The sequence below is a fragment of the Ictidomys tridecemlineatus genome, unplaced genomic scaffold (assembly GCF_052094955.1).
Source record: "Ictidomys tridecemlineatus isolate mIctTri1 unplaced genomic scaffold, mIctTri1.hap1 Scaffold_165, whole genome shotgun sequence".
Classification (NCBI taxonomy): domain Eukaryota; kingdom Metazoa; phylum Chordata; class Mammalia; order Rodentia; family Sciuridae; genus Ictidomys; species Ictidomys tridecemlineatus.
Genome location: NW_027521443.1, coordinates 772 through 144,950, shown reverse-complemented (window position 1 = coordinate 144,950; position 144,179 = coordinate 772). Strand labels below are relative to the sequence as shown.

The window sequence follows — 144,179 nt, the reverse complement described above, 5'->3', positions numbered from 1 at the left end:
AGTTGTTGTGTGTCCTTTACACATGATCATAACTTTCAACCACTGAAGATTCAATAGCCCCTTTTCTGATCATGGAGTCTCTCAGATGAGAACAAGGAGTTTCCATTACCATGCAACTGCCCTCTCGAAGGTCTGCATACCTATTCAGAAGCTTGCACTATGCTTTTCCAAATCTGTTTCTTTTTGGACACAATGTGTCATATTGGAGAAAGTAGTCATTCTGGTTAGTTCCTAACCACTCTTCATCACTATGAATACAGATTAATTCAAAGGAACAAGTATTTGTTGAGCTGGATGGTAGACTATATATAGGAAGTTTCAAAAGTTGGAAAGAAAAACTATAGGGGAAAATCTGGAGTGAACTAGGCAAATGGAACTCTGACTCTTTGCACTGCAGGAAGAGGAAGAAAGGCAGTTTCTTAGGATTTCCTTGATTTAGCAGACTGTCTTGTAGCCTTCTCCACAAGTCATAAGGGTGTTAAATGAAATTAGCCAAACTCAGAAACTCAAAGGTCAAATGATTTCTCTCGTATACAGAAGCTAGACTAAAATAAAGGAAAGGGAGAGAAAAGGATAATATAACATAAAGAACCAAACAAATGAAAATTAATAGATGGGTGAAAGGAAGACTAATAGAGGAAGGAGAAGGGGGTAGGAAACGATGGGAGAGAAAAGGGCGAGGGAACAGTGGGGATCATAAACAGAAATCAATTTTCATGAATGTGTGAATTTGTTGGGATAAACACAATTACTAAGTATAAGCATAAAACTCTAATTAAAACAATTTAAAAGAAAACTAAGGATGGAGCCACCATATGACCAGCTATCCCACTCCTTGGTATTTTTCTCAAAAAAATCTAAAAAATGCATAGTGCAGTGAATACAACCACCTTAATGTTAATAGCAGCAAAATTCACAATAGCTAAATTATGGAATCAACCCAGATACTTGTCAATACATGAATAAATCAAGATATTGTATGATTTTGGCAGGATGCACCCAACTACTGTGTATAACTATAAAGCTCTAATTGTTTTTTTAAAGGAAAAAAATAATCATATGAGCAAATTTCCCTAATAAATCCTCTCTTGCTTTCTCTTTGGATGGATGGATAAATAGGTAGATAGACAGATAGATAGATAAATAGATGGATGGATGTAAATATAGACAGATGTGTGTGTGTGCATGTGTACATATATATGTACATAGATATTTCATATCATATACATATATAAATGTACACACACACGCACACGCACAAACACACACATACATTCCTACTTAAAATAATAAGAGCCAATTTCCCTAATAAATTTCTTCCCCTCCATCTATATCTATTTATCATATATATGTATCTTATTGCTTCTGTCCCTCTGAAGATCCCTGACTAATACAGTTGCTGTACCATGTGTCAGGCACTTGATTCAATTTCAGCTTTTACTCCTCACATCAGTCTTGTAATGTGGGTCACATCCGCTAACTGACTGTTCTGAGATTACAAAGCAGGTGACAGAGCTGGGATTCAAAGTTCTTGACACTACACCAAACTTTATATACTTATGTAATATGCAACATATGTAACATCCACTAACTACCTGATTTTTGACCAGTGGTATTTCTTTAGGTATATTTTTTTGGCTTAGATGAAAGCAAGCAAATGAACAGACTAATTACTTCACATAACTATCCCTCCTTAAAAAATAAATCACTTAAAGTACCATTTAAATAACAGTGAATGTTTCTTATATAAATCCATATGTAAAGAAAAAAAGGGAAGAATTAATTGTGGAAAGAATTTACTGTATTTATCTTATTAATATGAAATAGTAAACATTCTTAGAGTGTAGGTATGATAATAATATAATAAAGTTATATGACTGGCTTTTTTTAAATTTCCAAATGAATATTAGTCTTTCTCAAAATTTTTGGAAAAAGGATAGAATACAAATGCATAATTAACTGTGAGTGATGTTGTCAGCCCACGATACACAATTCTATTAAGCTTCCATTGTTCATGCTTTTTTAGTCCCCTTTTAGAGTTACTTTCAAAGTCTATGGCACATTCTTTCAAATGAACATGATGATGGCAAGTGCTCATCCTTTGGCAGTCTCCTATTTTAGAAACAAGAAAAAAGTCATATGTTTCCAAATCTAGTAAGCATTGGGAGTCTATGGAGTTATATTTAGAAGTCCATTCTTCACAATCAAAGAAAACTTGAGATTTAAGAAAATTGTAAGTCTTGGACAGAATGTCAGTCCACACCTGACAGGCTGACAGGTCTAGATTTTCGATTTCTAAGGGTTTTTTTTTTTCCTTTCCTTCCTTCTTCCCCCCCCCACCCCCCCACCCACATTGAGGGGGTGGTATTGTCAAGTACTGAGCATGTGTATTAGCAGTACGTTCTTTCCATTGTCTTCTCTACCAGTAGTAAACACAATTCAAACTGCATAGATATTTCATATCATATCATGATGTCTTTTGTCAGGATTGTGGGTTAGCACACAGATATCATTTCCATTCACAATAGTAAACTCTAAAAGAATCCAGATGAATACTCTGGAAATAGTTTATGAGTTTCTCAATTTACATTTCCTGAATTCATGCTGATAAAAACAATACAATTATCTGGCAATATTTTCCAAATTTTACATCACCTATTCATCATAATTAGTAATAGATTATACTATATGTTAGATCCCTGATACATAAACAGAAGCAATCAATGTGAATGGTCCTAATGAATATAGAACTTTATTTTCATCAAAAAATAATGAGAACATCTTGCCTCTGGGTTCTGTATGGAAAATTCTGGAATTTCAGTATTGGATTTTTTGTTGATGTGAAGATGAAACATCTTCATTTTTTTAAGAGTGAATTATCATATTATGGATTCTCAGCTCAAGTAAAATGCTCAGCCTTTCTGTGAGTGGTTTATGTTACAATAGCTCTAGAATATATTCTTTTCATTTAATAGCATCAACCAATGGACTATGATATTAAAAATCAAGGTAGATTCCACAGAGATTGGGGAAAAAATAAAATATTTAATTAAAATGATATAAATTAATGTAAATTTAAGAGCAAAATTTTAAAGTAGTTTTTCTTCTTTTAATATACTTGTACCTGATGAACATATTTTTCCTGCTTGATATTTCTTTAATTCAAATGCTTTTGCCCAACTAGGGCAAAAGAACACACAGAGGGGGGAAAAGACACCAAATTGTTGTTATTCTATGTCAGAAAAATGACCATTATAAATGGATTCTGTAGGGGGAATATCTGTCATATTGATTAGGTAGCATGGCTTCAGCTGGTATCCTGTTTCAGGACTCCTGGCACCAGTTTCCAATAAATATAATGAAAGCTACATTTATTCATCATGTGCCAGAATATATTCAAAATTTAATACAGCGGGCTCTGAGGATGGAATCACTTTTCCCATTTTACAGATAAAGAAATTAATGAACAGAGTGGTTAGGTGACAGAAAAAAATTTTCATAAGGAAGATAATCTGTCAAACACAAAAATAAACTATGCTTGTAATAGACAAGACAGAAACACTGAAGACAAATTTCCCTCCAAGATAAACCTGGCCTCATACCCTTGCCCATCTGAAAATCCGCAGTGGAGGAAAACAACATACTATTTCCACACAAACAAACTTCAGCTTACACTGGGAAAATATAAATCCATATGTTATAGAGAACTGTAATTTGCATGTTCAAATGCACATTAAGGAAGTATATTGTTTAGAGGTTAAAAGAATAAACTACAGGGGCTAGGGATGTGGCTCAAGGGGTAATGCACTCTACTGGCATGTGTGGGGCACTGGGTTCATTCCTCAGCATCACATAAAAATAAAATAAAGATGTTGTGCCCACCGAAAAACTGAAAAATAAATATTAAAAAAATTCTCTCTCTCTCTCTTCCCTCTCTCTCTCTCTTTAAAAAAAAAGAATAAACTACAAAAGTAGAATTTTAATTAGAATTCTGGGGAAACAATCATTTCTACTGGCAGGAATTAAATAACTGTTTTGTTGAAAACAATGAAGGAAGAGCTCCTTTCTTTTTAATTAACTGAACTCGAAAACAAATTTTGTGGACCTTAATCATGCTTATTTATTGGAAGTATTGTTAAATGGCTTTAATTGATTCTATGTAATTCATTACATTATAACATTTAACAATTACTAAGTTCTTAATATTAAGAATTCTCCATTTATCATGGTTAAAAATGAGATTAAAGCTACCCTGACAAGTTTTAAAATGAATCTAAGTATTCAGTATGAAGTGATAGGCTGTATTATGAAACTGTTTAAAGAAATATTATGCTGCACTTTATAGTTCTGCTATTATTAGTGTTTAAATTTTCTTAAGAACTGGTTAAACCAGAACAAAAATATTCCCTCAAAAGCCAGATGTAAATGCAACAAAATGAAATGTCTATAATCAACTTACTGATATTAGTTCTTGATGCCCTAGGATATCAATGGGACTCACAAGGTCTTTGTAGGTCTCCGATCTTCAAAAGGAGATATTAATGGTGATACCATAGTCAGACATTTTCTTTAGACTCAGTATATGAAAGAGATTCTTCCTCTCAGAAGATTCCTTCTCAAACTTCTCAACGATTTCATGATTCCATCAAGCAACAGCTTAAATCCTTTTTCCAGTCCCAATTCCCTCATAAATATTTCTTAATACCTAAAGTTTTTAAAGCAGCCCTTTGAATATTTGCAGGAAATTATCATTTTCAGTCTCTATTAATTATTTAGTCTCTACAAATTATCTATACAGTATACAGATAAAGGAAAATGATAGCATTATTTTATTCTGCAATGTACTAACAGTACTTAATGCACTTTGACTTGGAGCCGTATACACGATTTGTTGTTGTTGATGTTTAGAAAATATGGAGCATATACTGTGAAAATCAATCAGAATGACACAGAACCTAGAAACCAGTTATATAGGGAATAATTGAGGGTGGGAGAAATAGGAAATGAAAGCCAGAAGAAGAAAACATTTGGGATATTCATTGGGGGAAAAAGGAAGAATGAGGTGGAAATTACAGATATATATTTGGAGTCAATTGAAAAAAAGAACAAGAGTTGTTAAAATGAAATGTGATGTGGTAGGAGGAAGAGCATATTTCATTGCTGGAGGTGTTCAAGGAAAAATGAGATAAGCCTCTGTCTAGAAAACTCAGAATAATTTTGTCTTGATGACTTTTTTTCAGCTGTAAAGTCTCCAATGCTTTCATCCTCTCTGAAATTAGTAAGCCCAGCCCTCTTCTGCACACAAGACTGGCCATGGATTTTATTTACAACAGTGAAGAAGATAAATCTTCTCCAAACTTAATCATGAAACATGTTGCTATAACTCCATAAATGCGTTAAAAAAAGTAGTTTTTAATGTACATAATGTTCTCATACTCATTAATTCTTCAATAAAATGTTATTAACACCTTAAACAATGGCCATCTTCTGACATATGGCCTTAATATAGCTCATGTGTTAAAAGTCCAGAGTATATATGGAAGGAAAAGGCTAATTTGAGGAAGACCCAGTCTTCTATGCCACTACACCACAACACTGGCGACAAGTGTGATGATTCACAGCCCTGCCCTTGGCACTGAGTACACAAAGCTTCTCATTCATCTGTCAACCAGCATTCCTGGATGAGCTTCTGTTTCTTTATCTATAAAATATGGATAATATCACAGCCTATCTTATAATATTATTGTTAACTTAAATACAATAATACACAAAAAGCACCCACCACACTAACAATCATTCAATAAATGTTAGCTGCCATTGCTGCTACTGCTACGGCTATTGTTAAGGGAATTTTTTTTTTTTTTTGTATTTTACAAAATCTCCAAAAATTTCATCTAAGAGTTCCTTGATTTTCCTGTGTTCACCTGAGTAGCAGTTCTCATAAATTAGAAAAATATATTCGCTTCATCTTTATTTTCAATTTTATGGTAAAATTTTGTCTATGGCAACTGTTTGGGACCATTTTTTCTTGCTATAACAAGATATCTTAGACTTGAAATGAGGCTAATTGTTCTGGAGGTCCAAGGGCAGGGAACAGGCATCTTCTTGGCTTCTGGGGAGGATCTTGGGGCAGCTCAGCTCCTGGAAGATAGCAGAAGAGCAAGCAGCATTATGCTGAAGAGAGGCAAATGTGGGTGAGAGGAAGGGAAGAAAGGAGCTGACCCACTTCCTAACGGGAACTAGCTATTCTCACAGGATATGACATTAAGCCTTTTATGAGGGTGTAACCTCCATGACCTAATTACCTCTTAAATGGCCCCCTGCCTTCTCCATCCTGTTACATTGAAGACAAAGCCTCAAGATGGGTTTTAGAGAGGACAACTTACATTCACCACAGCAGTGATAATGACACAATTTTTCAATAAGAAAAACTTTCAAAACTGATATTATGGAAAGATGGACTTGATAATATCATAATAACTTTTAAGTGGGACCTTATGTTTAGTATCCATGTGCAACCTAAAAGTTATGTTTACCTCCAACACACTCTGTTACATAGTATTTAGTGTTTGTCAAAATATAATTGCCACATGACATTAATATCAATAAAACTACAAATAAAACTAAGGTTGTATTTTACTCAATTATTTTATTAGATTAAAAATATCTAGGTTTTCTGCACAGAAATGAGATTACCCAATTTCTAAAATAATATTCAAAGCCCTATGTTTACATTAATGAATTCATGTTCAGAAGTGAAATAGAAAAAATTTAAACATGATTCTCTCTGATTTTAGCGTAAATATTTTTCAGAGAACTATGAAATTTGTCAGAATTTGAATGTATTAGAAATTAATAAATGATCATCACATATAGTATGTAAAATTATATATAAGATATATAAACATAGAATAATAATTTATATTAAATACATAATGTTAAGTGGTACCTGTCAGCACACCAAACATTCCCATGACCCAAAAGAAACCTCTGTTAATAATTTTGTATCTGTACTTTCCACCCTCCATTTTTCACTTCTAATCACGGTATAACAGGGCTGGGGTTGTGGCTCAAGTGGTAGCGAGCTCTCCTGGCATGCGTGCGGCCCGGGTACGATCCTCAGCACCACATAAAAACAAAGATGTTGTGTCCGCCAAGAACTAAACAATAAATATTAAAAAATTCTCTCTCTCTCTCTCTCTCTCTCTCTCTCTCTCTCTCTCTCTCTCTCACTCTCACTCTCTCTTTAAAAAAAATCATGGTATAACATATAAAGAATTTTCTTCGGCTTGATTTCCACACTCTCTAGAAAGGCTTGTTTTAAGAAGCTACCTGTAGCAATTATTCCCCCAAATTAATTGTGTTTTATAAGCAAAAGTTTCCTTCCATAAAGAATAGAGAAAGTATTTCATTCCACTAGGTGGTAACATTTCTTTCCTACAAATCAATTAGTTAGCCAGTCCTTATAAAATCATTATGGAGATATGGCAAATCACATCATGGTTCATTGTAGGCGTTAAAATGTAAGCAATAAGGAGGAGAAAAAGAACAAAGAGGAGAAGAAAAAGATGTAAAAGGAGCCAAAGATTTATTCTACTGTACAAAATAAAACAAAAGGAAAATTCAAAGATAACTCAAAGCTAATAATTTCTGACTTTGTATTTATTAGTTCATTTATTCTTATTGTTATATGACTATTTTGTATAAAAATAGCTTTAAAAATTCTAAGCCTGTGATTTAAACCAAGAAAATCTAAACTGACTGCTTACATTTTATGTCATTAGTGTTGAATTTCAATTCAGTAACTGTATTTTCCCATTCAGTGATTCGTGAACCAATATATAAGAAATACTCATGGAAGACAAAGGAAAAAAATAGTGAAAAAAGATCAACCAAAATATGTGTAAATCACTAAAACCAATTTCAAATACTAAAAATTCTTTCAAATTGTCCAAGAAAAAGAGAAAGAAATTGAGAGGTAAGCATCATTACTTTCAAACAATGTAACAAATGTTACAAAGAAAATTAAAACTTATTCTTGTAAGTCTCAGGAAGATGGTCTTGGGTTCAAAAGATCTGGCAACACAGAGACCACAAGGCCCTAGAAAGTGACAGCAGAGCACAGAGGTAAGAGTGCTGACCTTGAAAATGAAAATGCCTGGGTCAAACTGCAGCTCTAACACTTTGTAATTGTGTCAAATCAAGCAAAACATCAGCTTCTCTGATCCTTTCTTCCTTTTTCTATAAATGAAAACAATTGTACTTGCCCCATAGGATTGTGATAATAAAGGAAAAATGCTTAGCTGAGTACTAATCCATACCAATTATTAGCTAATAAAGTTATTAAAACTAAGATCTCTTAAGCAAAATAGGTATTTCACTTGCATATTCAAAAAAAAAGCAAGAAATGATTCTTGCTTCAAACGAGTTTTGCTCTGAGGATTTCAAAGGAATCTGTCAATAAAGCAATTTTTCCTCTAGAGAAAAATTTCTTCCAGCACAAAAATGCCTAGTTTCAGCTCTGCATTTTATTAACACACTGGGAGATATTTAAAGTAATCTGGAAACACAGTTCTTAAAATGGGATTCTTCTGACATTATTTCAGCAGTATTGCTCAACACTCAAGTAAACACACCCATTTAGAACCTAGTCTACCACAAAGAGCAAATGAGGAGGGAAGAATAGTTTTACCATGCTGTCAGTCTAAGTCAATCATAGTCATAGGAGACTATGTCAGTAGTACTTGAAAAGTGTCATGGGTATATCATTTTAGAGTCCTATTTGTCAGAATTAGAAATTAAGTGGCTCCTCCATAAAACCTGAGAATAAAGTAATGTACTCTCTTCACAGTTGGGAATGTAGAATAGGGGAATAGAAGGTAGTTTGTTCATAAAGCACAAAGTTAAGAACTTGGCAAACTATTTTATTAATAAATAAATGCCTCAAATGAATGTGGTGATTTTTGTTTTTTTAAAAAGATATTTTTTAGCTCAATGACTTGATCTTCTAGCTACCTTTGGATTCTTTCAAAAAGTTAACCTTACAAGATTTAGCCCATTGTAACTATATTTCATTAAATACATGACAATCTTATAAGCCATGTATTATAATTTTTAATTTAGTCACAGCAAAATGACACAGCAAATGAAGTGATTCATTCAGAGACATGCAGGCCTAGCAGCACAAGGGAAAGAACTCAGCATGCTATGCTTGAACACTGAGGACCCCTTTCTTTACTTCTAACTTCTGACATTGTAAGCTCTCTGAGCTTCAGTTTCTTCTTCCTTTTTTTAATATTTATTTTTTAGTTGTAGATGGACACACCATCTTCATTTCAGTTTTATGTGGTGCTGAGGATCAAACCCAGTGCTTCATATGTGCTAGGCAAGCATGCTACCACTCAGCCACAATCCCAGCCCCTCAGTTTCATCCTCAGTTTCTTCTTTGTCAAATGAGCATAACAACATCTATTTCAAAATAACTGTGAGAATATGCAAATGCATGTGAAGAGCCTTGCATTTCATAGGCTGTCTTTCTTCATCAGATCTCCAAAGACATCTCAAAGAGATTTCGATGCTTAGAACACATGTTGAACTTATAGATTGTATACTGCCACGGGTATCTTCCCAGTAGTCATGCTAAAAGAAACCTCCTATTTTTAAACAGATGCAGATTGAAATAACTGAATTTTTAATAGCATGGACTCTCCCTGTCAGGAAATTAGATTGCCCATTTGGGCTTCAGATCAGTTAGGATTCAGCAGATGCCCATTGGGTAGTGGTATTCTAAACAAGAAATAAAGCCATAAGGCAAAGCTTGGTAGGCAATGGGCCAGATATTCAGAAAGGACTCCAGTCCACTAGTTCAGAAAGAATACTGGAAAAACAGTTTGGGCTAGTGTTCATTCAGGAGCAAAGGGAAGAAGAGAACTTATTCCATTTTTTCCAAAATAGTCTCAAGATCTTTAATCCTAAAGATCTGAGGCAAATTCACATGGATGCACTCTAGAATCTCCTCCCTTTATCAATGAAATTAATGCCACCAAATCTTTAAACTTCTTCCTTAGATGAAAAATTTTCTTACAGCCCTATTAATGCTTCAACTATTTAGTCACCTAGAAGTCCCTAAGTTGGGACTTTGCTCTTTTTATCCAGCAAAAGTTAATGCTTTTGCTATAATATCTCTGGCACCCCAGGAGCAATTGTCCAGTTTACTCCTTTTTTAATTTAAAAAAATTATATGATTTACTTAAGATATGGACATATAATCCCTTTTTTACCTTCTAAAAATTCACTCCTCCATCCCACCATCTGCTAGTTGCTTTTCTTTCCCTGAAACTGTTGATAATAAATTATAAATCATGAATTAGATACATCTCAGCTGCTTTTCCCTAGCAACTTCTTTGCAATGACTCCCTGTAGGAGCTTGGCAAAAAGATTGCTTTAGAAATGATTCCAAGTAAAAATTTAGTAGTCACCAAGTAATAGAATCCAAATCTTGAAACTGGTCATTTTTCAGATTAAAACTGAGGTTGTGAAGATGTGAGACTAGAGACTCCTATCTGTTTAGTGAAAGAAACTAGATCCAGGACCAACACCTAGGTCTTCTGATTTCTGGTAAATTTTTGCATTATAACATTTGCTGTTCTTTTTAAAATGCAGTTTTAATATTTTTAATAGGAAGGATTACATAGAAATTTTGGGGAAATTATGTTGATTCTGTCAGCTAGGTAAAGATGAGACAAAATGAAAATCAGCTAGACACAGGATCCATAAAGGTCAGTGAAGGATGAGGGGGAGGATGGATGACTTGAAGCAATTCATTAATTCATAAAGCTACATCCTTAATAAACCCCCCACAGAGAATATGTGTGAGTCACCTAATATCTCCAACCGACAGATCACAAATTTCTCTGTAAACAGGGGAAACGATTATTCCACTCTTACCTGCAAATATTAATTGCACAATAATGACATTTACATAATGAGACAATGGAACAAAAAAAAGTCAGTTGAAAATGTGATTAGTTGGGAGCAATAGTCCTCACAATTATAGTTCTATACTCCTCATGGAAACTTGCTCACATATTGCCAGAGAATAATCACTAGAGATTTACTGAGCTGGGTTCTATTCAATGGGAGTTATGGAAAACATAAGATGATCATTGGGAATCATGAGGCTTCTGTTCTTATTTAGGTTACAAAGTTAAACACATATGTATAATAATTTAAGAAACACATAAGCACTCTAATTCTAAAGAATGGGTTGAATTATCAAGTACCCAAATCATCCAATAGTTGAAATTATATTATTCTGTGTTAGCAAGATTGCAGTCATTGTTAGTATTGTGTAGTTACTGTATTAAACTGGATTCTCTAGAAAACAAAACCAATAAGATTTAGTGTATTTGAGAGAAATATTTTAAGTAATTGGGAACCGGCTCGTGCCATAGTGGGTTCTGACAAGTCTGAAAATTAGAATAGGATGGCAGACTGGCATTGCAGTAATAGCAATTCAGGCTGTGTAGACTTGGGTTCAAATTCAGCCCAAGGGGAGTTGTTTCTATGTTGCAGTCTTGAGAATTCCTTCTTCAGAAAACTTTCTCATCTTTACTCTTAAGGCCTTATGAGTACTACTTGGATTAGATCCACCCACTTTATAGAGTGTAATCTGCAATCCCAAAAGAACCAAAGGCCAAATGTTTTCTCTGATATGTGGTTGCTAATTCACAATAAGGGGTGGGGGAGAATAGAGGTAGTTTAGATTAGACAGAGGGAAGTGAAGGGAGAAAAGGGAGTGTGAAGGACAGTGGAATGAATTGTACATTATTACCCTATATGCATATGTGATTTTATGACCTGTGTAACTCTACATCATGTACAAGCAGAAGAATGAGAAATTATACTCCATTAATGCATTCTACTGTCATGTATAACTAATTTTTAAAAATTAAGTTAGAACATGATTACACCTGAACCAATGTTAATTTTTATTTTCTTTCAAAATTATTATTTACTTTTAGATTGAATTTTCATTCTATAATAATAGAAGCAATATAAAGCTGTCTTTCTTAAAACAAAAATAAATAAATGAAATTTTAAAAAAAACATCAGAGTAGCATTTATATTAGTGTCTAACTGAACAAGTGGACACCATAGGTTAGCCAAATTTTTTTTTTAATTTTTATTATTAGTTGTTCAAAACATTACATAGTTCTTGACATATCATATTTCATACATTTGATTCAAGTAGGTTATGAACTCCCATTTTTACCCCGTATACAGATTGCAGAATCACATTGGTTATGCGTCCACTGTTTTACATATTGCCATACTAGCGTCTGTTGTATTCTGCTGCCTTTCCTATCCTCTACTATCCCCGCTTCCTTCTCCTCCCCTCCCATCTTCTCTCTCTACCCTATCTACTGTAATTCATTTATCCCCCTTGTTTTTTTCCCCTTTCCCCTCCCTTCCTCTTATGTGTAATTTTGTATAACAATGAGGGTCTCCTTCCATTTCCATGCAATTTCCCTTCTCTCTCCCTTTCCCTCCCACCTCTCGTCCCTGTTTAATGTTACTCTTCATCTCATGCTCTTTCTCCCTGCTCTGTTCTTAGTTGTTCTCCTTATATCAAAGAAGACATTTGGCATTTGTTTTTTAGGAATTGGTTAGCCAAATTTATACAAATTCAAGCCTTAAAGAAATAAGTACTTGTAGGAAACTCACACTCATCATTGTATTTTCCAAAATATATGGCATATGAAAATCATGGCCCTGAAGTTCTTTGTCATTTGGTTTAGTCAGCTTTTTCATTGCTTTAACCAAAAGACCTAACAAGAACAATTAGAGGAGGAAACTTTTATTTGGGGGCTCATGGTTTTAGAGGTCTCAGTTCATAAAAGTCTGGCTCCCTTCCTCAGGGCTCGACATGAAGCAGAACATCATGGTGGAAGAAAGCAGCTCAAGACATGACAACAGGGAGTGGAAAGAAAATTACTCCATTTGCCAGATACAAAATATATATATATCCCAAAGTCATACCTCCAGGGACCCACACCTCACCAGCCACACCCTGCCTGCCTTCAATTAACCACTCAGTTATTCACTCTCAGGGCATTAATTTATTGATTGTGTTAAGGCTCTCATAACCCAGTCATTCACCTCTAAACTTTCTTGCATTGTCTCACACATGAGTTTTGGGGGACACCTCATGTTTTAACTATAACCGCATTCTTTCCAAGGATGGGTTGTAAGGAGACCTTTCTCTCCTTGTGTCAGAGCTTCTCACAGCATGGTGGCCAGATTCAAAGAGAGTTCCCAAGAGAGACTTCTGGAAATCGTTCCCGGAGAAAACTTTAGGATTTTTCATGACCTACGCTCAGATGCCTCATGATGATGTCACCCTGTTGATTAATGCATTTACACACATTCCTTCTCTCAAGAAAGGAGGCATAGATCCTACATCTGTCTTGGAAAAGTGTCTAAGATTTTGGAGTCCAGGTTTTTAAACCAGCACAATTAATTAAAATTTAATTAAATTGCTATTATATCTCAGGCTCTGTGCCGAACTCCTAGGTTTCATTTAATATTCTAACTTCTCTGAAATTTGGTAATTTTTTATAAGTAAACTGAGACTGAGAAATGTTAAAACTCTCTAAATCCACACAGCAAGAAAAGTGGCAAAGGCAATATTTTAACCTTAGTGTTCTAAATCCCACACATTTTGCATAACACAACCCAGACTTCTATTGAAAAAGAGAGAATAAAGAAAAATAAAATCAAAGTTAATGATGATTTTTTTAAAAATTGTACCCTGAAGTGAATAATTTTATTTAGGTCTTCCTGTTTTTCATTCATTCTTCTGATAATAAGCCAAACTGATGTTAACTCATACAATGCCCTTAAGCAACTGAGAAAATGTTTCCCATCTAAGCAGATGCAGTCCCCATGGATCATGCCAGTGGAGTTCAGGCTGAATTTCAGCCCTCAGTCACCATCTGAGGGGAGGTGGGGGACCTCTCAGGAGGGAATATTCTGAAAACTCTTCGTTGACTTTGCCCCACACTATCCTCATTCCTCGTTCTTAACTGGGGGCCCTAATTTCTCTAAACTCCCTAATTTCCCTAATTTCCCTAAATTCCAGCTGGAACGTGTGAAACAGATCTGCCCAATGAGACTCGATTTCTGGGTTCTTGTTGAAATCGTTTTGAAAAGGCAATTATTTTCTCTGTACTCTTCATGAGGGATAATATAAACCAAAAGCAGCTGGGGACTCCAGTACAAAGCTTGAACCACCACCCCACAGAGGAAAGCAGAACAAAGAGAGACTGGATCCTCAGATCCCTCATTTTCTGAGCCAGGCCTCTCCCTAGGCCCTTTAGATCCTTGAATAAGAACCACCCTGACTTTCATCTTAATATTGATGTTAAATTGATGACACTTGCAATCAAAAATGTTCTAATTAATGCATCTTCATGATTATAACTTCACTCTCCTTATCTGTAAACAACTGGAAAATCTTGAAAAGCCTCTCTAGATATCTATATCTATCTCTCTCTGAGAGAGAGAAAGGGGTGGGGGAGAGGGAGAGGGGGGAGAGAGAGAGAGAGAGAGAGAGAGAGAGAGAGAGAGAGAGAGAGAGAGAGAGAGAGAGAGAGAGATTTATTTCTGGACCTCAGTTTCCTCATTTTTCTCAACTGTAATGTAAGATGGAAGGGTCCATAGGACCTTGCAAAGCTAAAATCTATGACGCTGTGATTTTCAATGGATAAGATCAGAAAATGTCTTAATGACATTCCTATTTGTTACCAAACAACTCCAGAGCACTGCCACTTGGTGACTGTGCACTTTTGCCTTCTAGTCAGCAACTAGAAGAATGCCATTCCAAAAGCTTCTAAAGTAATGGTTCAGGTCTCAAATACATGAAATTAAAATGAATAAATATTTGAACAAATATTTATTTGACCTAGACCTCCTCTGAACACACCATCAGTACAAAGAGCTCTGTTTGAAACAGTCTCTATCAACTTGGAATTTTAACCTCATGAGGACATCACACAGTTCATGAGACATGGTAACAGAGGAAAATGATAAAGGTAAGTGATCAGAAGCCTACAAATGCATGAAAGATTTGAATCCGTTAAAGGAAATCCATCAACGTGGATTAATAAAATATATGATTAAATAGGGTCACTATAGATGGAGAGAGAGGCATGAGCAAACAGGGATAATTGGTAACTATATTGTGTGTCAATCTGACATTGCTGATGTCTTGTGGATTAGCGTCTTGTTAAAATTTAGAATAATTTTTATGGGGACACTTGACAGCAATTAATCAGAAATGGATACATAGACTGAAGATAAACATCCTGGGCCCTCCTATTAGACAATAGGAAATTGGAATGTCTATCAACAAGGTTGCCTCTGCACGGATTCATGATCAATAGCATAAAAGCAGAAACCAAGAAAACAAAGGAAGGGATGATGTGCAGTACAAATGACCTTTCACCCCTGAACCCATAGTGTCAGGGCTTCTTTGCTGGTCATTCCATGGAAGCTGCTCTTGCAAGATCACTTGCAACTTTCTAATTATTAAACAGAATATTTGCTTTGTAAGCTTCCCTCTCTGTAAGTAATTTATGTCATTTATCACAGTTGTCTATTCCTCCCTGGAAATGTTTTGCTTTCCTAATTCTTTGCATCCTTGGCCTAAAATCACACCCAAGTCTGTCTTCCCTAAGTATTAACAAGCTTCACTTTCACTTTACAATCTCTCCAGAGTAATTTTTTCTCCAACTGTTCTCCTTCTCTTCTCCTTCATCCAGGACACATAAAATTCAATAATTCTAAAACTAATTTTATTATTTATCTTAAACCTCATTTCTCCTACTATATAAATTTCCTATTCAGCACCATAACTTATTTAATACCCAAGTGAAAAACTTCATAATCATCTTCAATTCACCAACCTTACCATCCTCCAACATTAAATCATCACTAAATTCTTTTAGACTAATTTGCCTTATATCTCTCATATTATCCCCTATACTCACTGGAACTACTGGGTCCATTCCTCTTCATTTTTCAGTTGGATTGACAGAGGCAAGAGTCTGCAGCAAAAATGAAGTGCTCACTCTCAAGCAAGGAGATACAATCTCACAGTGGTAAAGATGAGACGAAAAAGAAGAGAAGGAGGAGAGTTTGAAACAATGTGCTCTCTGACCCATTTAGCTAGTCTTTGTCAACAAACTGCAAGGAAGCATATCACATCTCTTCAGCAGCAGTATGCTTGCTTGCTCAGGTAATGAATGCACACCACTTGCTAAGATTGTTTTCAAATGGGAGGGAAATGTCACATTTTTATTGTGCATAAGCTAGAAGATACGGAAGAATACCCTGTGGACTAGTTTCTGGCCCTGGACTTTTCTCACTTGTTCCTCCTACTATCCTGCTTTATCTGGATTTGGACACCAAGGACCCATTTATACCCATTAGGACTCTGGGCCCTGCACCTTCATGTCTCGATGTCAGTGAGTTGGAGCAGTGGGTCTTAGTACTCCTGAAAGTTGTCCAAAGATGGCTCACAACAGTTTAATTATCCACATAAATAACTGTAAACCATGAAATATTATTCCACTAACATCAAAGTGAAAGTATCCCAGCTCATCTTTCCAAAATTGTCTGCAGCCATTCCAGTACTACCCAAATCAGAAGTGTGACAGAGGTAAGTCAGAATGAAAAGAGATACCTGTCTTAGCCAATCGTGGTTTAAAAATCTTACCTTTGCAAATTTTACAAAATTACAGAGCCTTCTAGACACATTGTTAAGGTCTTTCCTCCGTTCATGCAACTTAGTGACCCTGGACTTGCATAAGCTCATCCACATATCTGTCCCAGTGAGCTAGGTTTGCACCCAATACCTGGAGCAAAGCTGTCCTGCATACACATACAGAACTTAGAGTCTGGCCATATTAAGAAACTCTTCATTCTTTCATGAATATACACATGCAGCTGCCTGTTTGGAAAGCTCTCTTTTCTCCTTGCTTATAACTATCCAGTTTATTTTTTCACCTTTAAGGAGCATTCCCTGACCACCTCTAAACAAAGTTCACTGCTTTGTGCCTTTAAAGTATCTAGAGGCTACCATTAATATTTCATTTATTGGTTCAATCATCAAAATGTACTGAGAATCTCCGGTATGCCAGATACAGTGTTGGGCTACAGCAGTAAACAGAACAAAGTCTGTAACATCGTGGAGTTTGCATTCTAGTAGGTGCAGGTAGACAATAATCAAACACAGAAGAAAATGTGTAGAGTGTAATTTCTTTCAAATGAGACACAATGTTTTGGGGAAGAACTGGCTATTTTACAACTGTCCAGTGGAAAAGAAATCAAAGAAAGTGAAGTTTTAAATTATTTGATATCTGAGTGAAGAGCTTTCCAAGAAGCAGGAAAGCCTTGAGACCTTAATGAATATGTTGCTGGTAGGTTTGGGGTTTGTTAGGTAGTGGTTAGTAATGAGCAGTGAAATATGAACCAGTAACATAGCAGAACCACAGGGTTTCTTTGAATTTCCTTTATGAACAATCAAGTAACTTGATTGTTACTAGAACAACAACTGGTATACTAACCCTGAGAATACACACACATAAAAACAAATGGAACAATTTTTTTTTAAATACAGCAAGAAGAAAAGATCAATAGGTCTAGCTAACTCCTGACAGGGTCTACTAGGGTCATTATAAAGTTAGAAATTATGGCTTCTCAATGTATATTAGAAGGAAATTTTCTTCATCAGTTCAGGTGCACTAAGATGAAGTCACCTGGTCACTGACTTCAGAACCCATATTAACATAGAACTGACTTGCAGATGAAGTCTCCTGAATGAGATGGTCACCAATACAGTTCTGGAGAAGACTGGCCCAATACGAAGGAGGAGATAAAACTCTGATTGGAGACTGCAGAAGGTGGAACCCAGTTCTCCTGGTGAACATCAAACAGTAATAAATTTGGAAAAAAAAAACAAAACTTTTTTTCCTTTGTCATTCTCTGCTCAGATATGACCCACTCTTGAGAGAGAGTATGTTCTTCACATGAGCCTCGCTTTAGTTTCACTCATAATAAAATTCTCTTGCTTGGCTTTTCATGTCTGACTTTAAATTTTTTGTTGTTGTTGTTGGGACACAAGAACCAATGTTTGGAGCTTCAGCTCTCCACTCCCCTGTGACAGTTTCAAGGAACAACAAAAGAGCCCATGATGTTGTAGAACAATGAAGAGACAAGAAGTACCATATGAAATCAGGGAGACAACCAGAGGGCTCCTGAATCACTGCAGACCTTTCGAAGCCCTTGACTCTTTCCCTGAGTGAGTTGGAAGCCACAGACAAGCTGTGACCAGAGGTTGAAGTGAATTGACTCACTATTTAAAAGCATTACTCTCTTGAGAATAAGCTAAGTTTACAAGAGCAAAAATTATAGGTTATTAATATTTGAGTTAAGGGTGGTGAGGGAATATTATTTTAAAGCCAGCAGTAGTCTCTTGGGGAGAAAATGTTTGTTCAGAAAAATAATGTCCTCAGGATGTGGTCAGAATGGATTAAGAAAGACAGAGAGCTGCATTATTCTTCATAATGGAGTTGGAGAAAGGTTGAGCCCTGGGGACTATGCAAGGAGGAGATTAATGAATATAGAGCCTTGGAGAGAGCAGCACACCCTCAAGGCAGGAAAGTAGGAGATTCAAGAACAAAGAGAGAAATTCCCTAGTGGGCAGAGGACCTCTTATGAAAAAAATATGAAATATCCAATTTTATGTCATCTAACACACTATCCCATAATATCAAAAAATCCTTCCAAATTTTCAAGAAATCAAAAATCTAATACACACACATGCTTCATCTGTGTACTACTGTGAGCGAATGAAGGAAAAAGGACTGCATCATGGAAAATTGGCATGAGTGAAGGAAGAAATGAGGAACAGAGAATAAGATATGAGTACAGCCAACAAGGCAGGGGAAGTGTGCAGGCTAGTAAAGATCAGAGAAAGAGTTGCATAAGAAAGATATTAGGTAACTCCTCGTGGTGTGAAGGAGCCCAAGACACTATTTACATAATTAAGGAAGAGTGACCAGAGACTAACAAAATCCAGTGTAACCATTGGATTACCTTTGTATTCACAATGCATAATAATAAAGGGCTCTTGTGTGAGTTCCCATGTTTTACTTTTCAAGCTAATGTTTACATTGAGCTTACTGTGTTCTGAATCTTATGTTAAGTGCTTTATAAGAATTCTATGAACTAGATACCATTAATACCCCACATTAAGTATCAAACACCAAGTCTTGAGTAAAGCACTTGATCAAATATGAACAATCAGAATGGGACAGAGGCAGAATTTGAATCCAGGCTGCAACTTCTAGAGCCAATGCTCTTAAGATGCCTTTGTATACCTCTGTCACAGAGGTCACCATCCATCACCACATTTCTGCTTACAAACCTGACATTAATTCAGAACATGGAAGAACAATGTGTTTGTGTGTGTGTGTGGGGGGGGTCCTGATAGATACTAGAATGTCTAATTGGAGTACAGTCAAATCCTGGCCAAAGAAATTAAAAAAAAATAAATTGTATACATTAGAGGATATCTTAATATTATAAAACAGAAGAAAAACAGAGGAATTGGCTTCAGAGCACAGAATTTAAAACAATAAAAAAGTCACTTGAAATTTAAAGATGTACAATGAGACCCACGTTCTGTATAATTACCATGCATTAATTTAAAAAAAACTGTTGAGATTTTTAAAAAAGAAATTTTAAAATATATATTTTCTAAACATTGGTTTGAAACACCATCTTTAATATAGTTGTTTTACCAATCTTAATTGGACACTGATATTCAAGTTAGAGCAGCATGAAGACAAGGGAATTGAGATTGTACAATTCATGGAACAAAGAATTTTAATCAACATGTCTTGGCTGAGGGCATGTGTGTGTGTGTGAGTGTGTGTGGTTTTTTTATAACATCTTCCAAGATAAGTACAGAATGACTCCTCAGCCATCTTGGACTTACAGGAGACTCACAATCACTGCGTATATGATTAGATAATCAGGGAAAGGACAAATTGTCAAGGAGAGATTAAGAAAGGAGAGTCCTGAGATGCTGATAAGACTTAAGCCTACATTGACTTACTTTTTATTTTTCTTAACTGGTACTGGAAAAAGCCACAGCTTATAAGTTTGAAGAAATGAACTTTTTTTGCCCTTGAAATAGTCTTTTTGAGAAAAAAAAATGAAAGAGTAGCTCAAGCTGTATAATATAATTGACTTGCTAAGAACATGGGGGAAAAAAGTCTTTGGAAATTAGTGTATGCTCAGTATCAGGTATTTCTGTGACTGCTTGCCAGGGTTGGCAGGTTTCTTCTTGAAGGCAGAGCTATTTAAGTATCCTTTGTCTCATTACAAACTCATGCAACAAAAGTACGGAATTGTCAGACACAAAGGAGAAATTATTTATTTTCATCAAAAAAAATGTTTTTTGGGCCAGCATGGTAGCACATGTCTATAATCCCAGTGACTTGGGAGGCTGAGATGGGAGGATTACAGGTTCAAAGCCAGCCTCAGCAATTTATTGAGACCCTTTCTCAAAAGCAAAAATAAAATAGGTTGGGGATGTAGTTCATTGGTAAAGTGCCCCTGGGTTCAATCCCTAATACTAAAAATGATAATAATAATAATAATAATAATAATAATAATAATAATAATAATAATAATACATTAGGCCCATACTAAGAGGTTACTATTGCCTTAGGACTTGGAATAAAAAATTAGAAAGATATAATTCCTGCCCTCTAGTCACAGTGTAGAGGAGACTCAAGCATGGAAGCCCTCAGAACATATATTCAGCTGGCATGCACCGCAAGACCATCCCACTCTTTTACAACTGAGTTCCTCCTACTTGGCTAGTATCTACACCAAACTGGTTGTTAAATATTTTTAACTATCACCCTTGTAAGCAATTACAATGTTATGTGATATGTCTTACATTAAAGGAAAATATATAGTGTCAAAAAAATACAGAAAGGACATTCACTACATCTTAAATTGAAATGGAAATAATAAATAGCCTTATCTGCCCTGTGATAGGGGCTGGGATTGTGGTTCAGTGGGTAGAGCACTCGCCTAGCACATGCGAGGCCCTGGGTTTGATCCTCAGCACCACATAAAAATAAATAAATAAAATAAAGGTATTATAAGTAAATAAAATAAATATTTTTTTAAAAAGATCTCTTATAAATTATTGGAACTAAACTCCTCACTACAGAAGAAGAGATGGAACCACAGAACGTCTCAGTGGCTTTCCAAAATTCCCCACTTAGGTATGATTAGAGGGAGGTGGATGAGAATCCAGGTCTTCTAATTTATTGTCTCAAAACTCTTAGAACCACTATCCCACAACTCCTCAGTAATGCACACTGTTGTCCCTGCCTAATTCCTGACTGTTTTCATGCTCACTGAACTGCCCTCATGCCTTCCCCATTTCTCACCTAATGATTCTAATAACTTCACTAAAACATCAGCAAAGACTAGAGAGAAAACCTGGGCTTGAGTTAGCAAGCATTGGTTACATTATTTACTGATTCATGACCTTGGGGAAAAAATTATGTCTCTTGGTCTCAATTTCTTCATTCAGAAAATGGAAAAAGCATGACTGTGCGTTTATGAGATTTAAAATAAACCATGAGACTGCTTTCAGTTCCTCCCTACTTTAGTCACTTCGCAAAGTGATCTCTCTCAGATCTGACCAAAGGTAGTCCCTCTGCCAAAATCACTTTGATGGTTCTTAAGGCCCAAAGGCAAAAACCTAAACCTCTAAACATGGTACACAAAGTTCTTCACAACCTTGACCCAAACTTCTTTGCAATTTATCTCCAATTACTCCTCACAATATTCTGTGTCCTACTTACCCTAAACTTCCTATTGCAGCCCCCAAATATGGCATGCGTCCTACTCCTCTGGGTTTTTTTGTGTGTGGTGGGGGGGGAGTTGTGTGTGTGTGTGTGTTTTTGAGGGGAGATATTGGGGATTGAACTCAGGGACATTCGACCACTGAACCATATTCCCAACCTTATTTTGTATTTTATTTAGGGACAGGGTCTCACTGAGTTACTTAGCACCTCGCTTTTGCTAAGGCTGGATTTGAACTCACAATCCTCCTGGCTCAGCTCCCAAGCCACTGGAATTATAGGCATGTGCCACAGCACCTGGCCTGTTCTTCCGTTTTGATGGTACATTTCCACTTCCCAGCATATACTCCTCCCTCTACACCCACCTCTCACTCACAAATTTGTCTATCTCCCTAATTCATCCTTAAAATTTTTGCTTTAATGTTTGACATTTTTTTGCAACCAGAAAGGATTCAGGTACTACTTTTATAATTAAAAGGCTAAATATTCTGGGGGAAAATTTATGTCCACGTTTAAATGTTACCTCTTCTGTTAAAATTTCCAGATACTTTGCTCATTTAATTATAATTTTGTGTTAATTTTATAGTTTTTACCTTTCTCTGTTATTAATAATATAATAGACTTATGTGTCTGCCTCTACTGAGTCACTGAGGCAGACAGCATGTTTTATATGTCCCTTATCACTCAACTCAAGAACTAGACCCACAAATAATATGCCAAAAGTACCTCTGAAAAACTAAACAACATGGAGTCAGGATTGTATCCCACAATCTTGAGCAACCCAGACTGTAGCATGCTTTAGAGATTTTCTCTTTCAGGGAAGGATATAGAGACCAATGTCGGAGCACCCAGTTTAGATTCCCCTACAGTAACTCAACAGTAATCCTCCTGCTCTAAAAACTGTTGTGAGCCACGTTATCCGACACATTATAGGAAATCACTAGACCAGGCTTGCCCCAGGAACTGTTTTCTCGATTCCTCTGACTTTGTAACACCCGATGTGCTTTTTAAAAGGCAAAGTCTGGGGTGTTTGATTAATTTCAACCAGGCAGCATGAGTACTCTTTGGGTAGGTAGTACCTGTGAAAAACAGCATGAAAACTGATGGCTTGGTGCTGCTCAGGGTAGATAAAAAGATGTGAATAGCATACTGTTCACTGATCATTTTTAAGAGTATAATTATGAATATGACACAAATATTAATGAAGATTTCTTAGAGTTATTATTTGACTCATTAATTCTTAAAAAAAATCAGTAAGAGATTACAACCTGTTTGAAGGATAATCCAAAGACCTTGTCTCTGTGTATTTGAGTCTAATGTATGTTAAAATAATAAATACACTGAAAACATGGAAAATGGGTAGACAGAAATTGAACTGTCAACTGTATCATCTTGAGAGACAAATTCCTTTGCTGGAAAAGAATCATCGCATCAATACCAGAATTCTACTACTTACAAAGTTATAAAACAACTTGAGATCTACAATAAATAACCTGGAAGTAAAGTGTGTGTTAGACAATGCCCAGTTTTCCGTTGATGACATCAGATGATCTTTGTTGTTCATTTCTATGTCTTTCACTATTTTTTCCTGTAATGTCATTCTAATGAATTGACATTTTGAAGCACTAATGTAGTTTCCACAAAAATATTACTTCTATCAATTTAGCAGTGTGTCTGTTCTCTGGGCATCCTACTAAATATTCTGACTGTTATTCAACATTGCCTTATAACAACATGATTTAAAAAGTAGAACTGTGTTTCCTAAATTGATTGTCCATTAGATTTAACAAGGGTTTTTCTTAATATCCAAATTTTTTCAGTCATCTTTCAGGAAATTCTCATTTATGGAATGAGAAAGGAAGTGTAAGTATTTTCTTAATAAGTACCCTATATGTACCTATAAGTACCCTATAAGTACCCTATATGCTTCTTTTGGTTAGGCAAGTAGGAAAATACTGAATTAAAGCAAGGTTGAAAATATACAACTAAATATAATTTTAAGTATTCTTAAATTAATTAAACAATGCTTGAATAAACTTTTACTTAACCTAGAAGGCTTATTAAGTCTTTTGTTTTTAGAAGAGTGTCTAAATTTGTGGCTACTTACTGTCTATACTAGTTATACCCTAGTAAATATTTATATAATAATAATATTTATATAATAAATATTTACTAGGTTATAACCATTAATTGCATCTGAAAAAAAAAACTCTCTTTTAATTTTTCAAAGGTCTGATTCTCTCCACATATTTTTTTCACCATAGAGTGATAGAGCATTCTTGAGCTAACAAAATTAATTTTAAAATGTGACAAAGTGATCAGAAAGCAATAAACTGAGGTAAGTCACAAAAAAAAATAACAAATAACTGATCCAACAGAACCTAAAATCTGAGTTAGTGTGGGAAAGAGGCACAGATAGGGTCGTGAGTCAGAGTGAGAACTGAGTCCCAAGGGCAAATCCAAGATCAATTTTTCAGGAGTGTAAAAAGAGGAAAAGATAATGTTTAAGGAAACAAATACAGTAAGTACAGACAAATTTCTAGTACCACATTTTTCAGAGAGAAAGATTTTTTATCCTTATAACAGATTGAATCTCAGCCAGTACACATCATTACATTGAGATATTTCTGTAGTAATTGGTAAGTGGTCATTTTCTGAGCCATTTACGTTCCTCTTAGCCAACTCAGGATCCAGAAACTAAAGAGATAATATCCTATATAGCAGAGGACCCCCAAAGTCCACACCAGTCCTATGTCCTGTGACAACTGTGATGGCTTTAAGCCCGCATCCTACTGGCACTTAAATACTGTCTGTTTTAGTCAACTTTTCATCACTGTGGCCAAAATACCCAATAAGAAAAATTTAGAGGAGGAGAAGTTCATTTTGGCTCACAGCTTTAGAGGTTCAGTCCATTGATGGCTAACACCATATGTTTGGCCCCTAGGTGAGAACATCATGGCAGAAGGGCATGGTGGAAGAAAGCAACTCAGGACAGAGCAACCAGGAAGAAGAAAGAGTGTTTTGCTCACTACAGACAAAATATAAACAGCAAAGTCACATCCTCAGTGTCTACACTGCCTTCAACCACACCCTATCTGCCTATAGTTTAATCCATGAATCCATGAGTGGATTAATCCATTTATTAGGCTATACCTCTCAAAATCTAATCATTTTGTCTCTGAAAATTCTTGAATTGTCTCACACATGAACTTTTGGGGGACACCTCATATCTAAACCATAATGCTGTCTATTACTCTTGCTAATAGAGATGCCTCCACTAATCTTTCATGATTCTGTGAACCAGATTCCTGTGCTACCAGAAGGAAACTAATTTTCTCCTGGAAAAATGCATAGTTGTCTTATTATTTTAGCATTGGAATTCAATATCTTATGAACCTGAAAGAATCCCCAATGAAGTTTCAAGTACTCTCCCCACATGATGAGGACCTTCTTTGCAGTTTCTCAGCTTGGGCAGACTGTTTCAACCAACTACTTCAATAGTTCATCCTGCAAATTTCAGCCTCAGAGAAGCCATCCTTGACCCCATCTGTTAGACATCCTGTTATATGTTCCAATTGTGCCTTGCATCTTTGCACAGAACTCTGCACATTTGAAACTTCTTAAGTTAATATTTATAATTATTTGTTTACTTTTTGCCAGCAAATTTCACGTGGACAGAGACATGTTTGTTTTGCTTATTACTATAGCTCCACCACTGCACTTGGTATATTCTCAATAAATATTTGCTGACAACAAATAACACTTAGAAAAGTTACAAATTTTTAATTTATTCCTTAAAGGCTATTCATAGTTTTAGCTATTTTCTCGTAACTAATAGAAGTTATGTATATTAAATTTTAAATTTCTGAACTAAATGAGATTTTTCTGAATATGTATGCTTTCATAGAGCCATCTAGTGTCCATTTTGTTCAGTGAGATAAAAATGAAATAAGGCCAAGAAACACACAATATACCCAACCATAAGCAATACATAATTTCCACCTGACAGTAGCAATTTATATCAGCTGATCACTTCAATGTCTTTCCTAAGCTACCTCTCCCTTCATTATATAGACACTGAATTAGTCTTTCTAGACTGCTGATAACTAAAACTATGAGAGATCTCTAACTAATGTGATACAATAAACAATGTGTTGCTACTTCTTTCCTCTGAAAATCCCACTAAAATGACAGTAAAGGAAGAGCATAATCGTGACATGTAAGGATTAAGAAAAACAAGGTAGGAAGCAATGGCAGATAAGAGAGGTAAGAACATCTTAGGACTTAGAAAGGAGAAGGATGAGTGGCAGCTAACATCACCATGAGAAAAATCTGAAAGCAAAAGATGCTGTGGAGGAAGCTAACAAGAAGGAAGGTGAACCCCAAAACATCTCAAAAATAGAAAACCACCAGTTCTAAAGTTATAGCACTTCTCAAGTAGAATCTGCTCCAGTGAGTGTAAATTGAGGAAAACATGAAATCTTGCTATCTAAGATACAGGATATCCAACAAAGAAAAGGGGTAAAGGGAATTCCCAGATTGATGTTAAAAAGAAATCTCAGGATTCTCTCAGTGGAATATAGAGCCATCCAGTATAAATTGGTGCAGGAAGATAGGGAACTCTAAGGAATATCTAAAAAGGAAGACAAAGAAACAAACAAAATTACTACTTGAATATATGGGTAAGAGATTGCAGTTCTACCAGAATATTCAGGGATGTATTAGTCATAGGTGCATGGAAAAACAGAAAATTTTAAAAAATGAGAAAAATATAAATATAGTAAGTTATTCAGATGAGAATATTGAAATATTTAATAACATAAAAATTAAGTATTGATTTCATCAATTATAACTCCCTTGGGAAGATGGAGGGAAGAAAACTAGTGGAGGTGACAGACACATGTAAAAGAGCTAAATAAATAGTTAACTATTTAAGTATCAAAACTGAAAACATAAAAACTAACTTTAAAATTACATCATTTAGAAATATGGAAACAAACTTTGAATAAAACAGAAAGTGGCTTCCTCTGAAAGAATTAAGAGTATGACTGCTAACAGAAATTTTATATTATACCTTGACTTCTAAATTATATGCGTGTAAAGCTTTTAAGTGAAAATATATATATCTTGGTTGGGTTTCAAGATGGCGAAGTAGAGAAGGTCACACTCCTGGCTTCTTTGTGGCATGAAACCAAGAAAGCAAGCAGGTAGTTTCTTAGCAAGGTGGGTGGAAAAAGGAGGGGAGGGGTGCTTTACTGAAATTTAATACTGAACACTCAAAGCAGATTGGAGATTCAGAAGTTTGGCTATAATAAAATAAGAAAGAAATTCCAGCCCAAGGCACCAGTGAGAATTATCCCTCTGCGAGCACAGTGAAGGGATAAGGGCATTAAAAGAAACTGCACTTTTAGAAGGCCTGAGCCATGTCTGGGTAAGGAGAGTATAGAAATCGAAGACACTGCCCAACTAAACTGAAAGGTGTGCTGCACAATAGCCTTGTACAGGGAAAAAAAATGCATCTCTCTTGGCGGCAAGCTAAGTACAGACGAAGGTAGCATTTTGCAGCCACAGTGGCAGCTGGGGGAGCTGATTCCTGGCAAACCTGAGTCTGGCCTGAAATACAGGCTCATCTGACTCTCACTGCACAACATAGAGTGTGCCTAAGTGACCAGGAGAAAATCAGACGTGGAGAAAGGTTTATCCAGAGGACAAATGGTCGTGGAAACCCATTTAGCTCTTCCCTTCCCCTCCAATCTGGCTGCTTGCAGGATGAACTAGGAGAGATGCAACTAGTCAGGAATTCGAAAAGGCAGGGAAAGGGAGATTGAGTTTGGAGACTGAAACTGAGACCAGGAAATGTGTTTTCCACAGGTGACAGAGTAGACTAAGAAATGGTTCCTCAACCACAAGAACAGAACCTGGGGAGATCCCTGGGGTGCAGTCTTCCAGTGAGGTCTGGCTGGGTCCTGGAGGTACACTGATTTAAAATCTCAGACCAGGCAAAAGAAAGAAATTAAAGGAATCTGAATAGGAAAAGAAGAGCTCAAACTATCCCTCTTTGTCAATAACATGATTCTATATTTAGAAGATCCAAAAAATTCCACCAGAAATCATAAACAAATTAAACAAAGTAGCAGGATATAAAATTAACACCTGTAAATCAATTACATTCCTGTACACCAATGACAAGTCAACTGAAAAAGAAATTTGGAAAACTATTCCATTCACAATTGCCTCCAAAAATAAAATAAAATAAAATACTTGGGAATCAATCTCAGAAAAGAGGTGAAAGACCTCTTCAATGAAAGCTACAGAATACTGAAGAAAGAAATTGAAGAAGACCTTAGAAGATGGAAATATCTTTTATATTCTTGGATAGACAGAATTAATATTATCAAAATGGCCATACTACCAAAAGCAATATACAGACTCAATGCAATTCCTATTAAAATCCAAATAACATTCTTTATTGAAATAGAAAAATCAGTCACAAAATACATTTGGGAAAATAAAATACCGAGGGCTGAGTTTATGGCTTAGTGGTAGAGAACTTGCCTAGAATGTGTGAGGAATTGGGTTTGATTCTCAGCACCACATATAAACAAATAAAGAACATAAATGTCCATCAACAATTAAAAATATGTGTTTGTGTCTAAAAAGAACATCAAAACTGTCACTATAATTAAAAGAGAGAGAGAGTAATTAAAAAGAGAGAGAGAGAGAGAGAGAGAGAGAGAGAGAGAGAGAGAGAGAGACCCAGAATAGCCAAAGCAATCCTGAGCAAGAAGAGTGAAACAGGAGGCATCACAATACCAGACTTTAAACTATACTACAAAGCTAGTGTAACAAAAATGGCATGGTATTGGCTCCAAAACAGACATGAAGACCAATGGTACAGAATAGAAGACACAGAGACAAACCCACATAAATACGGTTATCTCATATTAGAAAAAGGCACCATAAACATACTTTGGAGAAAAGATAGCCTCTTCAAAAAAAAAATAGTGCTAAGAAAACTGGAAATCCATATGTAGCAAAATGAAATTAAACCCCTATCTTTAACCCTGCACAAAATTCAACTCAAAGTGGATAAAGGACCTAGGCATTAGACCAGAGACTGTACCTACTAGAAGAAAGTGTAAGCCCAAATATCCATCATGTTGTCTTTGGAAACAAATTCCTCAAAAAGAATCCTGAAGCACAAGAAGTAAAATCAACAATCGGTAAATGGGATAGTTTCAAACTAAAATCTGACAGCAAAGGAAACAATCAATATATGAACAGAGAGCCTACAGAATGGGAGAAAATCTTTGCCACCTGCACCTCAGATACAGCATTAATCTCCAGGATATATAAAGAACTCAAAAAACTTAGCACAAGAAATACAAATAACTCAATCAATAAATGGGCAAAGAAATTGAATAGACACTTCACAGAATAGACACTTCACAGAAGAAATATGACTGGTTCAACATCTCTAGCAATTAGAGAAATGCAAATCAAAACTACTCTAATATTTCATCTCACTCCAGTCAGAATGGCAATATCAAGAAAACAAGAAACACTAAATGTTGGGGAGGATGTGGGGAAAAGGGTTCGCTCATACATGTCTGGTGGGACTGCAAAATTGGTGAAACCACTATTGAAAGCAGTATGGAGATTCCTCATAAAACTTGGAATAGGAGCACCATTTGACCCAGTTATCCCACTCCTAGGTTTATACTCAAAGGACTTAAAATCAGTGTACTACAGTGATGCAGCCTCATCAATGTTTACAACAGCTTAAGTCACAATAAACTATGGAACCAACCTAGGTGCCTTTCAACAGATGAATGGATTAAGAAAAAGTGGTAAATATACACAATGAAATATTACTCAACCTTAATAAAGAATGAAATTATGGCATTTGCCAGTAAATGGATGGAACTGGAGACTATCACACTAAGTGAAATTAGCCAATCCCCCCAAACCAAAGAGTGAATGTTCTCTCTGATATGTGGATGCTCACTCACAATAGGTGGGAATGAGAGAGGAGGGAAAAGGGGAGTTTCACCAGATTCCACAGGGCAGAATAGGGGAAGAGAGATGGTATAGGAATGGGAAAGACAGTAGGATAAATCAGATGTAATTTTTCTATGTTTATATATGAATACATGACCAGTGTAAACTCCATATCATGTACAAACACAAGAATGGAAAGTTATACTCCATGTATGTATAATATATCAAAATACATTCTATTGTTATGTATAACTAAAAATAAATTAAATATACACATACATATATATATATAAAATATTTGTTTTTAAAAATTTTTTTAGGTGTAGTTGGACACAATATCTATTTATTTTTATGTGGTACTGAGGATTAAACCCAAGTCTCATCTCTCTCTCTGTCTCTCTCTCTCTCTCTCTCTCTCTCTCTCTCTCTCTCTCTCTCTTTCCATTGTACTTTCACACTGAGGTGTGGTGAAAGAACACATTTTCGGGTTCTGTCTAAAAGGGATCAGTGCTGACAGCCTCTCTTTGACCTCATTTAAAATTTTTATCACATAATATTGAAAAAATAACTTTTCAATGTGTCAATCAATGAGATATGCACAAAAGACACATCACTGCTTTTGTAAAAATTCTCTCTTGTTGGGAGTGCTAAAGACAACTTGCAGTAAAAGAAAATCTCTAAAGATTGTGATAAAAAATGAAACGGAGAGGGGAAATTGGCCACTTCCCTTATCTACAGTCTTTCAGAGAGGGTCTAAACAGAATGACCTTTGTTGTAAAGTAAACAGTGTAGTCATAAAACACCTGAAGAACTCTACCTGTGCAGTGGGCACACATCCTATCCTGTGTATTCTGCCTGGCTCGTGATTGTGGTGTGGCCTTCTGTTGTATTCCAGCTGGCTGTGACAAAGGAGTAAGAGATAAAATATCCAAAATCTCTTTCTTTGGGATAGGTAAACAGTATGATTGGGGCATTTGCAGCCCTGAGGTTGAATATTCCCCCTCACAATGGGTTCTTGGATATAAACAGCCAATTTTTTTTCTTTCTGGGGGGGCATATTTATAACATCTGGCATCACAAAGCACATTCCTGAGAGCACCAGACATCATCCTTGTCCAATTCCCTACAAGACTTTTTACCAGCAACTCTTTTTCATAATTGGGGCAAAAGAATGGCATTTTTAAAATAATTATTTTAATATTCATTTATTTATTTCTATGCAATGCTAAGGATCCAACCCAGTGCTTCACACATGCTAGGCAAGTGCTCTGTCACGGATCTATAGCCACAACCCCAAAGTCTGGCATCTTATGATAGCCTCTTAGAACCCCTCTAAATAGCTTCTCATACTATAATGGGAGCAGTACTTCAAAGAGGGCTGCTTGTCAGGCATGATCAGTCATCTACCAGGACATTTCTTTTAGCCTACACATTCTGCTTTTGTGTATAGACCCATACTTTTATGATAGCTACCTTCTTTGTAAGCCTTAAAGCACTGAAAAGTTCTTAAATGGGTTGACTGTTTTTCATTAGAATGCCTACAGAGTTTAAAGAATATACTCTCATTTCTCAACATTACAAAATCATGGACTACTTCAAACTCATTCCTGCTATCAAAGTATAAATTAACTATCATCACTGGCTAATTGGCAAGCTCTGATGAGTTTGATGACTATAATAAAAATCATCCATGTTGATTGTACCTCTGATAAGAGTTCATATTGTAGACAACAATCAGTTGAACACATCACTTGTATCCCTCAAAGTCTTGAGACTCCCCAACCTAATTATTGGGTTGCCTATTGGCATAACTTGAAAAAATATTTGCATTTTCCACCAGATGAAAAGCTTGAAGATGATATATTTTCCAAAGCCAGACTGTGATAGGGAAATTAAGACAAGCATGAGTCATTTTCATACAATTTTTAGCAAATTGAAAGGCAAAGTGTGTTTGAAGGATGTCATTCTAAAGAGAGATCTTTTGAACTTCTCAGGTCCCAGGACTGAGTGGAAGAAAAGACTTCAAGGGTCTTTGCCTAACCTTGTCTCTACGAATTTCCTCTACTGCAAATAATGACAAGTATAAATGAGGAAACAGTATTGTTACTAACAGACAATTTTCCAACAAGCAAAAACTTTTGAATCTAATCATATAATCAAAAGATTCTTGGGCTGGGGATGTGGCTCAAGTGGTAGGGCGCTCACCTGGCATGCGTGCGGCCCGGGTTCGATCCTCAGCACCACATACCAACAAAGATGTTATGTCCGCTCAGAACTAAAGAATAAATATTAAAAATTCTCTTTAAAAAAAGATTCTTAAAAGGCATCTAATTTCCTAAAAGAAAAAAATAAAGGTAGCACTCAAGAGCTCAGCAGAAAGCATATCATAAGTCAGACCTTAGAAAAACTTACCCACTATTGGTTTCCCCAGCAGGAGATACCTCCCAAGAAATAGCCAAAGTACATTCCTCAAGCATCAAAGATACCACCAAAGAGAAGACTCAAGGAATCTTAGTACAGCACATTGGTTTTGAATTAAGGGTCCTGGGATGCGGCAATAAGGGATCCTGAAATAAATCTTGGTAGAATTTTCATATTGTTGAAATCTCAAAAATATAACTAAAGCTTTATCAAGCATAGTTATATTTATTAAAATCTACTACAGTGAGGTAGGTTTTCACTTTAATATTTTGAGAAATCAAGTATACTAAAAAAATGTATTACATTTTGAAGATCTTCAATTTGCTAACTTCTGCTCTCTCTCTCTCTCTCTCTCTCTCTCTCTCTCTCTCTCTCTCTCTCTCTCTCTCTCTCTCTCCCCCTCTCTCTCTCTTAAACATACCTTGGGGAAAAGCCCTCTGGGAATATATTATATATCTGAATCTTCTTTTAAATATGATATTGATTTGAAAAAAGTGGACTTTTGTGAATTCAAACCTATACATAGCTGGTCACATAAAATACCAAGTGAGACTCTCAGGTGCTCACACTAGACACATATTTTTGTCATCTGCCTTCTAGTCAGTAAATAGTGAAATAATAAATAGGTTACAGACCTTAAAATTCTATAATTTCCCTTTAGACTAATATTCTCAAAAGCATACTGTATATCCATCCATTGTGTACATATTCTCACTCAAATACATTTACTCTTCTCTGCCATTAGAAACAATTTGATAAAATTTAGTTTTTAAAAAAGTGACAGATAGTGCTGGTATTTTATTTAATATTAACAAAGATTTAATTTTTTACAGCTATGGTACACCCATGTTTATATACCACAAATATCATAATTTTGTACAACCAACTATACACTTGGTGGATTTAAGGTTTGATAGTGAGTACTCAAGTGCAGTTAGATAAAATTTGTAAGTTTTAGTGTTCTATAATTCACAATAACCTATTACATATTTTATGACTAGCTAAAAAGGAGGAACTCAAAGGCTCTAAACACAAAGTAATTATAAGGAGATAATGGTCTTAAACATTAGGTGGCATGTATATAATTTCCTTTAAAATTAAATTTATCTTTAACCTGTGTATAAAATCACATAAATTACATATATTAATACAGTACCATGTGATGTTTCAATACATCTATCTACTCAAACATTTATCACTTGATTATGGCAAAGGCATTCAAAATCCCAGTGGAAAAGTGCTTGCCTGGCATGTGTGAGGCATTGGGTTTGATTCTCAACACCATATACAAATAAATAAAATAAAGATCCATCAACAACTAAAAAAAAATTCTTTTAAAAAAAATCTGTATTCTAAGTGCACAATCGTTACCTGTATTCGCCCTACTCTGTGCTCTGTAACTTCTTACTCCTAAGTGAAACTTACTACCTACCCTTTGATCAACCCTTCTCCATCTCTCTCCTCCTTGTCCTCTTCCAGGTCTCTGTTCACCACCACTCTATTCTAAATTCCTGTGAGATCAGCTTTTTTATATTTCACATATAAGTGAGACCATGAGGTACTTGTCTTCCTGAGGCTGGCTTATTTCACTTAATATAATGTTGATGCAATTAACAGGATTTTCATTGTAGAGGTCTTTCATCTCCATGGTTAGGTTTATTCCCATGTTTTTTTTGTTTGTTCAATCATTTGGTTGGTTGTTTGTGTTTGTTATTTTGAGGTTTTTATGAATGAAATTGTTTTCCTGATTTCTTTCTCAACAAGTTCACTATAGGTATATAGAAAAGCTACTATTTTTTTTCTATTTTTACTGTTTATTTTAATTTTTATTAGTGCACTATAATAGTGGAATTCAGTGTTACATATTTGTACATACACGATATAACAATATGATTCCATCAATTCATTTCCCAGTATACCTCCCTTATTTCTTATCACTCCGTTCTTTCATCAACTTTAACTTATTTTTCTCCTATTTTGGTAAAAATACCCTGGAATTGTACAGTTCCTCCAGGATGCCAATTAAGCTTTTACCTACCATATTCTAAAACTCACGGCTACAAGACAAGCTCTCTCAAATGATATTTTCTATACTCAACTATTGCACTCTCCTCCTCACACAAATCCTTACTACATATCAGCCTATCAAAATAATTTGCCATTTCCAGAAGAGATACTCTGTGGCTCCCACACAATGCCACCTGGATGCCCAAACTGCCTATCTCATTCTTGACCTCACACTAGGTAAGAGTTATGTCAAATGCATTGTCCCTTTTGTACTCCACATGTTATTCCCAGATAATGTTGGTTAAGCAACCTTGGAGCATAGTATGGAAGATGTTCTGAGGGCTTGACTTGAAAGTAACACATCAACACTGCCAACACATACTTATGGCCAAAAAAAGTCACCAGACAACACAGAATCTAAGAACCAGTAAATAGATGCCACCTCCACCTCTTTTTTGGAAGGATATCTTGCAAAGTGTGCAGTTATAGGAAACAACAGATTGTAGCCCTGAGTTTTAGAATATGTTATGTAAAAGCTGAATGGTAGTTAAATTTGGAAATATTTTCAATGACAGATTTGAAAGAAAACTAAATTTTAAGAGACAGTAATCAGACTGTGAATAGCAAAGCTATGGATGAACTACACAGAAAATATACAGAAAATGAACATACACACATGTGTGCACATGGATGCATAAATGCCACTCTGGGATGCCTGACATCTCATATCAGGATGATGTGAGGGCCTCATCTCCATTTGACTCAAAGTGCATGCTCTCCCAGAACAGTTTTTCCAGGAGCAGGAGGGTTGTATTCTCCATGTTTTTCTTTTCATTTCTCTGATGATTGCCACGAGGAAGCTGCCTGAAAGTAGGAACAGAGTCCTGTTAACAAGGCTACAACTGGTGCAGGTGTCTTGTTGCCCAGCCTATCCTCTGCAGTGGACTGGGGTCCCTTGAGGTCAGGCTTTGCCTTCCTCAACCTTGAAAAGTGAGCCCAGGTCTAGAGGAAGCACATTTCAACCCCAGCTCTCCTGATGCAGGAACTGAGCATGAGCTCCCTGAGGTGCATTAGGAAGCATCATGCCAGCTACATCCATTGAGTCCTATTTGCAGACATCACTAGCAGGATGGCTTATGGGAACTGCTCTCACCGAACTGTCAGTGTTGGAACTACACAACCCTCCTAATAATATATGGTTTCTCTTTTGTTCTCAGCACTTTGGGAAAAAAAAAACTTTTTTTTTATTTGGAAATAATTATAGACTCACAAGAAGTTGCAAAATTAACAGAGAGGTCCCATATACTTATCACTCACCCAGCTTTTCTCAACATTTTACATAACACGCTACATTATCAAAAGCAGGAAATTGACATTGGCACAATACATTCGACTAACCCAATACAATTAACTAGATTATAGACTTGGCTCAGATGTCACCAGCTCTGAATGCACTCCTGTGTGTGCATGGAATTCTATGAGACTTATTCTATCTGTAGTTTTCATTCCCCTTTATTTTTTAAATTAAACTTTTTATTTTGCGATACTTTCAGACTCACATACAGCTATAGAAGTGACGCAGAGATCCTGTGGACCAGTATCCCCTAATGAAAACATTATGTATATCTAGAGTACAATATCACAACCAGGGTTTGGGCATCAATGCAGAATGGAACATTCCCATCATTGCAAAGATCCCTTATATTGCCCTTTTCTTGCTGGTGGGACTGCAAATTGGTGCAACCACTATGGAAAGCAATATGGAGATTCCTCAGAAAATAGGGAATGGAACCACCATTTGACCCAGCTATTCCACTCCTTGGTTTATACCCAAAGGACTTAAAATCAGCATACTATAGTTATGCAGCCACATTGATGTTTATAGCAGCTCAATTCACAATAGCTAGACTATGGAACCAACCTAGGCATCCCTCAAAGATGAATAGATAAAGAAAATGTAGTATATATACTCAATGAAATATTACTCAGCTTAAAAGAAGAGTGAAATTATGGCATTTGCCAATAAATCATTGAAGGTGAAGAATATCATGCTAAGCAAAATAAGCCAATACCACAAAACCAAAGGCTGAATGTTTTCTCTAATATGCGGATGCTCATTCACAATAAGGCGGGGGGCACTAGGGAAGAATAGTGTTATCTTAGATTAGGTAGAGGGAAGTGATGGGAGGGCTGGGGAGCAGATGTGGAGACAGGAAAGATAGTAGAATGAAACAGACATTATCATTGTATTTTATAAGTGACTGCATGACTAATATGATTCTGCATCTTGTACATTCAGAAAAATGAGAAATTATATCCCATCTATGTATGACATATCAAAGTGAATAAATGCATTCTATTTTCATGTATAACTAATTAAAACAAATTAAAAAATAAAAAAACAGCTACATCCACTTCCCTTCTTTCCCCCAGCCCTTTGTAAGCCATTGGAACCACTAATATTTTCTGTTTTTTGTAACTTTGTCATTTCAAGAATGTCATCATTTGGTTTTAGTTTTTTTTTCCTAAGCATAATTCTCTGGAAATCTGTATAGGTTGTTTGTCTGTCAATATAACATTTTTGTTTTTACTGCCAAATAGTATTACATGATATGGATGTACCACAGTTTTTTTTAACCATTCCCTCATTCAAGGACATCTGAGTTGTTTCTAGTTTTTGCTGTTATGAATAAAACTGCTCTAAACATTTGTATCCAGATTTTTTGGTGTGAACATGTCTTTGTTTCTCTGGCATAAATGCTCTGAAGTATAGTTGTTGGATTATATTGTAGTTGCATGTCTAATTCTTTAAAGAAACATCTTATTTTCCAGAGTGTAAATAGCTGAGCCAATTTACATTGCCACCAATAATATTTGTGTGATTCAGATTCTCCCATCTTTCCCAGTATTTGGTGGTCTTGTAATCATTTTGAACATAGTGATTTCTTCTTGTGCTTTTCGTTTGCATTTTCCTAACTGTTAATGATGTTGAACATCTTCTCATGGGCTTATTTGCCATCAGCATATCCTCAGTGAAATGCCCTTTGTCCATTTTTCTAGTTGATTTTTTTTTTTTGGTTTTTGCTGTGGAATTTTGAGAGTGCTTTATATATGTCATATAAGAATCCTTTATCTGATATATAATTTGAAAATATTTTATCTCACAATGTAGCTGCTGTATTCACTCTCTTAGTGAGTGAGCTCTTTCAAATGGCAAGAGTTTTAAATCATGAAGAAATCCATTTTATTATTTTTTTCTTTATATATCATGCTGTTAGTAACAAGTCCTGAGTAGTTTCTCCTATTTTTTTTCCTAAAAGTTTTATCGTTCTACTTTTTACCATAAGTCTGGAATCTACTTTCAGTTAATTTTTGCTTAGGTGTGTGATATTTTAGCCTGTGAATTCCACTTGCCTCAGTACCCTTGTTGAACGGTCTATCATTCCCCCATTGAATGGCTTCTGCTACTTTGTCAAAAATCGGTTGGGCATATTTGTGTGGGTTTGTTTGTTGGCTCTTTTTCCTGTTGCAACAATCTGTGGGTCTATCGTTCCACCGGTATCATCTAGCCTTGATTAATGTAGCTATATAATAAGTCTTGAAAATGAATAGACTGATTCCTACCACTTTATTCTGTTTCAAAACTCTTTTAGTGATTAGAGCTATTTTTCCTTTCTATATACAGTTTAGAATAGTCTTAACTATACCTACAAAAATATCTTTCCAGGATTTTAATAGGAATTGAATTAAACCTCTGTATCAATTTGAAAAGAATTGCTATGTTGAGTCAGTCAATCTGTGAACACAGTATATCTCTCCATTCGTTTGGATATTTGATTTCTTTCCTCAGAATATGTAGTTTTAAACCTACAAATCCGATGCACATTTTGATTTTATTTTTAATGCCAGCACCCATGTGTTCTTTACTACTGTATAGGAACATAATTGACTTTTGTCTGTTGATCTTGTGTTTTACAATATTGCTGAACTCTTTTTTTTATTAGTTCCATGAATTTTCACAGGTCATTTGCAATTTTATAGGTTAATAATCATGCCATTTCAAATAGGGATAATTTTAGCTTTTGCTTTATGATCCACATTCCTTTTATTTCCTCTTCTTCCTATTGCACTATCTAGATCTTATAGCACTGTTTGAATAAAAATGGGGAAAGTAGATATTTTTCTTTCAAATCTGAAGAGGAAAGTGTGCTATCTCTCATGATTAAACTTGTAAGCTGTAGGGTGTCATAGGGTGCTCTCCATCAATTCTAGGAAGCTTCTCTCTATTTCTATTTTCCTGAGAATTTTTGATACCAAAAATGGGTTCTCAGAATATTTTAACAACATAATTACCTAGTATCAAAGGTGAAAATCCTGTGAACATGTCTTCTCCTAAAAGTGCCCACATGTACTGAAGAGTTTACAGAGACCACAGTTTTGTGACTGAATCAAGAATGACTTCATGGACAAGGATTTAAAGTTCACTGTTCTACAGAGGTCTGGCTGGGCCCCAACACTGCAGTCTCAGAGGCACAGATAGCACTGTATTCTATACAAAAAGATCCTGGGGAGTTGTGCAGTTCTGGCTGCCCCTTGTGGGAGATGCTCACTTTGGTCGCATTAGTTGACCTTGGCTCACACCCGTGTCTGCATAAGGCTTTTGCAGATTTTAGGTCTTGGGCAGTCCCCTGGCTTGCCTTTCACTTATTTATTTGATGTGTAGTTACCAAGTCCCTCCTAGATGTGAGGCGCTGGTGTGCCAGGGGATGGGGTGCTACAGTGAATAACAGACAGAGGCCTCCACTTTTCATAACTCCTTTGGAGGATGATGGTGGATCTACCCAGGACCGTTAAACAGAAAGGACCAGACTTGTTAGATTTTATTCTTGTGCTGCTTCTGCTCAGTCTCAGTGAGCAGGTGTGGTAGAGCTGGAAAGCAAGCCATGGTCCCTCAGAATGGCAGGTGGCTGCCACTAGATGGAGTCCCCCTCTCTAGGCTCTTCTGGATTCTCTTCATCCTGATAACCAAGTCATTCACCACCTCACCTTCAGGTCATAGGCGAAAAGGAAAGCAAGCTCTTAGGAAATAAAGTATCACGTGATTCATGACGGTGAGCATCCAGGCATGCTAAGCTAAGATAAAACCAGGAAGCCATTCAGAATAACTGACAACAGGGTACAGTGGGGGCTGTGCCACACACACCCCCACCCAGTGCCTGGAATCCAGGCCCCGTCACCCAGAGAGGCAGAAAGGGGCTGGAAGAGGTCGAGTTGGGAACAGTCTTCCATGCAGCAAACTTTGATTATCCAAAGGGCATTCTTCAGGCCTTCATCCTTCATCCTTCTAGCTCAGCAGCCAGCCATGTGCACTGCTTTAATTGGGCATTTTCAGACCATTAAGTAGATCGATCAATGACAATTAACGTTGACTTTAATTTTGCCCCTCCTCTGTCTTTATCTAGGCTTTAGAATTGCTGAAAAGGATATACATGAGCCGAAATACATGCGCATGGGACCCATTCTTTAGTTTGTGCACCCTTCCCCCCCCTCCACACACACACACATGCATACTCAGGTAGTGGGACAGAGGCTATCAGAATAGTTAGCATGTGGGCTGGGGTTGTAGTTCAGCGGTAGAGCACTCACCTAGCACGTGAAAGGCCCTGGGTGTGATCCTCAGCACCACATAAGAATAAATAAATAAAATAAAAGTCTTTAAAAAATAAAAAGAATAGGTAGCATGAGCTGGATGTGGTGGTGCATGCCTATTATTACAGTGGCTCTGGAAGCTGAGAAGGGAGGATCTCAAGTTCAAAGCCAGCCTCAGCAATGTCAAGGTGCTAAGCAACTCAGTGAGACCCTGTCTCTAAATAAAATACAAACTAGGGCTGTGCATGGGGCTCAGTGGTCCAGTGCCCCTGAGTTGAGTCCCTGGTACCTCCCACCAGAAAAAAAGAATAGGTAGCATGAGACCTCAGCCTCTACCTGTCTGCCCCCTCATCTTTGGGGAACAGGCCAAAGGAAGAAGAGAAGTTGGAGTCACTTAGGATACCTATAAAGTTCTCTAGCTGACTCTTTGGGGAGTATTATTTACTTTTTGAGAAGGACCCACCTAAACATACATGAGAAGAGCCCCTAGGACCCATCATCTGCCCTTTTTGAAGGAATGAAGAAAGTCTCCATTTATAGAGCACCTGTAGGTTGACAAGCAGGGAACTGGGCCTTTAACAGATACTATGTCTTTTAATCCTCCTGGCATCTCTATACAGCAGGGATTATTTCTCCAATCTGCAGATTAGGAAACAGGCAGTGAGGTGCTATGGCCCCCCGGGAAGGTGCTTCCCATGACACTTTTCCATCTCTTCCCCACACACCAATGAACTCATGTCTCCATACTGACCCAAACAATGGTTTATGGCCTGGGGTTCTAGCCTCAGTGCCTTTCCTCAGCAGGTTTTCCACCCAGCAATGCCATCTTCTTTCTGCATGTGGGTTGTACTTACCTCATCTTCCAAGACTCAAAATACATCCACAGGGAGCCTTCTCTCATTTCCCGTCTTCTCTCACCCACCCCTGCCCAGCGCTCCGTTAGGCCTCAGCTCTCCCAGCCTGGCTTGGGTTGGCTTTGTCTCCCTTCCTTTCGTCATTGCTGGGTCATTCTGTTTCCATCACTGGTTGCTGATGGTAAGCCCGGCAGGGGCACAGAACACTCGGCTCCTCCCTCCGCCCTGGCCTCCCACTGCAGCTGCTCTGCACCCTGAACCTGTAATTGCAAGGCCTGTGGCTTGCTCATGGCCCTGTGCCAACTTGTCGGAGAATCTGGATTTCAGTAGAACTGAGTCTATGAAATCCCTGAATTGTTTCTATTTCTGTTTTTAATACCTGAAAGTCAAAGGAAACCAAAGTCTATCAAAGCTTGTCCCGTGGGAAACACAGAAGCTGAAGAACCAGCAATGTCCAAGGCCCTCTGCCCACTCCATAGGCATCTCTACTATTGCTCCCTGGCTATCCTCCGGTGCACCCAGCCGCTGCACTATCCAAGGGCAGAGGGAGCCCAGCACTCTTGTCCTTCTGCCCTTCAGTCCCTTCCCCCTTCTACCTGCACTGCCTTACCAGCTTCTTGAGACCTGGCCAACAGGTGATGTGTTTCTTTCTTGCCTTGCATAAAGTCATTTCTCAGTACAGAGGAATCTTTTCCTTATCCAAGGCTTTTGCCCATAATCTGTAATAGACACACCTCTTATCTTCTTCCTGTTTCTGATCTGTATCAGGTTTCAGAGAACTTTGTGCCTGTGGCTGAAAAAATTTCTCACACTGCTACAGATTGTTGTTCTTAGTCTGAAGAACTGAGTTGGAAGATAGTGTTCTTTTAAATGTAGGTTCAAATCTCTGCTGATGAGCTGGGGATCTGAAGACTAAGTCCTCAGTTGCTCAATGACAGCAATTAATTAATGCAATTGGGGTGATAACATAGAGCATAGACTTTGGCATCAGCCAAATGGGGATTTGAATCTTAGCTGTACCAGGCATTAACTATTCACTACTAATGACTACTACTCAAGCTTTACGCTTCCTGCCTATACAGTGGGGCTAATAATACCAACCTCATAGATTTGATTGAGAATTACAATCACATGATATGAAGGGCTGGCATGATATAGATGTACCATGAAATGAGCCAATTAATTGATCAAGGCTGCCTTACGTTTGAAGGACTGAGCTGCATTTTGACAGCCAGAGATCAAAACAAGGCAGTCCAGTGCCCAACAAAGAATGGACACAGATGAGATGAGAGGACCAGCAAAAAGCACTTGGGGATTGACTTTTTCAGAACTCACCAGGGACTGACCTTTTCACCTGTAAAGGGCAGAGGTCAAATATCTCATAAAGATAATCGTTAGACATCAAAATGTTGCAGTTCATAGCTCAGTGTCCCTACTCACAAGAAGCAAGATCAGGACTCCAGCAAAGCTGGTCAGAAAAACTGGAAAGTAAGATTTCTCTACTTCACAAGCTTGTCTGGCACCAACACGGGCCACTGCACAAGGGGTGACCTAGGGCCATTTTGCTTTAATGCTGCTTTCTGAGATAGCCAAAAAGGCTTGGACCAAGGACTGGGACCTGTTCTAGAATGTTTTAGGCACAGGAGGAATGCAGAGAGGAGTACCCTTTGTTGCCTTCAGCAATCCCTCATCTCCTCTGCCTGCCTAGTAGAGTAGAAGGAGCACTGAATCAGGAGCTCAGGGACTGAGTTTCAGACTTGCCATTGAAGTGTGGCATTGTATCCCTTCACCTCTCTGAGCTTCTATGATGCCTTACTTTGTCAGGTAAGAATATTTATTCTGCCTCTATTACTGAATGTTTAGGAGTCGATTAGGGTGAGTGATTTTGGCAAAATAAAAGACCTGTAACACCCAAAACAGATGATATTTGCTGGTACCCCGAAAACCAAAGCAAAAATCATCATTATTATCATCATCATCATCATCATCACCATCATCATCATCATCATAATCAAATAATAATTGCAACAATTATTATTATTATTGTTGAATTGTTTTTACCATCCATTCATCCATCCATTCCTGTTTTTTCCTCTCCCTCTCTCTTTCTCTCTCTCCCCTACCTATGATTGCTATGGTCCTTTCTTCCTACCTATCTTCTTACCTACCTTCCTACACACTGCCTAAAACATTTCCCATATTAGATCATGCCAATGTGCACACAATCACCTAGTATTCACCAGAAAAACCATGCCTGATAATTTGCAAATGTTGATGGTAACAGGTGACAGGTGGGAAGTAACCTTTTTATTAAAATTAAATGCATCTCTGAACCCTCAACTTACTTAATGCTTTTGAAATGAAGCTTAGGATTTCCTCGGCATGTAATTTTAAACATGCCTCACCTATTTTGAACCTAATACAATGTGTTAAAGTATTCCTCATAATTGAATGCATTTCCTAGGGTTAATTTATGTAATCAAATACGGTTCTGCATCTGTGAGCAATTCGTTCAGTTGTTCAAAAGGCTTAAAAGTTTCAAGAAGTGTATAATGGCTGAATCATGGGAAATAACCTCAAGAAACTATAAAAGAAATGCTAATGAACCATCAGAGAGGAGATCAAATAGATGTTAAAACCAAAATGAACACCCAGGCCAATCAGGATTGACAGAGAACACGGATAAAACAGGAGGGTAAGTGGAAATGAAAGGGAGTGGGATGATGGAGAGGTGACCAAGTAGCAGTACGAGGACCAAATAGTCAATAGGCCCTAAGAACTAACGAGAGGGGAGGTCCTACAGGAAAGATGCGTTGCCACAGTAAGCAAACAAAGCAATTCATTGGATACACGTTAATATGTCAAACGCAAGTCTACCAGGGTTGTGTTGGAAAGGCTACAGTCTGGAACCTACACTCGGATGGACATACACCAAAAGCAAGAGAACCTGCCCCAAAGGGCAACTTGGTCATAGTTCTCCCACCACTGGGGACCCACATGTGTCTTCAGAAGATTCACTAAGTGTCACATTACATAAGAATAAGAGTGTTCATTGTGGTGCCAAGGAAATACAATTAAATGAATAAAGTAAGTTTCAGTTATGAAAATAATTGTGAAGCTCTTTGGGCTAGCTTCAATGGTTTGGAGATGAGGTGCCCCCTGAAAGACTCAGGTGTGAGACGATGCAGGAATGTTCAGAGGTAGGATGATTCAGTTAGGAGAATGGTAACTTGATGTGTTTGATCTGTTTGATGGATTAATAATTTGAAAGGACAACTGGGTGGTAAATGTAGGCAGGTAAGGTGTAGCTGGAGGAGCTAGGTTACTGGGGTGGGGCCTGGACTCCATCTCTCCCTGGCCTCTCCCTCTCTCTCCTTGCTTGCCAGGTGCCATGAGCTGAGTGGATTTCCTCCGCCATGCCCTTCCACCATGATATTCTGCCTCTCCTCGGGCCCAGAGCATTGAAGTTTGCTGACCATGGACTGAACCTTTGAAACTAGGAGCCCAAAGTAAACTTTTCCTCCTCTAAGTTGTTCTTGTCGGGTATATTTTGTCACAGTGACAGACTGCTGACTAACACACCAGTTATTGTTACATTGGATGCAAGCTGTTTTAGCTACTTTCAATAATAACACCTCCGTTTTCTTGAACTTCATCAACATCACCAATTACATGATTATTATCCTTCATTGAGCACCTCTACATGCAGGCCCTGGATCAACGCTTCATACTCTTCAATTCTTGTGCTTACTACAGCTCTGAATGGGAAGAGCTCTGTTCAGTGTCTCACAGGTGAGCACACTGAGAGACTACTAATGGAATAACTTAGCCATGTTTCTATAGTTGGTAAATAAGGGATGTATAGAAACTTGGGTTTTTCTGACTCACAGACACATGTTATCTTTCCTCCTCACTCTCCTAATTATAACCATCTCCACCTCCTAATCCAACAACTCAATCCTTGTAAATCTCAGGTCTGACCTTTTCCTGAAAACTCTTCAATCACGAATTCACTGACACCTTCAGTGTGTCAAAGACAGCAAAAGGAGACCTGTTAGAGGGTGGTGAGACTAAGTGGGCAATGGTGAACAGCAGTACAAGAAAAAAAAGAAAAGAAATAAAAATAGCCCATAAAAAATTACCATAGCTCATCATGCAGATTTTTAAGTAAAAACTACTTAGTACCGTATCTGCCCTACCCCCACTGAGTCAAAAGCATCAATTGGAAGACACAAAATGTATAGACCACTCAGAAAGAAAAAAAGGCTTCCAATTAGTGGCAATATGTCATATTTTGTTAAGACATGGCCAAATTCAGGAGATGTTAAAATGCAAAAAAAAGAAGAAGTCTTAGAGTAGGGGTAACGTTGTATGCACACACACCTGGGTGACTCTAAGAAGTGCATTTCTTACCATGGGTCATGGTCAATAGAGTTTTAAAACCTCTAGCTTTTTGTGATGGGAAAGGTGACTGGGCATCCACACAAGTGGTTGGAGCTGCCAAGAGCACCCAACCTGGACATCCAATTAGTGTGCTTAGCCACGGACAGCCCTGGCTGAGCTCCGGCAGCGAGTTGCCTTGTGACCTGGCCCTTGGGCAGCCATGCTTCAGTGAGGCTCACAGCTCTCCCCCTGTGCCAGGGCCAAGCATTAATGAAGGTGCTTGGCATTTCAAGGATGGTGACCCGGGAGGTGTTCCTTTCTCAGGTTCACTTTACACGGAAGTAAGGTCCTGGCCGGACATCATCACATAAATTAATTGAGGTGTTGGGGGATGATCAAATGGGAATTCATAATCCCCAGGGGACACTCATGAGGTTTAGAGCCAGAGACTGTGTAAAATGATTAAAAGCCTGGCCCAGGGCATTGCAAAGTGAATCCTGGCTTTGGACAGGCAGGTTTCATTATAGAAAGTGAGGGGATAACGATTTTAGAGTTTGGAGTTCCAATTTGACTTTGGTCTATATCATTGGTTGATTGACTCATTCAGCAACTATTTATGGAGCACCATGGAGGCCAGGCATTACGCTAAGGCTGCTGGAGATCAGATTGGGTATCAGAGTGGATCTGACTTTAGAAATGACTTTGGGTGGATGTCCACTTTGTTTCCCCACCTCTGTCTTCCCCAGAGCTGCATGACCTGGTCATCAGGGCCCCTTGCTGCAAGCTGAGACCAGTACAAGCTCCTAAGCCACTCCCAATGGAGGATGAGGGTGTAAATTCATGTCCTCTGCCTCTTCTTGGTGAAGCCCAGCATCAAGTAAGTCCTAAGTTTTCCCATGTGGAAACCCAGTGGACAGCCCTCACTATTAGGGTTCTTCTAGCTCCTCTGATGGCCCCAAGTTACAGCACTGTCTGCTTTCTGCTTGAAATCATTTATGAGATATCAATCTGACCATCACAGTCTAGTTGCCTTACTCAAAATCTCAGTGAACTTTATAAACATAGCTAAATTTATTGTCCTGTGCAAAAATATATATGATCTTGGTAGGTCTCATTTCCTTCTTTCCACAGTCCTGTGTGATAGATCCTGTTAATATGCCCATCTTACAAATGAAGAGACTGAGCTTATTTTATCTCTTATCAGCTGCTTTTGTGTGGACCAAGTTGACTGGTGCTAATGGCATTGCTGCCTGACTTTGAATTGCCCAGCCACCAGGAATCCCTCACTGTCTAGCTTCACAGGTACAACCAGGAAGGAGTGAAGTTTTAGCACTTTCAAGGAGGTGCCTGTGTTTTTCTATACCTTAGAGGGATACCATTAAATTGGAAAATGAAGAGCTTCCAGAATGACAAAGTGAGGAACACTCTGCCTGTGCTACTGTGTGTCCTTGTGAGCTCTGAGTAGGAGGAGCAGTGGATGAGGAGTCTGGACTGCTGGGGAAAGTCCTGGGTCAGTCCCAGCCTGCTGTGTAGCCCCAAGTGAGTCTGTGAGCTTCCCTGGTCCAGTTCCCTTATATGCTAAATCTCCAAGGCCCCTCCAGCATTGATATGCATGAGACCATGGTGGCAGAGAACATCACTGCTCAAAGCTGTGTGTCATTGGAATAAGAACAGAGCTTGTGTTATATGCTGAGCATGATACAGGGGACAGTGTGCTGATGTTCTATAGAATAGCAGAAATGGGTTACAGTAGCTTTCACTAGGGTGTACTCTTCTGGGGCACACCCTAGTGACCCACCTCCTCTAGCTCTAACCCACCTGCCTACAGTTACCGCCCCGTCTATTCATACTAGGATGGACTGATTAGGGTTCAACTCTCACAATATGATCATTTCACCTCTTAATAATTCTGTGGAAACACAAGAACTTTGAGGGACACTGCAAATCCAAGCTATGACATGGCTGCTTTTATTTCACAAGATTCAATCTGCTCAGTTTTCCTCTCTGAGCCTTGTCCATAGTCTGGTGCTGGACAGAGGGACAGATCTGTACATGCTGGAATGAAAAAACAGGGCTAGAAGCAGGAGATCCTGTGAAGGACTTAGGAAGCCACTCTTTTGGCCCAAGAGAAGAGCTGCTTTCATGGATCATCCTTCCCCTTGCGGGTGTCGGCAGCCTGACCCTACCAGGCACAATTTCAGCATCAAAGCAAGTTACTTCAGAGCTTCAAGAAGACCTCTCCCATGGGGGCTGTGCTACTTGCCATTTCTTTATCTAGGGACAGGGTTTTTCTTTTTCTGAAGTAGGAACTCAAGTACACGTGTAATGTATAGTAAACCCAGAATGACAGGTACTGTGAGGGCTTTGCCTACATGAACCTGTGTACTCTGAGCAGCTGGAACCTCTCAGCAGGAGAGAACAACAGGGTTTGGGCTCAGCCCTGCCTGTGAGGGGCTCTGGAGAGAGCCAAGGCGCCCCTCAAGACTGACTGGCTGCACACTCTGGAATGAGGACTACGTGTGCTTTCCTGCCCAGTTAACACTGATGCGCCTTCCTACTGCAAACTCTGAAGGCTACTACTCAGTGGGATCCCGAGAGGCTCTTGTAGTTTCTCACCACTAAGAATTTGATAAGTGCTCTTAAAAGGACAGTCACTAAAAGAGTCTCTGTGCTAGTTTGATTTGAGTTCCTCTTCTGGGCTCTGCTGATCCTTATGTGTCACCCAGGCCATCTGCAGTCTCAGATGTTCACTCAGTGTCAGATTGCCTCGTTCTCCACGGAGCCCCTCACAGGCAGTGCAGGGGTGAAACCCTGCTGCCCTTTCCTGCCTGACACAGTCAGGTTCCAGATGCTGAGAGCAGGTAGCTCCCTGTGTGGGATCCGTTGTCTAATTCAGGTAGGTAGATCACGGGGTGCTTTTTTTTTTTTGCTTTTATTCACAAAGAAACACAGACTGGCAATCTAAGAATAATTAAATGTGTTCTGTTTTTAATTTGTGTTTTAACAAAATGCAAAAAGTGAGTGTACATTCTTACTTCAAACAAAATCTATTTTAAATCCTCTCATCCCTTGTTACTCTCCTAAATAATCTCTTCCAAGCCATCATGTACCCCAAATCTCTCTGTCCTCATAGCAGCTCATCCCCACCCCACCTTCGTCTCCTCACTTCTGTTTCTCTTCTCCCTTACATATTTATTATGTAGATCAAACATCTCAGTGATTTTTTTAAACATTCTTTCACCTGATTATTCTGCATGTGACACAGGCCAGAATCTGACTTAGCTAGCTTTAAGAAAAAAAAATCCTCCCCCACCCCAGGTTCTTGGGGTGATGGCCGAGGAATACTCATACATTGGTAATCTTTGCTCCTGTTACAGTCCTTATATTGGGACTCCTGATAGGATTTTCAGACTGTTCTCCAGGTCTGCTAATGTAATTTCTTAAAGGGCACTTTAAGTATAAACATTACCCATTGATTTTTTTCCCAGAGGTTTTTATTCCCTCCAGGAAGCTCAGCCAAATTCTGGCTGCTGGGCTCCATTTGTTAAACCAGGGAGAGCTTTGTTCTGCTTGGGTATTCTCTATCCTGAGCTTTCTGTCCACCATCGGTGGGGCAAAAGGGAGATTTTCTGCCACTTCCTTTTATTGAGAGAAGTCACTTCCTGATTATTGGAGCTGAAATGAGGTCTCCTTTAGGAAGAAACACGGATGCCACAGCACTTCCTGTGTCACACTGTTAGCAGTCCTCATTCCCCCTCACCCAAGAAGGTAGTTGTTCAAGGAAGTTCCTCTTTGATAATTTCAGTCAACAGTAAATAGACTCCTCAGGGACCTCAGAGAGGGAAACTTTTGATAGAAAGTCACCCAGAAGGGTATAGGATAAACATCAGAGTCTTCTTAGAGTAGATTTTGAAAGAGGTAAGAGAGTAAAAGGTTCAGAGAGAGTAATAGGACTACAGAATTCTAGAAAAAGGCCCAGAAAGGGAGGCTATGGCTAGAAGATAAATTGCCTGACCTCACAATTTTACCCAGTGCAGACCCAGGAGAGATGAGGTCAGAGCTCCGTCTGGTCCTGTTTCTCTACAGTGATTTTTTCACACAATAGGCCCCTTGCCAGTTTACCAAGCACTTCCACAGGCATTACCTCATTTGTGTCTCTTGAGCAGACTACATCTTCTGAAAGCACCCTGCCTCTGCCTGTCACCAGCTTGTCCCCCATCCTTTCCTTGGGACACTCCTCAACACCTGCAGTCTGGAGTATGTGTCCCCCGGTGTCTTCTCCTCTTATTACTCACTGGACTTTGGTAATGACCTCTTTTCATTCTTTTTGGATAAAGAGGAAGGAAAGGGAAGAAAAGGAAGAAATCTCTAAAAGGTATCTTACCAAGCCTGTGACCCCCAGTCCAATTGGAGAGCCTAGGAACTAATCCTCAGGGTTTGCAACTGCTGACCTGGGAGAACATCTGTTTTAGTCAACCTTTTCAGAGATGTGACCAAAAGACCTTACAAAAACAATTTTAGAGGAGAAAAAGTTTATTGAGGACTCATGGTTTCAGAAATCTCAGTCTATAGATGGTCTGTACCATTGCTCTGGGCCCAAGTTGAGACAGAACATCACAGTAGAAGTGTGTGGCAGAGAAAAATAGGTCATAATGTGGACTCCAAGGAGAGAGAGAGAGAGAGAGAGAGAGAGAGAGAGAGAGAGAGAGAGAGAGAGCATTCCTTACCACAGACGAACTATACACCCCAAGGACACTCCCCCAACACCCCAGCTCCCCTAGCCACACCTACCTGCTGATCATTATCACCCAGTTAATACCTAGCAGTGGGTTAATTCACCGATTGGGTTAAGATTCTCATAACCAAATCCTCTCATCTCTCAACCTTCTCGCATTTTCTCACACACAAGTTTTCTGGGGACACCTCACATCTAAACTAGAACATACTCACTCATGCCCCATCTATCCTTGGTTGAGGGCAGGTCCTGGGCTATTCATCCTCTGGTAATTTTGGCTTGTTTTATGCAACCATGTTCTTGTACAGCTAGGAAGTAGGGAGAATATTCCCCAGGCAGAATCAAGACATTCTCAACCAGTAGCCTTCTGAGTTTGGGACATTGGACAATCCACCACACCCATCTCTCTATTCCACCATGATTCCTAGAGTGTAGGTCCTAGACCCATCCCAACATCATACCTAGGACATAGGAGTCTCCAAAAAATGCCAAATAATTGTGAACGGGGGCATGCAAACCAGGGCTGCCTGCACTTATGCAAATAGCACAGTTGTAGGCTCTTGCTTGTAACACCCTTGGCAGAGAACACTCATCAATCAAAGTGTTCTCAGTGATGTTAACAAAGGTGTGGCTACTTATTTATTTATTTTATACTGACAGATAAAATTGTATATATTTATTGTGGACAACATGAGGTTTTTGCAGTGACTCTTAAGTGTGACTCTTATTTGGCACCAGAGTGAAGAGTGGAAAGATCCTTAACCAGCCCAAATTTTGATTGGAACTTGGGGGAAAAGTACATGAAAAATATCTCCCTATCCATCCCATCAAAAGCATATTTAGTGGGCTGGGGATATGGCTCAAGCAGTAGCGTGCTCGCCTGGCATGTGTGCGGCTCAGATTTGATCCTCAGCACCACATACAAACAAAGATGTTGAGTCCACCAAAAACTAAAAATAAATATTAAAATTTTCTCTCTCTCTTTCTCTCTCTCTCTCTCTCTCTCTCTCTCTCTCTCTCTCTCTCTCTCTCTCTCTCTCTCTCTCAAAAAAAAAAGCATATTTAGTATATATGAGTCCCTTTCTGATTCTAAGCATCTCCTTCCCATCCCTCCTTCTTCTTTCTCCAAACTCACCCTTTGTATGTGGAAGTGAGGCCACCCAGGGAGCCCTGGAGGTAGCCAGAATGGGCCATAGGGGGCCAAATCAATGAAAGTGAAGGAACTGGGAGCAGGAAATGGGAGATAGAAATCCAGGGGGGGCAGGGTGCTGTGTTTCATATTGAGAGACATTTCAGTTGCCAGCTTATTGTTTGGGAGGGGCAGGGGACAGGAAGGAGGGACAGGAGAATAAGAAAAACAAACAAGACAAAGTCTGGTCCTTGCTGCCCCAGGCAGCTATTAATCTGTGGTCCAGCTTTTACTTCTGCCTCTGCATCATTTAGCCTCTGGCACTAATGAAAAAAAGGAAGCTTACAAAAAAAATCTTGTGTAGGGATGAAAACTGAAGAGCAGAAAAGGGAAAGGGCTAGCAAGAGGGCAAGATGAAACCTTCAAGTAAAGAAGGTTCTGTGATGGGTCTGCTGGAGGGGCTGGGGGTTCTCTCAAACTGGAGAGAGTGGGGACAGGTGCCGATTGCATGTGTCCGTGTGTCTGGGTTGGGGCCCTGTGCCTCTAGCTTTGTGCCATGGGGTGGGAGCAGTTCTGGGCTGCTTGCCTTGGTCACTTGGTGTGTTGGTAGGCCCATGTGTGACTGGTACTGTGTGTGGGTGTCCAGGCATAGAGCTGGAGACCGCTTTGTTCCTTAGAAAGGAACAGAGTCAACAGGTGAACCATCTCCCATTATTATTTTCTCAGCTTCAGAAAGCAGCCCAGAAATATGTTTTCCCCCAAATCTGGACTCTGAAAAAGAAATTAGGGGCCACCTTAGGGAGATGGGAGAAGGAGAATCAAACATCTTCCCAAATTTCCAGGCTGGATGCTGCCCCCTGAAACAGCCAGGGCGGGTTCTGTGACCTCTCCCCAGAACTTCACTTTAGGGGTGACCTAAAATTGCAGTTTGGGGCCAGATGGCCTGACACCTAGCAGGATAATGATAGGGTCCTAGAAGCTTCTTCTTTCCCTACCAGGTATTTCATGCTGTTTGGGGCTGGGGGCGGGGGACAACAGCAATACAGATAAGATTATTTGTTTCATTTAAATGATCACTTCTTTTTTTTTAATTTAAAAAATTTATTATACTTCTTCGAGGAGCCACAACAAACATATAATACAAAGTTTGACTCCTTTATGATAAAGCCAAAGCATTTGACAAAAGGATTTGCCTTTTTAAATTTGTCCTAATTAGTTATACATGACCATAAAATGCACTTTTATACATCATACATATATGGATGATAATCTCTCATTCTTCTGGTTGCACATGATAGAAACCTTGTGAACATTATAGCATTTTAGAAATGCACAACTTAAAGCATGAAATTCTCCCCAGCCCTTATTAACATGTTGACATTATTTCTTGTGATTTTTTTTTTTTGCACTTTGGATGGACATCAGTCTGCATCTATGCACATAATGTATCAGCATAATGCATATATGTATATACATATAAATCATTGTTAGTTTCTACAAAAATGAAAAAAATGCAACATTGTACTTCAACTTGCTTGCTTCTCTAAGCAACACTTCTTGGGCATCCATCCATGTCAATTCACACAAAATTGCATCCATCACTGAAATGGCTGCACACTATGACTTTGGTATGAGTGGGCTCCAATCTGGTCATCCAGTCCCCTGATGATAAACATTTCCATGGTTTCCTAAGTTTTACAGTTTCAGGGAGCATTTTTGCGTGTGCCTCTGCACACCTGGAGTGCCTCTTTCAGTAGGATCGTGGTGATGGGGTACTCTACACATAGGGTCCTGCTAGGGAAGCAGAGAAGGCAAACCATGTGCTTCCAGCCGTTATCGGTTCTAAGCTTTCCCATTAATATGCAGAGCAATTTCTTGTTCTCTGTCTTTGGTGCCTTCTCCACACAGAGAGAGGCTAAAAATAAATTCACCTGTCTCCTCGTCACTCTGTTTATTTAACTGTCTTTCTTAAGGATCCTCAGCATATCCACTAGGGTTTAAAAATACTCCAACAATTCACCTGCAGAACAGAAGATTAGATAGTGCTTCCCACTTTAGGATTTCACCAGCACTGCTCTGACATGCTAACACCCCCACCCCGGCATAGACTGTACTTCTGCAGGTATAGACAGGAATTGGGTGTCAACATACTTTATATACAACCAGAGATATGAAAAAATTGTGCTGTATATGTGTAATAAGAATTATAATGCATCCTGCTATCATTTATTTTAAAAAAATCAATAAAAAAGAAAAATAAACTAGTAGAAAATATATTATTATGTAGAGCTCTCCTATACTGTTGGTGAGACCATATCCTGGGACAGCCACTGTGCAAAACAACATGAGAATACTCAGAGTATTAGAAATGGAGCTTCCATATCATCCAACAATCCCACTACTGGATGTGTATTCAAGAAAATAGAGTTAGTATGTTGAAGAGACTTCTGCATTTCCATATTTATTGCAACACTGTTCAAATATCTAAGAAAAGAGCCCAATGTCAGTGTCCATCAATGGATAAATGCATAAAGAAAATGTGGTATATTCTGTATATACAATGGAATACTACTCAGTCACAAAAATGTTGAAATACTGTATTTGCAACAACTGGGATGAACCTGGAGGGTATTGTGGTAAACAAAGTCAGGCATTATGCATTATTTTTGAATAAGCCAGGCACAGAAAGATGAATGCCACATGATCTCACTTACACGTGGAATCGAAAGCATTTGATTTCACAGAAGTTGAGAGTAGAATTGTGTCTAAGAGAGGCTGGGGAGGGGCGTAGGGATGGTGAGATGGAGGAGATTGATCAACAGGTGCAATATCACAGTTAACATAAATAGGTTCCCGTCTTCTATTGCTCTATAGGATAACTATAACTAACAACAATGTTTTATGTATTTAAAATAGGCAGAAGAGGATTTCCAATGTTCTCACCACAAAGAAATGATAAATGCTGAATGGTGACAGATAAGCTAATTACCATGATTTGATGATTATGTAATATATACATGGATCAAAAATCACAGTGTAAGGTGTACAACCATTGTACCAAAAAAAAATAGAAAAAGATATAATTACAATCTATAGAAGATATATTTCTTAGAATTGTTCTTAGCAATTCATAGTGTTCCACAGCAGTGGTCATTTCTTGGGGTTGGCAGTGTCTGGTGTTTTTGGACATGGAGGATGTGATTTATTTTAAGGTAAGGACTCTCTGGCTTGATTTTTCAGGGATGCAGGGACTGACAAAGTTATCCTTTTTGCTCTACTCTAAATTCTCCTCCATTCCAACAGGCCCCTCTTCTGAATCTTCTTTTTGGTCTCAGCTGGATATCAGCTACTCAAATTCAAAGACATTAGATGATAATGGCTTCACGCCTTCATTTTCCAAGAGATAGTTAAATTTTAAATGAAGACTCTAGGGTAGAAATTTTGTCTTGCTTATCTATCCTCTCTTCCCAAGAACAAGAGCATTATTAAATGACAAATCATGAAACAAAGGAATTGAAGAGATAACCAATGACACAGCACATTCTTATATTCCAAGTAGCATCAATTAATTAATTTAATAACAATGTAGCTTTGCTGTAGCTCTAGGGTGATGAGGAATCCCTATTGCTACTCTTCATGACCTCCTGGCATTCTTAAGGAAATAAATCTAATTAATGAGAATTAATGTAAAATTTCAAGAGAAAAAGATTTTTTTCTTTTTATAGGAGGAGTGCTAAATCCGATTACTGCAAAGATTCTGTTTTAAATGTTGGACACTCACACAGCTGAACTTGATTATGAAGAGAGAAATTGTTTGGTTCATTAGGCTTTAATTATAGAGATGAATTATTATGGATGAAAAGAGGGAGCCACAGAATTATGGAGATTGAATTCCAGTTCAATAAACAACTTCAAATATCTTTATTGGAGACACAAGCTGGTCATGTTCTTTTTTTTTTCTTCCAATTTAATTTGATGCCTGTTGACAAATGATGTTAGAATATCCATGGAAAAAAATCTTAATATCTTCAGTGCTTGAGTGGTGATCATTTAAATGATACTTTTCTCCTTAATTATATTTTCTGATGGTGGTATGAAGATAGATGGGTTTTACTTTCACTTCAATTCATTTTGTATAATGACAAAATGTTACATTCTTGTTTTGCCACTACCCATGAAGCCAAATTGCTTTTATAATAGTTCAAGGGCCTTCGGATGCAAAGATAAACTGAAAACTCTTGAGCTTCATACCGAAGACCTTTCAGAATCAGACACAACTGAAATATCTCATGTTGTCATTCATTATTTTGTTGTAAAGGTACCAAACTTCTGCTGTCATGATTATGTTATTCACCAATTCATGTCTCTAATACATATTTGTATCTGAGGTTTGAGGCACATCTCTTCCTATTCCAAATTTTTCTATTTCAAATTCTGCTTGTTTGAGTCCTAATTTTCAAGTCCCAGGTAAAATTTTACTTTCCTCTACTTTTTCTTTTTCCTAAGCATAAGACTGAGTATCGACCCTACTCTCTGATTTTGTAAAATATCTATCAGCTAGAACACTATTCTTAGTAGTCTTTTATTTTGAAGTCATTCAGCCAGATTGGAATTTACAGATGCACAATGTCTTACATTTCTTATGACTTTAAAATAGTAGTTCTGAAATATTATAAAAAATAATGCCTGTGTGACAGTTGAAAATTACATATTCGGTAATACCAAAGAAATATTGTGAATATTTAAGTGTGATAGTAGTATGACGGTTATGTGGCTATGAGGGACACATAACCGTCATATAACTCATATTCTTTTACATAAACAAAATTGTTATAAATAAAATAATTTAATGTCTAGGATTTGCTTTAAATTTTTCCAGGAGAGGGGAAATTGGGTTTGGATATACATGAAATGGAGGGAAGGAAAAATATCGTTCCTTCTTTCCATCCTAAGTTCTATGTCCCTAGAACAACGGGCAGACTAACACAAGAAAGGCAAAGATATCCTAGTTTTATTGGCATGAGAGGAACTAAAGTGAATATAGTGAATATAGTCATCCTTTTCTCAACACCCTGGGATCTAGGATTTGTTCCAGGACCCTTTGAAGATACCACAGTCCATGGCTGTTCCTGCCCCTCATATAATAAGGTGCAGTATTTGTGTATAACTTTTGCATAGCCTCCTGTACACTTTAAATCATCTCTAGATTGCTTACAAAGCCTGATACAGTGTAAGTAGTAGGGAAATAGCTGTACTGTATTATTTAGGGAATAATGAGACAGAAAAAGTCTGTACATGTCCCATACAGGTACAATTTTTTCCTTACTGTGTTCAAGCCCAGTTGGTGAACCCATTTGCAGAAACTCTAGACATGTGGACTGACTGAACTCTTATGCCACAGCTGATGAAGAATGGAGAGTTATGGAGAAAAAGAGCTCTCCAAACAGGATAGGGTCTGATGGTAATAAACTGCCCAGGCTTAATGCCCGTATTCTTCCATGTACCAGTATCTACAGTGGCAAGGATGCTTCTTTTCCCCAGGAACAGGGAGGGCACGTCTTAGATGAGGGTTCTTGGGGAAGGTCAAAAATTCCTTTTCTGCATCAGCCACTTTTTCAAAGTAGTCTAAGATGCCATATAGTGAGATTTTATGATCTGAACTTCTTTAGAAATAAGAGTAACTATGATCTCCAGGCTGACCCACATGGATCAGCAAGGTTAACTGAGACTGACCAACTATTATTGTTAGTTATTAAATTGAAATATTGAGCATTCGTTTCCCATGCTATTTTATCTACCCTTATGTTTGAAATTTTCCTCTTTGTAAAGAATGATTTTTAAATTGAAATAATAAAATAAAAACTATCGGGGACAGCAGAAGGACATGGGGCGGGGGTCTTCTGCCACCAGCAAAAATCGTCACTTGGACTTGGATAGATCACTTGGCCTTTTTGAAACTTTTGTGTCACTTTTTCAAGATGTTCTCCTGAATGCCTACCCTCAGCCACTTCCAGCTCTGGAGTAGTATAAATATAGGTGTTTAGGGATCCAAAGTTGGCTTTTAGACAATGGAAGGATATATATGTATATATATAAACTCTCTGGAGTGATCACATTAACACAAAAGAAGTGTGGCCCCTCTTGGGAGGGTAATAAATCACAGCTGGAGATGGATTGATAGGAGCTTGTTTTGAGAGCAGAGATTTGACAAGAAAATGTCCCCTCTCTTAAGATTTGAATCTCAGCCTCAGAATCTCAGCCCTTCATTCAGGTCCATGGGTTTACAAAGTCACTCTGGACACTGGGTCAATTTGAAATGTTAAATGGTGGAGTATGAAGAACTAATCCAACCAGAACAGGTCTTGTTTCATGGTAGGAGAGAGCCAGTTCTGTACTTTCCATAGATGATTCCATGCATTTTCACTCTGTGACCTGGGAGTGTTCTTTAGGTGCAACTGGACACTTTCCATTCTTTCTTCATAGATCTATGTCTCATTGCCACGTTCTCTGTGGACACAGAGATAACAGTCCACCAGCTTCGTGATTACCCAAACCCCTTAAAATAGTTGAACCAATATAATGAATCATTTTAAGCCTTGCCATGGTTAACTTGCTTCATCAAGAAAGACTTATTCACACAGATAAAATGTAGAAGAAACATCGGGGGACACAGCACTTGAATTTCCCTGAATGGTCCGAAGGGAGTTACTGGCATCTTACAAGCGTCAGACATCTGAAGGCAATGACATTCACTATACTTGTTATTGCAGTGACGTTTTATCAATCACCAGCTTTGCTTACTGTAGGGTGTTCCTTTGACACGTCAAATATACTCCTAAGTGCTGCTGAAGCCTAGAATGCTAGCTATATGCACTAAGATTAATGGAACACAAAGCAAAATAAAATCCACTCTTCTCACTTTGACCTGGACAGCAGCTAATAGTCCAAAAGGTAACTATTAATTGATGAAGCTCTTCCAATTGTGCCAGAGGTCTTTAAAAATTGTTGGTACTATACTCATCTCAATTGAAATGTATTTCCCTTATAACAGGTGAGGGGATATCAATAGACATTTGGAATTTCAAAAAGTGACCCCTGGCCTTTCTACTATCAATGGCTCCTCATTAGAATCACCTGGAGTTTGGCCAAACTCTGACATGTGAACTCAATTTGCCTTGGATGAGGTCTCAGTTCTTTCATTCCAGAGCTGCTCAACACAAATGGAAGGATTCACCAGCCAGCAAAAAGCGGCTCTGTCTTCTCCTGGGTCTATACAATGGGGAGATGAGAAGGAAATATCACCAAGGTGAAGAAGTCACTTCATGGAGAAGCATAGAAGCCACCGGCTGGGCTTCCAATTCTTCCTCAGCATGTGAGAGCCTCCTCAACTCTTAATGCCTCTTTGAACAATGGCTATCACACAAGGTTGTGTTGGGAGTGTAAGTGACTCAAGTATTTAGAAACGCTATCAACTCAGTCACATTATATGTGACTGCTATTACCAACGCTATAATTGGGATCTTAAATGTCCCCCAAAGGTCCCCAAAGCAGTCCAGGGATTGGTCCCTGAAGTGGCACTATTGGGAGGTGACAGAACCCTGAAGAGGTGGGGCCTATAGAGAGGTCTTTAGGTCTCTAGGGGTGTGGCTCCAAAGGAGATTGGGGGACCTCAGCGCTCGTGAGCAGTTTTGTTGCCCCAAGTGCTTCCTCCATGAAGTGTTGCCTCCTCTCTACCCCAGAGCAATAGAACCATCCAATCAGGGACTAGAACCTCCCCAAACTGTAAGCCACAATAAACTTTTTTCCTTATAAATCGGTTATCTCAGGCATTTTCATTATAGTAACAGAAAGCTGTCTAACACAATCAATGGGCAGCTCATCTCACCATGAACTGTATAGAGCCCAGCCTAAGACAATTTCTTCACTTAAATCTGCAAGGGGAGCATTTTGTTCCTGATATGCTGGTGACTTTCTGGGTTTAATGTCTTACCTCATGCTTCTCTGATCCTCACTGTGTATATTTCGAACCACTGTCTTCACCCTAAACTTTGGCTCCAACAAGTTTGAGAGTTCATTACTCTCTTCTCTCTTATTTTCATCTGTTTTAAGTTTTTTTTTCATACCAAAAAAAAATTTTTAAAAATATTTTTACATGAAATAAAATAAAATAATGTAATAATCCTGGAACTGTCTCTCCTTTCTAATGCATGTATCATCTGGTTTTAGAATGTTTTTTCAATGATTTGGATCTCCTATTTATTGTTATTACAAGTCATTATTCAATAAATCTATTATGATACTTCATTGTAATGCTTCTTTGCTTGGATTTGCTGTTTAATCATTCAATATTTATTTACTTGAGAATAACATGTCTAGAGAATTTGTTGGCCTTAGTAATGATATTAATACACTATCTTTAGTGTACGTCCCAAAAATGCAGACTGATAAATCTAGACATGTGTAATTGTTATAGATCACCCTTGCTGTCTCAGATAGTGATGTCATATGCATTTGGGGGGGGGGGGGCTGAGGGTCTCTATCCACAAGGCCCCCATTGTTTATTGTGCTGCTGTGTCAAAGAGTATTTTCAGACTCCCTTCTCTTTTTCTTGTGCCTCTGTAACATGTGGAGCAGTAATGAACATTTAGGGTTCAGAATAATAGCATGGACAACTGATAGGACCATATCATATTAACTCTAAAGCATCCCTTAGAGATTTTCTAGGCCAGTTCCTCATTTTGGTGATAATGGAAACTGAGGCTCAGAAAGTGACTGGACTTGTCCCAAGTCCCATCAGCTATCAAACCACTCAGACTATCTCTTCCTACTCACAGGCTCCCTTCATAGTGAGCAGCAGTGATCAAAGAGAGTGTGACAAAGATGGGGCGTCAAGTACCGTGGGGGTCAGGTGAGCATGGAAGAAGAGATTACAGAAAGTACAAATCGCAACTGGCCTGACTTGAGGCAATTTCTTAGCCAGTGGTTCTCACCACAGTGTGCACCACCAACCTGCTTGGAGAAGCTGTTAAATCACACATGGTTGGGACATGTATGCAGTTTCTTATTCAGGGATTGGGGGAGCCTGAGAATTTGCATTCCTCACAATGGGACCATTCTTTGAAAACCAGAATAGGTCACATACAACAAAAATCTTGTCTCTTATTCCCTATAATTATCATCGTTGTTGTTGTTATTGTTGTTGTTGTTATTATTATTATTTTGGTACTAAGGATTGAAATCAGGGGTACTCGACCACTGAGCCACATCCTCAGCCCTATTTTGAATTTTATTTAGAGACAGGGTCTCACTGAGTTGCTTAGCACCTCGCTTTATCTGAGGGTGGCTCTGAACTCACAATCCTCCTGCCTCAGCCTCCCAAGCCACTGGGATTACAGGCAGAGGCCCCCATGCCTGGCTCTCAATTATTATTATTGCTGTTGTTAGTAATTGTTATTATTCTGAAGACTAATGTCTTTCTCAATACTTCTCCTTGCCTACTAGAAAGGTGGTTCATATTGGCATCTACTCACTAGGGTTGTCTCCCTCTTGGTCCTCCTTTTCACTGTTACCCTTCTTCATCTCATTACTTATAAACAGAGTCCTGTTGGAATAGCACAGAGGAGCCACCATGCCAGGGTGGTCACTTTGCATCCTCATGCACAGTTGATAATTAGGATCTCATAGGGGGTCGGTGGTGAAGTGGTGGGAGAGGTATAGGATTTCTAATTCTTGGTTATGAAGGGTCATAGGATGACTTCCTACTCTTGATAAAAGATTTCTTTTGAAGAAATCCTCTAGTTGTGACTCAGTGTCAAAGGACATTCAAAGAGCAATGCAACCTAGAGACATAGCTTACTCAAGTTGTTAGGACACTGATGGAGAACCCAATACATAGTGAGCATCCCTAATCTAAAACTACCCAATCCAAAATACTCCAAAATCTGAACTGTTTTGAGCATCAACTGATATGACCTTAAAAGACTGAAATGTCACATCTGACCTCCTGTGACGAACCAGTCAAAATGCAGGTTTATTAAAAAGATTACCTTTGGATTATGTATATAAGGTATATAAATTTAGTGAATAGTGTTGGAGTTCTATCCCCAACTAAACTCATTGTATACATATAAAATTCCAGAATCTGGAAAAATCTGAAATCTGAAACACTTTTAATTCTAAGTACTTTGGGTAAGGGCTCTTCCACCTATGTTAAGACTTGTTTCCTTGGTGATAACTTCCAGTCCTCTTTTCCTTATAATAATGATCCATGTAGATATGTTTCCCCTACCTAAAAAAGACCAAGAAAGCCCAGACTGAACATAAGAGGCATGTGGCCATCTATGTTATGTATAAAGTAATGCATGAAGGACTTAATCATGTATTTCAATCTAAGCAAGCACTTTATGACATCTATTCATAGGAAATACAATGGAGATACTCCGAAGTTGTGAAAGGATCTTTCTTTGTCCCATTGCTAAAAAAATCATTGAAAAAAAACATTCAGAATCAAACAGATAGAAACAAATTCAATCTCCTGGGGAGAAAACATAACTGCATTCAAAGGCACTGATAAGAAAAATGTTTCAAAAACTATAACTACTTAAGGCTCATAATACCTGGGTAATCTGATTCCTCTACAGCTCCGTGACTTCTAAATGTTCCTTATTGATTAATGATGTGTGTGTGTGTGTGTGTGTGTGTGTGTGTGTGTGTCCCTCACTTATACAGTTTTGCCAACTCTGTTTTCATCTAATCCAGTGAATTTACCAAGGCTTCACAGTTGTAGAGTGCATAAGAAAACGAGGACACAGTAAATTCTGTCCCACTGAGGGGGTCTGAAACAGAGGATACCCAGTGACAGACAGCCCGAGGGGTGACTCAACACAGCTCCACTCCTCCCCCCTTTCTCCCTAGCCAATGCTACTACCTTGTGTCACATCATATCAGTCTGTCCTTTCCAGTCTCTAATTCTTTCCAGCTGGGAACCAATCAAATCGTTGACACCCCTTCGTGTGTCTTACAGCACTATCTAGGGATTCATTATTTAACAAGCCAGTTGACCTGTGTGTGAGCATGGGCGCACGCGCACACACACCCAGAGAATAAAGTTCCTCTTGTGCCATTGGTATGATGTCAGAGGCCGTTTCTCACTCCCTTCTACAAAGCTTTCCTTCTTCTGATGCAGCAATTAGTCGACTATTAATAAAAAAACATTAGGTTATGCTTATTTATTTTTAAAGAATGACATCATTCCCCGGCCTTAATGCCTAGCAATGGAGCAATTCACAGGTCTTTTCCATTTATGACGTCATGGCAGCTGATTGAACTTGGCAATTACCTTGCTGTTTTCACAACAGTGTGACCAAGGTGCTGAAAGGGGGTTAGTTTCAAGGGGCTGAATAAACATGTGTATCGATGTGTCCTCTTATTTTGTTAAGTGAGTTTGTAACCAGTAAAAAATACCTACAGACACCTCAGTTCAGAGTAAGGGTAGCCTCATTTTCTTCTAGACCAAAGCTATGACTTTCAGTCTGAAAGGTTAGAATACATTTACGTCAATCGCCAAGCCATCAGAGTTGGTGGCCATCAGAGACCATCAGAAAACTAAAAATCTGCTAACTTAAAAATTAGCTACAAACCTCCAGGGTCTAAGTTGAACCCTTATAGCCGCTGCCAGCTTCAACAACCTCCCAGATGCATCGAATTTTGAAAAGAAAAAGGACTTTGAGTTTCAAACGTAGACACAGGGGAATTGAACCCTAAAGTACTGAGAAAGCTTGATTAATTCTGCACAGTTAGCAAGTGGCAGGCGGGTCTTATTTCCACTATGTGATAATGTCCCCCTCTTAAACAGGCTGCCTCTCTGGACTAATCCAGACACTCCTTTCACAAGGAGAACTTGTGATTTTTACCTGAATTAATCTGGCATTTTGTATTTACTTAAAAAAAAAAAAGAATAACTGTCGCATTGCTGGACCAAATAAGTCATAAGGATACTTTTCATGTTGAATAACTCTACACTGTAATTCAAGGGTCAATGGCAAAACCACTGTGGGCAGCAAACCTATGGAAAGGAGAGCATGTCACCTCCCCCCTTCCTAAAAGATTCCACATCTTAAAGACATAGATTAGTCTTCACTAAAAGAATCATTTCCACCCCCTGGTTTTCATTATGGTTGAGTGCAGAGCAGTGGCTTTATCAATAAAGGATAGGATTATATCCGTCATTACGCAGGTAATCAGATCTATTGTGCTCCTTGATTAAACTGCCAAAGGTCTAACTAATTGAGTATAAGGACATGGCCTTTGACCAAAGCCAGTCAAGGGAGACTTCCGAACTGCAAGAGGGGGCGAAGTTTTTTGGGTGTCATGGTTTCAGAAGTCTCAGTCCACGGATGCCGATTCCATGGCTCTGGGCCCAAGGTGAGGCAGCACATTGTGCGTGGAGGGAGACTACTCAGGTAGCATAGAGAGAGGGAGAGAGAGAGAAAGGGGCTACAGGGCAGATGTACCCTTCCAGGGCCCATAGCCAGTATCCCACTTCCTCCAGCCACACCCCACCTGCCTACAGTTACCACCTAGTCCATTCAAAATAGAATGGACTAATTAGGCTACAGCTCTCACAGTCTAATCATTTCACCTCTGAACATTGCTGAATTAACACAGGAACTTTAGGGTGACATCCAAACACATGACCAGAGTTCTTTGTCATTCCCTCTATCTATACACTTTGTCCTGTGACATTGCTGTTACCCTGACACTTAACTGTGTTGTGTTTGGGCCCAAAGATGGAGGCCTAAGCCATGTATATATACTTCTGAGTGTATACACCAAGAAACTTTGTGCATTTCCTATTTGTTTTTGTTGTTGTTGTTGTTTTGTTTTTGTGACTTTGTCATCAGCATGAAGTGAATATGTCCAGGCCTGAGTAACTGGCCAAGGACAAAGTCAAAAGACTTGTGCACATGTCCAGGTAGTTGAGACCTACCTGACTCGACCAGTCTCCACCAACCCACAGATTTCTGAGAATAAACTATTATAGTTTGAGGCACTGAGTTTTGAGAAATTTTGTTATACGGCATTATCTTGGCCAGAGTTAACTGATAGAAAAAAAGATAGTCCAGAGAGTCAGGGGAAGGAAATGTAATTACTTTTGGCTTACCAATGGCTGCATTCTAGAGTTCTCTTTCAAAGTATTATTAGTTTTTATACAATGCGTACTTTCTTCTTTACCTCACTTTTAAAATGCAAAGTCCTCTGGGAATTAGTTGGAATTGCAAATTTTTAAAAAATTTATTGACTTATTTTTCCACATTTTTGGTTGGTGGTTTTGTGCACAATCATGGGATTTGTTGTTACCTATTTGTACATGCACAAAAAATAACAACATAATTTGGCCAGTGGAAATGCAAATTATGAGGCCCAATCCTTGGTTTTCTAAATTTGACACTCAGTAGGGGCCCAGAAATCTGTTTTAACATGACTTCTGTAAGATTCTATTGCCGACTAAAGATTTGAAAGTATTGCTCCCCAAACAATAAAATTAACGAATGGGCATTTATAAGACAGAATTACCAAAGTTCAACATTTCCCTGCCCCAGGCTGTGATTAGATTCCTCTGGGATAAGGCCTAGTACCCAACATTTCAAAATCTCTCCAGGTATTTCTAATATGAAACCAACATTGAAGACCGGTGCAAGATAGATGATTTAATCTAGAAAATAGAATACTTCGATTGATCTGAAATTGGTTGTAGAAATAGCTTGGAAATTATGAAAATTATTATTTTTATTATTCAAAAAAATTTGAAAAAACACAAATCAACATGAAATCTTGTTAATTGAATCCAACTGTTTTATATCTGTAGTCATCCTCCAAGACTTTGTTCATTCCTTGTAACACTATTAATTTAACCCTCTATCTTACCGTGTGCTATTATCACAGTCTACAATAATTTCCTCCTATTTGTCGTCTTGTCAACTCTTACGTATCCTTCAAAACCCTTTTCTGTCCATTCTAAGTTATCATTTTCTTCTTTGTTTTTACCAATTTTTAACTTTGTGAGAGTTCTTGTATCAATAATTGCAGTCACATTCCCATATATGTGTCTCTTATTAGACCATGAGCACCTTAATATCAGGGCCCATTTGTCATTCATTTCTTTATCTTCAGAATCACATTGTACCTGACTCACAGAAGAAGCTCTTTGAGTGTATACTTAATAAAATGAATTAATTATATGGCTTCCGCTTATGGGTGTCCTAGTCAGTTGTCCATTGGTATGACCAAATACCTGAGAAAAATCAACTTAAAAGGAGGAAAGGTTTCTTTGGGCTCACTGTTTTAAAGATTTCAGTCCATGGTTTGTTTGCTGTATGACTTCTGCACTTGTGGTGAGGCAGAACATCATGTCAGGTGGTACACAGGAGCAAAGGTGCTTACCTCATGGTGACCAGGAAGTGAAATAGAGAGACAGGAAGGGGCAGGGTAGGGGTCCAATAGCTCCTTCAGGGCTACACCCCCCCCAATGTTATTCCACTAGGCTCCACCTCTTCAAGCATGCACCATCTAACAGTGTCACCAAAGTCTGGAAACCAAACCTTTAACACATGACCTTTGGGGACACTTCGCATCTAAACTGCAGCCATGGGCCACCTCTTCATTCCTACAAATTTTTATTATAAATTCTTCCTTTGAATATACTTCATGTACCAAGGTACCTCATTCAAAGTAGCCCTCTTTAAGGTTTTCTTTTCAGCATTTCCTCATCCTTGGTACTTCTTTCCCATGGACCACTTCCCAACACTCTTGTGTCCTACAGATAGATTCCTCTCGATCCTGCCCTTCCCTCGAAAGATCCAGAACTATCTTTCCAATTGCCTGCTGGAGTAAATAGATGATTTGCTGAGACTCAACACTCACCTAGCTAAAATGAACCTGTTGCCATCCCTACAGCCGTAACTCTTCCTGTCTGATTTTCAAGGCACCAATTCGAATCAATACCCCTTAGTCAGTGGTTCTAGAAACCTGATCCTCAGCAATAGCACAGTCACCACCTTCCGTTGGATCCCTATTGGCATAGCATTTCATCTCTTGCTCTCCCTGTGTTCTTTGCCACCACTTCGTTCAAGCCACCCACCCTTGCAGCAGGATCCTGATAGATCCCCAGGCTTCCTGTCTTCTGCCGTCCATCCATATTACCTCCCTGTCACCAGGTCTTCTTGAAAGAAAAGAGCTAATACATTGATTCCTTTGCTCAAAGCCTCCTGAGCTCGTACCTAGGTGCTCCTCCTTTGGCGGGTGGAGTGGATGTTTTCTGTGAGCTTGTGCAAATGGACTGACACTTGACCCTGGTCAGCCAGACTGGCTTTGTTTGAGAGACCCTCACTTGTCTTTGCTGGGGTTGCCCCATTTCATCTTTGGTCTCGAGCTCTGGGCCCCTGAATTTTTTTTTTTCAGGAGGTGCCAGAGCATGGCCAGCAACACCTAAGGAAGGTCATCTTTTTGACACCGTGAGCCTTGCCAGCTCCTTAAGGGCAAAGGTCAAATCTTTTGTTCAGTTAACTTCTCAGATGTGCTTTAGTACAGATCTGGGTAACAGGAGCCTCCTGGGGTGATCCTGCTGAAGGAGTGGGTGCAAGAAAGAGAAATAAACAGTGGAGATGCCTGGGTCAAAGCTTCAGAGCTTAGCAGCTCTCCGAGCCTGCTGGAGCCATAGCCAGGTTTTTTTTCCCCCAGAAGTGCCTGGGCTGTAATTGATGGATGCATTTTTGCATCTGAGCTTCTAACCAGAGGGCCTCTCCTCACCTTGAGGAATGTGGGACTGAAGGCTCAAAGTGCTCTGGGAAGCCAGAGGGTTTCACAGTAGTGCAACATCAGTGTTCTGTTTACTGAATGGTGGGGCTTTCCCTTCCCATGAGAATCACCTCTGAACCTGAATGGGCTGTGCCAGTGGAAGGCTCCTTGATGTTCATACTCCATATTTCCGGCCAGTGGAGCATCCGATTACCAAAGGGGAGCAGGCTCGGCTTGGCTCCCTCCTCACTCTTTATTGCTCATGATTTTCTTATGTTTTGGATCTGTTTTCTAGTCCTCCCCCCCCACCAGCTCACCCCCAGTCTCTGCTCAGCCCAGCCTCTGCTCAGCCCAGCTATAAAAATGGAGATCCTTTCATCTCTTCACCAGAAACAGGCCTCCCTGTTCCCTTGATCATTTGGCTAACTCGTCTCTGAACTCAGTCCAAACTGTCTGTCTACTCGGGATTCCTCGTCTCCCCAACCCAGATCTGTCTCCCAGGTGTGGCGGATGATTAGTACCAGGGAAGGAGTTATGTACACTGTGATTAGCACAGTAATAACAGTGATGTTAATAATGAGAAGAAGCCAGTGCTGACAGTGCACCTTGGTTATGGCAGACAGAGAGGACACTCGCCCAGCCCAGGATGCTGTGATCTTTCATTCTTCTTGTTGTAACCCTCATTGTTTCTTCGCTCCATCTCTCATATTACAACAGTAACACGTGTTCTTCATGGAGCATTTGAAAAATCAGGAACACATAAATCGATCATTATAAATTAATCATACCCCGGCCATGCAGAGATGACCACCATTGTCTTTTTGTGTGGTGGTAGCAGAGGGCGGTGCTGGGAATTGAACCCAGGGTCTCGTGTACTCTAGGCAAGTGTTCTACCACTGTTTTTTTTAAAGATATATTTATACACATAATCTTAGGCTCATGTATCTAACTACATTGGTTATAGATGGGTTTCATGCCATATATTTAATTTTGTATCTTCGTTTTTCCCCTTAATATGTGGGCACAAGGACATTTTTCCATCAATAATAATGTTCCGATAGTATATTTTTTAGTAGCTATATGAAATATATACTCAGTGATGCATGGGGCCATTTCTCAACAGGTAGATCTGTCGGTTTTCTCTGAGCTCTGTTGTTATGAAAATACCCTGGGGAGGAAGCCAGTTACAGAGTAAGTGCAGGTGACCCACAGAAATAACCATCCACCCAGAAAAGAGCTGATGGACACTTGCTTCCCACACACTCAATTTCCACCACTAGGAAAAAGAGGGGTAGGTGAACAGATGGGGAATTGCTATTTATGTGAACAGAGAAATGGACTGATCTTCCTGTGTCCAGAGTTTAACTCATTAGCCACTAAACAGAGGTGAACTAGAGACAGGGCAAGAGAAGAGGGACAACCAGAGCAATCTTACCCATCTTGCTTTAGGAAGGCAAGAGAAGACTTGCCCATATCTGAAAGCTTTAGTGGGAGTTACTATCCCAGCAACAAACAACCCAAGACCCACTCTGAGATAAACCACTGTGGGAAAACTATTTTCGTGGAGACAAAATAGTCTTTGGAGTGTGGGGAATGTAATAGATCAAAACTCCCTCAAGGTAAACAATTAATGTTTCTCTTGACTTTCTTTTCAGAGCTGAAGAGAAAGATCCAATCCTTTCCAAGAGATTGGAATGGAGATGCAACTTAAAGGGACCCGAGGAATCTTATCAGGGCATTGAAAATGTTCCCAAACTGATTTCTGGTGATGGTTGGCACCTCTTAGTAAATTAGACACTGAATTACACAAATGAAAATGAGTGAATGTCATGGTCTATAAAATACCCTCCTAATAAAGCTATTTAGGGAATTAAGCACATCAAACTAAAAATAAAGTCTAGTGTGAAACACAGAAAAGAGACGCTTTTTAAGTGTTGAGTAGGTGTACATTGAGCAACCCAGGAAGGACTCACAGAAAGCAAGAGGACAGGATGCCTGGTGGGTACCACCCCATGAGGCACCAGACTTGGGAGGCTACACCAAAGCTAATTGAATGTAGCAGAATTGCTCTAAGACATACATTTTTCTGGACTTTTTCTTTCTTTTTTTTTCTGACAAATGGCTTTTCACTTCCCAATTTTGTTCAGTCGTTATTATATCTTTAGGTTTAAAAAAAATGGCTATCTGGAATGAGGACAGGCTTTGACCTTCTCTGGCTCTATGACTTTGAATGAGTCATTCACCTTCCTGGGACATGAATGTCATGCAGATAAATGAAGGATATCTACCGGCTCTCCAGCCTTGTTGAGTTTTAACGTTTCTCTTAATTCCATGATTCATTCTCTATAAGTGGTTAAAAATGAATTTTACAGCAAATTCCATAGCCCTTTTTAATGCTCTAGAATGAAGATATATCATATTATACAAATGAGAACCACCCTAAGTGATTCAGAGGTATGCTATTATGGTATATGGGATTAAATGAAGTAGTAGACCTGAAAGGAATCTGGTAAAAAAAACATCCAAAACCCTGTGGGGATGTAAAATATTAGCACAGAGAATTATCTCAACTTCCTCCCCAAATCTACCTTCATTACTCTTCCAAAACTATGCCTCCTAATCTTGGAGATATGGTTGTCATTTGTCAGACTCCGATGGATTGGGTTGTGAATTTGACTGTTTGACCTGTTTTGTTTTGCTGGTACTAGGGAGAGAACCGAGGGCCGCACCCATGTAAGGCAGCACTCTATAAGTGAGCCACTGAGCCATGTCCCCAACCTTTTTTTATTGTGTTTTGCGACCGAGTCTCATTAAATTTCCCAGGCAGGCCTTGAACTTGTGATCCTCCTGCCTCAGTCTTACTGGTCATTTGTGCCTGGTTTTTAAAACAAAAATTCTGTTGAAATACAGAAATATTAATAGTAATACCCTTACTGCAAAATTGAAGAAAAAAACTACAAACTGACGGATCCTAACTAGGTTCCTAAAAGGCCAATAATGCTAGAAAAGGGCAGGAGAGACAGGGATCTTGCAATGCTCAGGTTGTGTTGACCTTCTCTTGACCTGTATCATGAGGCCAAAATGCTTTGTGTTTTGGCAATGGCAAGAGAAATAAGACCCCAGGCATGTCCTATGTCATTCTTTTTTTTTTTTTTTTAGAGAGAGAATTTTAATATTTATTTTTTTAGTTTTCAGCGGACACAACATCTTTGTTTTGTATGTGATGCTGAGGATCGAACCTGGGCCACACGCATGCCAGACGAGCACGCTACCGCTTGAGCCACATCCCCAACCCTCCTATGTCATTCTTTACAAGACATTTCTAAAGCAGAAATATGGTTGATCTACTTGGTGTTTCACACACCCACAGTGTAGCCATCTCATCGAGTAAAATCTAGGAGAGAGAGAAATGGGTGTTAGTAAAAGCTGGGAATGGGTCACATAGTTCAAAATGACATGTGAAGGGTTGCCCATTGGAGCTATGCAGATACATGTAAATATGTTAGATTTTCATGCCATTCCGTAATATCAACTTGACTTATTCTCTTATCAAGTGGCCAGTTGCCAAATTGGCACTTTGCTCAGAATAAAGATTATAAAATCTTTTTTTTAACTTGATGAGTGCAGTATTTGTATTTGCACATTGAGGCTCAACATCTTGCCGTAAGAGACTTTCTGGCTTCATTCCCACAATCTTTCCCTGGCAGAGCGCTCTTGTGACTGGGCAGGACGAGAATATGTATGAAAGGTTAAGCTTACAATACAGGGCTTTAGTTCCAGGTAGGGTAGGGTTACTTTGGAGGGCAGGTGAGTTTGAGAGGTGAAAAATGAACTAAATACCTCTCTTCTCCCATCTTGCTCTCCTATACCTTCCCTTGTGGTTTGAATGGAGATGTGTTCCAGATTCCAAAGGATTAAATGTCACAGTTGCTTCAACACATGGTGCACTCAGTCACACATTGCTTGGTTCACACTATAACCTACACATGGCTTTATTCATTCATCTATTCATTCATTCATTATTTCATTCATTTGTTATTTCCTCCCATATTTTCTGGGCACTAAGGCTTTACACACACTTATTGACTACCCACGCATGTGCAGAGGTCTATTTGGTTCTGATGCTACAAAAATGAATAAAATGTCGTCACTTCTTCCAAGGTACTCACCAAGGAGAGACAGAAATAGAAAATCTAAAGTTGCAACTCAGGTGATAAGAGAGATCACCAACATGACAGGTGTAATATGAGGCAAAAAGAATTTTTTTTTTTGACCATCAAATAATCACTTTGGTTCTGAAGGCACATGGTTTGTTTTCCTCACAAATAAAACAAAAATTGACTTTAGAAGGAAAATGCACTTCTGAAGAGTTATAAACTACGGTTTATGAAGGGATTCACTCTTCCAGAGACTCTCATTTGGAAGTTCGGAAGGTTGTCCAGATGATTCGGTCACCAGGGTGTGGAGGATGGAAGGCCAGCAGACCTCAGGTGGTATCTGTACTTCTAAGGGACTGAGATCAAAAAGGTATCTTGCTAGCAGAACTTGGATCCTTCCATCCATACTCAGTTTGACTTGCCACTCTGAAGGCAAGAATCTCACAATACTAGCAAAAAAGAAATGAAATCTATGTTTCTTTGTGACTTTCTTGTCTGTCAATTTTTGTGGAGAGAGCGTCCTAAAAATCTCAGGAAAAGTTTCTAGATAGGAAACTTATTTTTTTTCTTTAAAAGACCATTGACATTTTTCTTCTGAACACATGACAATGGCTTCATTCATCCTGTTCATTCAATTTATAAACACTTTTCGAGGAACTCATATGTGTTAGTACTGTGCTCAAACCTTGGATACACATTTCAGCATCCTGGATGGTGCAGAAAGAGGGTTGTATTTCCCGTACCTTTGTCTAGGATTCTATTTCCTGTGTTTCCATCCCCCTTTTCCACTACATTTTTCTGTTTACATTATTGTCATCTGAGCATACTTGGGGCTCACCAAGCCCTTGGTCATTGATTTAGTCTCTCTGCTCTAATTACATCCATCACTAATCATTCTGCCTTCAGTGAGTTCCATGCAGGGCTCTCAATAATTTAGGGACTTAGGTTGCTCTAAAAGCAGCTCAGGAGATTTAAATCAGGCACCCAATTGTGTAGACACAGAATGTCCTGAAAATTGACAAAATATTTATACTTTCAGGCCTGACTTTTCCCGGATCCCGAGGGAGGTCAAGATGTTTAGGAGGATTGGGGAAGAGCTGACAGAAAGTGAAGTTTTTCCTTCTCTTCTGACACTTGGGTATAAGGTTGAGAGGACAGCCACAGAGTGCCATATTGCATTCATGTCCTTAATCTTTCCTGGAATCACTGAGGGTCAGAAGACTCAGTGAGTGGCTATCTTGGGGTTTCCCTAAGATGAGACCCTGGTAGAGACTGGGCAAGAAGGTAGAAGATGATAGAAGCCCCTAGAAGGTGTCAGGTGTGGGGTATGAGAGATGCCCTCCCTCTCTCATGGGGTCCCATGCAGCGCTATATGAAGGTGACGAATCTACTTAGCATCATTGTCTTTTGTATCAGAAAGGCTGCTGCAGGCCACCTTGAGACACTGTTGCTGGCAATGAATTAAGGTCTTCCGTGGACCTAAACACGATGGTGATTATAGAGGCCTTGCCTCTCTACTCTCTAGCTCCACCATTCAAATGCAAACTGTGCTCAACTGTAAAATAATTGGAAGAAATTAGATGATGCTCTATTTGTTTTCTGTATATTGGAATCTCAAATGACTTCCATTTAAAAAAAAATAAATTTCTGCTTTTGTTTTGTGATCACTGTCTTTGCTAGTGCCCCAGGCATATGCTTGGGATGCTGGATGGATGGTTAGAATGGGATTGTTGTTGTTCCTGCTGCAGGGAAACCAAGTTATCTCTGAGGTCAGTAACTGAGGTCCAAGGTCCTGCCTTCTTCTCTGGGCCAGAGGCTGGCTTCTCCGAGCTCTCGGAGGTGGTGGGACTCCAGAGAAATGACTCACTGGAACAAAAAAAGCACTCAAGACCAAGAGAGATACCAGAATACACATCTGGTAATTTATGATGAATGACAGACCCTTGTCACAATGACTGGAAAACTCTTGAGTATGTGTGATCAGCACATTCTCTCCCTGTAAGCAAAACCAAATATAATCTGACTAACTCATCATCCAAGGGCTGCTTCCCCAATGTGGAGCCAGAGCTACAGAATTCCATGATCCGGTTGGTTCGAGTAGCTGTCTGATTTCCATGTACAGTGACAGGAAATGCCAGTCTATGCCTCCTACTTTCTCCTTTAGCTAAGTTTTGGGGTTTGACCACTTGTACTGCTGGGAAGTTTAGATATGTAAATGTATTTGAACAAATCATGAAGAGTTTTTCCTATTCTGTTTTTCCTCTTTGATTTTTTTTTTAAATCTGGGATTCAAGCCATCATGGATTCTTCTTCCAATGTAATTCTCACAGACAATTCTGTGCCCTCATTTCCCAATTCATATTTTACAGGGTGCATGCAAGGTAGTGAAGAAGAGGGAGTGATAACTTATTGTAATTCCAAAGAGAAGTTTCATTTACCCTCAAGGGCAGAATAGAAAATGGATCTACAATCGTATGCATGTGATGTTTGTGACAGATCTGGAAATTGAATCCAGACACGATTTGCCTCATGCATCCAACACGTGTTCACTGAGCACCTATTGCGTGACAGGTGTTACGCTAAGCTCAGAAGAACAGGACAGCAAGTTTTCTGCCTTCACGAATTTACATTCTAGGGCAGGGGACATGCAATAGAGAAATATACAGATCAATTACACTGTCAGATAGAGATGGAATTAACTTAAGATGATATGAAGGGGACCAAGTGCCAAGAGGTAATACTATTCAAGAAATTTCTCTTTGAGAAGGTGACATTTGAGTTGAGGCCTGAGTGATGAGAAGGAATTACCTGTTTCCAAGAGCCCAGAAAGAACATTCCAGTGCAAATGGAACCATCTGATGCAAAAATCCTGTAACTTCGAAAAACAGAAAGACAAAGGGGATGCGCTTTAGACTTGAAGAGCAATGGGAAATCCCTCCAGGGTTCTAAGCATGTGTGCAAGATCCCCTGATTGGTGATTGGAAGCCCACATTCTCACTGCTGCGTGGAGTATCAGTTGCAGAGAATTAAAAGTGGAAGCTGATTCAAATCTTGATTTCTGGCTTTGTGCTATTTTTCTCCCCATGATCTACTTTCTTCAGACTGTTTGATAGATCAACTCAGTTAAAAAGAAAACCAAAGTGTCAAACTGTGATTTGATTGACTAACTGCTTTCTTTTTTTGATGGGCTACTGTAGTAGAGTATCCTGCAAATTTGGTCTCGTTCTATCATGTCTTACTACTTGCTCTGAGTTGCTTATATTTATTGGGAAAAATAGACTAAGTTGAGACTGTTTAGTCCATCTGTTTCAGAATGGGTTTTCAAATTTGGCACCAAAGACCACTGAAGGAAGAGTCTCATCCTCAGGTTTTTTTTTTTTTTAAGTACATGTTGTAACTTTTCTTTTTATTCCTGATTGTTCTGTCTTCCAAAATTATAATAGATGACAATCTTCTTTTATGTCTATTAGGAGTTCTGGACCACAAGATTTTCGACTAATTTGAGAGAGCCACCTCAAAAGTACCCCTAACAGTCACCATCCAAGAGATTTCTGCATCAAAAAAAAAAAAAAGAAAGAAAGAAAGAAAGAAATCAAAGGTTGTACTTGATCGTCTAAGTAGATTCCCCTAAGAGCCCACAGACCTTGGATGGAGATTGTGAATATTCATTGACATGGAGGTTGGGATTTTAGCTCATTGGTGGAATGACTAGTATGCAGGAGGCCTTGGGATTAATCCCTGCCCCTGCAAAAAGAATTAAAAGCAAAAGACATTGACAACCACTCTCAGAAGAGTGTTCTCAGAAGAGTCTATTTCTTCAAGTCCTTCCAATATGATTCTAAACTCATATAAAGAAGGCCCAGGATCTATGCCATCTTTTGGAATATCAAAGATTCAGAGTAATTTTTATTAACCTATTTTCCCAGAGATGGTATTTCCCATGGTTTGACTCTTCAAGATTGATAATGAGGTTCTCCTAGGTTCAGACACTGATGTCTGTTCCTTGTAATGGTTTCCTTCTCTTAGGATTGTCCCACCTCTTTTTCTACCAATTTCCTGTACACAGTAGGGTGGCTTTTTAATGAGGTCATGGCTCGTGAGAACATTGCCTATACACACTCCTTTGAGGGTCTGCAGGAAGAGTGAGGGGACCAGAGCTACAGTAATCTAATCGGCCACTGGGGGAGAATAAATTACTGCTCTCTGTCATGTACATGACCTTCACCCCAGTTATATTTTTTAAATAATTACACGAAAGCATGTCAGTGGTGTCTGTGTGAGAGTTAAAACAGAATTTACAATTGTGCTCTGTTCACCCTTGGATGCAGCTCAGGATCTTGAGATAAATTTGCAGTTCAAATAACAAAGAGTCTGAAATTCTTCCAAAGCTGCTACTTCATTCAGAAAATATTCAAATGGTATCTGGAACTGGGTAGAACAACTATCTAGCTGGCCTGTTGACCAGTTAACTATGGTGATCTGATGCCAGATCTAGCATGAATAGAATACGTGTTTAGTATTATTGACAGTCAGTTTAGTATTATTTGCAGTCCCCCCAGTAGATCCCAGAGTTTGCATCAATTCACGCTTAATATAGATATGTGTATTGATTATTATTCTGGTCAAATGTGGACCCAGTCTCTGTGTTGATGGAGTTTGTTGGAGCTCTGGAGAGTAATTAATAAAGGAAGAGAGGGGTCAACATTCTATGTTCATTTTTTTAAGTTTAAAATTTATCTTTGTTTATGTTCTTAAGGCTTCTGAGATAAAGTTACAAAAAAATTATGTAACTTCATACCAAATTATATGCTGCTTATTTAGAGACAATTTATTTAGAGAAATAAACAGATCAATTACATGTAACCATTAATCATAAGAAAGCATGAATATTAGTATTAGATAAAAAGGACTTGAAGACAAGAGTACATTATCAGACAATTTAAAAATAATAAAAAGAAAATGGCAGAATTAAAATGATCAATCAACAATACACAATTATAGTTGACAATTTTAATAATTTCCTCTCAATGATTGATAGAATAAGCAGATGATACCCAAATAAGAAATAGCATAAATTTGAACAGTACTATGATTTAACTTAATCTAACTGATATTTAGAAAATGAAATCCTACCAGAGTAGAATGCACATTCTTTTCTATTTGATATGAAACAGTAGAGATAAACCAACTATTGGGCCAAAATCTAGTTTTCATAAATATAAAAGTCCTGGATTACAAAGCACAGCATGTTTTTTGACTTCAATGGAATTAAATTAGATGACAAAACCAAAAAAGTAGCAAGCAAATCCCCCCAAATGTAGAAAAAAGCTACATACTCCCAAATAACCCATGAGTTTAAAAAAAAAATTACAAGGGAAATATTTCAAACTGACTGATAAAGGAAAATACAACAAAGTAAAATTTGAAGGAGTTTTTTAAAGCATATATGCTTGTAAATTCTTGTATTAGTAAAGAAGAAATTTAATTTGATTTAAAATCCATTTCTTAAGCTTCCATCTTAAGGCATTAGAAAGAAAAGAGTAAATTAAATCTAAGTTAAGTGGAAGAAGTAAATAGTAAAGACAAGATTAGAAACCAGTGAATATGAATAGACACACAATAAAGAAAAACCAGTAACATCAAAAATTGATTCTTGGAAAGATCAATAAAATTGAAAAGCCTCTATTTAATTGCTAAATTAACACTCCTCTGGCAAGAGTAATTTAATAATTAAGAGAAAATGTGAATTATTAATATCAGGAATGAAGAGAGATATCAGTATAAAGGATAATAATATGAGTATACTATGCACAATTTAAATCATTCAATTTAATAACTTGGATGACATGGGAAAATCCTTTGAAAGAGACACACTGTCAAAACTGACACATGAAGAAACAGAAAATGTGACTAGTCCACAATATGGGAAATTAAATTTGATTCATATAAAAGGTATTTCCTCTAAGAAAACTCATCTATGAGGGCTTCAATAGTAAATTCCATCAAACAGTTAAAGAAGAAATAAACCAGTTTTATGCAAATTGCATGTGAAAATGTGAGACCAGTAAAACCCTACTACTCAAACCAATAAAGGACATTTGAAAACAAAACAAAGCAAACCACACACACTAGTGTCCCTCATGAACATGGACTCCATTATCCCTTACAAATATTAGCTAATTGAATTCAGCAATATATAAAAATTCACAAAACAGTGGGTTCTTTCCTCCAGAATGGCTACTTTAGTATATAAAAACAAAGCAGTGCATTTCACAACAGTCATAGAATAAAAGGAAAAAAAATTCCCCTATTAACTCAACTTAAGCGGAAAAAATATGGCATCAGATAAAATTTTAAAGCCATCATAAAATCTCTTGGCAAGGTAAGAATAGAGAGAAATAATCTAATAATGAGGAACTATGAAAAGTCTGCAGCTAACGTCATCGCCAATGGTGGAAAAAAAACGGAACACTTATGATTATTTAAGTAATTATTTAAGATTATTATCTGAACACTTACCATTGAAGTTGACCCAGAGTGAATGATAAACAAATTAGAAATAAACAGGTAATTTTCCAAGTGGAAATTCTGTTTACCTAGTTTATAGTCCATGCACTCTTAGGGTTTTGACTTTTTAATACACACACACATGCAAATCATTTTTTAAAAATTATAGAGTTTCATATCTCCAGGATATAGTGTTACAAAAACTAGAGTCAGCTGGTAACAATTTGATATCAAAACTAAAAAACATACAAAAATGTATTTTTTAAATTGAATTGATTTATTTTTACAGAAGTATAGTTGTATCTAAATTTGTTCCACAGAATTTACATTTATAAATTATTATTTAATTCTGTGGTTTTACTTAAACACTAAAATGAATCAAGTTTATCCACTTAAAAGAGTTTTAAATCATAAACTGAAACACAGACACACTGTAGAAACTGGCTTATCTAAATTCAAATGGACACGTGGACCTTGCCCAACAGAGACAGACCTCCGGAACTTCTCAAGAAGGAATGTTAGGATAAGATTAAAGATATCAGAGACTCGCATGTCATTATTTTTACTTACAGGAGAAAATATGATGATGGTGTCTTAATTTTCCATCACTATGATCAAAATACTGGACAGGAATGATGTAGAGGAGAAAATCTGCCTTGGTTCATGGTCCCAGAGGTCTTAGGCCACTGCTGGCTGGCTCAGCTGCCCTCGGCCAAAGTTGGAAAGCATATAGAGTCAAGTGGGAAAAGACAAACCTTTCCAGCCTTTCCCCAGAGGCCCACTTCCCTCGAGAAGGTCCCATTGCCCAGGAGCCCACTCAGCCATCAGTGAAAGTTCTCAAGTGGATGGAGCCACTAGAAAGATCAGAGTACTCACCATCCAATCATTCCTTAAAGACTTGCCTGTGACCCTTGCTGTTTTGGAGACCAGGCTTACAGAAACTTTGGGGCACATCCAGGATGCAGAGCATCAACAGGTGGCAACACGTGGGGCTGTCCAGATGTTGGGTCCCCCTCCCCCTACACACACTCTAAGAATTGTCAAAGAAATGTATGTGCTGGTAGGAATAAAATCATATCACACAGAACATTTCAAAGTTAATGTAAAAAATGGCAAAATAAATAAGACAGTCATATTTTATAACTCAGTTCCCCAGAATAACCACTATTTGTATTTCATTTTATTAAGTAGATCTAATATATTTTATTATAAGCCAACATGCAATTTAGATCTTTTAATTTTTAGAAATGGCTTATGTTTATTAACTAGGATGCACATAATTGTAAAATAGTTTTGGTACGGTTGTTAAGAAAAACACACCTGACAATGTGCCTACTGCCCCAGACAGCTTCTTCAGCTCCCACGGCTGACCCTGTATTACGTGTTCCTAATCTCCACACCCATCATATAGTTGTCACAGCTGGTCACTGCTGGTATGTGCCCCTCTGGAATCTGGGTTTAGGGCTTTTGTTTCCTATGCACAGTTGCAACCTGATTTTAGATGGCTACACCTCCAGGGCTACATTATTATCACAAATTATTACAGTGTAAAAGTTATGTCATTGAACAGTATTGTTATATATATATATATATATATATATATATATATATATATATATATATATATACACACACACACAAAATCCTTTTAGCCTCCAAAGTCACCCAGGGAAAGAAACTAAAAAGAAATAAATTCCAACTTTTAAAAAATTAACATTGAAAACTTTAACCTATTTTTTTCTTTTTTTTTTTTTTTTGGTTTTGGGATGCAGTTCACTGTCACAGCAACTGGTGTTCTGGGACACAGGCCAATCAGGCCCCAGAGCTGCCTTTCCCAGATGCCATAGAAGTGTACTGGGGCAGTGCCTGAGCTCTAGTTTCTCTCCTTCCTCATGGTGTTTTTGATGCTTCTTGTTTTAAATTTTTTTTGTGATGTATCCATGGTGAGGGACACACTGCTACTAGGCACGGTAGCATGCTCAGGTTGAGCTACTCTTCTTGTTTAACTTCCTATACTTATCACCTACTGTGATGAGAGCATTCAAAATCTACCTTGTTAGTGACTTTCAAGAGTGATCTGCTATCATTGACTCTGTTGCTATGTGATATGACTGGCCAACCTCTTCCAAGCCATCCACTGCCAGTCCTGGTGACAACCTCCTGTCTCTGCAGCATGCCATTGAGATGCATGCATAGCCTGAGGGCAAGAATAGTTCCTGTCCTTTTCCTAAGGAGTGTTGCATCATCATCCAATTTGGGATAATTAAAACTAAAACCTCTATAAACACAATTGGCAGGTTTTTGTCTGAGCTTTCACTGAAGCCAGTTGATTTAATAGGTAGGCCTGAAGAGGTTGTGCAAAATGCAGGCCTGGTACCAGTTTCCACATGGCTGTGCCATTGCACATTCCCTCAGCTCAGTATGGATGGAAGATCCTCCGTGTTCTCAGCAGAGAAGTGCTTCCTGCTTTGCCTGGTTCTGATGTGCACACTTTTCAGCTACTGTGGTTTAATTAAATAGCACAACTTTCCAACAAGGTGGTCCAGCTCCAGCTGCTTGGTTACTGATAGTAAGAAATACAGAGGGCACAACCTTAGCCACCAGATCTCCAGTCCAGAAGTCATTAGTGAGTGGCAGCTGGGCATCTTATCAATGGCCCATCTTGTGATTTCTCTGGAATCTGCAGGTGACGGTCTCTGAATGTCTCTCATTCACTTGACAGAAGAGAGTCCAGTTGTGCTTACTTCTCTCCTCCAGTGGTGAACCTGCAACAGCTTTCAATAATGGAGAATTGAAATAGAAAATTAAAATACAGGGATGAATTGAGGTGAAAGTATTGGGAGAGGAAATTCAAAGGCAGGTGGAGGTAGTGTGACCATGGCCCTGCCCACACTGCTGTCACAGATGTGCAACCAGACCACCTCCATGGGGTGGCTACAGGAGGGTGACACTATGGAAACATCCCTGAGGAAGCCACAGTAGCAAGTCCTTCGCATCTGGAGACCCCAGAGCTGTGTCCTGTCCCTGAGAGCAAAAGACAGAGTGCTGGAAACCCACAGAGCTTAGAGAGTAGTGGAAGATCCCTGTGGGCCCAGGAAAGGTACTCCCTCTGTTTTGTGAGTTGACCAAAAGAAAGCAGCGAGTACTGATCACATCACTCAACATGTTTTGGACAAAGAAGTAGAACATTTTTTAATTCTCAGAATTCCTGTTTTAAATCCCAGTTTCCTAACATTTGTTTTAATGTTTTCATTTCCCTGTAATTTTGATACAACATAAGGTGTCTCATTGCTTCCACTCTTACAGAGGGCTGAGCAATCTCAGTCTCACCATCAATTAGGCCGTGCAGCGTGGCTCAGGTCACATAGTCCTCTTAGGCTTCAGAATGTTCTAGAAGGCCAGGACTGACTGTGAGTGGCATTATCATATTTTTATTTGGGTTTTTGGCTTTTGTTTTAATTTTTTGTCTAATAAACATGCAGGGTGACATCTCATTTTGATTTCACTCCCATTTTCTTTGTGGGTGACATGGCTATCCTTTGTCCACATGCTCCTTTGCCATATGCACACCTTCTTTGCTTGAAATTTTAGCCCATTTTTAAATTTATTTTTTCATGTTGCTAAATTTTGAGTGCTCTTTACATATTGTGAGTATTCTGAGAATAAGTTGTTCATAAGATACTTTGATCATCAAGAACCATTTAGATACAAGAATGTGTCTTACTAACAAGCTAACCAGTCAGTCTAAATGGTGTGATAGGTGTTGGAGGTAGACTTATATCAGATAAAAAGGACTTCTTGCTTGGGATTAGATGGGTAGCCTGAAACCTTTACACCCATTCTCTCATCCACACAGCCTCTGGGGATGAACTGGAACATCCAGGTTGTTGCTCTGCACTTATCAATCTTATGTCTGAGGAACTCAGCCTTAGGAAGCCAAGGTATGTTATAGGAATCAGTAAGAAAACCTGTCCTTGGCCCCAGAGGAATGCAATGTTTTTTATTAAATTGGACAGTAGTCACATATATGTGCTGCTCTGAAAGGAGGACTGGACACATTCTGAAGCCTTTTCTTGAAGAATATCTCTCACTGTGAGCTATGTATATGTTGATGCCACAAGAAGCAGTCTCAAAACATGGTCCAGGAATCTATAATTTTGATGAAGTTCAAATTATCATTTTCTCTTTTATAATTTATTTGTACAGTTGTCTAGAGCTCCCTAGTTTTATTTTTTTTATTTTATTGGTTATTCAAAACATTACAAAGATTGCAGAACTACATCGGTTAAACATCCACATTTTTACATAATGCATAGTAGTAACTGTTGTATTCTGCTACCTTTCCTAAGAGAATTTGTTTCATTAATTTCCAAAAGTTAGACTTAAGTTTTGAAGGAATATTTTGTTTTTTAAAAAATTGATTTTGAAAACAACAAATTAAAAAATACTTAGCATGATTTCTCCTCATGGCACATGCTTGACAAATATTAGATTTTTTTTCTCCCGAATAAATAGAACATATAACAAATTGGTTTGTTTAAATGGATTATTCTTGGGGAAATTATGAACAAGCTTGTTCTAAGAAACCTAGAGTGTGAGTAATTGAGTATCTAGTGTTGCAATAGTTTTTTTTTTCCCTTAAGGTAAAGAAGGAAAATCATGTGATGTAACTGCTCAGATGGTGCTGGTGTGTTGTTGGAGAAGTATGAAGAAAGTTGCTTTACTTTTGGCACACTGTGCCAGCTTCTACCTATGCAGTCTATGCCAGAATCTTTTGATGGATTATTAACAGAGGATCAGGTAAGGCTCAGCAGGTATCATTTTTGGTCAAGATGTAAATCACAAGCTTCTATTTATGATCCAACTTTAAAAACATTTTTTAATTTTTCTTGAATAAAATTTTACAGCTGTCAGCTGAAAAATAGTTCACAATAACTTAGGATTTTAGACCTGTAGTACATTTCAAAACTATGGCATTTTAGGAATATTTTTATATAAGCAGAGTTTTTAACCTTACTTTCTACTGTGATATTATTATTTTAATTCTCTTTCTCCATTTAACATACATAAACTTAAATTTTAGTTGAAACTCTCTAGTAAAACTCTCCAACTCTCTTAATTTTGCAGAGGAATACAAAGTAACATATTGGTTGATTATGGATCTTATGTTTCCCACTACTTCAATAATAAAGTTGTAGTCACTTTGGTTTTTTTGGCTGACTTTTATCATAAGACCACAAAGTTAGTTCACCATCTGGGACTGTTCAAAGCACTTGAGTGCAGTGTTTACAAGAAATTAGTTTACCACAAGCATTTCATTTGGAAATATTTTAGATTTATTAGATTTCTGTTTTTAGTTGATTCCCTCTTCCTTTCCATGTGGTTTCAACAAATCCATTTCCCATAGTTTTCCAGCAAAGATATATAACACATACTTACATTTTTAACCTTTTTCAAATAAAGATAATTTTCCCCCTAGGGTATTACAACATTCAAGAACAAAACAAATATTGTATTATGCTAATGCTGATTATTTCTATAATCACCACATGACTCATTCCATGGAAATAATGCTAATATTTTTATTCTCACACTCTGTGGCTCATGTGCTTGCATCTGGTTAACAGCTGGCCTGTGATGTTGCAAGGCCCCAGGAAGGAGAGAGGCAAAGGTGAACAGTACACTGTGGGCAGCATTATGTTCCTTATTCTCCTCCAAATCAAATAGGCATTAATGTTCTAGAGTTACTTGGAGTGGTTGCTGGTAACTGGCTGTAGCGCCAATGCCAACATCTTTGCTTAGGAATCAGTTATGATTAATGATTACTTCACTGATGTTTACCATCTTGCTATGAAATAAACACATGCCTTGATTTCTCATCTTCTCTTTACAAGGACAAGTTAAAACATATAGTTTTGGGGGGGGTTGTTGGAGTGTATTAAAAATAAATTAAGGGAAACATTTTGTTTCCACTATAACTGAGGCAGACCTGAGAGCTTCCTATGAAAATTATTTTGCCTTGACACCTTTTCTGATGCATCCAAAGTTTTATGCAATGTAAGTGAATTTATGTGAAATAACTATGTAAAAATTCTGAATTAAGATGAAAGAGATGTTTGTAAAAAAACTCACAGACTAACAATAACAATAATAAAAAGACGGGCTCTTAAAAATTATAGAGTACTTCCAATGGTGATTTGCTTGAATAAAAATAGAATTCTCACTTTTTTTTGGTTAAACCTTAGTTTCCATTTGAATGCCCTGCAGTCATTTTTCCAGTGTATTGTTCTGTGATAACTGTAGTTTGAGAAGAAACTAATGGCTTAACAAGGGATCAAAAATACACGTGATAATTGTGTTCTAACATTGAAATACTTCTCTCTATGGAAAACTTTAATCTTGCTGACTTTAAAGAAATGTCTCAGTTTAGGAGTATTTGGTCCATGAAAATCCAAAGTCTTCAAGAAATTAGTTACATGACTGTTTTTAAACAAAAATTTTTGCTTCTTTAAAAATACTCTCATGTCCTTAATACCTTTAAGAGTTAAAAATATAAATGACAGAGAAGAATGTAATTTACATTGGAATGGCTGGCCACACCTCAGGTATACCTTGCCAAGGGCATGGTTGCCCTGTTGCAGCTAGATCTGCTGTGCCTGATGGCAAAACTACCAGTTTAAGAGTCAACACCTTAGGTGAATGTGACTCCAACATTCAACTCAACACGTTGAGGCAGTGATGTGACTTGCAGGCAGAATTCCAGCCTCATGGTGGAGAATGTGAAACCTAGGTTTTATAGTACCAGCAATAACAACTATGGCCGCTTTTACATCAATGAATGGAGGACGCTGTTCCATATAGACTAGCATACTGATTATTCCCTCCACTTTTGAAAAAGTAATATAATTCTATTATAATTTGAAATTTCATGGCTTGAGGCTAGAAGACAGGGAATATTTCTTTTGTAGCCCAGTTTTCTCAAGACCATCCTGATTTTATGGCCCTTTGTTTAAGGGGGTGGCCACTTAAATTCCACATATGTGAGTATATCTTATAATAAGGCTAACAGGAAGTAACATTACAATTTGAGGGCTTTTGTTGCTGTTTGAAGAGAAAAACTGAGGCTTGTTTATAATTCTGAGTTTTCAGTGTTGTAGTCACAAACTATTGGAGTGGAAAGGGTCACAGAGATGATATTCTCCAGCTCCTTTGGACAGGAGGAAGCTGAAACCCCTGGATGCTACCTGGTTCTCCCAAGATCACAAAGCTGGTTTGTGGCAGCTCTGGATAGGAACCTGATTCTTCTCCTTCACAGACATGTTCACATGGCACAGTGCTGCCTTTGTTCTGAACTGCTCATTTAATTTTTCTTTAAGTTGATTTTTTTATTTCTAATACTCAAGCAAATATTTGCAAGCAGCAAGGCAGTAAGACAATTCCCTACTGAAATTTTTAACAAATGATCTTTTCCTTAGATCACTTTTTATGAAGCAGTATGCTCACACCCGCTGCTCCACAAGGCAAATGTGTTCATTCAGTGGCATGTCTGACTTTCCTCCTGCACTGTAACCATGTAATGAAAGGTTCTTTCATAATGTCCCTGTATAAGAGGCAGAGATAAAACCAGATTTGAGTGATGTAAGTGGAGACCCTTCCAGAGTGGGCAGTGCACACAGCCTTATCACACAACTTCCTGGATAGTTGGTGTGTGTCTAGGTTTCTAGCTTGATGTTTTGCTGATACAGACTTTTACTTGATACATTTTCTTGGTCCTCTTTCCATGGGATATCTGATACCTGTTGCCTACTGATTTTTTAAAACAACTTCCTCTACCTGGAGTAGCAATATGTTTACATATCTTTTCTGAAATTCCTAAAAAGAAGCTTTTGTGGAAATTTTTCATTCCTCTTCCCTCTACTCGTAATTGTTGGCACAGAAATCATACGAATAAAAATAATTGCCACCTATAAAAGAACTTCTACTTTATTTTTATTTTATTTTTTAATATTTATTTTTTAGTTTTAGATGGATACAATATCTTCAATTTATTTTTATGTGGTGCTGAGAATCAAACCCAGTGCTTCATGCATGCTAGGCAAGCACGCTACCACTTGAGCCACATCCCCAGCCCAGAAGAACTTCTATTTTAGATTTGGTTATAACTTGCATAATGCACAGGGCTAACTGGGTTGATATACTCCCTCTAGGTTTTTCATTATGGTTTTAGATTTTTTGAAATGGACTACAAATGAAGTATGTGTTTATTAGCATTTGTAAATTTAAAAGTAATTGCCTTTGTATTTTATTTTGCCCAAGATTGATTCGTTTTTAGAATTTGAATTGTGTTGCATGGAAGTTACCTTTTTTTAAATTTATTTTTTAAATTTTGAAACAGGGTCTCACTAAGTTGCATAGGGTCTCACTAAGTTGCACCGGGCCTCGCAAAGTTGTTGAGGCTAGCCTTGAACTTGCAATCTTCCTGCCTCTCAGTTTGCTGGGATTATAGGTATGTGGCATCTTGCCTAGCTGGAAGTTATCATTTTTAAGTTTTGAAATGAAGTTGAACATGAAACCACATCTTTTAGTCACCTATTTATTGGCTACCTTACTATATGGGTATGGTGGGGACATTAAAAATAATAATTTGTGGTTTTTCTGACCTAAGAGAGCTTAGAAGGATAATAAGGGGCATAAGACAAGTTAATTAAAAAAATTCAGACTAAAGGGCAATGGTTAAAATGGCTCAAGATTAAGAATTTGCTAGAAAGCAAAGAATAAACAACATTCTGGTAAGATATAGGTGAACACCAGAAAACTATGGCCTTTGTTGTTGTTATTCAGGAAAACAATGTTTCAGCTTTGAAGAAATCACTGTAGTAGAGAATGTACAGTTGAAAACATTAATTATCTTACTGGAGGATAAACTTTTGTAAAACATCTCATTTAACCAAAGTGGAATTTGAAACTCAACTGTTGACATTCTCAAAGTTATAAGAAGTGACTTTGTCTTGAATTGAGTCTTATTTTTTAAAATACAAATAAAGCCCCAAATGGACATTTCTTGATTGCTGCTGTGCCAGGTACTCTACTAAATGCTTATATGCTTAATCTCATTTATTTCTCACAATCATCCTGTGAAGTAGGCTTTTGTTCACCACCCTCCTGGCTTCAAAGTCTCAGATCTTAACCACTGTATGTGCCCTTGATAGAAGTGTCCCATCTGTACTTAAATCTTCTTGGGTTTATGTATTTATGAATGGAATGAGTCTTGATTTGTCTACTATATTTATTGTATAGGTAAATAATAAATTTTAAAAAGTGAGTTTACATTTGACTTTTGTTGGTGTTATATTCTAGATGAACATTTAGCATCCCTGATTTGTCTGGTGATAAATTGTAGATATCTGGAGACATAGCATGTAGCTGTCTTTCCCTATGGCAATTTACATGCTATAAATACAAAAAGCATATTAATTTGCCTGCAGAAATAAGTTTATAAAAAGTTAAAATCAGGATATGCTAAATTAAAAGACAGTCACTTGAATTTAATTTAATTTTATTTTATTTAAAAAAAAAATTTTAGGGCTGGGGATGTGGCTCAAGCGGTAGACGGTAGCGCGCTCGCCTGGCATGCGTGCAGCCCGGGCTCGATCCTCAGCACCACATACCAACAAAGATGTTGTGTCCGCCGAGAACTAAAAAATAAATATTAAAAAATTCTCTGTCTCTGTCTCTCTCTCTCTCTCTCTCTCTCTCTCTCTCTCTCTCTCTCTTCTCTCACTCTCTCTTTAAAAAAAATAAAAATTAAAAAAAATGTAAAGTTTTATTTTAGTTGTAGTTGGACACAATACCTTTTTTTTAAAAATTTATGTGGTGCTGAGGATCGAACCCAGGGCCCCACACATGTGAGGTGAGTGCTCTACTGCTGAGCGCCAGCCCCAGCCCCTTGAATTTAATAATAAAAAAGAAATCATTGCCATTTGTTCTGCATTTTTAGCATAATTCTTTTTTTAAAATCCTGAGATGTATGCTATTTATATAAAAATATTTTGCAAATACATCATTCAGAAAGAAGGCATTTATGGATTCTTTTGAGCCAGGTGTGCTCTACCACTGAACTATTCTGCCCCCCACATTTTTTCTTGTATTTTGAGACAAGGTCTTCCTAAGTTTCTGAAGCTATTCTCAAACTTGAGAGACCCTCCTGCCTTAGCCTCCCGAGTGGCTGTGATGAGAGGTGTGTGCCATTACAGGCTTTTATGAGCTTTAAATAGGAACTCAGTGGCACCTAATAAAAGACAATTGAGTTGGAGTTTTCAGAGAACTTTTTAATTAAGAATTAATTAAATTTTTTTTCTTCCTCTATTCTTACTTTTTAAGTGGATTGAATAAAATTTGTTCTCCAGTCTGAGTATCTGCTGGGAGATGTCTGGAGGGCCCTTCTATGTCTGCTCATAGACCACATTACTCACTACTCCATCCCAGTAGTTGGGTTCATCTCTTCCTTGCATCCCCATCATCAACTGTTTTGTATCATGAAACCTCTAGGTCATTCATTCAGGTCTGCTAGCCTTAGCTTTGTTTATGTTGCATCCATTTAGATAAAAAGACCTAGCTCAGTGTCAAACAGGTGCTTAGAAAATGTTTATTCATTCATTCTAGCCTCCCAGCCTCTTCTCATGTCAATTATGCCTTTCCATTTTGGTCCACCCAAGTGTGTATATCCTGTTCAAGGTCTGGACATGAAGCCTTTTCTAATTCTAGTGCAGAAGGATCTTTGATTTCTTAGAACTGGGTACCTCTCTGCATATTGATTTTTCCTCTGCCAATCCGAACTGAAAGCCTACTGAAGACAGACATTTGTTTTTATCTTCTTTATCTACCCCAGCCATTAAGCTGCTAAGCATTTTGCAGGGTTCCAAAGAAGTACTTGTTTTCTGATTAACAGTAATTTTATATATCCTACAAAAGCAAAAAATTCATAATAAGCTTGGTTATTATCTGTGTGTGTTTCTTGGGAGATGAAGAGTAGAATAAAATGAGGAAAGACTCTATTTCACCTTTTTCTTTAAAATGTCATTCTGATTTCTGAGGCCAGGATTAACTAAGGCAGAGGTCCAATCTTAAGAAGACTGGTCACCCTACTAAGGTCTTTATTATATGCCTTTTGGTTTAGGTCCCTTTGGAGGAAGTTAGGATAAAGGAAGCAATGAAAGTGGAATTACTGCTAAAGGAGATTGCAAATCATTACTGAGTCCACAAAGAAACACTTTTCTAATAATATTATGTTTTCCTGAAGTATGTTTTGATATCTGTGACATTTTGGGAAACAGAATTAATTAATTAAGAAAGAAACTATCTCTATGATTTCCTGTTCTAATTTTCTCTGATTTGAAACACCATAGAAATCTTTTATTTCTCTAATAATAGAAATGATGGATGTGATGAGTTAGCTAACTGGTGTTTCTTCTGTTCCCCATTTTGTAGGATTAGATATTGAGCTTCAGATCTATTTTGAGGATGGAATTTAGATTTAAGTCTTGATAATTTTGTTCAAAATATATTATGCAATTACTGTTTTGAAGATGAAATAAGATCTATTTTGTGGCCTTTAGCCTCATATAATGTGACCTTTAAAAATACTAAAGGAGTAACATTGAGATATGAGGTGAATCATTAGATGTTTATAGGAAAGCTTTAACTGAAGAACATGATATATTAATCTTTGGGATCTGAAAGTGTTAGAATTTTAAAAATTTAACTTTATACTGCTTTTCTGGATCTTTGTTGGCCTCGTTTCTGAGTCTTCTTTCTCTAATGACATCACTTCTTAGGTCATCATAATCAGGTAACACTATGAGCGTGGATACTTTCCCTCTGTTTAGAACCCCAGAAGGCTTATGTCAAACCAAATTAGATTATAGGTTATGGGCTGGTTCAGAACTTGGCAATTTATTCATTCTAACAGAACAACTTATGAGGTAAGTTCTGTTACAATCCTAAAGTGTAGATGAGGAAAGTGAGACACTGCCTGTGGTCACTTTTTTACTCCTTGTGCCTCCTATCACCTCTGATACATGCAGAACACTAATCTAGTCACTCTGCTGACATGAAGGCTGTTTCAGGGTAAGCAGATTAAAGTATCCTGGGATGACTTGCCTTCCACTCTACTGAGATCTGTGGAGATGTGGATCACGAGATAGCTGATAACAGCTTTGGTTCTGAGTTTTGTGCAAAACCTGGACTTTCTAAATCCAGTAGCCACCAGATACAATGGTATAAATCCCAATCAAACTAACCAGTTTAACATCATAAGAACCAAAGCCACAATCACAACTAATTGTTAGTTGTGTTTTCTTTAAATAATCAGTTTAAAATTTGTTTGATTTTGCATGGGGAATAAGTGTGTTGGAAAGTGATTGGCTGGCATTATAGCATATCCCATGATTCTGAATCACAGTGATAACTGTTGATTTTTTTAGGATATCCTTTGTACTAAATCTTATGTTGCCATTAACAGTGTATGACTGGAAGGCAGTTATTGGGGGTTATTGTTTACTGAGTGTATTGTTTCAGTTTGGGAAGGTGAAAAAATTCTATAGTTGGATGATTTTGAGGGTTTGGTTATACAACATGTTCCTGACATGTACTTAATGCCACTGAATTGTAATTGAAATTAATAATTAATTAATAATTTAATTAACAATTAAAATGGTTAAAATGGTAAGTTTTGTTATGGATGTAAGAGAGAGGGAAAAAAACTTTTATAGAAAGCATGATTATTTTATCCAGGCCTACGTATGTGAGTGCTGTTGTTTGGTGTATTTTATATTGGTGTTGAATGACAGGAGCACACTGTGAAGTTTGTGACTCTGGCATAGGAAGGCAGTTCTAGTGTGGCACTTAAAGATGGCTGACTCTGGAGTCAGACTGCCTGGTTGTGTGTCCTGGCTCCACCACTTACTTGCCATGTGACCTTTGGAAGCTACTTACCTTTTCTGGACTTCAGTTTCCCCATTGTGGAGTAGAGATAATAATTGTACTGGGGTTGTGGTTGTGGCTCAGTGGTAGAATGCTCGCCTAGTGTGGGTGAGGCACTGGGTTCAATCCTCAGCATCATATAAAAATAAATAGAAATAAAGGCATTGTGTCCACTAACAACTAAAAAAAATATTTTATAAAATGTACTTATTTCATGGAATGTGAGGATTAAATGAGATAATAATAAAAAATGCTTAAAACATCATCTGTCACACAGTAAGTGTTAAGTGGATGGACATCTAGGGGTAGGTTCTAAGTTATATTACTTATATACATATAAATGTAAGCATAAATTGAATATTTTTAAATTTTTTTTAAAGGTAAAAGAAATAGGAGATTACTTTAAACAACACATTTTACAGTCCAGGCACAGAGGAGCATTTGAACTGGCTTACACTGGTTTTGTGAAACTAACTGAAATACTAAACAGGTAAAACAAATATCTTTTTGTGTAGGTTTTTAAAAGACTAAACGTATAAACCATGTGCTTGGAGTATAATTTAGTTTTGTCTTTTGATGTTGAAAAGAATAAAGATTTAGTTGGCTACAAAACTCTTGAAAGGAATGGTTTTCTTAGGTCTCATTGTGTGATTTACTACAGATGATTGAGTGAAATTTCCATACTAAGTTGTTCTCTCATTGAAAGGTGATTTGAGGTCAACTCAAAAGTTTTTGCTAAAAATAGCTTTGAAATTACTATTTCTTTTCATTGAACAAAATGAATGTTTTGTCTGTTTGAAAATTACTTGGCATTTGGAATAAAATAAGCCCTGGAGTTTTTGCATTTGTATGTATTACAGACAGAGAAAAACACTTAAGGATTTTGTCTTTTTCTTCATAATTTTGTTGTATAGAAAATTAAAAGGAGCAAAAAGAAGATAAGATTATTTCACATTACTTAGAAAAATACTTAGGCATATTTCATATGTTTAACCAAATGTGTATTTTTGACATAGGTGTTGGTAGTTTCATTCATTCATAAAATAGATTTTCTCCAAAGAGCTTGTGAGGAAACCTTAAATTACTTAATGATTAAGTGTTCATGGCAAGTGTTCTCTAAATAAAAGGTAGTATTTTCCAGGAAAACATTTCTTTTGCCTAGAAACTTTTTGAAATGAAGCAGAGTTCTGCCAGCCTTGTAGCTTCAGCAAACATTTTATTTTGGGCTGTTACAAATAGCCTTGAATATTTTTAAAACTTTTCTTTCACACTCATGGTGAAAACATTTATAAAACATCTTGGCAGTTATGGACTGCACAGAATATCTTTAAATAATCCTTTTAAAATGTCCCTGACATTAAACTGCTGATCTTGAAAATATTTTGTTATCTTTTAAACTTTTGTTTCCAGTGTAGATATGACTTATGAATATTTTTTCTCACAATGCAATATTTTCCATTCCTTCAAATCAGCTGACCAATACATATTGAATGTTAGCTGTGTGCTTGGCATTGTGTTTATTTTGGAGAATATACTACTTATTTATAAGACATGGTTTCTGTTAAGAATTTATGGTTTCATTTGGGAAATAAGCAGAGATGAAGTTCACTATGTTTAAAAAAAGGTGTGCCGTGGGCACCAACTGGTTAGAACAGACACTGGATATAGGCATCCAGCATCTCTCCGTGTGTATGGGGGTGTGCTGCTTGCACAGCAGCCTGGAACATTAGACCAACACACTTGAATAAGATGAAACTGCCAAATTTCTATATGAAATTGACGTTCTGTTGTAATGGCAGAGAGAGAAAACCGTAAGAATAGGCTGGTAGGTCTTCATAGGAGATAGAATTTGTGCTCATGCTTGGGTAAGGTTTGAATGCATAGGAGAAGAAAGCAGGAAAAATCGTTCAGAGGCTAGAATCAGCATGGTTTATTGTTAGGTAACTAAGTCTTCTTGTAGTGCTGCTGCTGATGCTGCTGCTGCTGGGGTTAGTTATTAGCTAGATAGATTGAGGCCAAATTCTTATCAACCTTGAAAGTAAATTTGCTGTGTTAGGGATGGGGAGAGACATCAATTGTTTTTGATCTGAGTCAGATCATAGTGTCATAGACAAGAGAAACAATGATGGGATGTAACTTAGGCTCTTCTTGGTATACCCATTCTGTTAATTGGTAGTGAACTGGTACAAAAGTTAACCTCCTTAGCTTCTTATCTCTTCATCTCTAAAATAAGAAAAAGAATATTTGCCCTCCTGAAAGATCTCTTTGGCTTTGGTTGTATGTAGCAAATAAAATAGATTTTATAACAACTCTTTGTATTATATAATTTCCTACAAATGTGAGATTCTGTGAGATTTATTTTGGTTGTGGGGCTGGTTGTATTAAAATAGTTTTTGGTTGGAGGTGTTAGGTTAGATAGATTGTGATGACAGATTATAGTGAGGAGAGTCTGGATTCAGTTATAATGATCTAGAACTCAGATAATTGGGGCTTCCTTTATGTCAATGGCTGTGAGGGTGGAGACAAAGATGTGACATTTCAGTTAACATATGACCTCAGGTAGTAATGGTTCCACATATGACAAATTGAGTGATTAGAAGAAAAACTCTGGACATATTTTATTACATTTTATGAATTTGTGTGCCAGGAGTTAGGGCAGGGCTCAACTGAGTTCTTCTCCCCAGGATATTTGCTAAGTTCAATGGGTAGAATTTAGCTGGCAGATAAACTGGTTGGAAGGGATCTAAACAGCTATGATCACATTTCTTTGATGGGGACAGCTAGAAGATTGGGCCTAACTGGGACTATGTGTGACTTCTCACTCAGCATGGCAGTCTTGATGTAGCTGAATTCTTATGTGGGAGCAGGCTTTCCTCACAGAGAACAATCCAAGAGAACCAGGCAGAAGCTATCTGGTTTTTTCTGACCTAGCGTTGGAATTCTCACAGCATTTTGGTTATTAGTAAGTCTCTAGATCAGGCTGGATTAATTTTCACCTTCTGATGGCAAAGTGGCAAGATCATGTTGTAGAAGAATGTATGGATGAGAGATACTGTGATAGCCATCTTTGAAAAATGAATCTGCCTCTTGAACCATTGAATGTGGGTTTGGAGGTCATCAATGAGTGATTGCTTCTCTGGTTTTAGTTTCTAGTGACTAGAAAAATGGGATTGATATTGCCTAAATTTAGGAAAAATTGGCTTTGTTCTCAAGGAATGAGGTAATTGGTTTGATAAAGATGAATATGTTTGTTTGGTATGGATCAAGTGTGAGATAATGATGGCATATCCTGGTGGAAATATTTAAGTTACCAGTTGGAAGTAGGGAATTAGTTTAGCTGATGTAGCAAAAACAGAGATGTAGATTGTGAGGGTTTTTTCCATAAGCATCATAGTTAGTAAGATCGAAGTTATTAGAGGAGAGCAAAAATGAGAAAAGAAGAGAGGACCAGGTACAGAGGCTCCTGAACTACTGTGTTGGTATAGTTGAAGACGTCCCAGATACAAGGAATGGAGAGACTCGGGAAGGCCCCTAATCTACTTCAAAGATCTCCCTCATGGCTGTCACTGGTGGCTTTTAACCCACCTGTTATGAATTCTTGGCTGTTGCTTCCAAACCATGTGCTTATTTCTCCTTTTGGAGACGTTTCAAATCTGCCAAACAGAATGTTTTACATAGAACATCTTTGTAGTATGTGTAACTTTCTTTTGTTTGGTTTTTATTTTTAAGAGAAAATTTTCTTTTGGACTCCTTTTGAAAGCTTTTTATAAGCTCTTTAGTAATGAAAAACTTGTTGAGGCATATAGCATTTTTCAAACTTGCTAAAAAGAATTCTGGGCGTTCATAAAAACCCAAAGAAATGGAGGCCAGCTGCTGGCCAGCTCTTGAACTACAGCTGCATCAAAGAAGGAAGCACTTAAAGAGATTAATGGGTATATACCCAAAGAGGTAAACATGAGCTATGCCATTTAAACTGGTTTTTAATAGGATTATTCAGAATGTCTTCAAATGTAAACTGATTTCACTGTCATACAATCATCTAGGAATAAATAATGAGGGGAAATATTTTGAAGTAACACTTCTACACATAAGATACACAAACAATATTTTAAATTTTTATAATCTGATTTTCTTATGTAGTGATTTCTATTTAGAATTTGAAAAAAATCATACTTTCTTTGAAAAACACAGTTACCTGTCATGCATAATTACCTGCCTAAACATTTGGTTGGTTAATGGTTAACTACATTAAAATCATAACTCTAAATTGAAGTTCTGATAAAATTCACAATTGCTTATTTACTATATATACTTAGTATTTGAAGTTGAAATGACCAGAATCCTACACTAGGGTGTAAAGTTGCAGAATCTAGTTTTTGTTTATCCAGCCATAAATTAAATACTTAATTATAAGTGGACAAAATTATTGACTACAATTCTAAATCTAGAAGGGATGTTTGTGACTACTTGGCAATATCTTATTCTTTGTATATTTGAATTGCTCTGCTTATTGCAATATTGATAGGGTTTATAAGATGGTTGAGTGCAACCATTTTTCCACTGCTAGCTTAAAGATATAAATGCTGGCATTTAGCTGTTTTTGTCATAAAATACTTCTGCTGAGTCATGGAAATCAACACTTATGGTGGACAAAAGTAATTTAAATATGTATTTAAACTTCATTAATCATAGTTATTATAATTCAATAGAAAGCCTTTTAATGAAAAATTGAAATATAATAGTAAAAAAAGCCAATTTCTTTTACCTTTCTGGAGATAGAAAGACTATGTCTTTAAAGAAAATGAAATTGAATAAGAAACAAATGTTGAATGTTAATATATGAGAGTTTTGGAGGGAAAGTCATTCAACTCTGAATGAAAGAATATACAGTCTTGTCTAAAATTTAATCACTTTCTTTTTAGTACAAGTGTCAAAAGGATTCTTATTTTGCACTGGACATCCTGTGAATTTTGTTTGATTATTAATAAATAAAGAATAACTAAGTTAAGAGCCACTTTGGGGAGCCATATGAATTCTTCATAGAAAAGTCCTGTTGACACTCTGAAATGGATTAAAACGATCTGGGGAAAAGCAGAATGTCTTAATATTCACCATCTAAATCATTATGTCTTTGGTTTATGATCTGTTAATGACTTTTTAATTTTTATTTTTAAGTCTGCTCCTATAGTGGAGTCAAATATTATCTTCTTTTCTGGAAATTTGTACACTGGTTTTCAAAGTCCTCATAAAAATCCTGTGTCATTTCAGCCACAGCAGAGGGACGTATTCTCAGTGAATAATCTCTATCCTAGTTTTTTTTTATCCTAATTTTTTTTCTTCTTGATCTCAGGGAAATTGTATTAAGAGAACAACTATCTGTATGTTCTTCTTCCAACCACTTTTAATGGCCCTCTGGTTGCTAATTCAGTTTAGATGTTGTCCTTGTTACTGTTGTGTGTGTCTGTAACTGAGACTTTGGAGTCACCCCTGAGGTTTTAGCCTGTAGTAGACCCTGGCTGTGGGGCTGTGGTGAGGAGGCTAAGATGGCCCCTGCTGATGATGTAGCTTTCTCACTGGGTCTCATTTGGACAAATCAGTTTCTGGGCTTAAGTTTCTCCATGCGTCAGGATTCTGTTCCCTTTTAAAAACAAGCTGTACACACACACAGCCTTCCTGCACACATCTGTCAGCGTTTAGTTTAATTGAAATAATAAACATGAACCTTGAAATAATAAACCCAGTACTTGACCAAAGAATAAATGGAGTTGGAGAATTTAGCTTATGAAATTATTGGAGATTGGAAAAATTTCTAAATTAGGAAAAATAACCATGCTGAAATAGTTTCATGAAATAATAACATTTCTCAATTAACAATTCATAAGAGATATAACTAATTGGAAGTATCAAAAAATAGCTATGTTGCCACCTAGGTGGATGGATGAAGCCATCAGAAAGCCACTTTGTAGTCAGAGAACCTGATTTATTAGCATAGAATAATCTAATGACAAATTAGGGGAGTATACAGCACATGTAATTTGATTTTGGTCTGCAGGTTTTATCCTTATCTTAGAATACGTATCCACTATGAGTGAGATAGCGCTGTGGATAGAAGTTGGACTAATCTGTTTATAGAATAATAATTTGCTTCAGTGATCTGCTGAAGACAACTCAAAGGCCTGCGCACTGGCTCCTGCCCTGTGTGTTTCTGTAGGGGCTCAGGGCATAGCACTTGGCTTAGGAAAACAGCATTTTTTCCTGTCATCATTGTCCTCCCGCACCCCAATTTTTGGACCCTTCTTGATTTTGATGAGGAAAATTAGTGGTTCTGATTGTCCCCCACCTGCATGAAAGAATTTGCAGCAATGAATTTGAGTGAGTAAATTTATCTATTGGCTTGTTAACAAGTAGAACCATTTACCCTCACTGGGATTCTGTTTCAGCTCACCATAAGAGAAGCGAGTTGGGCTGTGTAAGCTTCCTTTGGGTATTCTGCTCATTTCACAGTGCTGCTTTCCAGTTTCCACTTGGGAAAGTCTGGGGATTTGGGGTGTGTAAAATTGTGGGAAGCTGGATACATTTTAGAAAGCTTCTTTTAGAACTGGTAAACTGATCTCATATAAATATTTTGTACAAAAATATTTTTTTTTTTTTTTTTTTTTTTTTTTTTTTTAAAGAGAGAGTGAGAGAGAGAGGGGGACAGAGAGAGAGAGAGAGAATTTTAACATTTATTTATTTTTTCTTAGTTCTCGGCGGACACAACATCTTTGTTGGTATGTGGTGCTGCTGAGGATCGAACCCGGGCCGCACGCATGCTAGGCGAGCGCGCTACCGCTTGAGCCACATCCCCAGCCCTTGTACAAAAATATTAATGTACAAAACACATGGTATTAGTGAGTTGTTAATGATAAAGCTTAGAGCACTGGGAAGAAACTTACCATTTTCTCTGTGGCAAAAGACACAGCATGTGTTGTATTGGGAAAAAGAATGTGTTTATGGTGCCAAGAATGGATGGGTACTTAGCCAATAAAATGTTGGCTGTGCCGAACTAAAGTGACTGGCTTGATTTTGGTAGACTCTAACATTTTCCTGCTTGAGTTATTGCTAAAATGAGGATGAAAGCTGCACTTATGGAAGGTATTAGACAAGAAAGGTTGAAATGGAGGGACATTAGGTTCTTGAGATGTATCTTATGACTGTGAAGTGGCAATGGTTAGTGTTTGCACAGAGAAAGATGACCAACTGACTAGGCTTCAAAGTTACACTTTTATAAACTTAACATGATTTTCTCTTCCAAAAGTCATGGCCTATGTAGTCACTCCTAATTACAGAGGCTGGTTATCATTGTTTTTAAGTTATTTGCTTTATTTATTGCTTCATATGATTGTTTTGCCTATTGTTTCTCATAAACTTATTTGATGAAATCTTCCAGGAAACCTTTCCTCTAATAAAAGCTCCTGTAAGTCCAACTGCTATGCCCATTGCTGTATTGGGTATATTATCTATTAATTATAGCCAGGGATCTCTCTCTGCTGTAGCAGTTTTGGTTTTGTGAGGAGGGAGGGTCGGGATGCAAGAGAGTTAGGCAAGGGAGATAAGGTGGTGTCAGTGGTAATATGGTGGTGAGACCCTTCTAATTGTGAAAATTTAGTATTGGTGACTTCCTGGTTGGTGACTTCTTTGTTTGTGTCTTCCAGTTGCCATGACCAGAGAGGCACAAGAATCAACAGGCATGAGTAAAGGAAAAAAAAAAAAAACATTGAGCAAAGGGAACATTGCAGATCAGCAAGCCTTTCTGTGTCCAATTTGCTCTTCTACTTTGCTTAAGGAAGTTGAGAATACCTGTCGGAGTATACTTTTAAAACTGCTTTGATATTTTTAATTTCAATGGACAATTGCAATTATTAATTGGCTGTCCCCTTTGCAGATGCCTGCTATTGGTTACTACTGTGGTGAAGCAAGTCTCCCTCTCTGTGGTCAGTGATCAAGACCTCACTTCTGTGTTTTTTCTTTCCATGTAGAATTCTACATAAGCTATGAATGTTCTTACAGATCACCTCTGCAAAAGTGAAATAAACGTTTTCTAGCTCAATTATTCTGTGAATTGTTTTGATTAAATTGATTCCTATTTTTTATCTTAAGTGTTTTGCATATCCAGCACATAGATCTAGTCTTTCCCCAATTCTGAAAGGCCTATTTCTACTGTGTCCTGTATTGCTGCATCTTGTCTCCTTTACCTCAATTAATTGCTGATGTCATCTCTTAGCTATTTCCAAAAGGGTGTCTGAGTTGCTTCACTTACTTTATTACATACTAATCCTTATGAAGTCACTATAGACAGACCTACCATTATCACACTATATATGCTGTATATACTGAGGTCTATCATCTATGTTACCTCATGTGAGTCTTCTCTCAAGGCTTCAAGATAGATATTCCTTTTACTCCCCATAAGAGGTTCTGAAGCTCAGAGTTTGGACCTAGTATGTTTAAACTTAAATATCTAGTGAATGGTAGATACATATTCAACACCCCTTCAGGTCAACTTCAAAGTCTATATTCCTTCACTAGGTTTTGGTAACTGAGAATTTGCCTTTGGAGGGCTGGATCACAACACTGCTTTCATGCTATTTGGCTATTTGTTCTACTTTCTATTCTCCCTTTCAATTCTAGCATTGTTCAGCCTCTACAAAAATCAAGATTCCTTTTTCTGTATTTCAAATATATAATATTGAGTCAAACTATTTTTAGCACTGTGCAAGGCACTGTATGGGATACAAAAATAAATGCATCTGTGGATAACCTTGGGAACTTCTATTTTAATCGTTACAACATGAGCTGGAATAGCCTGCATACAGTTGTCTACAGTAGGAGACAGAATAAAAGTATCATTATTGAGCCCATGATAGAAACTCACAAGAAGAAGAAAGCAACCCCAGAAACCTCTCCTCTTTGGATCTTGGTTGATTTGTTTTGTTTGCCATAGTGTTTACAGGGATGGGGAGCAGAGGAAAGGTGATTTTATTGGTTCACTCTCATTGCTATTTTTTTTAATAATTAGCCTAAGTTTTGGTGAGAAACAAGATTGCAAAAGAGGATCTAGGCAGGGATGGGGCATGCAGATAGTTATTGTATTTTGCTAATACTTTCTCCTTGTAGTGATAGTGGAGAGGGAGAGGGAGGGAGGGAGGAAAGGAGGGAGGGAGAGAGAGAGAGAGAGATCAATCTTACCCTGGTTAAATTTAATCTGACAACCCAAAATCCATTCACTCAATGTAATGGTGAATACATTAAATTATGGAGTTGGGATATACAATGATGAACTGAAATATATATATACACACACTATGGAGAAATAGGCTGTCAACATAAATATTCTATGGCAGGAAGTGATAGAAAGGGATAGAAAAGATTTGATTATACAATATAAGAGAAGAAAGAGGCTATTTCCTCCTAGAAGCATCAGTGAAAAGTATAAGAAGATAGGAAAATTTAGTAGGAATAGCCAATCTCCATTAATTCCTAACCATATTCCAAGCTTGTGTTGTCATAAGCCTAAATTGATTCTTGCAAAACTCTGTGAGATAGCTTCTATCATTCTCTCCCCTTCCCTCCTCCTATTTGACCATTAAGAAAAACCACTGCATAGAGAAGTTAAATAACTTGCCAGTAAACAGTTTGCAGTTCAGCTCTAGAGTCTGGCCACTTAACCACACAGTGGTAACCCTCAGTGGCTGTGTCCTGGAGGATGAGGGGAGTGGATTTTGCACATGAGAACTAGCAGAGCAAGTAGAGAAATAGGAAAAGATGAAAGGAACATGGGGTGTCAGATCACACAATTTAGAAAGAGAGATATACGAAGAGAAGATATTGTAAATAAGAAAATTTTTAACATAAAACTAGGCTAGAATCAGGTCATAAAGGAAATCAAGTCACTTTCTAAAGGGTGAATCTTGACTTTTTATACTTGGCGGGTTTTGAAAGGTCTCATCTTATGACATACGAGGTTTGTAGAAAGACTAATCTGACAGTCACATGCGAGATGAATATGACACTTGCATAGAGGGTAGCAAGACCAGTTAAGGAGATTATAATCAATAACAGAGAACATAACTTGGAGTGAAAGAAGTGACAATGACAATGAGAAATTGCCAAAGAGGCTGTGAGGAATTACAAATGGAAGTGCAACACTGAGAGTTTAGTGATTGAGAAAGAGGAGTCAGAAGAAAAATGTGAGACTTGAGCTTGGGTAATTGTAAGGGTAGGGGTGTTAGCCACCCAGCTCTGAAACAGGAGACCTCAAGGGCTGTGTAACAAATGAAGAAGTTAATTTTGCACATGGAGCTATGTAGACTGAGCTGTTGGCTGGCTGATCTTCTGATAGTAAATATGATAATTAGTTCTGATAGTGTTTGAATGCATTCTATAGGGTATAGCTTTTTAAAAACTGAATCAAAGTCAGGGCCTGAGAGGAAGAGTATACCCCAGGGTTTATGATGAGAACTTTGAACTGGCAGATTTTCTTGAAACTTCTGGGTCTTCCCCTTTATTGGAAGATAGGATCCCTCAATCCCTTTACTCAAAGATATGTAGAAGCCTCAAATAAAATAAATGTTTTATAAAACTATGCTGTTTTTCTCAGGACTTTTCCCAACTTTTCTCCTGGTTGCTGGAGCAATTACCAGGGATTTATCTCAGCAAGACCCAACTGGGAAATTATTGGGACTGTTAAAGGACCTGGATCATCTGTATCAGTGGAGGGTATGTTCAAGAATGGCTCCTGAGAGTTCTGGGTTGATGGGTCAGAATATAAAGCTGGATAATAAAGAACTGTCATTATGGGGGCATTCTCTCATAATACAGCATTTAATCCCTGGAAAGGGTGCACTCTCTCTCTTTCTTCAACGTTCAGGGACACTTTACTACTGAGCTACATCCCTTTTTATCTTTTTTTTAAATTATTGAGATAGAGTCTCAGTTAGTTGAGGAGGCTGGCCTCAAACTTGCCTTAGCATCCTGAGTAACTGGGATCATTGGTATGTGACACTATGACCAGCCCCAGGGTATGATTTATTTTATGTTTCTGGGGTAGATATCCAGAAGCTTGGAAGAAGTGATGGTCCTCATGAAATGAAGTAGAAATGTCAAAACAGACTGTAGAAGAAGGGTTCAAGCAGACACAGAGAAGTAGTCATGCTAAGGTCTCTTTAAAATGAAAGAACAGTGAACTCACAGGATGACTGTATTCTTTGGGAGGCCCAGGGGATATTCTGTTGAGGTGATAAGAGATGCACTGTGAGGGGGACCTTGGCATTATTAAGAAGCTTAGTAGCCACTTCTTTCTGCAGGCTGAGCTAACAGCAGGAGTTGCTGCTACAGAACTGAACTACCGAGTAGTGTTGGTAAACAAAACATCTGGGATTCTTGTTTAAAAAACAGAAAAAAAAACATTTTTTTTCTTCCACAATTCTTTGACTTGCTCTTTGTTTTATTTGCTATTTAAATATCTTCCAAGGGTGTGTGCTTCCAGGAGTGCAAGATATTTCCAGGGTAAGAGTATACCCTTGAATTAGGAAGACTTCTCAAGAGAAATAGAATCAATAATATTGATTGATTGATTGGAATTGGCTGAGGTGATTATGGGGGCTAAGTCTCACAGTTTGCACCAAGCTGGAGATTCAGGAGGCCTGTTGTGTAGTTCCAATCTGAGTCCATGTTCAAAGGCATAAGATGACTGGTCTTTTAGCTAGAAGACACCAGATACAGAGAGTGAAGGCTCCATTACTCAGTCTTTCTATTGAATTCACTCCTTTAGTGAAATGAAAGAGGACCACTCACTTTGGGGAGGAAAATCAGTTTACTGATTTAAAAGTTGATCTCATCAGGAAGCACCCTCACAGGCACACCCAGGATAATTTTAAATCAAATATCTGTGCACCCTGTGGCCTGATCAAGTTGACACATTAAAATTAACCATCAAAGAGCTACAGATAGCAAGTACTCTGGAAATTTTAGTAAGATACTTGTGTTGCAGAGAGTGGAAGGCATAACATAATACATTCAGGGCCCACTATATGAATAAGAAAATAGGATAATACTTAGTAAGCCTCTTCAGGTTTTGGAGTTAGCACATTCTGCACTTTAGATACTGCTGCAACCATATTGCAGGTGATGTGAAAGATAGCTAAATTTGTGTGGGGCTAAGAGCAAAAAAGTATTCCATTGCACATTGAGGCTGTAGCACAGGTGAACCTGCTGTTTGACCAAATGATCAGGCAGACTTCACAGTATTAGAGATGTCTGTGGGTGGGGCTAAAGGAGGCTGCACTGAAGCCTGGGCCAAGCCCCAGATAGGAGAGTTTAGAATAGATCCCTAGGATCCTTGAAAAAACACATTCCTTCTGCAGCAGATAAATATGTATCACTTGGAAAAAAACCCAATACTGTTTTGCTAACCCCCTAGCAGAGGACATTAAACGATTGGTCAGAACTGGCTATTATAAGGTAAGTGCTATCAGAATCACCAAATTGGGCTTCTCAGTAATCCATGTGAATGGAAGTAGTTCATCTGCTATTAGTCTTGAATAGGTTAGAGGGTGGGTTTCACGTATATGTTGGATACAGTCCTTTGCCAGATATGTGTTTTGTAAATGTGTTTTCCCAGTCTGTGGCTAGCCTTTTCCTCTTGACAGTGTGTTTTACAGAGCAACTTTTAACTTTTTAAAATTATAATTTTAACTACGTCAGCTTATTGATTTCTTTGTATCTAAGAAATCATCACAGCACCCAAATTTGTCTAGGGTTTTGTCTATGTCATCTTCTATGAGTTTTGTGTTTTGTACCTAGGTCTATATGATCCATTTTGAGTTACTGTTTTGTAAAGAGCCTGTCCTTTTCAATTTTTATTTTGGCTTATACTTTATTTCTCTTTTATGCTGCTGTAAAGAACTAGGAGACTTATTTTGTTAACATAAATCTATACATATTTGCAACTAGCCTTTGCCTTCCAGTTTTAATCAACCAGGTAATTAGAGGAGCCCCCTAAGTTGCTTAAAGATACCACTTAGAGTGAAAGTTTGCTTACTGAACAATTAACAATTAAACCACAGATGGTTAATATAGTTTCCAATGTGCCAAACACTTATTAATGATAATTATGGATTTATATTTTTAAAGCTTTTCTTTTAAATTTATAATACACTCTACACATCTCAGTTTTTTTTTTTTTTTTTTTGCCCCTGGTAGACTAAGCCCAAGAATAAAAATTTGTGTGCATTTGGTGGAAGGAATAATGAGATTTTTCTCCCTGTGGTGTGGATGAAATAAATCATGTCTACAATGCTTTGTGGAGTTCATGATTGATGCTAGATGACTCTTGGTCTGTGTTCAGTATGTGTAGATGCTCAAAAAAAAGGCAATAAAATAAAAAATAATCACAATACAGAAACAAGAAAAATTGGCAACACATTTTTAATGGAAAAATAATTTGATACTAAGCTAAGGAACGAAACAATGCTGTGCACAGAGTGATGGTTAATTCAATGCATTAATTTGTTGGGTTACGAGATTGCCAGATTTGTTCAAACATTATTTTGGGGGTTTCTGTGAAAGTATTTTTGGTTAAGATTAGCATTTAAATTTATAGACTGTGTAAAGATTATTGCCCTGCCTAATGTGGGTGGTCTTCATCTAATCAATTGAAGGCCTGATTAGGACAAAAAGGCTCAGCCTTCAACTAGTGGAAAACACTTTTTTTCTGTCTGACTACTTCAAACTGGGATGTTAATTTTTTTCTACTTTCAGACTCAAACGGAAATATGAATTCTTCTTGGATCTTGAGCCTGCTGTTTTTGGTAACTGTACTATCGCTGGCTTTCCTGGTCGTAGGCTTTCAGGTTCAGGCTATAATCCCACTATCAGCTCTCCTGGGTCTCCAGCTTGCTGACTCACCCTGCAGCTCTTGAACTTTCCAGTCTGCATAATCTCATGAACGCTTCCTTAAAATCAATTCCTCTGTATATATCCTGTTCTGTTTCTCTAGAGAACCCTGGTGAATACACATGGGTTTGTTTGCTAGTCTTTCAACACTAATGGCTATATTTACTTTGAAATGTATGAAATTTGCCAATTGATAATTAAAGAAAGCTCATTACCAGGCAAATAAAAAAAATCATTTCCCTTTGAAAGATAATATTTACATTATAGAAACACTGAAAAAGAATCTAGTAAACTAATAAAAACAAAAATGCAAATTACTTGCAGCTAATTGGTTGTGTCTTCAAATACATTCTAAATTATTAATTTACTAAAGAGTAAATATCTCTCTTTAAATATAATGTTACTATGGTTAACATAAAAATTATAATGTTTTATTTTTCTTTAGTGTAATTGTATTAAAAGTTTGTTGAGGGGGAAATAGAAGAAAAGCCAAAGAATTCAAATTTTCTCTGAACTTCTAAACTTTTTTTGAACCATTAACTACTTGTTCAATTCCCAATCTCTGTATGCAGTTAAATAACCAAGTTGAAGGTGTTCATATTAGACTGTAAATTCCAACATATTATCACTTGTGCTTTATTCGCTGTGGCATTTCAAGTACTTTATTTTTTTAAAAAAAACTTTGAGGCATAATATTATTTAGAGAAGATCTAGATTCACAACAAACCTAAGAGGAAGATATGGAGATTTCTCATAACATCCTTTGCCTTTCTCTGTCTTCCCTGTTAAACAATATCCCCCACCAAAACTGATGAAGCTATTAAAACTGATGAAGCTACATTGCTACATCATTATCACCTGAAGTCCACCATTTATATGAGGGATAACTCTTGGTGCTATATATTTTATGGGTTTGGACAAATTTAAAATAACATTGTATTATCATAGAGTGGTGATGGGCCCTAAATCCTGGGCTTCACCTGTTGATTTTCCCTCTCTCTAATCCCCAGCAACCAGTGACTATTTTTTTTACTGTCTCCATAGTTTTCCCAATTTTTAAATAAATTTCTGGCACAGGGATATTAAAAAAGTACTTATCAAGGTAACTGACAGTTTCCAGTTTGATAATTAATGATAAGAACCCATTTTACACCATAACTGGCACAGTTGACCAATCTTTTTCCTTTCTGAAATGCTTCCTTTTTGGTTTAACATTATTTTCTTTCTTGTTTACTGGGTATTTCTTCCCAATGTTCTGGATTCTTGACCTCATTGTAATACTCCGAAGGCCTCCATACTTGGTCCTCCATTTTCCCCTTGGATAATGACTAATCCCATTGTTTGAAATACTATCCAGATGTTGAGACTCCAGATTTTTTTCTCTAGATCTTAACTTTATCCTGAGGCCCAGACTTATATTCTTTTCCAGCTTTACTCAAGTATGATTGACAAATGAAAATCGTATGTATTTGAACATCTCCCATTTCCCCCAGCACCAGCCCCTGTTACCACCATTTTGTTCTCCTTTTGTATGATTTTTTCTCCAGATGGCATATTGTAGTGAGGGCACACAGTATTTGTGTTTCTGTACATAGCTTATTTCACTTAGGATAAACTTCTCCAGGTTCATCTATATTGTCATCAATGGCAGGATATCCTTCTCTTTGAAGGATGAATAAAATTTTATATCTACATCATGGTATGGTTTAGATAGTAGGTGTCCCCAAAAGCACAGGTGTGAGACAATGCAAGAATATTCACAGGTGAAATGATTGGTTTAGGAGAGCCTTAACCCAATCAGTGAATTAACTCCTTAACAGGGATTAATGGAGTGTTAACTGTAGGCTGGTAAGGTGTAGCTGGAAGACATGTGTTCCTGGGGTTCAAGTCTTTGGGGTCTATATTTGGTGAGCTGAATTTAGTCTATCAGTGCTTGATGTGAGATGTGTGAGATGATCGCCTTCACCACACACTTCTGCCATAATGTTCTGCCTTACCTCAATCCTGGAGGAATGGAGCTGGCTATCTGTGGACTGAGACCTCTGAATGAGCCCCCAAATAAACGTTTTCTCCTCTAAAATTGCTCTTATCAGGTCTTTTAGTCACAGCAGTGAAAAAGCTGACTAAAACACTTCACCATTTATTTATTGATCCACTGATGTTTACTTAGTTTGATTCCATTTCTTGGCTATTCTGAATGATACTGCAGTGAGCAAGAAAGCACAGCTGTCTCCTCAACACACTGACCTCATTTCCTTTGGATATACCCAGAAGCAGGATTTCTGGATCATGTGATGGTTCAATTTTTAACTTTTTGAGGAGCTTCCATACAATTTCCCAATAGCCAAACCAATTTACATCCCCACCAAAAAGGCTTTCTCTCTTCCATATCATTCCAATGCTTGTTATCTTATGCAATAAGATGAATGAAAGTATTATGTTAAAGAGGCCAGAAGGTGACACATTATATACTTACATGAGGCAATTTATTTGGTAGCCTTTTTGATTCCATTTATATGGCAAATTGTAGTGATTTCTAGTGGCTTGTGCAGGGGAAGACACTGACTGCAAAAATGGCATGAGGCAACTTTTTGGAGTGATGGAAATATTTTATATCTTAATTGTGGCAGTGGAGTGGTGTTTACAAGATTATATACATTTGACAAAATTCATCACATCACATCCATACAGTGTGATAATTTTTTCATGTGTGCAAAGTATTCTTCAATAAACTTGAATTAAAATCCTCCTCATGGGCTGGGATTGTGGCTCAGTGGCAGAATGCTTGCCTAGCACGTGTAAAGCACTGGGTTCAATCCACTGTGTGTATAATATATATTACACATAAATTTTAAAAATTATATATTTTTTATAATTTTTAAAATATATATAATTTTAAAAAATCCTTTCTCAGATGTCTTCTCATTGCAATTAGATAGATTCAAAATACTTTTTCTTCTATTTGCCCTAACTCTTTGGTGTGCCTGAAAACTTCTTTCTCTAGGTATTTGAATGGCTGACTACATTTAGTTCAGAAGTCAATCTGTCAGAATCTTTTCCTCTAAGGAAAGTTTAAAGGTTCTTTCCTCTCCTTCAAGTCGAAATCTATCCCATTCATTGTCTTACACAGTTAGCACTTTTGTGTCTAAAATCGTTCTTCCCTCTCCTTCAAGTCCTACTCTATCCTATTTTCCTGTTTTATGTACTTAACACTACTCAAATGGTCTTACAGGTGCATTTATTTTCATCTCCCTGCCCCCTGTCCTCATTCATCTGCAAAGGACAGTAGGGGAATGGAAACTGTCAATTGGATTCACTGCTGATTCTCCCAAAGGCATATTGTAGGCGCTGAATGAATAAATGAATAGCAGGTGACTGGATGACTGACTAACTGAAATTTAAACCAGAATTGTAAAACACTGGCACTTCTGTTTAATTGAAGCATTATGGTGCTAAGAATGTGGATCGATGATCATAATGGAGTATCTACTTAAAACATACACATCCATCATAGGCATTTGTTAAGGTCTTTCCATGTGAATGGCACTGAGTTATATGTGGAGGTCAATTATTTTGAAGGAAACAGTCTGTCAATCATTTTCACCCAATTTTTCGAACTTTCTTTGAAGAATTTCAGGGAAAAAGTCTCTTAGTTCTAACATCTGTGAGAAGCTTGTGGAGAGTGTGAGAGTAAGTCATATTTTTCCATTTGTTGGGAGTGTTTATAGATTCTTTGATAGATTTAAGAAATTTTGAAAACATGTATTATTTTCTGTAACAAATCACAATTAACATAGTAAAAACATATGTTGCTTTTGTAGGTGTATTTTAAAAAATAATAATATCCCCAACTCTATTTTTAGAAACATGAAGGGTGGCACTGCATTGGATATCTAAAAGTATGAGTAACTGGGCAGAAAACAATCACTTCACTGATGTTTAACCTGGTGACCATTTTGAGAAATGCTTATTAAAATGTTACAAATGTGTGGTGTATAGTGGTTTGATATGAAGTGTCCTCTAAAAGTTTATGTGTGTGACAATGCAAGGATGTTCAGAGGTGAAATGATTAGATCATGAGAACTATAACCTAATCAGTGGATTAATCCACTGATATGGATTGACTGCATGGTAACAGTAAGCACCCTCTTCTTTTAGAATGCACCCCCTTCTTTTTGATTGCTTTCCTCCTCCATGCCCTTCCACCGTGATGTTCTGCCTTACCTTAGGCCCAGCTGTCTACGGACTGAGACCTCTGAAACTATAAGCCAAAATGCACTTTTCATTCTCTCATTATTCTTGCCAGATCTCTGGTCATAAGAATGGAAAAGCTAACTAAAATTATATACACATATATATAGAATGTGGGGTGTGTTTGTGTATTTATATCTGGTTTAGTTTTTTTTTTTGAGAGGCTGCGAATCAAACCTAGGTCCTTGCACATGCTAAACATGTGCTTTGCCACTGAGCCACATCTCCATCTCTGAGCTTGTAGATTTTCATATGTAAAGAAATCTGAACCCAGACTACCTATGGGAACATAAGAGCAGTTAATAAGAAACACATACACACACACACAGCAACACAGAACTGTTCTTTATGGTGGCTATGATCTAGAACTTATTCTAGTATTTTATATTATTTTTTTGTCTTTTTATATTTTATTTTTGAAGAGCTTATCAGACCAAAAAAATCAAGGAGGAAAACCCCTCTTCATGGATTCAGCATTGTGCTTCAGGGGCCCAAATGATTCACTGCAGTGACACCTCTCCCTTCTGGACAGTAATAGTGAGGTGGAAGCAGGGGATGCAGATGTGGATGTGACAGCAGTTTACGATGCTGTTTGTCACCTCTGCTTCAGACCCTCTCATTCCCCTTCTTCTCAGAAGTGAATAACATATTCTTAGTATATACTTAGTGACAGTGAAAATCAAACATTCCTGCAAATTATGTTTTATTTAAGTAGCACCAGATCAAGTGAAGTTACAGTAATTCTGCTGCTTCACTTATTAAATGGCATAAGTTCATTAAAATGTTCAAAGTGTCAAGTCCCAATCTTGGGACTAGGGTGTAGCTCAGTGGAAAAAATGTTAGTATAGCATGCCTGAGACCCAGGTTTGATCCCTAGAAGCTAAAAAATAATCCTAATCTTAAATATTTTGCTATAATTTCTATTTTCCTGTTAGCTAGAATTTCTGGAATTTAGCTGTATTTAGTGTCACTAGGAGACCAGTACATGGTTTCATTTAATAAGTAAAATGATTATTTTGTAACTGGTAGACATAATTTTCATTTCTTTCATTGTGAATGATAAAACAGTATGTACTTACTTTGTACTTCCTTTTTCATTTCCTATTTTATTTGTTTTTCAATTCCACATATACTCGATATAATAAATCTAGAGTGCCACTATATACTTTATATTGAACCCTTTCTAAGGGATGTTTTAAACATCCTGTTGTCTAGTATTCTTTGATATAGAAATTATAGTAAAAGTAATACTTTTGTGACCCACTTCAAACAATTATCTCCTTTTTCCTGAACTCTTTTAAGTACTAAACATTATATTCTTAGCACCCCCCAAAATACCTTGGTTTGTTAGGCCACCTCTCTGGAGTAGGTATTGCTTACTTACTTTTGCTTCTTGACTTTGACCAGAGGAGTTCTTTAAACTCTGCAGTTAGGAAGAAAACATAAAGGTTATTTGAACATGACACAGCAGAATGAAAACCATATACAGTATCTTACTCGTTCATCTCAAAGGAGTAACTAGGGCAACAAGAGAATGAGGAACATAAGAAAAATAGGTCTTACTTGCTGTCCATTTGCAACCTGGTGGGTACCAGAGTAGAGGCTTTCAAATAAAGTAAAGTAAGTCCCACTGTGAGACACACAATAGCTAGTTTCCTGTTCTCAGGTTCAATAGTTAGAAAATGCCAAAGCTGGTATCTGAGCCAACTCTGCTCAGACTAGTGCACTACAATACCTCCACTTCAGGAGATGTCTGTATGATGTACAATCACATCTTTGTACTAATATTTTTGTATATTTTCTGGTTGGGCTAGGATTTGTGTCTTTGTTTAAATGACTCTGGTCTAGGGTTATGTTCAGTGTGTCTTAAACCATTCTTGTCTGGTGCTGTCTAATATGGGGCTGATCTGTTCTCTATATCAGGGTCTTTATAATTAATTGCAAAAAATCATCAGTCTATTTATTGGTCTACAGTAACTAGAAATCCAGGTTATAAATATGCTACTGACAGTCTTGTTGAAAGGATGCAGCCCTCCTGAACTTTCTTCCTGTAACCTAAAGGCCTCCAGGTATTTAGCACTCTGGGAGTAATGTAACTGAGGGCTTTCAGGTCCTGAATTTCTGTTTCTGAGCTCTTTGCTTGCTGCCTTCGTGGTCAACATTCTCTTGCTTGAGGGGCTGGGGAGATTTTTTGAAGAAACAGGCACTCCTGAACACTGGGTCAGAGCTGAAAACAAATAGTTGTCATACTTCTTAGGAAGTATCACGGGAAGTATGCAGTTAAATCCCTTGTCTGGGTAATAACAGTTCTGGTTTCTATGCTTGAATCATTTTATGTCCAAGAATCATGTCAATGTTGGTTTTAAAATATGCATGACATCCAAACTGGTTGTCTAAAATTTTTCCATTGAAAGTGTTTTTCTTAACTAAATATTTCAGCATTTCCCCTCACATAGACAACAAAAAATGAGAAACTGAAGCTTATTATGAAAATAAACATTTAGACATCATCTGAAAAATCAAGATTAAATTCAAACCGATACAGTGAATAATACTTTGCTTTTTTGACAGACCTCCAAAAATTCATTTTTGACACATTCTGTCCGTATATTCCAATTTACTAATTATAACTCAATTTAAAAATTTTTTAAAGACTGCCTGCTATCTGCTTTGTCCATGAGAGTATTCCCTAACCCTCTAACCCTAACCCCTAAACCTAACCCTGAATCCTAAACCCTAACCCTAACCCCTAAACCCTATCCCCTAAACCCTAACCCCGACCTCTGACCCCTGACCCTAACCCCTAACCCTAAACCTAACAATAACCCTAACCCTAAAACCCTAACCCTAACCATAAAATCCTAACCCAAAAACCCTAACCCTAACCCTAAAACCCTAACCCCAAAACCCTAACCCTAACCCAAAAACCCTAACCCAAAACCCTAACCCTAACCCTAAAACCCTAACCCCAAAACTCTAACCCTAAAACCCTCACCCTCATCCGAACCCTCACCCCTAACCCCTACACCCTCAATCTAAACTCTAAAGCTAAACCTAACCCTAACCCCAAACCCTCACCCTCACCCTAAACCCTAACCCCAACCCCATCCCTAACCAACCCTAAGCCTTAGCCCTTGTCCCAGCCCCTAACCCCTAGCCCTAGCCCCAACCCCAACCCTAACCCATAACCTTAGCCCTAGCCCCAGCCCCTAACCCATAACCCCTAACCCTAACCCCAACCCCAACCCTACCCCTACCCCTAACCCTAAACCCTAACAACCCTAACCCTAAACCTTAAACCCTAACCCTAAACCCTAACAACCCTAACACTAACCTGAAACCCTAACCTCTAACCCCAAACCATAACCCCTAACCCTAAACCCAAACCCTAACCCCAAACCCAAACCCATAACCCCCAACCCAACCCCAACCCCTAAACCCTAACCCTAAAACCTAATCCCACCCCTCACCCTCACCCTCAACTTAACCCTAACCAACCCTAACCCTAACACTAAACCCTAAACCTAACTCTAAACCTAACCCTAACCACCAAAACCACCCTAACCCTAAAAACCCTAACCCTAAACCCCTAACCCAACCCCAACCCTAACCCCGAACCCTAACACTAACCCTAAACACGACCCCTGACCCTAACGCCTAACACTAACCCTAACAATAACCCTAACCCTAAAACCCTAACCCTAACCCTAAAACCCTCACCCTCATTTCTCAACCCAAAACCCTAACCCCTACACCTTCACTCTAAACCCTAAACGTAACCCTAACCCCAAACCCTCACCCCTCACTCCTCACCCTAAACCCAACGCCAACCCTAAGCCCTAGCCCTAGCCACAGCCCCTAACCCCTAGCCCTAACCTCAACCCCAACCCTAACCCCTAACCCTAACCCTAGCCCCAACCTAACTCTAACCCTCTAACCCTAACACCCTAACCCTAACCTTAACCCTAACCCTAACCCCAACCCTACACCTACCCCTAAACCCTAACAACCCTAACCCTAAACCCTAACAACCCTAACCCTAACCCTAACAACCCTAAACCCTAACCCCACCCCTCACCCTAACCCTAACCAACCCTAACCCTAAACCCTAACCCCCTAACCCTAACCCCCTAACCCTAACCCTAACCCCCAACCCTAACCCTAACCACCCTAACCCTAACCACCCTAACCCTAACCACCACCACCCTAACCCTAACCTTAACCCTAAACCCTCACCCCCACCCTCACCCTAACCCCTAAATCCATCCCCTAACCCTAACCCTAACCCTCTAACCCTAACCAACCCTAAACCCTAACCCTAACCCTAACACCCTAACCCCCACCCCCTAACCCTTAACCCTTAACCCTAACAATTTTCTCCATTAAATTTCCTCCTGATCAATAAAGATAGTTAGAAATGCAATCTCGCATAGGCTTAAGACAAAAATAAAACCAATACAATTTTATGAAAAGTCTACTTACCTCTACATAACTCTTCACAACAGGGTCCCAAACTCCAGGAGTTTTAATCAATCCACAAATATTTACAGATGTCTTTCAGCTGTCACTGAGCATACTTTGAGTTGCTGAACTGTATGCATAATCATTGTCATCTGCCCGAAGATAAAATATTTTTTAAAGTCATTTGGTGAAGGCCAAGAGTTCAATACCCAGCATCACAAAAAAAACAAAAAAGAGAGAGAAAAGTCGTTTAGTATTGAGAACTTCTGTTAAGACAATAGTAAACTGAGCTATTGTTAAAAGAATAATACATCATGCTCAAGTGGGATCTACTCTAGGAATGCAAGGTTGGCTTAACAACTGAAAATCTATTAATGTAAATAAAGATCTACTGATCTAAACCAAATCAGCAGACCAAAGAACAAAAACTACATGATCATCTTGTGACCATGGACAATCTAGGAACTTTCCACAATCTGATTAAACAGTATCTATGAAAAACCCACAGTAAACATGAAATTTAATAGTGATAGATTGGATGCTTTTTTCCCTAAAATCAAGAACAAGATAAGAATGTCCCCTCTCACTATTTCTATTCATTATACTGGAGGTTTTAGCTAAGGCTTTCAGCAAATTATAGAAAAGACGTCTAGACTGAAAAGGAAAACTATATTTTCTGTCTAGAAAATTCTAAAATTCCATTAAAATTTATTAGAATTAATAAATGAATTCATCAATGTTGCCAGGTACAAGATAAATACAAAAAAATGAATTTACAATGAAGAAGCAAACAATGAAATTAGGAAAACAATGCCATTTGTAAAAGCATCAAAAACTAAAAATAAAAGATGTAAGTTTTATGAAAGAGATGAAAAGTTCCATCTGAAAAGTAATATTGTTGAAACAAATTTCAAAAGACCCAAATAAATATAAAGACACCTCAGATACACAGGTTGGAAGACCACTATTGTTAAACTAGTCTACAGAGTCCTATAATTCCTATCAAAACCACAGGTAATCTTTTTGTATAAATGGACAAGCTAACTATAATTTATATGAAAATCCCAGGGACTGAGAATAGAATAAAATTTTTTTTAAAAGAACAAGGTTGGAAGATTTATTTATTACAAAGCTACAGTAAGCAAGACAGTATGATATAGGTGTAAGGAGGAAAATACATAGATCAATGACAGAAAATTGAGTGTAGAGAAACAACACCTTCATGTTTATGGTATCTGATTTTCAAGAAGGGTACCAAGACAATTCAGTAAGAAAATACTTGTTTTCAACAACTATGTTGGCACAACTGGACATTCACATGCATAATAATTTAGTTAGATTGTTTCCTAACTCATATCACACACAAGAGTTAACTCAAAATAGATTAAAGACCTAAATGCTAGAGTTAAAATTATAAAACTCTTGTAAGTGAAAATCTTTGTGTCTTTGAAGTGGGCAATGGTTTCTTGGATATGCCATAAAAACCATAAGCAACAAAAGCAAAAGCACATAATTGGACTTCATCAAAATAAAAAAAAATTGTGTGTTTCAAAGGACATCAGCAAGCAAGTAAACAGGCAAACTACAGAATAGGAGAAAATATCTCCTATTAAGAGACTTCTGTCTAGAACATATAAAGAACTCATGACCCAATAACTAAAAATTAATGGTTTAATCAAAGTGTATGCAAAGATAAAAATTATTCCAAAGGCATACAAATGGCTCACAGGCACATAAAAAGAGCTCAACATAATTAGTCCATATAAAAATGCAAATTAAAATCACAGATACCATGGACTTTAGTACCCTTCCATTGATAATGGTGGTAATTTAAAATAGTGCAGCTATTTTGGAAAACAATCTAGTGCTCCTTCCAAAGGTTAAACATAGTTATATAATCCAGAAATCTCAGTCTTAGGAACATATTCAAGAAAAATAAAACTGTACATAAATATTCACAGCAATATTATTCAAAAAGTAGAAACCACCCAAATGTCTATCAATTGATAAACGTGGAATGATTAAATGTGGTATCTCTATACAATGGCATGTTATTCAACAACAAAAAGGAATGAAATACAGTTACTTGCAACCTTAAAATCATTATGCTAAGTGAGCACATATTGTACAAATGGTTCCACTTGCATGAGATTCCCAGAATAAATAAATCTCTAAAGATAGAAAGTAGATTAGTGGTTGCCTAGAAGCTTACGAAGAAATGGAGAGTTCAGGGTTTCTTTCTGAGGTGATGAAAATGTTCCAAATTTAATTGTGGTAAAGATTACTGGGCAACTCTATAAATATATTAAAAACTATATGCTTTAAGTGGGTATGTTTATGTGGCATATAAACTATATTCTCAATTTTCAATAAAGCTATTATTTTTTTAAATATGATACCACTATACCCAATAAACTAACAGATATAAAAAAATTCTGAAATTAACAAATGTTAAGGAACATATTGACAAAAGAAAACCCTAATCAGATTACCAGTGGAATATAAATTGGCACTACTTTGGAAAGAGTTTAGCATATTATATATTGCCATGGTTTTTGTTGCCCAAAAACACACTATGATTACTGGCTTGGGCCTCAGTGTGGTACTATGGGAGATGAAAACAGTGGGGGATGGAGCTTTGTGGGAGGTCCTCAGGTCCTCAGGCTAATTCTCATGTAGCCTCCTGTGTTCTCACAAGAGGATTGTTAGAACAGAAACAACCTGGCTCCACCCTCCTTTTCTGTGGCACTCATATTCAAGATGTGACCACTTGCTTCTACCTACTGTAGAGCCACCCAATCTTGGACACTGAATCTCCAAAACTATGAACTTAAATAAACCTTTTCTCTTTGTAAAGTTAGCTTCCTAAGGTATTTCATACATTGACAAAGATGCATATACTTTATGACAATTCTACTCCTAGCAATGCATGCTTATGAAGGGTTAATTTCAAAGCAGCATTAAACTATAATACACTAAAGGCCATCAATAACAGAAAGAATAATTAGTGTGATAACATACATTTTTAGCAGTAAAAATAAACTAGAGTTATATTCAACAATACAATTGTCTTAAACCAATGTTGAATAAAATATGCAAGGCCCCAAAAATAAACACAGTAAAAAAATTATATATAGCCAAGAAATTCACATATAAGCAAAACCAATTTTGTTTACCATTTAAAGAAAAGCAAGAGAATGAAAACCCTAAAAGACCTTACAATGATTTTCGTGATACAGAATGGGATGAAGTATGATCAGGAAAGCATACATAGAAAACTTTTACATTAAGGTGACAGCAATGCTGTGTTCCTTAATCTGGATAGTAGTTAGAGGAATGCAACTTTAAATTTATGCATTACAGCACTCATTTATTTCATATGTTTTTCTTGTCTACATTATATTCCATAACATTAAGGTTTAAACAGCAACAACTAGTAGAAGCATAACATAATACCACAATAAAAACAGGTGTTGATATTCTTTTCTAAGTGAACCAATATGGACTCCATATTGCTTTATACAGTATCTCACCTTCATCTCTTATAGCCAGAGAACAAAATGTCAGTTGCATAAAAGTATTGAATCTAGTCATGAGAGTGACAGTCTAAATGTCATATTACAATTGCTTTAGTCAAATATTTGCTCAAGATTTTTCTAACCATGTGTAATAAAAAAAGTAAATAATGATTGTAAAACTCACCTAATAAATTAATATCAACAAGCCTTTTTAAAAGGAAAATTTATACCAGAAATGACAGCAAGGTTAAAATAGAGGAAAAAAGAAAATTATATCAGAAATGATAGCAAAGTTAAAAGAAATAGAAGACAAACACGTGACATCAAAAGATGGCTTAATCTAAATAAGAAGATACAGCATAAAATATACCTGAAAAAACTTAGAACAATTAAAAAGCAAGAGATGAAAAGCCAAATGACATAGGCTGAACAGGCAGCTGATATAGAAGGTTTAAAGTATTATGAATCAGGTGCCAGGGCAGGTTTTGAAGAATCTTAAAGGACAGAGGGTATGATAGATGAAGAAACTGCAAAAATGTCACAAGATTAACATTAGGGCCTTCGAGAAGAATCTTGGGAGACAAGAAGAGGTAACACAAGAAGGAGGATGGGAACCGAGATTGGTGAAATCTACATGCCTAGGGACAAAAGAAATATTACTTACTACATAAGGATAATAAGGAAATAGTGTTTATCACCTATAAGGTGATAAATACCAGGGCTAAAATTGGGATGAAGGATGTGAAAATAGAAAATACTTAATTCTAGAGAAGCTATGGAGGAAAACTACACAAGGGAAAGAAAAGTGCAGAGAATCATGTAGCTTCAAAGAATGTATACCTGGGAGTAGGAGAGGATGATATCACCGAAGAAGGTTAAGAGAAGGGGAACTCAGCCTGAGAACTGAGTGCTCAATTTTTGGTATGGCCAGTAAATCAAAAAAATTGCATTTTAACCTTTGTACAGAAATTACTTTTTATCTTGCCGTATTCTTTAAACGTTATTCTGGGGAACAATAATATGGAACACACTAAACTCTACTCTAAACACACAAGAAGAAGAGTTTATTACATGCAATAATGGCTGCTAAAGAAAATTTATAACCTTTCTCATAAATTCAAAGATTGATCCTAGGCCCAGAGCAGTCCCCTTTGAATTTATGAGACCACCAGCGCCTCTATAAATCTTTTTGAGCCAGCCATATAAAGACTTTAAGAAACACTATTTCTTCTTTTTTAAAAAATATTTTTTAGTTATAGATGGATGCAATATCTTTATTTCATTTTATTTATTTTTATGTGGTGCTGAGGATTGAACCCAGTGTCTCACATGTGTGAGGCAAGTGCTCTGCCACTGAGCCACAACCCCAGCCCCAAGAAACACTAAGATAATTTCTAATGCGAGGCTATATCCCTAGGATAACCTTAGGGCTCCTTAAAGGGTATACTCAAGGCTGCCTAAAGAATTTAGTTTGTTCTAGCCAACACTTCTAAAGATAGGGCTCCTGACTCTCTGTGGGAGAGTATATGCCTCACTTGCATAAACCCAGTTAGTAAATCCAGATGGGTTTCACATGGACTGCCCTTCTTTAGAATTTTTCACTTTTCTTACTCTACTCAAGGCACTGTCATCCCCCCAACTTTTCTATTTAAGACACTGAATCACCTCTATACAAACTGCAATGGAGCTTAGCTCCTAACCTACTGAATGTGTTTTCACCACTGAGGTCCAGCTGTTTACCTGTGACCAAAATTTTAAAAATCATTAAAATGGTCATGAATTTAGCAATAAATCATCTCATTTATGACCTAGAAGTTTTATGATATATCAGAAATATCATAAAGGATGATCAAGAATTTATCTGAATGAAGTCAGTAGATAGATTACTAGATTACTCCTTAAGATCCCTTCTGCTCTTCAGTCTCTTCACCATAAGAAAATAATTTATTCATATTCACTCACCAAGCTTTGACAATTCAGCTTTCTTTTTGGACCATGTATAATACTGCAAAAGCCCTTTGTAGGCCTGAACAAGGTTGATTAATATTTCCTGGGAAGACAATTTTTCACCATATCTCCATGTCTCTGCCTGACTTAGATTTCTGTTTGCATCCTCAAGCATTCCATGATGCATAAGGTACAATGCATGTTGTAAGGAGATCTGCACCAGTAATAAGAAAAAGCCCACTGTCACTGAAGTCATTAAGATAACTATTACTCAAAAAACACAGTAAATATATGATGGACTAAGTCCTTGATTGGATATGAAAGATAAGACACTGTCCCTGTCATCAACAATTTCAACCTAACAAAGAAGACAGACAGATGAAATGACACTATGTAAATGAAAGCTATGTAAACTTACAAACAGAAAACAGTACAATAGTGAAAAAACAACAATAAAAAACAGGGGTTTTGAAGACAGTGACCTGGCTCATATGCCAATTAAATGCTAAATAAATCTGAATAACTAATTCGTCCTTTTGTCTGACCTGTTTTATGAGGCAATTCTTAATCCTTCAGAAGGGTGTTGTTAGGATTAAATGAGATTTAATATTAATTTAAAAAATTAAATGAGATTTAACTTTTGCATACTACTAATTCCTAGTTTGGGCTACAGTAGACAACCAATAATATAACTATTTTAAATATATTAAATCAGCTCAAAAGAAAACACCTTAACAGGGAGTGTTGGAGAATGATGTCAATTCCAATGGAAAGGAAAGTGCATGCTTCCACTTATCTAAAACATCTAGAATGGGCATATTCATAAAAACAGAAAAGATATTAGAGACTGTCAGTAGCATGGGGAGGAGGAGAAAATGGGAAACTATTGCTTAATAAATATAAAGATTCTATTTGGAGTGATGGAAATGTTTTAGAAATAGTGGTGATAGTTTACAACATAGTGAATATAGTTAATACCACAGAACTGTATACTTAAAATGGTTAAGATAGCATGGTCCATTATATACAACCACAATTTAAAATTCCAGAAAACAGGAAAAGTAAAAACAAAACAAAATTTAAAACTAGCTACAAAGTAAATATTTTAGGCTTTGCATGGCACATGACTTCTTCATAATTACTCATTTTCATTAAAAAACAGCTATTGACAATATGGAAATGAATGTGTGTGGCTGTATTCCAGTAAAACCTTATGGCCTTGAAAAATAATTAAAAGCAAATTATAAAATTTTATTGAAAAGTGTTCTGTTAGTTAAAGAGAGAGAGAAAGAGAGAGAGAGATAATCTTGAAAATGTCTCAGCCCTTTTGGTAATACTTTTAATAAAACATTAACTTGGAGACAAGGTTCAATGCAAATAGGAATTAAAATGTTTTTACACATTCAAATTCCCCACTTGTTTCGCTTTTTCCAAAAATACCAACTCAGCACAAATAACTTGGGCAAACAGTAGAAGCACAACTTCAACATCTGATGGACTGGTTTTGGCAACCAGAGATAAACAAAGAGGAGGTATTTCCCATCAGACAACATGGAAGGTGATCAGAAACTAAGGAATGGCTGGCACAACACTGCTTTCTTTCTTATTTATCCCAGTATCTTACCCTTTCTTCATTATTGTTTACTTTACACTGATACAAACAATTCAGAAAACAATATGAACACTGGAAATATAAGTTCACAAAGTCTATATTCTTACCTTTACATAATTCAGGACACCAATATTTTTCATCCGGTCAGCAAAGGTATTGAAAGTCTCCACATTGCTTTTGGGATGATAAAAGAGAATTTCACTTCCAAGTCTCCAAATAACCTGTCAAAGCAGAAATTATTACCCAATGTAAAGTCCAACCCTGCTTTTATTCTATTTTTCCTGTAAGTTTTGTTTTTCTGGTTACATATAAAAACAACCTAAAATTCCTTTCCCTAGATATCATAATTGTCTATGTTATCGTACTTTACCCAGTAAAAATAAAGTTAGATCTTGCATAACAAAATCTTTTCAATACTAGTTTTTAAATTCTAGGTAAGTATAACAGTGCCATTATTAGATTAGCAGTCTAAAAGAGGAAGAGGCAGTTAAGATATTATTAAGTATAAAAATTAATTAGTATAGGAAGAATAAGTCAGAAACTAGGTTTTGGTAATATTGGCTTCTTAACTGGTCTCAACCTCATCTTTATTCTCAGCAAAATGAGTGCAACAGACTAGTTTCTTAAGATCTTATCAATATTGAGTATATTTATTCCAATATTTACAACACAAATTTAAGAACTGTCATCAAATATAAACAAATTTTAATAAAAAATATTTTCTCTTCAGATCACCAATCCTGGTGAAAGAACTTGGGAGTTCTTTTTTCATGGAAGCAAATGTCCATTTCTCTTACCCCCATTTAAAGTACTTCAACCATACCAACTTTAAAGTGAACTTCAAAGTCAATTAGTTCTAGAAGGCACACATTGGTTGTTTGGTACAATAACTTCATATTTCCAATTAAAAAAAAAACAACACAAGGGCTGGGGATGTGGCTCAAGCGGTAGTGCGCTCGCCTGGCATGCATGCGGCCCGGGTTCGATCCTCAGCACCACATACCAACAAAGATGTTGTGTCTGCCAAGAACTAAAAAATAAATATTAAAAAAATTCTCTCTCTCTCTCTCTCTCTCTCTCTCTTAAAAAAATAATAAAAATAAATTAAAAAAAAAACAACACAACAGGGCTGGGGCTACAGCTCAGTGGTAGAGCGCTTGCCTTCCATGCATGATGCACAGGGTTCAATCTTCAGCACCACATAAAAAATAAACAAATAAAGGCATTCTGTCCATCTGCAACTACAAAAAAAAAAAAAAGATCACGACTTCATTGTAGAATATCAAAAGTAGCATTGAGGAGCTTAAAGAAACTTGTAGAGGGCTGGGGAGTAGCACAGTGGTAAAAGCATGCCTAGCAAGGCAGGTACTAGGTTTCATCCCCAGCATCACCAAAACAAAAACTTAAAGATTATCCATTATCTATAGTTATCTACAGTTGTTCTTAAACCCAGTCATAAGAATTACCTGGGGCACCTATTAAAAATAAATATTCTAAGCCACCATGCCCATAATCCTAGCAGCTTGGGATGCTGAGGCAGGAGATCATGAGTTCAAAGCCAGCCTCAGCCATTCGGCAAGGCCCTAAGCAACTTAGTGAGACCTTGTCTCAAAATAAAACATAAAAATGGCTAAGCCAGTGGTTAAAAGCCCCAGGAGTACAGTACCAAAAATAAAATATACATGCGTACATATGTATGTATATGTGTATGTGTGTGTGTGTGTGTGTGTATAGAGAGAGAGAGAGAGAGAGCACGCGCGCGCGCATGCAATAGATAGACAGGGTTTCACTAAGTTGCTGAGGTTGGTCTTGAACTTGCAATCCTCCTGTCTCAGCCTCGAGCTGCTTGGGATTTCAGCTGTACTCCACAGTGACTGATGGAATCTGTATTTTTCAATACATGCCCTAGGTAGTTCAAAAGGATTCAAACAAGTATCTGGAAGCCACTCATTTAATTTCTTCATTTTATAAAACAAAATCTGGACAAAAGAGAGGTATATAATGTCTCTCTGTAGGGGCTGGGGATTTGGCTCAAGTGGTAGCGCGCTTGCCTGGCATGCGTGTGGCCCGGGTTCGATCCTCAGCACCACATACCAACAAAGATGTTGTGTCCGCCGAGAACTAAAAAATAAATATTAAAAATTCTCTCTCTCTCTCCTCTCTCACTCTCTCTTTAAAAAAAAAAGTCTCTCTGTAATGTAAATCATTACTAATGATTTACAGATATATGTAACTTTAGTCCCTAAATTAAAATTTGTCAATAATTATATTTTCTTTTTACACACATACACACACACACACACATACACACACACACACACACACACACACACACACACCAAGTAGCATGTATGTACTATTTGGTATTTTTGGTTTTGGCTCCATTAGATTGATGCACTGGTTACTATATTAGTAAAAGCACCTGAAATAGTCAAGTAAAGTTATTTGTGGAGAAACTGCTTTTTACTAAACAAATTTAGCAGTATATGCCAGGCAACCTTTCAGGCACTGTTTTACCCCTTCCCTCAGAAATGTACATTTGATATGGAGAGACACACAAGACACAAGAAAAATAATTATATTGACAAATATTACTGGAAGAGCGTGAGAAGGACATGGAGTTCAAGAGTGCCAGTACAAAGTAGGAATAAGAAAGCAAGAAATGCAGTTGTAATTTTAAATAATCAAGGTAGACCTCACAGAAGTCAAAGAAAAGTGGTCATACAGAAGGGCAGACATGATGATAGCTGAAGAAAGATCTTTCCAAGTAAAATAAATAAATAAATAAGGTAAAGATTGAGGCAGAATATGCCTGGCTTATTCTAATAAGAGCAAGGCTAGTAAGACTGGAAAAGAAAATACAGGTGAGCAAGTAACAGGAAATGAGATTAAGAAAACAAAAGGTCAAATGGGAATGGGTGAGCACATCACACAGGAACCCTGATTACAGTGTTTTCAGCAGAGGAGTGAATGAGGTCTTAAAGTTTTAAAAGGTTCACTCTACATCATTAGACATTAGGAAAACAAAAATCATTTTAAAACCATGATAAGATATCACTTTAAAACCACCAGGATGACTAAAATCAAAGAGAGACAACAAGGCACAGGTGTAGAGAAGCTGGAACTTTCAAATATTACTGATGGAAATATAAAATGGTGGAGTCACTTTTGAAAATAGTCTGGTAGTTTCTTGAGAAGTTAAATACAATTACCACATGATCTAAATTTCTACTCTAGGAATATACCCAAGAAAAGTCAAAACAAACATCCACATACAAACACTTGTGCATGAATATTTATAGAAGCATTATTCACAATAACCAAAAAGTATAATCAACCCAAATGTCTAACAAACTGATGAATAGATATATAAAATGTGGTATGTCCATATAAAATATTTGCCAATAAAAAGGAAAAAGCACGAATATTTTTACTACAACATAAATGAACCTTGAGAACATTTTACAGAGTAAAAGAAATCATTCACAAATGACCATTACATTATAAGATTCCATTTATATAAAATGGCCACCATAGAAAATAGTAGATTAGTAGCTTCCAGGGGCTATGAGTCAGTAGAGAAGCAATGAGGAAAGACTGCAAATAGGTACAGGTTTTCTTTTTGTAGAAAATGAAACTATCCTAAATTTAAATTGTGGCTAATGTTTGCACAACTCTGTGAAAATATTTAAAATATTAAATTGTACAAGTCAGTGAATTGTATGGTTTTCTAATGTCTCCATAAAGCTATTTTAAAAAAAGACAAAAAGAACACTCTGGTTGGAGAAAAAAACTTTCAAGTTTTGTTGAACGAGAGTACAAAACAGGTGCACAACCTGTGGAGTAAGTGAAAATTAAAATGATTTCTAATAAAAAAAAAGAATTAACACCTTTGTAGATGAAAGGTGTTGAGGGTTCCAGCTTCTCTACACCCTTGCCTTATTGTCTCTTTTTGATTTTAGTCATCCTGGTGGTTTTAAAGTGATATCTTATCGTGGTTTTAAAATTTTTGTTTTCCTAATGTCTAATGATGTAGAGTGAACCTTTTAAAACCTTAAGTCCTCATTCACTCCTCTGCTAAAAAACACTGTAATCAGGGTTCCTGTGTGATGTGCTCACCCTTTCCCATTTGATCTTTTCTTAACCTCATCTACAAAGGTGTTAATTTTACCCTATACCGAGGGTAAAATAATACAAGGTAAGAAGGAATTATTATTGGAATGAATGAATACTGGGAAATTTGAGAATGCACAACTCAAGACTATTTTTAGTCTTGATATAATTTCTACATCCAACATTACTTTTAGCAGCTTTTAGTAAATTCAGTTTGAAATCCCCCTAAAGCTTTGTGAATGGAGCTAGAGGCAAAATCTTTCAGAAATCTGCTGTTTCTTTCAGCAGACTCACACTTTGTTTACCTCTGGTGCAGCATGCTTTTTGTAGGTGTCTGAATCTTTCAAGATCTGCAAACAGCTGTTCATATACTCTGCAGCTTGCTGCCACTTGTGCTTCAGAAGGGCTTCTTGGATAAAATTTAAACAAGCACTTGTTGTCTGAGCAAAATCTTTCTTCTTTTTCCCTCCTGTCACTGTAAAGATGAAGGATAAGGGTCACCCAGTGACTCCAATTCAACTATTACAAAAACTTAAGTTCTGATAAATAGAACAGTAGGTATTACTTGACCCAGTCCATCCCCAAGTATCAAAGTCAACTTCATTTGAAACAAACTCTTACACACATACTGTTTTTTAGCAAATTTCTAAAAATCTAAATTACATTCTTGGGCTACTACAATCACCAGATCCTTCAAATCTCATTCAATAATCTTTTTGTCTTGGCATTAAGCAATTTTTTGAACAAAAGAGTAGAAAACAAGTACACAACCCATGGAGGAAATGAGGAGAATCTCTCAATAAGATCCCCCAAAGCACAAGCCCTGGTAATTAGAATAGGTAAAAATCACCAGTCACCCTATGCAAGCACAGTCTTTATTATCCACCAATATTCTGAAAATTCCAAATAAACTTGTTTATTTTTACAGTACTAGGGATTGAACCAGGAGTATTCTACCACTGCTGAGCAGTTATAGTCTTTCCTTCTTTCTTTCTTTTTTTTTTGTTAGACAGGTCTTGCTAATTTACTTGCCTAGGCTGAATCTCAAACTTGCCCTCCTCTTGCCTCAGCTCCTAACTATCTGAGAATACAGGCATGTGCCACCTCACCTAGCTAGGCTTTTATATTTTAAGTACCAATTCCCAGTAACACAATGATATTAAATGCACAAGAAATTAAAACAGCTATAGACATTAGCATTTGTATCCCTTAAGTATTAGCAATTCCCTTAAGGATATCTGGACTTAGTTAACAACCTCATTATATAAGTGACTGGTTACTATGCTTTCCTTCCTATACAACTACCAGATCCCTCTAGGCTAGCAGTCTTCTAGCTGGGTACCCTTAGCCCTGCAAATACAATAGACCAATAGGTCCTCTTAAAGCAAAGATCCTCTTAAAGCAATCAATCTGCAGATTCTACTTCCTTGTATATTGTTTCCTGAAATTAATCTCCTAGAGTGCTATGCCCATAATCAAGGTCTCACAATCAAAATCATTACATATTACCTGAAGGTATTTTCAACACATGATGAAAACTGAATGATTCTAATATTTACTTTTGCAAGTCAAGTGATTCCCAATTCTTTTATCAAAACTGTAGAATGTTCTAATAATTTTAAATAGAACATGTAATTTTTTGTGAGTAACTCATGAGTCGAAGATCTGATACTTGCTTAACTAAACTCCATTCTACTTCCCTATGTGACTAAAGTTTCTCAGAGTTTACATCATTAAAATATAGAATTAATGCCAGATGTTTTCTCATTCTAAAGTTAACATTCTTAATGATACATGAAGTAACTGGGCTAAGATTAAAAAATTAAAATTTACTTGAATACTTAAAACACATATCTCAACCCACAAGAAATTTTAAAACTTAAAAAAATTATAGGACGTTAAAATTAAGTGCAAATACAGACATACTTTTACTGTAAAATGTACTACAAAAACAGGAACAATACAAAATTTCCATTTATAAAAAGTTTTTTCATTGAATGTTTTAAGGTTGGCAATGGAAGGACATTACATCTCTGCTATTTAGATTCTACCAGATCTACTTTTTAAAGTAATTTAATTTAATGTAATTAAAACACCATCATGTGCTGGAAATTTATCTCTTGCAACTGATAAACTTTTTAGAAGACAAATTTTTAAATTTTTAAATTGTGCAAAGTAGGACACAGATTAAAAAAAAAGAAATATTACAGTGGAAAAGGTCAAAGACTATATTGATCTAGGTACATATAAATCACTAATAAGGTACATATAAATCACCTTGGGATCTTGAGCCTGGCTACTGTATGTGGTTCTGAAACTAGCAACATTAGAATCACCTAGAAGCTAATTAGAAATGCAGACTAATATGCCCCATCCAGATCTCCAAATCAGAGACTTCATTTAACAACATCTATACTCAAGCTGTTTAATCAGCAACAATCTCTGGCAACTAGCCCAGAAAACTAACAAAACACACTTTCCTTGAAATATTCTTTGTTCATCTAAAAGAATATTATACTCAGGTTAAGTTCCCTTCATCTCAGTGGTTAGAAGTGAATGCTCTAAAATCAGATACACATGATTCCTAATAGCAATACTTAAGAGTATAAGTTTGAGAAACTCAGTTTCTTCATACTAAAATGCCTAGCACATAAATTTACTGAGGATTAACTGAGATCATCAAATAAAAAGAGTAAAATTTTTTTTAATGGGAGCTAAACTTTAGGATTCTTCATTGAAATAACTCATACCTATTCTAAACTGAGAATATTAGTTACTTTTTATCTTAATCTAAAAATTTCTGGATTGTACAGAAAAACAGCCACCTTTTCATCTGATTAATATCACTTGACCAGCAAGATTCATTGCAGTGATATGTCGGGTGGCAAACTAAACAAGAAAGACAAATGCCAAAGTGAATTTGGAATTAATCCTAGGATCCAAGGAATCACTGTCAAAGGGGAAAGAAGGCTGGGATAAGAGAGACATTTTGATGCAATAAAGAAAGTGTTGATTCAAACGTATTCCTGGGGCTATACCACCCAACATGGCAATGTACAAATAACTGATTCTTGTATATATCTTTAAGAAATGTATCCTATAGAAAATTTTGCTTGTATTTACATTAGATAAAAATAAGGAAAAATATTATTTTTTTGAAAGCTATGTGCTTCTCAAAAGAAGAGACTATATCTTTTTCATGTATAAGTCCCCAATATTTTAGACTTATATATTAGATATTAGTGCTCAGAAAGCACTGCTGAAAAAAATGTGGCTGCAGCATAATATAGACTGTATATTAATTCAAAAGAAAAGGATTCCAGAACAAAAAAGAGTATTTCTTATGCTTCCCTTTCTGCTTATAGTCAGAACAAGAAAACAACTTATATATTCTTAAAAACTAAACCAGCATCGTTCATTTTGTATACATATTGAATCTACTACTTCCTTGCACTAAAGTTAAAATGGTTCTGTTATTTTACTTACCTACAGTTTCTAAATGCTTCTGAAGCCAAGGAAAATACATTCCTGTACCAGTGAGCACAGATGTTTCCACCTGGTCATCCTCTGAAATGGTCTTTGTCAATTCTTCACTGAAATCACTCATACCTATTACAAACTGAGAATATCAGTTACTTTTGGTATATCTTAATCCACAAGTTTCTGAATTGTACAGAAAAACAGCCAATAATAAATATGACTTGAGCAGCAAGATCCATTGCATTGTAGGTTTTTTAAAATTATATATATATTTTAGTTGTAGATGGACACAATACCTTTATTAATTAATTTATTTTTATGTGATGCTAAGGATTGAACCCAGTGCCTCACACATGCTAAGCAAGCACTCTACCCATTTAACAACTCCAACCTGCAACTGGCAGTTCTTTTAAAGTAAAGAATAAATTTGCCAAGGCCTGTAATCTGTTCAGCTCAGTAGGCTAAAGCCAGGTGGATCACAGTTCAGAGCTAACCTCAGCAACTTAGCAGGGCCCTACGCAACTCAGTAAGACCCTGTCTCTAAATAAAATACAAAATAAGGCTGGGGGAAGTGGCTCAGTGGTTAAGTGCCCCTGGGTTCAACACCTGGTACCCCCCACACACCCAAAAAGCATTTAATTATGTCAGAAGCAGCCAAAATAAATAATCCATTACTCAACTATTACTATGTTTCAAGCACATAAAGATATTTCCCCTTAATTTTAAAAAATTCAAGCCTAGAGAAAGAAACAACAAAATGCAAATAACAAATACAGTACAAATAGTAGTAGCCAATATTTATTGGATCTTTACTACATACCTGGTCTATTATTTAATTTGGGGCTAGGGATGTAACTCAGTGGTAAAGTGCCTGACTAGTATGCATGAGGCCCTGGGTTCTATCCCTCCCACACAGCATCACACACACTCACACTACATACTAATTGATTTCTTCCACATTATGTTGAAAAAAACTAAGGGAGTGAAATTATGAAACTTGTCCAAGGTCACATACACACACACAAAATGAGGACAAGGAAATTCAGAGAACATAAAACTACTAGGCATGACTAGAACTAGGACAAGAGATAGGTAGGAGGCAATGATATTGCAGGTGGCAAACGAAACTAGAAATACAAATGCAAAAGCGAGTTTGGAATTAATCCTCAAGAGGCTCAGTGTCTCTCTCCCTCATTTCCCACATCGACCCAAGCATTAAAGCTTCTGATCCTACCACCTAGAATTTCTACAATATTTCCTCTTCTCTGGAATTCTACAACACCCTGAAATTGTGTTAATCACTGCATTAGCTTTCTAACTAGTTACCCTGCCTAAAATACTGCTTTTCCACATTATTACCAGAATTAAATCCTTTAAAGTCAATTTCCGGGGTTAAACACCTACGTTTGAAATAATATGTGACTCTGAATGCGACCCAGAATGTACTTTGAGGAGTTATAACACAAATTCTCTTTTCAAATCCTCAAAAACCAGAATCAGTAACACATGGTTGCCACAGTAACCAAAGCTTCTCCAGCTGGCTCTCATTTCCCAGAACCCAAGGTTTTAGAGCATAAGGGGAAAAAACTCGGAAGGAAAACACGAGTAAATCCAAGCACACCCTTTTTGTCTTCTAAACAAGTAAGCTCGCAATTATACTCGCAGCACTCACCCACCTACGGCGGGGCTCCGCAGGAAACCGCCTCCACTCCAGAAGAAAGCTCTCACCGGAAATTGTTAGCGTGCGCTTGCTCTGAGCATGCCCCAAAAACCTGCCTTGGGAGCATGCGCAAAACCTAGCCCCGCCCCAACTCCTCCTTTGAAGGTTGGAACGAAGTTGCCCGCCCCTTGAGCCGGTACCGGCTAATGGAAGTGAACCAAGAACTGACTATAGGCTGCTGCCTTCCCATTTGTTTGGCCAGAGATTTGCATCATTCTGTCCCATCCAGAAGGTGTAAGATTTCCATTGCAAATAGAGATTGTGGAGAGGGGACGGCAGCTGGACTAGGGGAGTAAGATGTCACTTTACCTGGTGGTCCTTTGGATTTTGCTTCGCTTTCCGACGGGAGTGGTGGTGCACACCTGTAATTCCAGTAGCTCAGGAGGCTGAGGTAGGAGGATTTTGTCAGTTCTACCTTTGGTTAAACAATCCCTGCGAAAGGAAACCACGTAAGCAGTAATAAATACCTAGAGCAAAGGACTCATCAGGTTATGTAAAGCCAAATCATAGAATAAGGAAAAAATAACAAAGAATTTTTATTTTAAACCATTAAGTTTATTACACAGTTAACTAAAACACACAGTGCATCTGTTTCTACCTGATGGATCATCTCCTTTTATCCTGAAGAGGTTCTTTTAGCATTGTTAATAGTAGAGATCTATTGGTATTGAATTTTCTTACTTTTTATTTATTTTAAAATGTCTATTTTGCTTTCAGTTTTGAAGAGATTTATCCTGGATTAGCAGTTTTTGTCTTCTAGCACCTTAAACCTTTCCATTAACTTTAACCTCTCATTTCTGATAAGAAGCCAGCTATCATTTTAGTCATTTTTACCAATGCATAACACACCACTTTTTTCTAATTGCCTTCAAGACCTTTTTCCTTCTAATTGATCATTTACAGTTGACTCTGATGCATCTAGATGTGATTTGCTTTGTAACTAACCTTAGTATTCACTGAGTTTCCTAAATCTCTTGACATCTTTTTTGTTAATTTGGGATAATTTTAGTCATCATTGTCTTAAATATTTTTTTTTCTGTACAATTTATGCCTCTATTCTTCTAGAAATGTAATTATATGTATGTTAGGTCACTTTGTACTGATAGTAACCAAGTCTCTATTTTTTTCTTTCTAATTTTTAGACCAGATAATTTTTATTGGTCTATCTCCAAGTTAACTTTTTGCTCTTTTTGCACTATACAATCTGATGATAGATTTGTTTCATGAATTTTTCGTTTCCAATACCGTACTTTTTATTTCTTTTAAAAGAAATTTTTCATTTATATGTTGACACCCATATCTACATATTCATTATGATTAAGCTTTTCTTTAACTCCTTGAAATTAGTTATAAAAACTATTTAAATTTTTTCTGCTAATCCTAACATCTGGGTCAGCTCACGGAACTTTTTTTATATGTGATATTTTCTCTTGTGGTTCTCATTTTTCTATCTTCTTTGCATTCTGGCAAAATTTAATGATATTCTACATGCCTATAATCCCAGCGACTCAGGAGGCTAAGGCAGGAGGATCAAGAGTTCAAAGTTAGCCTCCGCAACTAAGGGATGCACTTAGCAACTCAATGAGACCCTGTATCTAAATAAAATGCAAAAAAGGGCTGAGGTTGTGGCTCAATGGTTAAGCACCCCTGGGTTCAATCCCTGGTACCAAAAAAAAATTTTTAATTATATTCTGGTCATTTATAGATGATACATCATAGGAAGTCTGGATTATGTTTTCTTCCTATAAAGGATATTCTGTTTTATGTGTCATGCAGGCTAATTACTGGTGAATTGTTTTGATCATATTAGATTTGGTATTATTATTTTTATTATTATTATTATTATTATTATTATTATTTGGTTCCAGAGATTGAACTCAGGGTACTCAATTACTGAGCCACATCCCCAGACCTATTTTGTATTTTATTGAGAGACAGGGTCTTGCTGAGCTGCTTTAGCACCTCTATTTACTAAGGCTGGCTTTGAGCTCGTGATCCTCTTGCTTCATCCACCTGAGTCACTGGGATTATAAGCATATTCTGTGCCTCACTAGGTTTGGTATTTTTCTTTATTTCCATATTTCATGGTGCATTATACTTGTACATAATGGTGGGATTTGTTGTTATGTTTTCATACATATGTACAATATAGTGATAAAACTTAGCCAATATCATTCTTGAGTATTTCTCTTTTACCTGCTTTCCTTTCTCCCCTGATCCCTTTCCTCTATTCTACTGATCTCCCTTTGATTGCCCTCAGATTCCTTTCACACACACACACCTTTCTTTTCCTTTTTCCTTTCTGGCTGCCTCATACATTTTCAGCATGAATAAATTTTGGTTTCAAATTTAGGTCTACCATTTTCCCTTTACTCTTTTTTGTGTGGTTCTTTTTTGCTAAGGCTTATTTATGAACTCTTAATTAAGTACCTGATATATTAGTGAAGCTGCTGCAACCTGACTCTGCTGAAAACCTAATTTCTTCCAACATTGCCATTTAGCATCATCTTCAGTCTCCTTTATAGCAGTCAAACTCTGCTAAGCCTTAAAGAGTCTTATCTGGTACATTCATATCAAAAATAAATTTCCTCCAGGCTTTTAGTATTCTCTCTCTCTAACACACACACATAATCACATTGCACCCACCATAAATAGCTCAGACATTCTTGTCCACAAAATTCCAACCACTATGATAATCTTGCACTTTGATAATTTTCTTCTTAACTCAGTATGACCACCATTTTACTTGAGCTTCATCTCTCTGAAATTAATACCTGAAAATGTTTAGTTTTTCTAGTTTTATACTCTTTTGTGTCAGGAAAACAAATCCCGTACAGTAGAACTATAACAGTTTCAAGTAAAAGTACTAAATTAGTTATATCCTTGCCCATCAATAGTGGTAGAAGCACTTAGGTGAACTTACATAGAAACTGCAACATCTTACATACTCAACAACAATTTCATTGCCCATGGAACCCAAAATTAATTGAAAGAGTAAACCCCAAAATGGATATCTGAAAAATAAACTGGTCAAAATTAGTAAGGCAATCAGAGTTAAATAATCATATATTTTACCAATAGCACTAGCTTAAAAGTATGGGTCTACAATAAGTAGAAAAATACAAGTTAATGGCTAGAGTCATAAAAGTTTCTATTATGATAGGCAGTCTCTTATGATGCTTTAATATTATATGATAGTTGTGAAATGATTACAAACTAATAATGAACATAATCTATTTGCAGATTAAAATGTTCTTCCCTGTATTATCTACAAATTTTAGATACACCTCAAAATGCCCTGGAAAAGAAATTTCTTAAGTCTCATCAAAATGAACTGCCAGGTTTTTTCCTACATTTGACATGACACAGTGCCAAGATTTCTAGTCCTGAATACACACTTTCTATAGGGAAGAGACATATATCTTGGCAATTAATAGATCATTTATCTCATTTCATACAGCCAATTTTAGTCGTAAGAAAAGAAATGTTTATGTATTCATTCTGCTGACTTTAGTCTATAATCTAATCATGGATCAACAAACTTTTTCTGAAAAGAGACTGATAATAAACATATTAGACTTTGTAGGCAAGTCTTAATTGCCACTCAAATGCCAGTGTAGCACAAAAACAGCCTAGACTATGGGTAAATAATATAAGCTTCTGTGTTCTAATAAAACTTTGTTTACAAAAGCAAGTGTCATTGTTGGACACCGTGGTGTGCTCCAACAGTCACAACTACTCAGAAAGCAGAGGCAGGAAGATTACTTGAGCCTAGGAGTTCAGGCCAGCCTGGGAAATAAGAAAGAGAGAGAGAGAGAGAGAGAGAGAGAGAGAGAGAGAGAGAGAGGGGGAGAGAGGGAGAGGGAGGGAGGGAGGGAAGGAGGGAAGGAAGAGAGAGAGGAATGAATGAAAGAAAGAAAGAAAGAAAGAAAGAAAGAAAGAAAGAAAGAAAGAAAGAAAGAAAGAAAGAAAGAAAGAAAGAAAGAGAAAAAAAGGAATAAAGGGAACAATTTAAAAAAACAGTGTCAGGCTTACAGCTATGATTTGCTCAACACTGTTCCAGAGTATTAATGTTATGCTCACAATAGATGTTTGGCTAGGCTGTATACATACATACATACATACATACATACATACATACATACATACATATATACATGAAAGCAATTTTGTTCTTTTGTTTGCTTTCTTTTATTTTTTCCATTTTTTTTGTTGATACATTATAGTCGTAAATCATGGCAGTATTTCTCGTTACATATTTCCACATGCACAATATAACACTACAGTTTGGCCAATATCATTCCCCAGTATTTTCCCTTCACTCCTCCCTCTCCTGGTCTCTTTCCTACACTCTACTGATCTCCATTTGATTTTCACTTTTTTTTCCTTTTTCCTCTCTTGCTTCCACATCCGAGAGAAAACATAGGCTCCCTTGATCTTATGAGTTTAGCTTATTTTGTGTAACAGAATGTTCTCAAGTTTCATCCATTTTCCAGCAAATGACATAATTCACCTTTATGGCTGAATAAAGCTCCATTGTGTGTATATGCCACATTTTCTTTATTTATTCATCCTTGATAAGCACCTAGTTTGGTTCCATAGTTTGGCAACTGTGAATTGTGCTGCTATAAACATGGGTATGCATGTACTACTCTAGTATTATGACTTTAATTCATTAGGATAAACATTGAGTAGTTGTATAGCTGGGTTATATGCTGGTCTCCTGCCTAGTCTTTTGAGGAACCTCCATACTGATTTCAATAGTGGTTATATTCATTTATAATCCTATCAACAGAGAAAAAAGTGTCCCTTCTTCTCCACATTCTCTCTAGCATTTATTATTGTGCATATTCTTTTTTTTAAGTAGTTGGACACAATACCTTTATTTTTATTTATTTATTTTTAATGTGGTGCTGAGGATCGAACCCAGGGCCTTGCACGTGCTAGACAAGCAATGTGCTGTTGAGCCACAACCCCAGCCCCATATCGTTCATATTCTTGATGGCTGCTATTCTGACTAAAGTGAGATGAAAGCTCACTGTAGTTTTGATTTGCATTTCCCTAATTGCTAATGATGTTGAACATTTTTATAGATTTGTTGTCCATTTTTATTTCTTCTTTTGAGAAGTATCTGTTTAATTCATTTGCCCAATTAAGCTAGGTTATTTGAGGTTTTGGTGTTAAGTTTTTAAAAGTTTCTTATATAGTTTGGATATTAATCCTGTGTCAAAGAGTAGTTAGCAGGGTTGGGGATGTGGCTCAAGCGGTAGCACGCTCGCCTGGCATGCATGCAGTGCAGGTTCGATCCTCAGCATCACATACAAACAAAGATGTTGTGTCCGCCAAAAACTAAAAAATAAATATTAAAAAATTCTCTCTCACTCTCTTAAAAAAAAAGAGTAGTTAGCAAATATATTTTCTCCAATTCCTTAGGTTCTTTCTTCATGTTACTAATTGTTTCCTTTGCTGTGCAGAAGCTTTTTAATTTGATGCCATTCTGTTTATTAACTTTTGTCATTATTTTCTGAGCTTTAGGAGTTCTAATAAGAAAGTCATTGCCTGTACCTATATGCTGGAGTCTCAAATGTATATTTTCTTCCAAGGATTTGCATAGTTTCTGGTCTAATTCCTGGGCTTTTGATCTCTTTCAAGTTTGTACAGGGTCTAATCTTATTTGTCTACATATGGATAACCAATTTTCCTGGCACCACTTGTTTAAAGCCTGTCTTTTCTCCCAATATGTTTTTGGCATCTTTGTCAAGAATCAGATGAGTGTTAACTGTGTTGGATCTTTTTCTGTGTCTTCTCTTCTTTCCCATTGGTCTATGTATCTGGTTTTATGACAGAGCCATGCAGTGGTTATTTCCATAGCTTTGTAGTACAATTTGAAGTCAGGTATTGTGATGATGCCTCCAGCTTGCTTTATTGACTTAGAATTGTTTTGGCTATTCTGAATATTTTATTCTTCCAAATGGATTTCAGGACTGTTTGTTCTAGTTCTGGAAAAATGACATTTATTATTATTATTATTATTTTAAATTTATATATGACAACAGAATGCTTTACAATTCATATTACATATATAGAGCACAATTTTTCATATCTCTCATTGTATACTAAGTATATTCACACCAATTCATGGGTATTTTGATGGGAATTGCATCAAATCTGTATGTTGCTCCTAAAACCAATTTCAAACATATACAATCATATTAGTAGTGATTTTAGTGTCCAAAAAGAGATCTACTAAACAATAATTACTGGGCTGGTTTGGTGACTTGTAGTCCTAACTACTCAGAAGGCCAAGCCAGGAGGATTGCTTGAGTCCAGGTGTTGGAGATCAGGTTAGGCAACATAGCAAGACCCCCATCTTAAAAATAATAATAATTACTGATGTCAAAACACATCTCAATCATTATGCTAGTTACCAACTCTTCATTGTTTTCCTTGAAACTCTAATATACAATTAGTGAATGTCAATTTAGGACTAATTGTGCTGTTTTATAGAGGAGAAAGCTGATTATAATAGTAAGTGAAATCATCTGTCATGAACTGATTTGTGTTTATTTAATCACAATTATCATGCTGATGACTCTACATATTAAGTCTCCACCTATAGTCCCCTAGGTGCTAATTTTAAAAAACGTGAGTTTTCATTAAAAATAAGAAAAGAAACCCCTCCATATGCATTTCAATAATTCAAATTGTATCATAATTTGACTATTAACACAAGGGAAAATCAATGCAACTAATTCAGATTTAAATTCAAGATTACACAGTGCAAAAGAGGGAATAGTCTTGGAAAGGGAAGTAGAAAAATGTAAGATCCCTCTTAGAGGTCAGAAAAAATAAAATAAAATTTCCTTCAGAATAACAACTGGACATAAAGCTTTCAAGAAATGTTAGCTACTAGCTTTCTTCTCTGACAATCGGTTTTGTCAGTTGGTTCCCACTAAGTTGTGCACTTTTTCTGACCAGGACCAGATATCTTGTCTTTTGATTTTCATCCACTCCCACACCATGCTAGGGCTTTGGTAGCACAAAATGAGAATTAAAAATATGCTTTTGAATTAAATAATTTCTTCCCTTACGGATAAAGATAAGAATCTCAAGATCTTAGCCTGAAGACTAATGTCCATCTCTCTGCCCCCACCTGTCCCCGCCTTAAAAAAAAAAGCAGGCCACTGTCTCCAGTTTACACCCTCACTCACAGTTCTATTCACCTTCCCCTTTCCTAATCAGAGGGATCTTGGGGTGGGGCTTCAAGGAACCTCAAAGAGATTGAAGGGGAGGGAGCCTGGAACCATAGACTAGCTGTGACAAGACATGGGTGGGATTTGGTAGTTCAGAAAAGGAGGTACCAGACCAGGAATGGGGGATGGGAGTGATGGTGAAGTGGAGTGGGCTAGTTTAGGATGGACCAGAAATGAGACATTAAGGAAAGCCAGAAAGGACCAGTTGGCAGGGGGGGGGGGATGGGTGGGTGACTACTAGAATCATGTGGAGGGTCGCTTGTGAGGTCACAGGAGCAAAGGCAGGTGATTGGACGAGAAGGAGAGTTCTAGTTGCCAAGGCAGCGACTAGAGGAGAAGGTCTTCAGTCCATGAGAAGGTCTTGACTAGAGAAGGATGGAGCTCCAGCTCCGTGTGTTCTCCAGTAGAGTCTGTGGATTGACCCCCAGATATCCCTGCTGAGGTGTCACCCGGGAAAGGCTTAAGCCTTCCCGGGCGCCACCCCTCTGTGCTTTGCTACCCACCCCACCCGCCCCCCTGAGCCCCGCCTCCGCCCCCTGACGCCCGCCACAGCCTACTCCACCCTGTCACCGACTCCCCAAGGTGACCACAACATGGCTGCGGCGCCAGTGCTGCTCTTCTTGCTGTTCGTGCTGTGGCTGACCTGGCGAGTGCCGGGCCAACTGGACCCAAGCACCGGCTGGCCCTTGTGGAAGCACAAACTCTGTGCAGACGACGAATGCAGCAGTGAGTCCACAGGTGGGCGGGCAGCCCAGGGTCTCCGTGGTGGCTCTTTGGGGCCACATGGGGCTCTGATCCCCCGGTCCCCTGCCCCGTGGGCTGGGCTAGGGGGTCGTAGGATGACGGGTGGGGCGCAGGAGTGACAGAGCCTCAGTACCCTGCGTGTGTCCCCTCCGGCTCTGCCGGCGCCTCAGCCAGCCCGCTCAGGTTGCTGAGATGCTGAGCCTATGGTGCAGACTTCACCAGCAGTCAAATTCATAGACCAATAGTGAATGGAGGGCCTGGGGTTGTAGCTCAGTGGTAGAGCGCTTGTCTAACATGTGAGGCACTGGGTTTGATTCTCAGAACTGCATACAAATAAATAAAATAAAGGTCCATCAAAAACTAAACTAAAAAAAATTAGGCAAAAGCTTAAAAAAATAGTAGTGAATGGGAATCTCAGGGTTGAGAAAGACCTTAGAAGCAACTGGTCCAACTTCTTAATAACTGCATGTTGGACTCCTGCTGTTTAATCAAACGTACCCCAGGCTGTAACTCATACTGAAATTCCACCCCTACAAGCTCTCAGTTCTTACTGGAATTCTACCTCATTCACAGAGCCTCAATGCAGGTCTGTATCCAATTCCCTTTAGTCTCTCTTGATATTACTGTGTTCTTTTTAAATAGCTGTCATCTGTGCATTCAATAAATAATTGTTGAGTATCTCTGCCAGGTGCCAGATACTGTGTTAAGCCTTGGCTCATTCCACCTGCAAATCTGCAAACCAAGACTCCCTCTATTTCAGCTTTCCTAAAGTTTTAAACACAAGGTTTCACCAGCACTAAATCCATGTTTGTTGAATGTGACCCTGGTCTATATATCTCTGGTTTTAAATTTTCCCTTGAGTGAATATTGTTCTGGTAGCAGTTCTATGGCCATTGAAGTAGTGGAGAGTAGACTAGAGATTGTTCATTTTATAATTGAAGGGTCTAATAGCTCTAATTAGGATTATGAAGTTTTCTTCTCTGTGTTAATTGTCTTTAGGAGAGCCAAATATTCCAGGCACTGTGACTCATATATTTAGTGAAACACTCGATGAATATTGAAACTGAAGAGAGACAATTCTTATTCTATAGCATAAAATAAAATAGCCATTTCCCCTTTCAATTTTAGAGCTACTTATAACAGAAGGTACTCCTGTTGATGCTGCTGATACAGAAAACCAACTAGAGATAAAGGTGGAAGAGCCAGAAGATGCCACCACCATACTTTTCTTGTTACATTCATTCTTGCTTTATTTGTCTAAGATGGTAAGTTTGACATAGTTTCTTCAATTAGAATGTTGATTATTTATTAGTTTTTAAGTGGCTTCTGGTCATGAAGTGAAGAACTTAAAATGTCTTTATGAAAATTACTCCTGATCCTTTGAGTAGATAGCTCCTGAAACAAAAGCCATAGGGGTGTGGCTTTAATGGCTACTTGGTTTAGCACATGAGGAAGATTTGCTGTCTACCAAGGCTGGACATTTGCACACCTATAAAAACTTGGTTCTTCCCCTCAGAACCTTTCATTCTGGCAGGGAGATAACAGCATTCACTTGAAACACAGTAAGATAATGACAGAAAGAGAGGTATTTATTCGATGGTAGAACATTATTGTCCATAAATGCATTTATTATGGTTGGAAGGGTGATCAATAAGGTCAGAAAGTGGTTGAGATGTGTTTGAAGCACAGGCAAAGGGCAAACAGGAGTCCGACATGTGGTTTGTTGTTGATTAGACAGGCTGGGGTGGTGGGGGAAGCTGGCAGTCAGAAGAAATGTGTTCAGAGAAATGGAAACATGAAGAAAGGATATTTGGGGAGGGCAGGAGAATGTGAATAGTTGGTGTTGTAAAGTGTGAAGTTGGAGGGGGATGGGCCTGTTGGAGAGGCCAGCAAATCTTAACTGAAGTCATGAGCCAAAGTAGCATTAGACCATTAATAGTGGGGATCCTTAGAAAGTTTTAAGAATGAAAAGGAATTAGGTTAGATCTGTTTCTTAGAGTCACTTAAGGCTGATCTTTCTAAAGAAAATCATGATTCAAACAAGACATTTAATCTGTCTAGAAGCTTATCTAAGCATTTTAGGACTTACCTCCCCCCCATTGGTGTTTGTTGATATTGGACTTTTAGAATTTAATTATAGGAATGAGAAAGCTTTTAGAGGTTGGAGGTCCTAGGGCCTTTGTGACAGTAATCCTCCTCAACTGAAGTTGTTTCCTGTAGATTGTGTTATTTCAAGGCTTGTGTATGAAAGATGATGTTGTTGTTTTCCTTGTAAAATGTATAGATTTTGAAGCCAGGTAGATGTGGTTTCAAATCCCAAGGTTATCATTTAGAAGTTTGGGCAAATAAGTAAACTTTTGAAAAAAGTTTTCCTCATCTGAAAAATGTAGATAATGCTTACTCCAATCATAAGAATTAAATGATTTGACAAGGTAAAATGTCTGGTGAGGTGTCTGGCATTTTGAAGGGTTTTACCCCTACGCACCCCCTAATTCTCATGTAGGCAGTCAGAAGGTGGTATAAATCAATGAATACCTGGGGAGGAAAGACCACCAGGGTGGAAAAGATGTGGTGGGGAGAAACAAATCATTTTTCAGTTGGCTCCATGTTTGTTCATGATGGTGGCAGCCACCTGGGTAAGGAGTATGTACAAGCCAGGCAGTTAGAATAATGATATTTCCAGTGATTAAAGCAGTCTTCCACAGTCATAATTTGATTATCAGAATGAATCAGCATCACTTGGAAAGTTAACAGCCTCACGATATGGAAAGGATTTCTTTATTCATATTTTTAGGTATGCACAGAGCCCTCCTCTAGGTCTAGGTCAGGGGACACGAATGTGGTGCAGGTGTGTCAGTGATTGTACGGTGATAGGTAAGACATAGACGTGAGTGGCAAAGAAGAGGCACAATGTTAAAAGACTGATTTGAAAGGAGATTTCAAAAAGGCATTTTGATGGCCCAGTATGTACAGGACATTGTGTGAGGACTAAAAGAGTCTAACAGGTGTAAGGCATGATTGTGATTTTTGAAAGCCTTAAGAAAAGGACTTAACAAATATATGCAAAAATTATGAACAAATCAATGTAAAATCTTAAACAAGTAGTATGATATCTGATAGGACTGGAGAGTAATAGGCTCTGATGTGTTTGGGAGATGTGCACCAATCAGGTTCATTGATCAATGGAATCTTAGTAGAATCTTAGTGTTAGAAGAAACCTTGGAAGGCTGTTAGTCTAGTTTCTCACTCATTGCTGTTATTTTCTTTACTGTGGCCCTGACGAGTAGTTATGAGGCCTGTACACCAGTATTTCCTAGCATGAGTCACTCTCTTACAAGGCTATATGTTCTTCTGTTGTCTAGTTCATCCTTGTATTGACTCCAAATTTTCCTCCACATGATTTCCTCTATAAAACTGAATTCTTTTCTATATAGAAATCCTTTAAATATTTGAAGTTATATCTTAATTTAAAAATTATTTTTAGTATTTTTATCATGGAAACTTTCAAATAAGAGCAGAGAGAATAGTAGGGGACTATAGGTAACCATAACATACTGTACATTTTAGAATACTAGAAGAAAAGGTTGTGAAAGTTTTACCATAGAGAAATGATGTTTGACGAGGTAGATATATTTAACTGATTTAAATGTTACATAGTGTAATCATGCATCAAAATGTCATGTTACCTACTTCAATAATTATAATGTTTGTTTCTATGTACTAGTTAAAAAATAAATTTAATTAGAAAAGCTTTAAAGAAAAGCACAGAGAGTAGTATAATGAACCCACGGGCCATCACCCAACTTAACAGTAATTCCTTGATAGCTAATATCAGTGAGTTTTTTTTTAATTTGTTCTAATTGGTTATACATGATAGCAGAATGCATTTCGATTCATTGTATATAAATGGAACAAAACTTTTCCTAGTTGTACACAACACATTTGTATTCCTACATGTACCTCGGGTAATAAGGTTCATCTCATTCCACCATCTTTCCTATCCCTATGCCCCGTCACCTGTCCTACCTCCCCTTTGCCCAGTCAAAGTTCCTCCATTCTTTCCATGCCTCTTACCACCCACCTTACCCCCATTATGGGTCAGCATCCACTTTCAGAGAGAACATACAGCTTTTGGTTTTTGGGATTGGCTTACTTCCCTTAACCTGATATTCCCATTCACCCGCAGATGCCGTAATTTTTTTCTCTTTTAAGGCTATAAGTAATATTCCATTTCATATATGTACCACAGTTTCTTTATCCATTCATCTGTTGAAGGGTTGGTTCCACAAAACTATGGAATGCTTCACAAATGTGGGTGTCATCCTTGCTCAGGGACCATGCTAATTTTTTCTGTATTGTTCCAATTTTAGTATATGTGCTGCCAAAGCAAGCACACTCTGAGTTTTAACAAATGTAGATACCCATGTAAAAACTACCATAATCAAGATATAGAACAGTTTTTTCACTAGAAAAGGGGTTTCCTTGGGATCCTTCCCAGTGAGTTCCTTCACCACCTGTTCCAGGCAACCACTGATAACTTTTTTTTTTAAACTATAGATTCATTTTTCCTACAGTACTATTTCATATATATGCCACTATAAATGGACTCATTTATATCTAGGAGTGCAATTGCCTCCTACGTTTAATGTATGTTTTTATCTTATGTGATACTGTCAAGCCATGCTAAAAAATGACCACAATCATTTTATACTTCCACCAGCAATTTAGGAGACTTCCACTTGACTTCATCTTCACTAGCACTTGGGCCATTCTAGTGGGTATGTCTTTGTGAGTTTATTTCCTGATAATTAATGATATTGAGTGAACTTTTTTTTTCTTTTGAGATAGGGTCTCACTAACTTGCTTAGGCCCTTGATAAGTTGCCAGCCTCAAACTTGGGATCCTCCTGCCTCAACCTTCTGAGTTGCTGGGATTACAGACATGTGCCATGATGCCTGGATCAAATACTTCTTCATGAGCTTGTTGACCATACTGTTTTTGTATGTCAACTCTCTCTGGCTAGCTGGAATCCAGACTTCTCCCAGCTCAGTGCCAACTGTGGGATTGGTTAGCTTATAGTTGTTCTTGGCCCTCGCAGGTACTGCTTAGAATGTAGCCCCAAACTGAAGACCACCTCCATGCAGATTTCTGGAACTCTCTTTCTTTGTGGCTCCCATCTTTCTGGTAGTTTTCTCTACATATTTTTGGCTGCTTAATCTCCTGGAACTCTGGTCTCTCTCTCCTCAGTGAGACTGTTATGCCCTATTTGGGTTCCCCTTCCCAAACTGAGGTCTAGAGGTTGCCTCCAGGTGAAATGCTCATCTATTTGTTCTCCTGCTCTTAGGGGTGACAGTTGCATGTCCCTTGTGGCTTTCTATCTGAAAAATAGCTCTTTAAAAATATATTTTGACTGGGCATGGTGGCACATGCCTTAATCCTAGTGGCTCAGGAGGCTGAGACAGGAGGATCATGAGTTCAAAGCCAAAAGTGAGGTGCTAAGTAACTCAGTGAGACCCTGTCTCTAAATAAAATACAAAATGGGGCTGAGACTGGGGATGTGGCTCAGTGATCAAGTGCTTCTGAGTTTAATCCCTGATACCAAAAAACAATATATATATATATATATATATATATATATATATATATATATTCCAACTTTCTGGTTGCTTTCAGTGGGAGAACAAGTCTCATATAAGTTACTCTCTATTGATTTATCCTTTTGTTGTAACTTTTTGCGATAATTGAAAAAATATGTTTGTGGGACTTCTAGGATATATTGTAGCTTTGGTGAATAAATGACATCCCCCTGGTACAACAATTTAACCTGTTTTCTCTATTGCCTTTTTTTTTTTGTTTGTTTGTTTGGTGGTGTTGGGGATTGAACCTCGGGCTCCATGCATTCTAGGCAAGTGCTGAGCTAACAACCTCAGCCTTTCTCTGTTGCTTTATATTTCTTGGAAATTGGTAGTCAGGTTTAGGTTCAATTCTGTTTCTTATGAAAACTTAATAAAATATTGCATTGACATCTGCATGTCCTCTCCTTTGATGTTGACTACTAGTCAACAGTGACCTTGGTGAGATTTGCTAATATATTACAGGTTGCAAAATAGCAATGGTCTGAGTTGCTGGGATTTTTCTTTCTTCATTTAAAGGCTGGGATGCCTATACAAATAAAAAATTATGATTGATTATTCTTTCTTTCTTTCTTTTTTTTTTTTTTGTACTGGGGATTAAACTCAGGGGCACTTGGCTAGTGAGCCATATCCCCAGCCTTATTTTGTATTTTATTTATATACAGGGTCTCACTGAGTTGCTTAGCAATTCGCTTTTGCTGAGGCTGACTTTGAACTTGCTATCTTCCCTCCTCAGCCTCCCGAACTACTGGGATTACAAGTGTGTGCCACGACGCCTGGCTATGATTGATTATTCTTTACACAGATATTTGGTTTGTATAGTTAAGGCAGGAGATAAACATTTGATTCCTTTTCTTCATTACTTTTCAGAATAGTAAGGTGGTATTCTAGCATTATCAAATGATACCCAAAGGGGCTTTTGAAATCTTTTTAA

The 144,179-nt window shown here is 37.5% G+C and overlaps 1 protein-coding gene and 1 non-coding gene across 3 annotated transcripts; both read right to left on the bottom strand.

The window, feature by feature from the left end:
* Positions 1–79,483: 79,483 nt before the first annotated feature.
* Positions 79,484–130,066, bottom strand: LOC144372812 (TATA box-binding protein-associated factor RNA polymerase I subunit A-like). 2 transcript variants are annotated; one of them, XM_078036056.1, is made up of 8 exons: positions 129,925–130,066; positions 127,902–128,034; positions 124,721–124,890; positions 120,410–120,523; positions 118,706–118,904; positions 113,247–113,377; positions 110,149–110,187; positions 79,484–80,371 (listed from the first exon to the last, which is right to left on the bottom strand). In XM_078036056.1, the coding sequence occupies exons 2-6, from the start codon at positions 128,020–128,022 to the stop codon at positions 113,322–113,324; spliced, it is 660 nt and encodes a 219-aa protein (XP_077892182.1). In that variant the 5' UTR covers positions 128,023–128,034; positions 129,925–130,066; the 3' UTR covers positions 79,484–80,371; positions 110,149–110,187; positions 113,247–113,321. The 2 variants fall into 2 exon arrangements, with proteins under 2 accessions (XP_077892182.1, XP_077892181.1); XM_078036055.1 differs by lacking the exon at positions 79,484–80,371 and having other exon boundaries at positions 104,031–110,187.
* Positions 130,067–141,899: 11,833 nt separating this feature from the next.
* LOC144372817 (U6 spliceosomal RNA) lies at positions 141,900–142,006 on the bottom strand. The gene has a single exon (XR_013432691.1). It is a non-coding gene; the product is annotated as a U6 spliceosomal RNA (small nuclear RNA).
* Positions 142,007–144,179: the final 2,173 nt, after the last annotated feature.

Bases quoted from the DNA above. Each gene is read 5' to 3' on its own strand.
- LOC144372812 (XM_078036056.1), bottom strand. From the start codon at position 128,022: ATGAGTGATTTCAGTGAAGAATTGACAAAGACCATTTCAGAGGATGAC. The intron at 124,891-127,901 runs GTAAGTAAAATA...TCATCTTTACAG, and splicing joins GAAGCATTTAGAAACTGTAG to TGACAGGAGGGAAAAAGAAG. The intron at 113,378-118,705 runs GTGAGTGAATAT...ATCTTCGGGCAG, and splicing joins AGCTGAATTGTCAAAGCTTG to ATGACAATGATTATGCATAC.